General features: G+C 45.7%; 1 protein-coding gene and 2 pseudogenes across 3 annotated transcripts; 2 read left to right on the plus strand and 1 right to left on the minus strand.

The window, feature by feature from the left end:
- Positions 1-9,984, plus strand: part of LOC129550074 (protein SET-like) — a 10,590-nt pseudogene extending 606 nt beyond the window's left edge.
- Positions 9,985-45,025: 35,041 nt separating this feature from the next.
- On the minus strand, positions 45,026-45,179 carry LOC148774528 (large ribosomal subunit protein eL39-like; annotated as a pseudogene).
- Positions 45,180-56,128: 10,949 nt separating this feature from the next.
- On the plus strand, positions 56,129-105,113 carry ARID3B (AT-rich interaction domain 3B). Of its 3 annotated transcripts, none has more exons than XM_055418155.2 (9): positions 56,129-56,263; positions 59,205-59,830; positions 85,783-85,854; positions 86,076-86,148; positions 99,579-99,762; positions 100,986-101,254; positions 101,359-101,613; positions 103,048-103,149; positions 103,975-105,113. In XM_055418155.2, the coding sequence occupies exons 2-9, from the start codon at positions 59,282-59,284 to the stop codon at positions 104,136-104,138; spliced, it is 1,668 nt and encodes a 555-aa protein (XP_055274130.2). In that variant the 5' UTR covers positions 56,129-56,263; positions 59,205-59,281; the 3' UTR covers positions 104,139-105,113. The 3 variants fall into 3 exon arrangements, with proteins under 3 accessions (XP_055274130.2, XP_055274132.2, XP_088685649.1); XM_055418157.2 differs by having other exon boundaries at positions 103,051-103,149; XM_088829523.1 differs by lacking the exons at positions 103,048-103,149; positions 103,975-105,113 and adding an exon at positions 101,796-102,926 and having other exon boundaries at positions 101,359-101,678.
- The last annotated feature ends 16,783 nt before the right edge of the window (positions 105,114-121,896 follow it).

Below are 121,896 nucleotides of genomic sequence, written 5' to 3' on the forward strand. Positions count from 1 at the left end.
CTGGAGTAGGTTGCCATTTCCTACTCTAAGGGATCTTCCCAACCCAGGGATCGAATCCTCATCTCCTGCATTGCAAGCAGATTCTTTACCATTGAGGCACCGCTGCTGCTGCTGCTAAGTCATTTTAGTCGTGTCCAACTCTGCGACCCCATAGACAGCAGCCCACCAGGCTCCCCCATTCCTGGGATTCTCCAGGCAAGAACACTGGAGTGGGTTGCCATTTCCTTCTCCAATGCATAAAAGTGAAAAGTGAAAGTGAAGTCGCTCAGTCGTGTCTGACTCTTAACGACCCCATGGACTGCAGCCTACCAGGCTCCTCCGTCCATTGGATTCTCCAGGCACCAGATATGCCCCCAAAGCACTAAACCCCTTAACTTGGGCTATCTGGTTTTCTTTAATTAACAATAATATTTTGATGTTCAGACTACCTGCCCTTTGTTGCAAAACTTCTCTATAACATGGCTCCTCCCCCTACCTGCTTGGAGCAGTTGACTCAGGGTCACTTGAGATGCTGTCTTCCGGGCTTGATGTCCTAAAAATTTCCATGGGATAAACATTGCCCTCAAGTTTTAGGTTATGAATATTTTTTAAGTCAACAATGGTTTGGATATAACACAATGTCTTTATAAATTCTACTATCAGTGATATTGTTAAGTCACTACGTCAGTGCACACTTGGATTATTTCCCAGGTAGACCTATTAAGAATAGTGCTGCAATGAGTATTTTTACCTATGTCTTTGGTGAGCATATGTATGCATTTCTGTTCCACACATAGTTAGGAGTAGAACTGTCAAGATATAGGATAAATGTATGTTCCACTTAATACATATTTGCCAAACAGACTTCCCAAGTTGTTGTTTGGTCTCTATGTCATGTCTGACTCTTTGCAACCCCATGGGCTGCAGCACACCAGGCTTCCCTGTCCTTCACCACCTCCTGAAGTTTGCTCAAACTTGTGTCCATTGAGTTGGTGATGTCATCCAACCATCTCGTCCTCTGTTGGCCCTTTCTCTTCCCTCCCTCAGTCTTTCCCAGCATCAAGGTCTTTTCCAGTGAGTCAGCTCCTTGCCTCAGGCAACCAAAGTATTGGAGCTTCAGCATCAGGATCAGTCCTTCCAATGAATGTTCAGAGTTGATTTCCTTTAGGACTGACTGGTTTGACCTTCTTGCTGTCCAAGGGACTCTCAAGAGTCTTCTCCATCACCACAATGCGAAAGCATCAGTTCTTTGGCACTTACGCTTTTTTGGGCTTCCCTGATAGCTCAGTTGGTAAATAGTCTACCTGCAATGTGGGTAGACTTGATCATTGTGGGCTTGATCCCTGAGTTGGGAAGATGCTCTGGAGAAGGGAACGGCTACCCACTCCAGTATTCTGGCCTGGAGAAGTCCATGGACTGTATAATCCATGGGGTCACAAAGAGTCGGACATGACTGAGCAACTTTCACTTACCCATTTTTAGGGTCCAACCCTAACATCTGTACATGACCACTAGAAAAACCATAGCTTTGACTATGTGGACCTTTGTCAGCAAGGTGATGTCTCTACTTTTGAATACATTGCCTGGGTTTGTCATAGCTTTTCTTCCAAGGAGCAAATGTCTTTTAATTTCGTGGCTGCAGCCACCATCCACAGTGATTTTGGAGCCCTAGAAAATAAAATCTGTCATTGTTTCCACTTTTTTCCCTTTTATTTGCCATGAAGTCAAATAAGCAGGGTGACAACATACAGCCTTGACACACTCCTTTCCCAATTTTCAACCAGTCCATTGTTCCATGTCTAGTTCTAACTGTTGCTTCTTGACCCGCATACAGTTTTCTCAGGAGACAGGTAAGGTGCTCTGGTATTCCTATCTTTTTAAGAATTTGCCACAGTTTGTTGTGATCCACACAAAGGTTTTAGCATAATCAATGAAGCAGAAGTAGATGTTTTTCTGGAATTCTCTTGCTTTTTCGATGATCCAGTGAATGCTGGCAGTTTGTTCCTGGTTCCTCTGCCTTTTCCAAATCCAGCTTGTACATCTGGTTCCCATCCTGCTGAAGCCTAGCTGGAAGGATTTTGAGCATTACCTTGCTACCATGAGAAATGAGTACAATAGTATGGTAGTTTGAACATTCTTTGACCTTGCACTTTTTTGGGATTGAACTGAAAACTGACCTCTTCCAGTCCTGTGGCCACTGCTGTGTTTTCCAAATTTGTTGTTGTATTGAGCGCAGTGAAAATCCCTGGTGGCTCAGCATTAAAGAAGCCACCTGCAATACAGGAAATTTGTAGGAGATGAAGTTTTGATTCTTGGATCAGGAATATCTCCTGAAGAAGGAAGCAGCAACCCTCTTCAGTATTCTTGACTGGGAAATCCCATGGACAGAGGAGCCTGGTGGGCTACAGTCCGTGGGGCCTCAGAATTGGACACAACTGAGAGACTCAGCCATGATAACAACTGAATGCAGCACTTTAACAGCATCATCTTTTAGGATTTTAAATTGCTCAGCTGGAATTCTATCATCTCCACTAGCTTTGTTCATAGTAATGCTTCCCAAGGCCCACTTGACTTCACACTTCCAGCAGAAATGTATGTGTCCTACTTTCTTCACATCCTTGCCAACACTGGGTGTGGTCAAGTCTTTCTCATGTTAGCCTTTCTAATGCGTATGTAGTAATATCTCATTTTGATTTTAATTTACACATCCCTTATGACTTATGCGCAGGAGTATATCTTCAATTTGAATTTTGTGTGAAATATCTGTTCATGTAGGATTCAAGTTTGTACTTCAGACTCTTTTCTACTGTAAAATTAAAAGGGTAGCTATGCAGGTAATGAGTCTTCACAGAAAGAGGTCCTAAAGATGAAAAAGAACTTTGCATCAGCTCAAACCCAGCCTTATCAACATCAGGAATGATGCAGTGGGATTCTAGCATAAGACATTTAGCTCTGCTGCTGCTGCAAACCTCAAATCAGTACCCAGGAAGTAGACAATGGGTTGGACACATGACATTGTGGGGATCCTCAAGGAAAAGCCACTGGCTGGTTGCTAGTAGACTCACAATGAGTCATCTGGTATCTAGAAACACCAGGACTTCAGGGTCTGGTTCTCAGCCACACAGGCTCAGAAAAGAGCTTTTGCTGACACAGTGAGTCAGAAGTTAATGTGAAAATCAGAATGCTGATGTACTAATTCGTACCATGAACCAGGATTTCCAAGTATTCCAGTCTCTGATTAAGACATTCACCCCCTAAAAGAAAACAACTTGGTACTAACGCATATATGTGGAATTTAGAAAGATGCAAATGATAACCCTGTATCAGTTCAGTTCAGTTCAGTTCAGTTCAGTCGCTCAGTCGTGTCCGACTCTCCGCAACCCCATGAATCACAGCACGCCAGGCCTCCCTGTCCCCCTGTCCATCACCAACTCCCAGAGTTCACTCAAACTCATGTCCACAGAGTCGGTGATGCCATCCAGCCATCTCATTCTCTGTCGTCCCCTTCTCCTCCCGCCGCCAACCTTTCCCAGCATCAGAGTCTTTTCCAGTGAGTCAGCTCGTCGCATGAGGTGGCCAAAGTATTGCAGCTTTAGCTTTAGCATCACGAGACAGCAAAAGAGACACGGATGTATAGAACAGTCTTTGGGACTCTGTGGGAGAGGGTGAGGGTGGGATGATTTGGGAGAATGGCATTGAAACATGTATGTTGTCATATGTGAAACGAAGTGCCAGTTCAGGGTCAATGCATGTTACAGGATGCTTGGGGCTGGTGTGCGGGGATGACCCAGAGGGAGGATAAAGGGAGGAGGGAGGTGGGAGGGGGGTTCGGGAGGGAGAACTCATGTACACCTGGGGCGGATTCATGTCAATGTATGGCAAAACCAACCAATATAATATTGCAAAATAATTAGCCTCCAATAAAAAATAAATAAATAAAAATAAAAGAAAAAAGAAAACAACTTGGGAAGTCAAGTATAATCAGAAGGCTGAGAACCAAATTGGGTGGGGGTGGGGGGTGGGGCGGTGCCAAGAAAAACAGGATTGTGCTTCCAAGACCCTCATAGTAAAAATGCATGTGATACTGGAACTGGACAGGACATGACTTTGGACTAGACCTCCCTGTCACCAGCCAGTGCTCAGATGAACACTAACCATGTCCCTTTAGAGACTCCTTTTTTCAGTCTTTCCTGTGCTGATTAATTCCCTTTCTGATTGACTCCTTCTTCTCTGGATACTCTGAGGACATTTGTTGGTCGTCTTCGTATCGTCCATTTCCCCAGCTCCTTCTGCAGAGGTCCCTGGCCCCTTTTCAACAGACCATACTTTGCATGGAGAACTTGATCCTTGGAGTTCCTGGAATGGTTCCATCCTAGACCTACCTTTAAGCTCACCACCTGGGCCAAACCAATCAGTGCATTCTATCCTCTGAGCCCAGTGATGGACTGAGCATGTCAGCTGCAAATGCTGGGATCCTGATACTCTGTATTTTCCACTGGGCATGAATGAAAAAACTTGTAACTTTGCAAGTTGTCTGAGGACCACAAGGGGAGTCAGCCTCAGGTTATTTTGATATGGAGGAAGGCAGGGTGGAGAGCAGAAAACAACTGGATTCCTTGTGATTTCTTAAGCCACTAAATCAAGCAAGTGCAGCCTCTGGACTTTTCAGATCCTTGAGCCAAGATATCCCTTTTCTTGTGTTAAACAGTTCATATTGGTCTGGCAGACCTAATTACTGTTCAGTATCTAGTATCCTCTTCTTCTTTACTAATTGAACCCTCTTTTTAGTCATAGTTTAAAAATATTTATCTCCCTTACTCCCCTGGAGCTAAGGGTGGCTGTAGTCAAGAAGATACTACTGAAAGTCCCTGGGTAGTGCTTCTGGAAAAGTGATTTATTTCCTGAATTTTTTTTAAAGAGGGCAGATTCAATTGGCACATGCATTCTGCCTTTCCCAAACCCCTTTTTCCTGTCTTCCAAGCAGACAAAATATCCAGAAAAGAGATAGCCAACTTGTGATCATCCAATTGAAAGACACACTAAGGATGGCATAATTCCCTGGTGGCTCAGATGGTAAAGAATTTACCTGCGATGCAGGAGACCTAGGTTTGAGCCCTGGATCGGGAAGATCCCCTGGAGAAGGGAAAGTCTACCCACTCTGGTATTCTTGCCTGGAGAATTCCATGGACAGAGAGGCCTGGCAAGCTACAGTCCATGAGGTCTGAGTCTGATGCAACTGAGCGACTAGTGTGTTCACTTTTAAGGATGGCAGAAAAGGAGCGAAGGAGCCTGATTCCTTGAGCAGCTGCATCAGTTCCCAGACTGCCTGTCTCAGACTCCTTGTAAGAGGAGAAAAGTAAACCTCATATGGATTTGGCCACTTGGTTGGGTTTCTAAATGCAGCCAAATACAGTTCTATCACTCAGAAAATTCAGTACCCTAAAGTGGGATACTTCAAGTGATATAATCTGAAACATGAACTTTGTTGAGTGGTAGAATGGGCTTTTGGGCTGGGAGGGTACATGGATTGCAGACTGAAATTCCAATGACTTTGTTGTGCAGTGGTGGAACACATGGTCAATTTGCTCTTCTATGGGAGATACCCCACATGCCAACCTATTCTGTTGTGTTAGGGAAAATAGCTGGAATGATTCAGAATGTTGGCACATGCTGGTAACTTCATTCCAGTTTCAACAAAGTCCTGAAGGAGACCAATGAGCTAGTTTTATCTGGGTTGAAGAATAAAAGGAAGGAAGTATCACTTCACTAAGGAAGACTCTGCTTAGGGCCTGCCATCTCCTCTGAGATCCCATAATTTGGGATAATCTAATCCTATTGGGATAATTTGATGATTCTATAACTTGGAGATTTGCAAGGCTGAAAAAGATCATTGCATCTGTTCTCCAAATAGGAATGTGGCCTCCAAGCAATAGCTTAGATGATGAGACTGGTGTCCTGGGCCTTTCCTAAGCACCTTCCTTTAAAAATCAATGCTCCACAGGAGATTGGGATTGACATATATATAGTACTATGCATAAAATGGGCTTCCCTGGCGGCTCAGATGGTAAAGAATCTGCCTGCAATGCAGGAAACCCGGGTTTGATCCCTGGGTCGGTAAGATCCCCTGGAGAAGGGAATGGCAACCCACTCCACTATTCTTGCCTAGAGAATTTCACGGACAGAGGAGCCTGGCAGGCTACAGTCCATGGGATCACAAAGAGTCAGACACAACTGAGTGACTAACACACACCTGCTTAAAATAGATAACTAATGAGAACCTACTGAATAGCACAGGGAGCTCTACTCAACGCTCTGTGGTGACCTAAATGAGAAGAAAATCCATACAAGAGTGGATAAGTATGTATGTATAACTGTTTCACTTTACAGCAGAAACTAACATGTTGTAAAGCAACTATACGCCAATAAATTTTTTTTTTAAATCTAAATGTCCATCAACAGAGGAATGGCTAAAGAAGATGTGGTACATATATACAATGGAATATTACTCAGGACTAAAAAGGAACGAAATAGTTCCATTTCCAGAGAGGTGGACAGATCTAGTGACTGTCATACAGAATGAAGTCAGAAAGAGAAAAACATTGTATATTATCACTTATATGTTGAATCTAGAAAAATGGTACAGAAGAACTTAGTTGCAAAGCATAGATGTAAAGAACAAATTTACGGATATCAAGGAGGAAGGAGGTGATGGGATAAATTTGGAGACTAGGATTGACTTAAACACGCTAGTATGTATAAAATAGATGACAAATGAGAACCTACCGTATAGCACAGGGACCTCTCCTCAATGATCTGTGGTGACCTAAATGGGAAGGAAATCTAAAAAAGAGGGGGTATATGCATACATATAATTGATTCACTTTGCTGTACAACAGAAACTAACACAACATTAAAAAGCAACTATACTCCAATAAAAATTAGCTAAAAAGAAAGAAAGAATCACCACTCAACAGAAGAAGTGGGGGGTGGGGGTGGGTTGTCTGCAAAGTATTCTCTTCAGCTAGAGCCCTTTGTTTCCAATTGTCTCATGTCAGTGAGCATTAAGTTGAAGGCCAGAAGAATAAACGGAACACAGAGGCCAACAGATAATAGAGGAAGATGTTTAGATCCATGGACTGTGACCTCACAGGAGCTTCAGCTGTGGTTACTCACACAAAGGATTGAAGAAGAGGTAAATAGACTGGAAGCCTACATCATTTTTGAGGGAATCATATCACCAAAAATGAAAATTTAAGGATCTGACCAGCAAAACTTTATCATTTTTCAGCCCAAAGTCCCCGAACACACACAACAGAAAGGACATCCTCCCCAAAATTTACTTCAAATATGGTTCAAGTCATTCTAAAGAAGATGGAGGGACTTCCCTGGTGGTCCAGTGGCTAAGACTCGGCACTCCCAGTGCATGGGGCCTGGGTTCAATCCATGGTCAGGGAACTAGATTCCACAGACCGCAGCTAATAGTTTGCATTCTGCAACTAGGGGTCCTGTGTGCCATCAGTTCAGTTCAGTTCAGTCGCTCAGTCGTGTCCGACTCTTTGCGACCCCATGAATCACAGCACGCCAGGCCTCCCTGTCCATCACCAGCTCCCGCAAAGACCAAAGGTCTTGAGTGCTGCCACTAAGACCCACCGCAGCCAAATAAATAAATACTTTTAAAAAATAAGATGTCTATTTTTTAAAAAGATGAAACTTGGCCTATGAAGCACAATCGATAAAGTTCTTCCCAGGGAATAGGTTGTCTGAGTAAGGAAATTACTACCAAACGAGGCTTTTCCTGTCTAGCAGAATTTGGTATTGGCCATAGATCTAATAGTCTCAATAGCTTTGATAATTCCCCATTCTTCCCGTTCCTTCTCCATTATTATTTATGGACATGTTGGGGGAAGATAACTTGGCTTTTAGTTCATAGGTTACTGGACTTGGTATGAGGATTCACACCAGGGCTAAGTGGAAAAACTGCCAATGAACTAGAGATTCTGGCTTTTGAGATGGATGCAGTGTCTGAATGAGACCTCAGAACTGTCTTCATTAGGGAGGGAGTAAGTTCTGTATATGGGAGGATGGCTAGCCAAAAGGGTGGGCTGTGGGAGTTACTGCTTTCTTTCTACCCAACAAGCATTTTCCATGTCTTCTTTACCATCAGAACTCTGAATTTGTTTAGAAAAGCCATATGCCAGCTAAAAATGACAGCAGAGTTTTCCAGCCATTGAGACTTAAGCAAACTCTGCCAAAGATATCTGGAAAAGTTCTGCTTTCTGGTTATAAGCACCACCACTTCTCCCTTTTTCCTTATTCCTCCTTTTCTTGCCTGGAACTAAGTGGGAAGTTGAATCTTCAGGAAATAGTGAAAGAGTATCAGAAATGGTGAATATTTGAATAAATATCAAAGATTACCTCTCCCTCTTGATTTCTTCAAATTGCATGTGGCTATTTAAAAATAATGTGGGGGGAAATTTTTAAAAAATAAAATAAAAATAATGTGGGAATTTCTCTTTCTATGCTCTGGAACTTCTTAAGTAGCTTTGAAGATTTGATGTGTTCTCCTATGAATTCTTCTGGGCCCTGTATTTAAATTTTTAATGCTTATTAGGGTAAATTTTGACAAATAATATTTTCCTAGGAAGTTGTCTATTTATGCTACATTTTCAAATGTATTTGTTCTAGACTTGTGAAACGTAGCTTTCTAAGATTTTTAGGTATTTAAACCTCTGTCTGCTGGGGCAGCCTTAGTTCTTAGAGCTCACGTTGTGGGCCTCTTCCCCTGGATTGATTCTTGTTTTTTTTTCTCAGCACGGCCCCCAAACACCAGTCTCCACTTCCATCCCACACAAAGAAACCAAAGAAACCAAAACTGACTCCTGCCTCCAGGCCAGACAAAACGTCTCCTCCGAACTTGTTGAAGGAAGGAAAAGAACGGCAAGAAGCATCTGAACATATTGATGGAGTACAAAATGAAATAGACGTAATGAACAAGCCAATGAGGAGATTTGGAAAGTAGAACAGAAATATAACAAATTCCGGCAATCATTTTTTCAGAAGAAGTTGGAATTGATTGCCAAAATCCCAGATTTGGGGGTAACAACATTTGTTAACCATCCGCAAGCGTCTGCACCGCTTGGGAAGGAGGACAAAGAGACGCTGCCTTATTTGACAAGCGTTGAAATGACGGAATTTGAAGATATTAAATCAGGTTACAGAATAGATTTTTATCTTGATGAAAATAGAAAATTATTTTCACTTACTTTGAAAATAAAGTTGTCTCCAAAAACTTTCATCTACATGAGAGTGGTGATCTATCTTTAAAGTCCACTGAAATCAAATGGAAATCCAGAAAGGATTTCACTAAATGATCAAGTCAAATGCAGAATAAAGCCGGCAGGAAGAGGCAGCACGAGGAACCAGAGAGCTCCTTCGTCTGGTTTATTCGTCATTCTGATGCAGGCGCAGATGAGTTAGGAGAGGTCATCAAAGGTGATATTTGGCCAAGTCCATTACAGGGCTACTTGTTTCCTGACATGGATGATGAGGAAGGGGAAGGAGGAGCAGATGATGTTGACAATGAAGAGGAAGAGGGATTGGAAGACACTGATGAAGGAGATTAGGGTGAGAATGAAAAAGATGGGGAGGAGGCAGATGGAGGAGAAGATGACTAATGGAACATGGATGGATTCCAACCTTCCTTTTTTAACTTTCCCCAGTCCCTGGGGGCAAGTTGCAGTCTTTTTATTCCTCCTCCTGTGCTCGGTCACCCTGTTTTTAAGGTCTCTTTTCCCTTTTATCCCAAGGTTCACAACTTATTTGGGAATACCTTGAGTAGAATTCAATGGGAAAGGAGTTTCTACTCCTTTCTATTCCAAATGCATTTTTATCCCTTCCTGTCTCAACAAAGGCTATAGAATCAACACCACCGGGCTCTGTGGGAAAAAAGAACCTTTTGCTCCCTTAGCTCTGCTGGCAGCTGGAGGGTCCCAGGCCTCTATGTGACCGTGCATAGAATTCCAGCCGTTACCCCTCCTTTCTCTGTGTATCGTGCTCAGAGATTACATTGTGTCTCCATGTGGATACGGACAGTTAGCGTTTACCAATATATATCTGTCTGCTTTCTCTTTTTTAAAAAAAAAAAAAAAACTTTGAAAAAAGGGGGTTACAGAAGGTCAGCAAAAGGTGGGTTTGAGATGTTTGGGTGGGTTAAGTGAGTATTTTGACAACATGGCTACTCCTTTGGCATGTTAAATTGTGATGTTTAACGGATGTACTTTCAGTTTAAGATGACACTTTTAAAACAAAAAAGTGAAAGTGAAAGTCACTCAGTCTGACTCTGCAACCCCATGGACTATACAGTCCAAGGAATTCTCCAGGTCAGAATACTGGAGTGGGTAACCTTTCCCTTCTCCAGGGGATCTTCCCAACGCAGGGATCAAACACAGGTCTCCTGCATTGCAGGTGGATTCTTTACCAGCTGAGCTACCAGGGAAGCCCCTCTTTTAAAACAAAATTCTTTCCTAATGACTTAAGCCCTGCCACTAGATGGGAGAATCAGCAGGACCTGTAGGAAATTATGTGCAATTGACATTCCCTATTGTAATTTTGTTCCTGTATATTTTTAAATGTTTCTTTTTGCTTCACTGAAAAGTAAAAATGATGCTCAGTTTTAAATGTTAAAAGTGTACAAGTTGCTTTGTTACAATAAAAGTAAATGTGTTTTTAAAATTTTTAATTCTTCTGTTTCAATGGCTATTTCCTCCTTGTCATTTCTTATCTTGCATATTTATGCCTTTTCTCTCTCTTTTTTTATTCCTGGTTAGATTAGCTAGTAATTTGTTGAGTTGACTTTTTTTCCTGAGAACCAGCATTTGAACTTATTTATTCCTTTTAGTTTCTTTTTTTGTTTTCTAACTTATTAATTTCTGCTTATGTCTTTAATAGCTCCTTCATTCTGCTTTCTTTGGGTTTGCTTTGCATTTTTTTTAGCTTTCAAATTGATTTTAATTTTACTTAGATATCTGGTGTAATACATTCTCTCCTAACTTACTTTTGCAGTATCACATAGATTCGGATAAACTGTGTTTCCATTACTGCTATTTCATAAAATTCAGCAATTTTGGTTTGTATTATTTTATTAACCCAAGAGTTGCTTGGTACACAGTTTTAAATTTTTCTAGGTGAAAGATTCTTTTTGTGATTAACACTTTTGTTGCATTGTGATTGGAGAATTCTATTTATATCACTGTTCTTTTAGAAAATTGAGATTTTCAATAAATTTGTTATTTATATCATTGCTCTCTTTAAAGAAAATTGAGATTTTTCTTTTGTGACTTATATTATCAATTTTAACAAGTGCTTCAATCACCCAGTTGCCAGTACTCTGATCCACCAGGTCTCAGACCTGTCCTCAGCGTTCCTCCTCTCACAATAGGATCCTCTCTCCTTCTGGGATAATTCTAGCTGATGTTGTTAGTATCTGGCCTCCTCTCAGCAGCAGCAGCAGGACCAGGCTACACTCTTCTCCCTTCCACATCACATTCCTACCTGCCACCACTCTGTTCCAGACATTGGCTCTGGAGCAGGCTCCTCTGGTTTCAGATATTAATCTTTCCGTTTACAGGTAAATTGAAGTTGGAGAGGGCTGGGGTGATGTAATTTGCTTTCATTGTTGATCTGTGTGGGTTTTGCAGGATTGTGAAGGGATTTAGGCATCTGCCATTATTCCACAGGAATCAAAAGCGCTGTGATTTCTTTTCATCATATCTCTGCCACTTTTCCTTCATTCCTGCCTTCCACTGGCTTAAATTTTCCTCTTTTGCCCTTTCCTTCTCAACAACATTGAAGTTGCAGTTCTATTTCTGTTCTTTTAAAAGTAATCCTGAAAAGTGTAACACGCACATTTAGCTCAGCAAAGTCTAAAATTAATTAAGATGGCTGTCTTCCTTCCAAACTATATAAGGACTTGAGAATGCTTTAACTCCCGTCATCATCCTCTGATGTTGTTATTCACACACCAAAGACTCTTGAGTACCTACCACGTGCCATGTTGTACAGCAATAAACAAATGTATGGGTATGGCAGGTGGAGGGACTGGGGGTCCCTGTTCCAATGGATTTATGTTTTAGTAGGGGAGACAAGGGCTTCCCTGGTAGCTCAGTGGTAAAGAATCTGCCTGCAATGCAGGAGACCCAGGTTCAATCCCTAGGTTGGGAAGATCCCCTGGAGGAGGGTATGGTAACCCACTCCAGTATTCCTGGGAATCCCCTGGACAGAAGAGCCTGGCAAGCTATAATCCATAGGGTCGCCCAGAGTCAGACACAACTGAAGTGACTAAGCAGCAGCAGCAGGGAAGACAAACGGGCTTCCCAGGTGGCACTAATGGTAAAGAATCCACCTGCAAGTGCAGGAGATGCCAGGGATGTGGGTTCAATCCCTGGGTCGGGAAGCTTCCCTGAAGACAAAATGGCACCCCACTCCAGTGTACTTGCCTGAAAAATTCAGTGGGCAGAGGAGTCTGGTGGGCTACAGTCCATGGGGCCACAAAGAGTCGGACACGACTGAACACAGGGGAGACAAGAATCAAATTTTAAATAGAGTATGTGGCACAGTGAAAAGTACTACAAAGCAAAAAACAAAGGTAGGGGAATATGAAGTCTCCCCTGACTCTGTGTGTGTGAGTGTAGCTAGTCATGCAGATATCCTGAGGAAAGAACATTCTAGACAAAAGTGCATAGCAAGCACAAAAACCCTGAGGATGTCTTGATATGTTTAGGGAACAGCAAGAAGTCATGTGAGGCTACAGTGAAGTGAAAAAAGGGACAAGGGGTAGGATTTCAAGGTCACACGCAGAGCTAATAAGGAAACCAAAGTAGAACCTTACAAGGACTACAAAGTGGCCTACAGTCCATATTAAGGATTTTGACTTTTATTCTGAGATGGGCACCCATCAAAAGGTGCTGAACTGAGGAACGACACGGTCCACTATAGCTGTACCCGGATCACTCTGGTTGCTGTATTGAGAAGAGATGGCTGCGGTCTAGCCAATTAGGAGATGACTGCACTAATCACGTGAGAGATAACGTCGACCAGCGCAAGAGGGGCAGACGGTGGTGATAAGACGTGGTTGAATTCTGAGTGTGCTTTGGAAGTTGAGCTGACGGAATGTGACCTCTGATCCGTGAGGTGTAAGGAAAAGAAAGAGAACAAGGATGACACCCAAAGTGTTGGCCTGAGCAACTAGGATTGAGTTGTCACCAACCTCCTATTGACCAGAATTTAGTCACACAGCCAAATTCTTAGAATTCCCCAACGCCCCTTGCCCTGGCATAATCCTTGCCCTTTGAGTGTGGATATGATCTCACTTCTGTGATTATGTTATATGGCAAAAGGAAGACTACCCAAGTGGACCTAATCTATTAATAATCTCAGGGGACCGGGTGTCAAGCCCCTTAAAGGCACAGGTTTTTCCAACTAGAAGGTGGAAGAGAAAGTCAGAGATTCAAAGCATGAGGAATTTGGGCCACATGAGAAGGAGTCTAGGCAGCCTGTAGGAACAGAGAGCAGCTCCCAGTGCCCAGCCAGCCAGGAAACAGGACCTCAGAGCCATAGCCACAAGGAACTGGATTCTGCCAACAAAAGAGGCAGGTTCTTCCCGAGATCCTCCAGGCAAGATCCCAGCCCAGTGGACACCTTGATTTTGGCCTTGTGGGACCCTGAGCAGAAAACCCAGACAAGTCCAGACTTCTGACCTACAGAACTCTGAGATAATGAGTGGGTGGTTTTTCTTTTTACACTCTTGTTTGTGGAAGCTTGTTATACTGCAGTAGAAAAGTGGATACACATACAACTTTTAGGGAGACTGGGAAATGGTGTCTCTGGTTGGACAGTCATGATTGTTACCCCTCTGGGGTGCAGGAGAGAGTTTAATGTGAAGAAAAGAAAAGATAGGGTACTGGGAGGATGACAAAATGTCCTTCTACACACTGAAAACCTGCACTGTCCAGTACTTCCCTGTACAGTGGCCATATGTGGGTACTGAGCACTTGGAAAGTGGCCGGTCTAAATTGATATATGCTGTAAGTGTAAAATAGGGGCTTCCCTTGTAGCTCAGTCGGTAAAGAATCTGCCTGCAGTGCAGAACACCCGGGTTTGATCCCTGAGTTGGGAAGATCCCCTGGAGAAGGAAATGGCAACTGACTCCAGTATCTTTGCCTGGAAAATCTCATGGACAGAGGAGCCTGGTGGGCTGCAGTCCATGGGGTTGCAAAGAGTTGGGCACAACTGAGCAACTAACACTATAAGTGTAAAATACCCACTAGATTCTGAAGACCTTGTATGGAAAAAAGGAATGTAAAATATTTCATCAAGTATACTTTACATTGTTTACATTTTGAGATGATAATATTTTTGATATATTGGATTAAAGTAAAATGCATTATTAAACTTAATTTCAAATGGTTCCTTTTTACTTTTAAAAATTTGTAAAATTTAATTATGTATGTGGCTCCCATTATAGTTCTATTGCACGGTGCTGCTGTAAACTCTTTTGTATGTCTGTTTTTCTTTAAGTGCACATGAATTACATTTTTTAAACATTATTTCATTTTATTTTCAACACTATAGGTTTAAAGAGGCAATGTTCCCGAAAGAAATGGCAAAGAAAGGAGTTCTTTCACAGTCAGTAGACCTGTTTTCCCAGGTACCTTCAGAAACTAGCTGATGCATGTACCCTGAATAGGAGAGGCTAAGAGAGAAAGTGTAGGGTCTTGGAAGGAAAAGAAGGTTATGACATTACATAATATCATCGTGGAGATGGAATGGTGCTTATACTATCATGATTCATTCCTTCCGACTGGACACAACAGTCTTGAATAAAATCAAAATGGGAGGGGTAGCGATTATGTAGGTAGATGCCACAACCTGTCGTTCTGGGAGGGGGAGGAAAGCCCCGGCTGTCAGCACAGCCTCAGCAGGACACATATGTAGCGCCCTCTGGTGGAGGATGGCGGCACTTGAGTCAGTGGATCAGAATCCCCCACTTCTTGCCATCTCTGCCACTCTGGTCCAAACTACCATCATCTCAGGTGAGAATTATCCTAAGAAATTCCTGACTGATCTCCTTTCTTCCACGCCTGTTCACCAGAATGATCTTTTAATACTCTCATCAGATCATGCTACTCCTTTGCTCAAAGCTCAGGAATTACTTTTCTTTTCACTCACAGTTAAAACCAAAGTCCTCACTCTCCGCCAACACATTCACCCCTTACTCCGTCCACTCGAGCCGTGCTGGGCTTCGTGCTCTGCCTCGGACCGTTTAACACACAGAGCAGTCTCCTGCCCTCACATGTGCCATCTCCTCTGCCTGCAAGGCATGAATCACTCCTCCCAGCAATGCTCAAATGTCACCACGTAACTTTATCATTATAAATAGAAAACAACCCTCTTCCCAGCATTTTATATCCCTCTCAACTGCAGTCTTTTTTTTTGCAATAGTATTTTATACTGTCTGACATATTGTATATTTACCTGTGTTATGTTTGATATGTTTATTACCTGTCTCCCCCTACTATTAATAGAATGCAAACTTCAAAAAGGCAAGGACCTTGTCTGTTTTGTTCACTCTGTATCCCGAACATCTAGAACAGTGCTAAGCACATGATAGATGGTCAACAAAAATATTCATTGGATAAATGTAGGAGACAAGATCTGAACAATGAAAAAAACATTGAAGGCCTTCATTGTTTCCTTCTTGGGCATGTCACAAAGAGGCCAACTTTACAAGTTTATGTAAAATTAATAAAATTCCTATTATAATCCCTATGTATTTCTTTTTAATTGGATTAAATTATCCTGAAATTCATTTGGAAAGAATAAGGTACCTGTGACTAGCCATTAAATGTAGGAAGAAATGTGCTAAAGGTACACTTGGCTTGCCAGATGTCAGAGGACACTATAAAGCAACCATAATAAAATCCACATGATATTGGCATAGGCTTAGACAAATGAACCAGCGTAACAGACTGGAAAATCCAGGAATAGATATCTGATTATAAAATATATAAAAGATGAATTTTTAATTCAGTGACAAAAGGATGACTATATAATAAACAGTACCAGCAAAAAATATCTAGAGCCCCATTTTATACCATTTACAAAAATAAGTATCAGGTAGAACGTTAGAGCCCAACAGTTAGGGGGCAGTCCATGGTGGGGAAAGGAAGATCAGCAGTGGTCAGGGGTGAGATATTAGTCCAAGCATGAGGGAGGTTTGCACAGGACAACCGGAATACGGCAGCAGCCCAACTGGGAATGTCAGAGTCCAAGCCAGGTGAGGAGAGGGTTCATGAAAGGGACAGCAGTGACACAGAGATCCAAAGGTATTGATCAAATAAGTAAATACATATATATATATATAAAGTAACTATCTTGAGGATAATGGGAGCCACTATCAAAAATGAAAGGACAAACAAGGTCCTGCTGGAGAGCACAGGGCACTATAGTCAGTATCCTGTGATAAACCATAATATAAATGAATACGAAAAACAACAGATATGTACATAACTGAGTTGCTTTGCTCTATGGCAGAAATTAACACAACATTGTAAATCAAATATACTTCAGTTTTTTTTAAATGAAAGGATAAATATTTTCATGGAGAAGTTAGGAAAACTCTGGTTTTGGATTGCAAGTGGAACGATTTTCACTTAATATCAGTTCAGTTCAGTTCAGTTCAGTCGCTCAGTCATGTCCAACTCTCTGCGACCCCATGAATCAGAGCACGCCAGGCCTCCCTGTCCATCACCAACTCCCGGAGATCACTCAAACTCATGTCCATAGAGTTGGTGATGCCATCCAGCCATCTCATTCTCTGTCGACCCCGTCTCCTCCCATCCCCAACCGTTCTCAGCATCAGAGTCTTTTCCAGTGAGTCAACTCGTTATAAGGAGGTATAAAATAATAAGTCACAAGATGTAATGTATAACATAGGGAATACAGTCAGTAATACGGTCATAACTTTGTATGTGACAGATGGTAACTAGATTATTATGATCATTTCATAATATGTAAAATATTGAATCACTGTGCCATATACCTGAAAGAAAGTGAAGTCGCTCAGTCGTGTCTGACTCTGCGACGCTGTGGACTGTAGCCTACTAGCCTTCTCCGTCCATGGGATTCTCCAGGCAAGAATACTGGAGTGGGTTACCATTTCCTTCTCCAGGGGATCTTCCCAACCCAGGGATTGAACCTGGGTCTCCCGCATTGGGGGCAGACTCTTTAACTTCTGAGTCACAGGGAAGCCCATATACCTGAAACTAATATAATATTTTATGTCAATTATAATTCAATAAAAACTCTCAAAATATAACAAAAATATATAAGTAGGTAACAGTGTATGTGTAAGTATATGTATGTATATATAGAACAGATTTTCCCCAAGTCTATTCACTGAGAGGGACTGGGAAGGGACAACATCCCAAAGCAAGGAGCCCACTTAGCAGTCAGTTCTTAGATTCTGAGTTGTAAAAAATCTGGCAGAGACCATCTTTTTGTTGTTGGTGTTGTTAATTTTAGAGTAAATGATTTATGTGACATTGCTTTGTGGTATAAATGGTGAAAATTCAGGTATGTGAAGTTTAGGTAGCAAAGTAAAGGACATTCTTATCATCAGTGTCATCTGATGACGGACGTTCTGTCCCCGGGGAAGGTTGGTTTCTCTTCATTGGAGATGTGCAAGCAGATGCTTGCTCACCTTGCTTGTCACTGAGGCTCTCCAAGATTGTAACCTTGACTGAAGAGGGTGAAAGTGAAAGTGTTAGTCATTCAGTCGTGCCTGACTCTTTCCAACCCCATGGACTAGAGCCCACCAGGCTCCTCCATCATGGGATTTTCCAGGCAAGATTACTGGAGAGGATTGCCATTTTCTTCTCCAGGGTATTTTCCTGACCCAGGGATCAAACCTGGGTCTCCTGCATTGCAGGCAGACTCTTTACTGTCTGAGCCACCAGGAAAGGCCTGAAGAGGGTAGGAGGGCTAAACGACCTGACTCCTGAGGTTCCTTCCCATTCTGGACATATATTATTCCTACACTTTACATATGAACTATACTGAGAGATGGACTCTGGCTTTTGTATTCTTATACTGAGAGATGGACTCTGGCTTTTGTATTCTTATACTGAGAGATGGACTCTGGCTTTTGTATTCTATTCAAGGGAAGATATAATGGTGTTTTTTCTTTCCTCTTTAAGTGAAAGTTGTAAAGCTTATGTAAGATCACAGGAAAAAAATCTGATATTTATACTTGGTGAGTTCTAGCTAAAGCTGAGATCTTTTTTTTAGTATTCTTTAAGTTTTTCTTTTTTATTTTTGCTGTGGACCATTTTTTAAAGCCTTTATTGAATTGTTACAATACTGCTTCTGTTGATTATGTCCTGATTTTTTGGCCATGAGGCATATGGGATCTTAGCTCCCCAACCAGGGATTGAACCCACACCCCCTGCATTGGAAGGTGAAGTCTTAACCATTGGACCGTGAGGGAAGTCCCTAAAGCTGAGATTTGATCTTGAAATATGAAAGTAAATTGTAACTACCTCAGTTTAAGTGAGCAGAGACCATCTTAATCAAATGAATCAAGTAGTCAAAGTTAACATCACAAGTGAAAGTGAAGTCGCTCAGTCGTGTCTGACTCTTTGCAACCCCATGGACTGTAGCCTACCAGGCTCCTCCCTCCATGGGATTTTCCAGGCAAGAGTACTGGAATGGGTTGCCATTTCCTTCTCTAGGGGATTTTCCCGACCCAGGGATCGAACCTGGGACTCCCGCGTTCCAGGCAGACACTTTAACCTCTGAGCCCCCTGATAGGATGCAGTAGGCAGAACACAGCATCACTTTTGTGATATTGCTGCCAAAGTGCGTCACTTGAATCTAGACATTAGACAAACCCAGACCAAGGGACATTCTACAAAATCACTGGCCTGTTATCATCAAAAGTGGTCAGGAAGGTCAAGGAAAGACTGAGGAAATGTTTCAGACTAAAGGAAACTAAGAGGGATGAAACATCAAAAGCAAGGTATGATCCTGGATTGGGTTCTTTTGCAAGGACATTGTTGGGACAACCATCAAAACCAGAACGGGTTCTGTAGGTTAGATCGTAGTGAAGTTTCATTGTCAGTGTCCCGGTTCTGATGGTTGTATTGTACTTCTTGTAAGAGAATATTGTGGTTTGTAGGAAATACGCAGTGAAGTGTTTGCACAGGTGTCAAGGCATATTGCTGGCAACATACTCAAATAGTTCAGGACAAAAAAGTTCTATGTGTTAGTCTTGTAATTTTTCTGTAAGTTTGAAATTAGTTCAAAATTAAGAGAAAGGAAAAAAGACTTCGTTTTAACAACTGATCCAATGGCAGGGGCGGGGGGTAAAAAGAAATGTAAAACAAAAGCACACAGGTATAATTGGGATTTACATTTTTGTGTACCTGTGTACACACTTCGATACATAATAATTGTCAACTTCTAGAAAGAATGATGTATTTCTAGAAAGAAAGGAGTGTTGGCCATGGAGAGTCAACCTATGATCCCCATACCTCTAATATATATTATCCATTCTAACATAATTCCTACGTTTGTGGCATGCTGCCGCTACTGCTAAGTCACTTCAGTCGTGTCCGACTCTGTGTGACCCCATAGACGGCAGCCCATCAGGCTCCCCCGTCCCTGGGATTCTCCAGGCAAGAACACTGGAGTGGGTTGCCATTTCCTTCTCCAATGTGTGAAAGTGAAAAGGGAAAGTGAAGTCGCTCAGTCATGTCTGACTCGTAGCGACCCCATGGACTGCAGCCAACCAGGCTCCTCCATCCATGGGATTTTCTAGGCAAGAGTACTGGAGTGGCTTGCCATTGCCTTACCACTGTTATATTGATGCAATGCGTGTGCAGTCTTTGCAGAGCATGGCCTCTGCTTCAGCTGTGCCTTCAACAGGCTGCCCTAAGCATCTTCTTACATCAGATACAACAGAGGATATGACCATTAACCCCATGGTCATGGACTTCCCCCCTACATGATCTTACCCTCACTGTAAAGTGGGCCCTGATACAGTTATGTGGGATCCTGTGACAGCAGATCAAATCCTCAATAAGCCTTGTTTAGTGGTGCTGGATGAGGCTCTGTGGGAAACAAGGGAAAACCATACCTGGAATACATGTCTGCTCCTGTGAGAATGAGCCATGGGCCCTACCAGGATGGACGGGATCCAATATGCTCTGGGCCTGCTTTAGGCCTCATTCACATCTGTCTGCCTTTTGGGACTTCCCTGGCAGTCCAGTGGTTAAGAGTCCACCTTCCAAGGCAGAGGATGTGGGTTCGATCCCTGGAGGGAGAACTAAGATCCCACATGCTGCAGAGCAACTAACCCCGCACACTGCAACTACTAAGCCCATGTGCCTCAATGAAAGTGTGTGCTGCAACTGAGTCATTGCAGCAAAAAAAAAAAAAGTGGTCTGCCTTTCATATAAACTGGAGCAGTATCCCCAGGTACATAATGTGCTGACTCTAAAACCTGAAGAGGCCCACCAGGCAGTGTACTTCCTTCTGTGATAGATGTTAAGATGGCAATTATTTGACTCTTACTTTGGAGGAGAGTCATCATTCCCTTGACGACTGGACTCCTAAGAATTTATACACATAGAAGGCCCTGAATCTTCACAGCTCTTACCAAGGCCTCCAGTATACTATTGCACTAAGTCCAGTGTTCATCTGGCCCAGTGACATAATGTCATCAGTGTGATTCGTCTGCATGATGCTCTGCAGTATGTCCTGATACTCGAGTCTCTTCAGGCTATATTATGACCTAGGGTAAGAGACATAACCCTGGGGGAAATCTCTAAGGGTATACAGTTGTCCATTCCACGTGAGTTCAATTGTGTTCTGTCCTTTTGCTTTTTTCTGATTGGCCAAGTCAGTGGTTGCATAGCGCACACCTGAGGCCAATGTAATGTGCTCTAGTATGTATACCACACCCGACACAGCAGCTGCAGTCAGGGCTGTAGGACCTGGCTGAGCTCCTAGAGGTCTGTGGTCACCCTCCAGGATTTATCTGGGCTCTACACGGGTGAATGGTGAATTAAACAGATACACCTGAAGCCAGCATCCTACAGCCTTTGTTTGCTTAAGAATGGAACCAATCTCTGTTATCCCCACGCTCAGCACTTTTCTGTGTTGATCCTCAGGAGGAACCTAACCTCAACTATACACACAGGGAAGTGACCTGTGAGTGGGTCCAAGAACCCAGTGGACCCACTGTGAGTCAAACCTAAGACAGGATTCCACTTATTACCTGGCCTTCAGCTCTAATGGGGAAAGGGAAGATGACACTTGAGTATCATTGTGAACCTAGACACTGTATCCAACAGACCTTGATACGTCTGTATTCTGCCTTTCTCAGTGCAGTTACACAAGTAAATGGCCATAGGTCTCTATCGGGGAAGGACTGATAACAAATTACAAGTCAGGCCTTCTTTTCCTACCTAGGTTCTCAGGGAGGGGTAACTGGTAAAGAACTCTCTTACCCATAAACTGATAATCCTCACAGATTCCTAATGCTCCCTGAGAGTTTTTACTGTTTCTTTAGAAGTTCAACTGGGATAGAACCCTGTTTCATGGGTAAAGTTGACCTAGGAAATATTAGAATGGGCATAATTTACAGGAAGTGGAAGAAGAAATTAAGTGTATCAGGAAGGCAGCCTGACCTCATAAAAAAGATACATTCCTCTCCTTTTATCCTTTCCATAGATCTCTTTCTAAATTCCCATGAGACAAAGGGAAGTGACAAAGGCATTGCTGCCTACTGCTTTAGTGATGTCACAATGTTGTGATGTCATGGCAACCCTGCCTCTCTGCTGCTGCTGCTGTTAAGTCACTTCAGTCGTGTCCAACTCTGTGTGACCCCATAGACGGAAGCCCACCAGGCTGCCCCGTCCCTGGGATTCTCCAGGCAAGAACACTGGAGTGGGTTGCCATTTCCTTCTCCAATGTGTGAAAGTGAAAGTGAAGTCGCTCAGTCGTGTCCAACTCCTAGCGACCCCATGGACTGCAGCCCACCAGACTCCTCCATCCATGGGATTCTCCAGGCAAGAGTACTGGAGTGGCTTGCCATTGCCTTCTCCACCTCTCTAAACCTCCCCTAACCAGGACATGAGGCTGCAGCAGCCATGGGGAAGCCTAGAGGATCACAAGCCCTCCCAAACCTTTGGAGCTACCTGGGCCTTTCCCCCAGTTTCCCAGGCATGTTTGTGTCAACTTCTCCATGGCAGAATTTGTAGTCTATGGCCACCACTCTTATCATCAGTCCTCTGGATTCCTGAGAACCCCAAGAGGCCACCATGGCAGCTTGCAAACTGCATGTCTGAAAACAAATAGGAATACAACTCAGTCCAAACTGAAAGGCTCCACCCCATGGAGATGGACGTGGTCCTCTACCACAAAAAGGGCAGTTATGAGCAGAATGGAATCACGTACTCTTGCTATAGTGTTGAAGGTGCTTCCTCCTAGGAACTCTCTACTTCTTCAGTCATGGTCTGAAAACTGGCTTAAGTCTGGACGCTGTGCAAGGGATTGTGACTTTTTCTTGAGGCTGTTACTTTCAGTCTTCCAATCATCTATCCTTTATTTCTTTAGCTGGTACAGGCTGGTGCGGCTGCTAGTACCCTTGCCAGTTGCCCATCTAGTCTACCTCCAGGGATGTTTTGCTGTTAACCATAACTCTCTGGGCCAGATTCTCGTGACTGCCACTCCAAACTTACCAGCCACTGTGATAATTATTATTCCCTAGTTTCTGAAAGTTAAGCACTGCTGCTGCTGCTGCTAAGTCGCTTCAGTCGTGTCCGGCTCTGTGCGACCCCATAGACGGCAGCCCACCAGGCTCCCCAATCCCTGGGATTCTCCAGGCAAGAACACTGGAGTGGGTTGCCATTTCCTTCTCCAATGCATGAAAGTGAAAAGTGAAAATGAAGTCGCTTAGTTGTGTCCGACTCTTAGCGATCCCATGGACTGCAGCCTACCAGGCTCCTCCATCCATGGGATTTTCCAGGCAAGAGTACTGGAGTAGGGTGCCATTGCCTTCTCCATAAGCACTGCTACTTGGCCTTTATTGTCTTAGTGTCCAGTTATCCTCATTGCTATAGTAAGCCAAGTTCTAGAACAGTATCTTCTATCATCAGCGCTAGTCTACAGAGAAGAGCTACCACTTAATGATTTTAGACATTTTGGTGGGCCTTTCACCAACCCACAACAAAATTTTTATGGCCTTGGTAAATAATGTTTTTGGTTCTTTTCATGGACCAAAATTTATCTGGCAGGTCTCAGTTCAGTTCAGTTCAGTCGCTCAGTCATGTCTGACTCTTTGTGACCCCATGGACTGCTTCCCTGTCCATCATCAGCTCCCAGAGCTCACTCAAACTCATGTCCATTGAGTCAATGATGCCATCCAACCATCTCATCCTCTGTCGTCCCCTTCTCCTCCTGCCCTCAATCTTTCCCACCATCAGGGTCTTTTCCAATGAGTCAGCTCTTCGCATCAGGTGGCCAAAGTATTAGAGTTTCAGCTTCAGCATCAGTCCTTCCGATGAATATTCAGGACTGATCTCCTTTAGAATAGACTGGTTGGATCTCCTTGCAGTCCAAGGGACTCTCAAGAGTCTTCTCCAACACCACAGTTCAAAAGCATCAATTCTTCGGTGCTCAGCTTTCTTTACAATCCAACTCTCACATCCATACATAACTACTGGAAAAAACGTAACTGACTATAAGGATCTTTGTTGACAAAGTAATGTCTCTGCTTTTTATTATGCTGTCTAGGTTTGTCATAACTTTTCTTCTAAGGAGCAAGCATCTTTTAATTTCATGGCTGCAGTCACCATCTGCAGTGATTTTGGAGCCCAAGAAAGTCTCCCACTGTTTCCATTATTTCCCCATCTATTTGCTCTGAAGTGATGGGATCAGAAGCCATGATCTTAGTTTTCTGAATGTTGAGTTTTAAGCCAACTTTTTCACTCTCCTTTTTCACTTTCATCAAGAGGCTCTTTAGTTCTTCTTCACTTTCTGCCATAAGGGTAGTGTCATCTGCATATCTGAGGTTATTGATATTTTTCCTGACAATCTTGATTCCAGCATGTGCTTCATCCAGCCCGGCATTTCACATGATGTATTCTGCATATAAGTTAAATAAGCAGGGTGACAATATGCAGCCATGACATACTCCTTTCCCAGTTTGGAACCAGTCTGTTGTTCTATGTGCAACTCTAACTGTTGCTTCCTGACCTGCATACAGATTTCTTGGGGGGCAGGTCCAGTGGTCTGGTATTCCCATCTCTTGAATAATTTTCCACAGTTTGTTGTGATCCACACAGTCAAAGGCTTTGGCATAGTCAATAAAGAAGAAGTGGAAGTGGCTTTTTTGATGATCCAACGGATGTTGGCAATTTCGTCTCTGGTTCCTCTGCCTTTTCGAAATCCAGCTTGAACATCTGGAAGTTTGTGGTTCATGTACTGTTGAAGCCTGGCTTGGAGAATTTTGGGTATTACTTTACTAGTGTGTGAGATGAGTGCAATTGTGCAGTAGTTTGAGCATTCTTTGGCATTGCCTTTCTTTGGGATTGGAATGAAAACTGACATTTTCCAGACCTGTGGCCACTGCTGAGTTTTCCAAATTTGCTGGCATGTTGAGTGCAACACTTCAACAGCATCATCTTTTAGGATTTGAAATAGCTCAACTGGAATTCCATCACCTCCACTAGCTTTGTTTGTAGTGACGTTTCCTAAGGCCCACTTGACTTCACATCCAGGATGTCTGGCTCTAGGTGAGTGATCACAGCATCGTGATTATCTGGGTCAAAGATCTTTTTTGTATAGTTCTTATGTGTATTCTTGCCACCTCTTCTTAATATGTTTTGCTTCTGTTAGGTCCATAACATTTCTGTCCTTTATTAGCAGGTCTGCTGCTGCTGCTGCTAAGTCGCTTCAGTCGTGTCCGACTCTGTGCAACCCCACAGACGGCAGCCCACCAGGCTCCACCATCCCTGGGATTCTCCAGGCAAGATCACTGGAGTGGGTTGCCATTTCCTTCTCCAATGCATGAAAGTGGAAAGTGAAAGTTAAGTCACTCAGTCGAGTCTGACTCTTTGCGACCCCATGGACTGCAGCCTACCAGGCTGCTCCATCCATGAGAGTTTCCAGGCAAGAGTACTGGAGTGGGTTGCCATTGCCTTCTCCTATTAGCAGATCTAGTTATCCATAATCTATTCGACATTCTCACTTACCTGAGTCTTTTAATCGTCCTTCATCATCCACATTTAATCTTCCTGTGGCATGGATATGGTTTCCCTAGTAGCTAAGATGGTAAAGAATCTGCCTACAATGCAGGAGACCTGGGTTCAATCCCTGGGTCAGGAAGATCCCCTGGAGAAGGGAATGGCAACTCACTCCAGTATTTTTGCCTAGAGAAGAATAGAGGAGCCTGGAGGGCTACAGTCCATGGGGTTTCAAAAAGATGAACACAACCGAAGCGACTTAGCATGCACACATGTAGCATGGATCATAGCTTTTTCCATGCTTCTAGGATCCATCCTAGTGGTGAGTTTGTACCATCTCCTGGTCTTTGCCAGAACACTGAATCTTGTAATTCAAGAGAGGGATCCCAAGTCAATAAACTGTTCCATTTCTAACTTTATGTTTCTTTCCCCTTCATCAAGTACCCTCAGAACCCAGTTCCATATGTATCCCCTCTGGCTTCTGTGGATATATGCTGGCTAGACCTTGCTTCTCCTTTGGGTCACAGTCCCTTCCTTCCCTTATCACAGTTATCACTTCCATAGCTCGGTTATGCTGCAGTTAACCTAGTGTAGGCCAAGTGACTGGGAAGGGAGTGCGGGTAGGTCATGATAGGAACTTGTTGATTTGTGAGGGAGGGGCATCTGCACTGTCCCCCAGCAGAGAGGCAATGCTGGCTCTTACAAGGGAGGAGTGGGCCATTTCTGCAGGCTCAGAATATTCAAAGGAATTCAGGGAGTTAAAGTGTTGAGAAACATTTACCTTGATATCTTCATTCCATGTGTCAGAATTTCAGGTTTTTTTTTTCCAACCAGGACCTTGACTTTAACATGAGATGTGCACATGCAGTCAGATTAGCAATAGCCATTGAATCCATCATCCATGTGGCACTAGTCCCTCCACACATCTCAGTCATCTGGCACATTACGCTCTCCAGAACATTCTGTTCTATTGGTCCACCCTCCCAACTCACCACTGGTGTGTTCCACCTGCCTCCAGTAAGGGGGTCTTCCTTGTCAGATGGTTGGTGATCTATTTCTAAAACACCATCTTATCATCAGCTTTCTCATCTGCTTCTCCTACCAACTGTCAAAGGTCAGGTTCTCAAGAAAAAGATGCTGAGACAGAGTCTGGGATGTAAAATGTTTATTAGATGAGGACTTCTCTGGTGATCCAGTGGTTAAGACTCCATGTTTTCACTACAGGGGGTGCAGGTTCAATTCCTGATCAGGGAACTGAGATCCTGGATGCCGCATGGCACAGTTAAAAAATAAATAAATAAGGGAAATGCTTGTTAGAGACCCACACCTGTGAAAGGAAGGGATTGAGAGCAGGATTGGGCTGAGGGGAAGTTAACCTGTGCTGCAGGCCCAACAGAGTCTCAGCCAATCAGCAGCTCACTCTGGAGTGAGGCGTCCCATCAGACGTGTCCAACATCAAGTCTAAATGGCTGTATCTTTATACCCTTACATTGCTCAGTCACCAGATGCAGGCTGCCCCAGGAAGGGCTGACCTCAGGCAAGGTAGCCCTCTGTAGGCTCTGAGGGAACTGATAACTGGAGATTGTCCAATGACCACTCTCCCTGCTGCTGGGCAGCAGGTCCTTCCTTGAAGGGCAATCTGGGCAACTCATCACCACGTATCCCACAGTATTATACATACATAAAAGTGCATAAATTCCAAGTGAATTCACCGGGTGATCATCACCAAACCCAAGGAACAGAAATTCCCAGCACCCATAGAAGCCCCATTCACTTCCCGTTTCAGTCCATGTCTCTCCTCCAAAGTAACCACTATGCCTCTGTCACCACAGATTCATTCACCTGCCTTAAAAAAATTTTTTAAACTGTGGTCAAACCCACATAACATAAAATTTACCATCTTAGCCATTTCTAAGTGTATAGTTCAGGAGTGCTAAGTACATTCACATTCTTATACAACCGATCCTGAGGACTCTTCCTCCTCCCAAACTGAAACCCCCCATTAAAATACTCCCTGTTCCTGCTCCTCCCAGCTCCTGGCAACCTCCATTTTCCTTTCATCCCTGTGCCTTTGACTACTCTAAATACCTCATGTAGGGAGATCAAACCAGTCAATACTATAGGAAATCAACACTGAATATTTATTGGAAGGAAGGATGCTAAAGCTGAAGCTACAATAATTTGGCCACCTGATGAGAAGAGACAACTCATTAGAAAAGACTGATGCTGGGAAAGATTGAGGGCAGGAAGAAAAGGAGGCGACAGAGGATGAGATGGTTGAATGGCATCATCGACTCAATGGACATGAGTCTGAGCAAACTCCGGGAGATAGTGAAGGACAGGGAAGCTTGGCATGCTGCAGTCCATGGGGTCTCAAAGAGTCGGACAGGACTTAGTGATTTAACAACAACAGAGACATACCTGGTGGTCCAGGGGCTGAGTCTGCGCTCCCAATTCAGGAGGCCCGAGTTTGATCCTGGTTGGGGAACTAGATCTCACAAACTGCAGCTAAGACCTGGCACAGCCAAATAAATAAATAAATATTTTAAATAAATAAATAAATATTTCATGTAAGGGAAATCGCACAGTATTTGTCTTCTTATGATTGGCTTATCTCGCTTAGTATAATATCCTCCAAGTCCATCCAGGTTACAGCATATGTCAGAATTTCCTTCCTTTTTAAGCCTGAGTGATTCCATAGTAAACCTATACCACACTTTGTTTGTTTATTCATCTGTCGCCAGACACGTGCTTCTTCCAACTTTTGGCTATTGTGAGTAACACTGCTGTGAGTGTGAGTGTTCTCAGTCACCCATGTTTGAGCTTAATATAAATGGAATAGGTTATCCCATGTGTATTCTTTCGTGGCTGGTTTCATTCTTTTGACAGTATGTCTGTGAAGTTCATATTTCTGTTTTGCTGTACATGGCAATAATTTCTTTTTTCTCATTGATATATAGTATTTTTCTGTGCGATGACACCTCAATTTGTTCATCCTTGCTACCACTGTTGGACAATTAAGTTGTTTCCAGGTCTTAACTATTATGAATAGCACTGCTGTGAATGTTCTTGCTCGTGTACACGTGTATGCCTGTCTGAGGAAACGTACCTAAGAGTTAAAAGAGTCATAGACATTTTTAGTTTTACTAGGTACTGCCAAATAGTTTTCCAACTGGCTGTACCAGTTTGTCCTCTTAGGAGCACTGCATGAGTGTTCTAGTTCCACATCCTCAGCAGCACTTGATATCAGTCATTTTAATTTTAGCCATTCTCACTGGCATAAAGTGGTATCTCACTGTGGCTTTTATTTGGATTTCCCTGATGACTAATGAGGCTGAAAACTTTTCATGTTTATCGGTCAGTTGCATATCCTCTTTTCTCAAGTATTTGTTCATGTTCTTTGCCCTTTAGTTAATTGAGTTATCTAGTTTTTTCTTATTGATATTTTGTATTGTAATATGTGAATATATCTTTCAAAGGGTGTTGAATTTTCCACTGTAGATGGCATGGGTTTGCTCCAGAACCCCAGGGACTCTTCTTTGACTTGCCATAAGATATACACAGCCTCTTCTCCCACCTCCACCCTCTCCCCTCCCCATTCCTGCATATGTATATTTGATGTGTATGTATGTGTGTGTGTGTATACTCTATTTGATGTGTATGTGTGTGTGTGTATACTCTTGGTGTCTGTTGTCTGATATACGTATTGCAAATACATTCACCCTCTCTGTGGCTTGCTTTTTTGCTCCCTTAATAGTGTCTTTGATGAACAATAATTCTTCATTTTAATAAGCTTGAATTATCAATTTTTTCTGTATGGTTGCTGCTTTTGGTTTTCCCCTTACAATTTATTTTTTAAATATATACATAAGAATAAACATGTCTTTATTGAAATAAAAATATACTCTTGTGATCCACCTAAGGTTAAACTATGTAACATTGAAGCCTCTCCCACAGCATGGTGTTGCTAACCCACCACCCTGCCTTTGTATCAGCAGTTCTGGAATTAGCAGTGTGTCAGAGACCATTGCAAAAAATCATTCTCCTCTTTCCCACCAGAGCCCAGATTTTGTTTAGCTGTCAACCCTCCTCCCTGAGGTTCAGCGGAAGAAGACCCCACTCAGAGCTACAGGAGGAGCATCCTGATTGCTTAATTCAATCATGGCTCCACACACCTCCTACCATGGATATGGGACCTTACAAAGGAAATGTGAGAGGCTTCCCTGGTAGCTTAGTCAGTAAAGAATCTGCCTGCAGTGCAGGAGACCTGGGTTCAATCCCTAGGTCAGGAAGATACCCTGGAGAAGGAAATGGCAGACCATTCCAGTATTCTTGCCTGGAAAATCCCATAGACAGAGGAGCCTGGCAGGCTACAGTCCATGGAATCGCAAGAGTCAGACATGCTTAGCAACTAAACCACCACCTGGGAAAGGCATCTTTACTCCAAAGAGAACAGGAGGAGGTGGCCCACTTCCTACAGTGGATGTTATGGGGCCTGAGGGCAAATCCCATATGCTGAGTGCAGAGATTTGCCCCAAAGAACCTGGTCCTTTATGACTTCAAATGCCATTGATCATAATACGCTTGAAGAACAATCTTCTGCCGTCTGCATTTCCTTATAGCTGAAGCCATTTTGAATCAGGTTCCAGTCCCTTTCAACTGAAAGCACCTAGTAACCTTGGGTGAATGACAGAACGCAGACATCCTTGGTGGATTATTTGTACAAGGCCAGCTTCATGGGTTTGTGGCTTGTGCTGTCACATGAAACCCCATGCTCAGTAGGAATTCTGACTTGATTTAATCTTCTGCTGTTACTGTTATGAAATTCTTCTTAACTTCTGAACAGGAGGCCCTGCACTTTCATTTCACAGTGGGCCCCCCAATTTATGTAGCTGGTCTTGGTGATGTGACATTTCTTATCTCCTTGTTTTTCCTTATCTGCCCTCTCAAGCTTTGAATCTTCATAAGACGATGCCTCATCTGCAAAACCCACCAGCTTAACTAAAATGAGGAGGTTGAAACATTCTTCAGCTGACCCCTAAGGATACTACCAGCACTGCTAAGAACTCAGCTTCCCTCATCCCAGTTTGGTACTCAACATTTCAGTATCCCAAGTTGACCTTCACAAGGCAAAACCTAAGCCTCCTTGCCTGGCATTCAGTATCTTTTTCAAAATGAAAAGATTTTGTCTTTTTCTCCTGTCACTCTTTCAACCTCAACTTCTATTACTCTCCAGTGGGAACCACCCACTTAAGCCAAATTGAAAATAATAATAATAATGAGAACAATGTATTCACACATAAACAATGCAATAATGACACAGTCTGCATTTACACATATTACAACATTTGATTCTCACCATAAGTCTGTGAGATATAATTTGAAAATAATTACTCTGTACCTTTATCCTATTACAAATAGAATTTGCTAGATGGGGAAACAGTGGAAACAGTTTCAGACTTTATTTTTCTGGGCTCCAAAATCACTGCGGATGCTGATTGCAGCCATGAAATTAAAAGACGCTTACTCCTTGGAAGGAAAGTTATGACCAACCTAGGTAGCATATTACAAAGCAGAGACATTACTTTGCCAACAAAGGTCCATCTAGTCAAGGCTATGGTTTTTCCGGTGGTCATGTATGGATGTGAGAGTTGGACTATGAAGAAAGCTGAGCGCCGAAGAATTGATGCTTTTGAACTGTGATGTTGGAGAAGGCTCTTGAGAGTTCCTTGGACTGCAAGGAGATCCAACCAGTCCATTCTAAAGGAGATCAGTCCTGGGTGTTCATTGGAAGGACTGATGCTGAAACTGAAACTCCAATACTTTGGCCACCTCATGCGAAGAGTTGACTCATTGGAAAAGATCCTGATGCTGGGAGGGATTGGGGGAAGAAGGAGAAGGGGACGACAGAGGATGAGATGGCTGGATGGCATCACCAACTCGATGGACATGAGTTTGGGTAAACTCTAGGAGTTGGTAATGGACAGGGAGGCCTGGTGTGCTGCGATTCATGGGGTCGCAAATAGTTAGACACGACTGAGTGACTGAACTGAACTGATTGTATTTAGAAGTCACAAACTTAATATGCACAGTTACTAGTCACTTTTTGGGAGGTATGTCATGGCTTGTGGAATCTTAGTTCCCCTATCAGGGATCAAACCCAGGCCCCAGCAGTGAAAACACTGAGAGTCCTAGTCATTGGACTACCAGGGAATTTTCAGCAAGTCACTTCTAAAAACTTTTTATTTTGAAAGAACTTCATATTTATAGAATGGCTGTGTGAAAAATACAAAGACCTCCCATATACCTTTTCTTCAGGTTCTCAAAATGTTAACATTTTACCACATTTGCTTTACTGTTCTTACCCTCTCTCCCACCCTCCTCTCTCTCTATATATATGTATGTATGTATATAATATATAATTACTTCCTGAACCCTGTGATTATTTGAGAGTAAATTGCAGATATGATGCCCCTTGACCCCTAAATATTTGAGAGTTTGTGTTTCCTAAAACAAATATGTTCTTTTACATAACAATAGTACAATTATAAAATCAAAAAAATGTTACTGTTACAATAATACCATCTGGAGCTTCCCTGGTGGTTCAGTGGTTAAGAATCCACCTTGCAATGCAAGGGACATGGGTTCCATCCCTGGTCGGGGAAGATCCCACATGCCACAGAGCAACTAAGTCTATGCCTACAACTATTGAGCCTGTGCTCTAGAGCCCAGAAGCCTCAACAACAGAGCCCACGGGCTGCAACTACTAAAGCCATCACATCCTAGGGCCCATGCTCTACAACAAAATAAGCCACCTCGATGAGAAACGAGCACCACAATGAAAAGTAGCCCTTGCTTGTTGCAATGAGAGGAAGCCTATGTACAGCAATAAAGACCCACCACAGCCAAAACCTAAAACTAAATACATAAATAAATCTTAAAAAAAAATACCACCTAACCTACAGATTTTATTCAGATATCATAAATTGTCTTAATAATGTCCTTTATTTTTTCTTATATTTATTTTCATTTATGTGGCTATACCAGCTCTTTGTTGCAGCACTAGTTCCCTGATCAGGGATCAAATCCAGGCCCCTGCACTGGGAGTATGACCAGGAAAGTCTCAATAACAACCTTTACAGCCAAGAGAAAAATAGTATTTTTTCTGGTTCAGGATCCAATCCAGGATTTCAAATTGCATTTAGCTGACTTGTCTCTTTCGTTCCTTCAAGCTAGATTAATTCTTCAGTCTTTCTTTGCCTTTCATTATTTCGTCACTTGAAGAATACAGGCAAGATAGTTTGTACAAAGTCCTTCAAGGTTTATCTATATTTTCCCTGTGATTAAGTTCAGGCTATGCAATTTTGGCAGGAATATCACAAAAATGATGCCGTGTTCTTCTCAGTTCACTGAATCAGGAGGCACACGATGTCTGTTTGTCCCATTACTGGTGACGTTAATTAACTTGACCCCTAAATTAAGGCAGTGTCTGTCATGTTTCCCATTGTAAAATTAAACTTTGTCCATTTGTAATAAGTATCATGTGGGGAGATATTTTTACACTATATCTATTCCTCTTAAAACTAGTTTTAGTATCCATTTAAATGTAATTGTTCCTTCAGTTGAAAAGGCATACATGACCCAATGGTTTAAAAAAATCTAAACAACAAAGTAAATGTAGTGAATAGTACTGTGAAAAGTAAGTCTTCTGATTTCAGATCCTCAGATTCCCTCCTCTTGTTACCTTTTTTTAAAAAAATTTATTTAGTTGCAGCATGTGGGATCTAGTTCCCTGACCAGGGATAGAACCCAGGCCCCCTGCTTTGGGAGCAAGGAATCTTAACCACTGAACCACCAGGGAAGTTCCCTTATCTTACCTTTTTCTGCACGTTTCCTTGTGGCAGAGACAATATCACAAGACACTGAAACCCATTTTATTTTCTTATTTCTCAGCTTGAAGAATGACAATATTGCCTACTCTGCCTTGTAGCGAGGCAGGGCCCATGAGACTAGTTTTGCTTCAAGGATTACAAACAGAAGTGATATGTGTCCTCCTTAGCCAAAGTGTATAGTGCCAGCTCTCCCTTATGCTGCAGCAACTGTGGGGCCATGCCTTTAGGTGGAGGAGCCACAAGATGGAAACACTCTAGATCCCTGAGTCACCATATGGAGAACAGAACAGCTGCCCTAAAAGAGTTGCTTATCTCTCAATGGACATGTGTATGCACCAGAAATATAAGCCTTTTCTGTGGTAAGCAAGTGAGATTTCAAGTTTAATATGATGTTACAACATAATTTAGTCTATCCCAATAAAATTATTCTGAAAAAATAATTATTTTTGTTGTTAAAACATGTAATTACACATAATTTTATTGTATATAAATAGGTGCATTATGAAACATTCTGGATCTTCCTTTTTTTAACAACATCTTTGAGAATTTTTTCTACATCAGAATTTTTAGCTCATTTTTCTTAAGAGTTGGAAAGTGCTCTATTGCAGGAATGTACTTTAGTATATATTTAGAAGGTAAATTTCTTAAATAGGTACTGCATATATATAGCTTAAAATTAAAACAGTTCAAAAGAGTATGCGTGAAAAATTCTCCCTCCCACAACTTCCCTGTGCCAACAAATTTCCCTCAAAGATAACCAATATTTTCTGTTCCATGTATATACTTCCAAAGATATGTATAGATGAAACATTTAAATGAACCTCACTTAGTCTTGGGTTTGGCTGAAATCCCAAAACAGTAAGGTCATATTCAAAGTTAGACGCAAATTCACCAACACAGGATTTCCAGAAGGAGAATGTAGAAAAACCAGTTTTTTACTCTTAGTTCACCACCCACCTCCAGCTTACCAAAGCTGTTGGAGAGGTAGAAAAAAAGATAGGCGATTCAAGGGTTTTAGAGAAAGTTATTCTACTTTGTACTGGGTCATTGCCACCATCCCCAACCTCATCCAGAGGTGTGTGTGCCCCTTGATATAAGGAATTTGGCTGGGATCGTGTGGCCATATGTATGTTCCTTCCAATCTGAAACATAGTGGCTCAGATCTCAGTTACATCTGGGATATGTAAAAAATAAAGGTCTGGCTTAGCTATCCTGTGGGGAAGAGACGAGGCTACAGTTTGGGATATAACAGATTTCCCAACAGTGGGTCAAATGAGCATGTTTTCTCTAGACCAAGTGTGGTACATACAGGCAAGAACTCTGGGGAAATACTGTCTTGGATCCTGTTCAAGAAAGCTGCCTAAAGAAGTAAGTGGACTTCAGCAGAAGGAAGGTGGAGGCGTATCACCAGATGCCAAGTCTCAAGAAAGAATTATAAACAAACAACCACAAAGGCAACATACTCATCTATGTGAAAACAAGTGCAGAGAGGGGACCTGCATGCGGGTTCTGTGGCTAAGATTCGGCACTTCCAATGCATGGGGCTCAGGTTTGATCCCTGGTCAGGGAACTAGATCCCACATACCACAACTAACATGCAGGTAAATACATACTTAAACAGATGCAGAGATGAGATCCTCAAAGATGGAATGATGGAGCTTTAAAGAACTCAGAAATATATGTATATACCTATGGCTGATTCAGGTTGAAGTTTGACAGAAAACAACAAAATTCTGTAAAGCAATTACCTTCAATAAAAAATAAATAAATTTTAAAAAAAGAACTCATAAATACAGCCTGCAAAAAATAAATAAATAAAGAGTAAACCTTAAACATCTGTGAACCCTAGAGAAGGCAGATGTCACCCATGACAGCACAAGTCAAGTACAAACATTACGGTCTCCCCTGTGACTTCCTCCATATGTTCCAACCTTAACCAGCTTCGTGGTTGTATAAAGTCATTCACTGAAAAGGGCGCCTGGCTGTAGGTGCCAAAGGGGGCTGAAATCCAGCATGCTTTCAGTCTCCAAACCATATGCCCTGGCATGGGGCTGTGCCTACTTGGAGGAAGAGTTGCCTTTTTCTACTTCAAACAGGGGCACAGTGGTCTCACATGGGGTTGCATTCACTCAGAAGGGGGGCCTTTTTCTAAGCTCTACAAACATACCAGATGAATAAACAGCCACTCAGCTTGAAAGGATGAGACAGCAACAAGATGAGGAGAGTGGAAGCATTGAATGAAGAAGGAATGGAATTGATCACACAAAATGTTTTCTTAGGAGGTGACCCACATCCTAGAGTCCCATGCTGGGAGAGAGGAAGGAGCCTCAATTTCAAATCAATTTTAGAGTGATGATTGTTAGAGGGAGCTGGGCATTTCGGTTAATTAACTGATGTTGTTTGGGAGACTAGCATTTCAGAAGGACTTTTAACACCTAAGAGTGACTTGAAAAGTTGATGGACTTGACCCAGGTAAAGGGGCAAAGGAAAACCAGCCATACAGAATAAACTAAAGGGCCAGTGGAAGAAAAAAATTAAGATGCTTCCTACGAGGACGTGCTGTATAGCACAGGGAACTCTGCTTAATGTTATGTGGCAGCCAGGACGGGAGGGCAGTTTGGGGGAGAACGGATATATATATATGTATGGCCAAGTCCCTTTGCTGAACACCTGAAACTATCATAACATTGTTAATCAGCTATACCCCAATACAAAATTTAAAGTTTTTTAAAAAAAGATGTTTTCTGATTTATACTCTGTAGTAGAGACTTCTGACTCCCTACTAATATATATTCTGTCCTTTGAAATTTGATACAATGTCTAGAATAAATTTTGTCCAATGAAATGTAAGATGGGTTGGGGTATTCAAATAGGTGGGTCTTAGGAAGCATCACTTCATGGGAAATAGATGGAGAAACAGTGGAAACAGTGTCAGACTTTATTTTTTTGGGCTCCAAAATCACTGCGGATGCTGATTGCAGCCATGAAATTAAAAGACGCTTACTCCTTGGAAGAAAAGTTATGACCAACTTAGATAGCATGTTTAAAAGCAGAGACATTACTTTGCCAACAAAGGTCCGTCTAGTTAAGGCTATGGTTTTTCCAGTGGTCATGTATGGATGTGAGAGTTCGACTGTGGAGAAAGATGATCACCGAAGAATTGATGCTTTTGAACTGTGGTGTTGGAGAAGACTCTTGAGAGTCCCTTGTACTGCAAGGAGATCCAACCAGTCCATTCTAAAGGAGATCAGTCATGGGTCTTCATTGGAAGGACTGATGCTAAAGCTGAAACTGCAATACTTTGGCCACCTCATGCGAAGAGTTGACTCACTGGAAAAGACTCTGATGCTGGGAGGGATTGGGGGTGGGAGGAGACGGGGACGACAGAGAATGAGATGGTTGGATGGCATCACCGACTCGATGGACTTGAGTTTGAGTGAACTCCGGGAGTTGGTGATGGACAGGGAGGCCTGGCATGCTGTGATTCATGGGGTCGCAGAGAGTCAGACACGACTGAGGGACTGAACTGAACTGAGGAAGCATTACTATGAACAAAGCTAGTGGAAGGGATGGAATTCCAGCTGAGCTATTTCAAATGCTAAAAGATGATGCTGTTAAAGTGCTGCACTCAATATGTCAGCGAATTTGGAAAACTCAGCAGTGGCCACAGTACTGGAAAAGGTCAGTTTTTATTCCAGTCCCAAAGAAGGGCAATGCCAAAGGATGTTCACACTACTGTAAATTCACATGCTAGCAAGGTTATGCTTAAAATCCTTCAAGCTAGGCCTCAGTAGTAAGAGAAATGAGAAATTCCATATGTACAAGCTGGATATAGGAAACGTAGAGAAATCAGGAATCAAATTGCCAACATTTGTTGGATCCTAGAGAAAGCAAGGAAATGGCCAAAAAAAACCCCATCTATTTCTGCTTCATTGACTATGTGAAAGCCTTTGTATGAATCATAGCAAACTGTTCAATTCAGTTCAGTCACTCAGTCGTGTCCGACTCTCCACGACCCCATGAATCACAGCACGCCAGGCCTCCCTGTCCATCACCAACTCCCAGAGTTCACTCAAACTCATGTCCACAGAGTCGGTGATGCCATCCAGCCATCTCATTCTCTGTCGTCCCCTTCTCCTCCCGCCCCCAACCTTTCCCATCATCAGAGTCTTTTCCAGTGAGTCAACTCGTCGCATGAGGTGGCCAAAGTAATGCAGTTTCAGTTTTAGCATCAGTCATTCCAATGAACACCCAGGATCGATCTCCCTTAGAATGGACTGGTTGGATCTCCTTGCGGTACAAGGGACCCTCAAGAGTCTTCTCCAACACCACAGTTCAAAAGCATCAGTTCTTTGGCGATCAGCTTTCTTCACAGTCCAACTCTCACATCCATACATGACCATGGGAAAAACCATAGCCTTGACTAGATGGACCTTTGTTGACAAAGTAATGTCTCTGCTTTTTAATATATTATCAAGGTTGGTCATAACTTTCCTTCCAAGGAGTAAGCATCTTTTCATTTCATGGCTGCAATCAACATCTGCGTGATTTTAGAGCCCAAAAAAATAAAGTCTGACACTGTTTCCACTGTTTTTCCATCTATTTCCCATGAAGTGATGGGACCAGATGCCATGATCTTTGTTTTCTGAATGTTGAGCTTCAAGCCAACCTTTTCACTCTCCTCTTTCACTTTCATCAAGAGGCTTTTGAGTTCCTCTTCACTTTCTGACATAAGGGTAGTGTCATCAGCATATCTGAGATTATTGATATTTCTCCCGGCAATCTTGATTCCAGCTTGTGCTTCTTCCAGCCCAGCATTCCTCATGATGTACTCTGCATATAAGTTAAATAAGCAAGGTGACAATATACAGCCTTGACGCACTCCTTTTCCTATTTGGAACCAGTCTGTTGTTCCATGTACAGTTCTGACTGTTGCTTCCTGACCTGCATACAGGTTTCTCAAGAGGCAGTGGAAAGTGCTTAAAGAGATGGGAATACCATATCACCTTACCTGTCTCCTGAGAAACCTGTATGCAGATCAAGAAGCAACAGTTAAAACCGGACATGGAACAATTGGGAAAGTTGTATGACAAAGCTATATATTGTCACCCTACTTATTTAACTTCCATGCAGAGTATATCATGCAAAATGCTGGGCTGAATGAATCACAGCCTGGCATCAAGACTGTCAGGAGAAATACCAACAACCTCAGATATGCAGATGAAACCACTATAATGGCAGAAAGTGAAGAGGAACTAAAGAGCCTCTTGATGAGGGTGAAAGAGGAGACTGAAAAAGCTGACTTAAAAGTCAACATTCAAAAAACTAAGATCAAGGCATCTGGTCCCATCACTTCATGGCAAATAGAAGGGGAAAAAGTGAAAGCAGTGACAGATTATATTTTCCTGGGCTCCAAAATCACCACAGATGGTGACTGCAGCCAGGAAATTAGATATTTCTTCCTTGGAATGAAAGCTATGCAAACCTAGCTGTGCTGTGCTGTGCTGTGCTCTGCTTAGTCGCTCAGCCATGTCCAGCTCTTTGCGACCCCGTGGAAATCTAGACAGCATATTAAAAAGCAGAGACATCACTTTGCCAACAAAGGTCCATATAGTCAAAACTATGGTTTTTCCAGTAGTCATGTACAGATGTGAGAGCATGAAGAAGGACCATAAAGAAGGCTGAGCACCAAAGAATTAATGTTTTAAAATTGTGGTGTTGGAGAAGACTCTTGAGAGTCCCTTGGACAGCAAGGAGATCCAATCAGTCTATCCTAAAAGAAATCAGTCCTGAATATTCATTGGAAGAACTGATGCTGAAGTTCCAATACTTTGGCTATCTGATGCAAGGAGCTGACTCATTGGGAAAGACCCTGATGCTGGGAAAGATTAAAGGCAAAAGGAGGAGCGGGTGGCAGAGGGTGAGATGGTTAGACAGCATCACAGACTCAAAGGACATGAATCTGAGTCAGAGGACCCTGGTGCGCTGCAGTCCATGGAGTCACAAAGAGCCAGACACTTAGTGACTGGATAAGAACAAGTGAGGTGCCACTTCCGGGACTGGTCTAGTAAATACCTCCCACAATACCCACACACAGGGGCACTCTCTTTCCTTTTCTGCCAGTTGGATGCAGCTGGATCCATGAATGACAAGGAAGTAAGAGCTGCCCCACAAAGCTGAACACCTGTTCAAGACTACTAGGTGAGCAGGAAATAAACGTCTATTTTGTTAAGTCACTATAGTTTAGATTTGCGGTATTAAAGGAATCACAATTCTTTAAAACTAGAAAGGAAAAAAAAAAACCCAAGTGGAAATTATTTCTTGCCAGGCAAGGGAGAACTTCAAGGAGACAGATAATGTCTGTAAACAAAGTAAAAGATGGGGTTTATATAGATTCGGGGGAAATGAGGGGTTTAGATTAAATATAAATGATTGGCTCAAACTGAAGTGGGGTTAGTCATTGATCAGGTGGATTTCAAGAGCAGACCTATTTAACAAGTTTGGTGTCCATGGGTGATTCTGCCCAAGATTGAGAATGAAAAGTCTTACCTTTTCCTGTTTCAGTTCCTGAGGGCATGAGTAAGTTTCTTCAGGCAAGAGTAGAATTTTTTTTCTTTTTTAAAAACATTTTATTGGAGTATAGATGATTTACAATGTCGTGTTGGTTTCAGGTGTACAAAAGTGAATCAGTTATACATATACAGTCACTCTTTTTAAGAGTCTTTTCCCAAATAAGCCATTGCAGAGTATCGAGTACTGTTCTTTGTGCTAACATAGCTCCTTAATAGCTATCTAGTTTATACATAAGAGTTCATATACGTCAGTCCCAATCTCCCAGTTTATCCCTCCTCCCACCCTTTCCCCCTGGTAACCATAAGTTTGTTTTCTATATCTATAACTCTATTTCTGTTTTGTAGATAAGTTCATTTGTACCCATTTGTTAGATTCCACATGTAAGTGATATCAACATATTCGTCTTTCTCTGTCTGACTTACTTTACTCAGGATGATGATCTTGAGTTCCGTCCATGTTGCTGCAAATCGCATTATTTCATTCTTTTTTATGGCTGAGTTATATTCTATTGTATATCTGTACCACACTTTGTTATCCATTCCTCTGTTGGTGGACATTTAGGTTGCTTCCATGTCCTGGCTATTGACAATAGTGCCGAAATGAACATTGGGGTGCCTGTATCTTTTTGAATCATGATTTTCTTCAGATATAGGAGTGGGATTACTGGATCATATGGTAGCTCTGTTTTTAGTTTTTAACTAAACCCTCATATTCTTCTCCATAGTGGATGTACCAATTTACATTCCCACCAAGTGTAGGAGGATTCCCTATTCTTCACATCCTCCCCTGCATTTATTGTTTGTAGATTGATGATGGCCATTCTGATCTGTGTGAGGTGATACCTCACTGTAGTTTTGATTTGCATTTGTCTAATAATTAGTGATATTGAGTATCTTTTCATGTGTTTTTTAGCCATGTATGTCTTCTTTACAGAAATATCTGTTTAGATCTTGCACCCATTTTTTGATTGGGTTGTTTGGGGGTTTTGATATTGAGCTGCATGAACTGTTTGTATATTTTAAAGATTAATCCCTTGTTGGTTGCTTCATTTGCAAATATTTTCTCCCATTGTGAAGGTTGTCTTTTGCTTTATGGTTTCCTTTGCTGTGCAAAAGCTTTTAAGTTTAGTTAGTTTCCATTTATTTATTTTTCACCTGTGACCCCATTTTTGTTTTTATTTTCATCACACTAGGAGGTGGGTTGAAAAAGTTCTTGCTGTGATTTATGTCATAAAGTGTTCTGCCTATGTTTCCTTCTAAGAGTTTTATAGTATCCAGCCTTATATTTAGGTCTTTAATCCATTTTTAGTTTATTTCTGTGTACGGTGTTAGAGAGTATTCTAATTTCATTCATTTATGTGTAGCTGTCCAGTTTTCCCAACACTGCTTATTGAACAGACTCTTTTCTCCATCTAACATTCTTTCCTCCTTTGTCATAGGTTAGGTGGCCACAGCTGTGTGGGTTCATGTCTGGACTTCCTATCCTGTTTCGTTGATCTATATTTCTGTTTTTGTGCTGGTACTATACTGGTTTTGTAATATAAAGAGTGGAATTTTCCATTCCTATCTCCCTTTTGGTAGGGAGATTTGTAGAATAAAGAGTGGAATTCTTCTGTAGCTTTGTGGTATAAAGAGTGGAATTTTCCATTCTTCTCTCCCTTTTGGTCCTCACTGACAGATCATGGAAGAGGTTACTATTGTCTAGAACAAGAATGGGCAATTTTTTGTAAAAAAGATACAAACGAGCTTATTTACAAAAAGAAAGAGACTCACATACATAGAAAGCAAAAGTATAGTTACCAAAGGGGAAAGGGTGGGGGGAGGGATAAATTGGGAGGTTGGGATTAACATACACACCACTATGTACAAAATAGATAACTGGGATTTGCCTGATGGTCCAGTGGTTAAGAATCCACTCACCAATGTAGGGGACACGGGTTTGATCCCTGGTCTGGAAAGATCCCATGTGCCTCGGGGCAACTAAGCTTGTGTGCCACAACTACTGAGTCTATGCACTGCAACTGCTGAAGCCTGTGTATCCTACAGCCCATGCTCTACTACAAGAGAGGCCACTGCAGTGAGAAGCCCACACACTGCAGCTAGAGAGTAGGCCCTGATCACCACCACAGGAGAGAGCCTGTTCACAGCAACAAAGCCCCAACACAGCCAAAAATAAATAAATAAAACTTTAAAATAAATAAATAAATATAAATAATACATGATAATATATAATATAAATAACTGTAAAATAAAAGAAAACCAACAAGGACCTACTGTATAGCACAGGGAACTTAATACTTTGAAATAATCTATAAAAGCAAAGAATCTGAAAAAGAAAAAAAAATATACATATAACTGACTTGCTGTGCTGTACACCCGAAACTAACCCAACATTGTATATAAATTATACTTCAATTTTTTAAAAAGATATGAAAAAGAATGTGAAAAAATATATGCACAGATATATCAGGATGTATCCTATCAAAAATTAGAAAAAAAGAACGGGCAATTTTTTATTTTCTTGCGAAGGGCCATAAGGTAACTATTGTAGGCTGTGTGACCAATACTATCTCTGTTGCAGATCCTCAGCTTGGCTGTTGTAGTACAGAAGCATCATGAATATATAAACAAGTAAGTGTTCAATCGGAGAAGGCAATGGCAAGCCACTCCAGTACTCTTGCCTAGAAAATCCCATGGATGGAGCAGCCTGGTAGGCTGCAGTCCGTGGGGTCGCTAAGGGTCGGACACGACTGAGCGACTTCACTTTCACTTTTCACTTTCACACATTGGAGAAGGAAATGGCAACCCACTCCAGTGTTCTTGCCTGGAGAATCCCAGGGACGGGGGAGCCTGGTGGGCTTCCGTCTATGGGGTCACACAGAGTCAGACACGACTGAAGTGACGCAGCAGCAGCAGCAGCAAGTGTTCAATAAAACTTTATTTAAAGAAAAAGATGGTTGGCCATGTTTGCTCCACATTCTACAGTTTGCTGAGCCGTGAATTCTAGTCTAATTCACCTAGATTAGATGGAGTCTTAGATTCAGTCTTAGATATGGTGATGGTTTTCCCTGCCAGGTGAATGGTGGTTGTGGTGATCATCATGTGTTTTTGATTCAGGCTCATTTGTTGCACCATCTCATGAGGTAGCCACTACATAGTAGAGTTTAATTCCAACACCAACTAGAGAGTATATGACTGCAACATCAATAAATATACAACTAGCAGAACAAAGAGGGACTGGACAGTTCACCAAAGTCATGATCCAGATTTTCACAGGTTAAACCCTCAGGAAAGATCCTCTTCTTGACCTAAATTATGGGAATAACACAAGGAGTATTGACCAGGTTGTTACTTTCTGAAATTTTTTGAAGTTTCTCTTACTTTTTTGCTAATGTTGAAAACCTGTCTGAGAGATCTTTGGAAATACAAGCTGCTTAGAAGCAAATAGAGCTGAAATTTCTGGGGGAACTATATTGCCCCAAACCCCCACAGGCCTGGCCTGAATAAATAAGTAAAACCATAAAACAGAACTTGGATCTCCAACCAGCCAGAAGTAGGTTGTCAAAGCTGTACAGTCCTCAAGGAAGGCATGCTCCCACTTCATACAGAGCCAGGGCTGAGCAAGGACTTACCAGAGGGCAGAAGCAGGGCATATGGAGAACAATGACAAGAGCAAAACTGCGTCTAACCTGAGAACTTCCTTCACTGCTAGGATAGAGCATCTTTTTTATAACTCCCTTTAACTTTTTGTTTTAATTCATGTATAACTGACCAACATTTTGTTATTAATAGTTCCAGGTACACAGCATGGTGATTTGATATTTCTGTTACGAGATGATCACCACAGGTCTGGTCACCATCTGTCACCATACAAAGATACTACATAATTATGGACTATAATCCCTATGTGGTTCATTTTATCCCTGTGGCTCATTCATTTTGTAACTGAAAGACTGCACCTCTTTAAAAAAACCAACCGAACCTCTTAATCTGCCCATCCGTTTCACTTACCCACCCTCCCTCACCCCTCCCACCACAACCACCTGTTTGCTCTGAGTCTGTTTCTGTTTTGTTGTTTGTTCATTTGTTGTGCTTTTTAGAGTTCACAAGTGAGATAATAACCATGTTTATTTTTCTCTAACTTATTTCATTTAGCACTATACCCTCTAAGCCCATTTATGCTATTACAGATGGAAAGATTTCATTATTTTTAGGCTAATATTGCATTGCATATGTCAGGATATATATATGTGTTATATGCATGTTATATATGTTATATATATGTTTTATAGAGAGAGAGATTCTTCATCCACTCATCTATTAATGGACACTTAGGTTGCTTTTGTAAATTCACTATTGTAAATAAGGTTGGAAAAGCATAGGAATGCATATTTTTTTTAAGGTTCTTAAAATGACATTTTTTAAAGTTAACATGTGCATAGTAGGAAACCAAAAAACACAAGAAGCAGAAAACAAAGTCACTCATAATCACAGTTTACCGTTTGATGTGTCCTTCTGGTCCACTAAAGAGTGGACCTTTTCCAACAAAACTTTTCACTTATTACTGAGCCAGATGGACCACTAGTGAGGAAACACCGAGTCAAACATTCCATTTCTCCCTTAAAATACTCATGAGGTTTTCAGACAGTAGGTCATTATAAAGTGTAGAAAAGACCCGGAAGGAGATAAAGATCACCTATAAGAGGACCATACAGAGATAACTATTGTTAAGACTTTGGTATATAGTCTTCCAATTTTTAAAAATATTTTACTTATTTACTCATTTATTTATTTCTGGCTGTGCTGGGTCTTCACTGCTGTGCCCAGGCTTTCTCTTCTTTCAGTGAGAGGGGGCTACTCTCTAGTTGCGGTGCATGGGCTTCTCATGGTGGCAGCTTCTCGTTGCAGAGCACAGGCTTTTAGCACAGTTGCAGCTCCCAGGTTCTAGAGCGTGGGCTCAGTAGTTGTGGCTCAGGGACTGTGTCGCTCTACCACGTGTGATCTTCCCAGACCAGCGATCAAACCCATGTTCCCTGTGCTGGAAGGCAGATTCCTAACCACTGGACCACCAGTAAAGTCCCAGTCTTCCAGTTTCTTTAATGTACATACACACATATGGGGGTGTGTGTGTATGCATATCTATGCATACACATGTATTTTTAAAATCTTATAAAAATGGATTCATAATATATATATAATTTTATAAAAATTTTAACTTAAAATGTATCCTACATAGACTTTCAGCAGGTAAGTAGCACTTCACACGCGAGGTTTCTTACAGACTCAGTCTGATTCTTCTCCAATATCTTCTCTTGGAGTTGTACCATTTTATTTTCAGTTTTCTTTTGAATCCATTGGGAAATGGGACAATGCTGCTTTTGTTCCTTGGCCAGGAATCACTTGATCCTGAAAGTCTTGTGAGAAGACATTGCAGGCAGCAAATTCCTGTAATTTCTACTCTTAAATGATGTAGGAAGTGTTATTGTTGATTCAACTGCCTCAGGCTTTCAAACAGAAGAGTAAATTACAAACGGATGAAACTCAACCAAATGATGTGAAAAATAGACCCTGTACTACTTGTGAAAAGGTGCAGCAGGTACTGCTCTGGAGCCATTTCTGTGGCCAGGAGACGGTCAGGATCCCTCAAGGAGTGAACTGGGAGCTTCTTGTAGTGCAGCCCAGTCTCCGGGAATGGAAGGTCACTGGGGATATCCCCTCCAGAGAGAAGAGAGTCCCTGGCAGTGCAACTCCAGAACTTATCTTTTTTAATTAATGTTCTTTGGTTTTTTTCTTCAGAAAAATATCCAGAAGTAGAACTGCTAGATCATATGGTAGGTCTATTTTTAGTTTTTGGAGGATCCTCCACACTGTTTTCCATAGTCGTTGCACCAATTTACCTTCTCACCGACAGTGCAGAAGGGTTCTCTTTTCTCCACATCCTCGTTAATATTTGTTATTTGTTGTCTTTTTGATAATACCTATTCTGACAGGTATGAGGTGATACCTCATTGTGGGTTTCTTTTTTTTAACTTTTAAACTCATTCTGGTTTTGATTTGCATTTCCCTAATGATTAGCAATGTTGAGCATCTTTTCATGTGCCCTTGGCCATCTGTATGTCTCTTTCAGAAAAATGTCTATTCAGATCCTCTGCCCAAGAATATCTTCATAATGCATATGTCAGAATTCCATGATAGCTTTGGACATGACTGCTTTGTTTCCCATTCTCCCTTTTCCAAATAGGGACTTTTATTTCTGTTTTTCCGTCTTATTGGATACTGGGTGGAGTAGTAATGAAGTATTGATAGCAACAACTTGACTTTTAGTTCATAGATTGCTAGACCATGAGGAAATTCATCCAAACTAATTAGAAAAGACTGCAATCTTGATTTTGATATTAAATTCAATAATTGAATGAGACTTTTGTCTTTACCCTTGGGGAGAAGGTGAATATATTTGGTGACCAGAGAGGTTGACTGTGACAGAGGCCTTGTCTGTCTAGCAAAATCTATTAATCTCTGGAACTATTAGACTAGTCTCCCATATTCCCATTCAAGTTGAGTATGGCCACATGACAACATTTTCTCCAGTGTGAGTGGAAGCAGTGTGTACCACTTTCTGACCCAGGCGGTGGCAAACCAGATGAACAGAGCCAAGGCCTATGAATGACAGTAATGTAAGAGCGCTTCCTCCATGACCTAAATATCTGTCCAGAACTATTAGGTAAGCAAGAAATAAATTACTTTGCTGAGTTGTGTTTTGGATCTATTTGTTGCAGTTGTTTAGCCTGCATTAACTGATATACACCCCATGAGTCATGCTTGTTCAACATAATGATTATATATGCACATCCTGTTTAAACATAATTATTAATGGTAACATACAAACATCCTGTAATGAGCCTTGCTTTTTTCATTTAATGTCTTGGGAAGTGATCTACATTAGTACATTACAAACTTCATTTTTATCTTCTTTCCATTTTGCTTTTTGATAGCTTAAGTACCATGTTAGTTAACCAGTTCCCTACACATGAACCATTTAGGCTGTTTCTAATCTTTAGTTAGTATCCTATGTTGCAGTTCTTTCAGTTTGTACTCTGCAAATGTAAGGCACCGGTCAGCTTCAGGTCCACCAGTATCTGGCTTTACTCTCTGAATTAGGACTTTACTTAGCTTCTTTTAGCCAAATTACAAAGCTAATATTTGACCATATTGATTCTCTGTGGCCTACTATTGTAAAACTCAAATGGTTACACATTCAAACATTTACATTGATGGGAGAAATATAGCATGGAGGTCAGCAGCATGAATTATAGTCCGAGACCCTGCGTTCAAAGCCCAGTTCTGCTACATGTAACATGTATTTGACCTCCGGCAAGTTGTTTAACTCCTATATGCATTAGTTTTCTCAAACAGTAAAATGCAGGTTGGGGCCTCCCTGGTGGCTTAGAGGTAAAGAATCTGCCTGCCAATGCAGGAGATGCAGGAGCCACGGGTTGGATCTCTGGGTGCGGAAGATCCCCTGGAGAAGGAAATGGCAATCCACTCCAGTATTCTTGCCTGGGAAATCCCATGGACAGAGAGCCTGGGCAGTCTACAGCCCATGAAGTCGCGAAAAGTCAGATACAACTGAGCGACTGGGCACAAAATGAAGGTTACTGTGAGGATTAAATGATAATGCAAGTAAAGTGCTTAGCACATGATAACTATCAGTTAATAAGCAGTGTAGTTTTCAGTAATATATAATTTTGTCTAATTACCAAAGAAAACAAAAATTAAACTTGAGTCTAAGGTTAGCACATGTATCATAACTCTTTATTATTAAGATGGGAAATTATTTTTCAAAAGATTAAATCACTTTTTCTTTTCCAAGATGATTTTATTTTACACACTTTTCTGTGACTTCCTAGTTTCTAAATTCTACCACTGATGACTTCCTATGTCAGTAGAAATGTACTGACTTCATTCTTTTGAAAAACTATGATTTCGTGGGGGTAATGATTCAGTTTTATTAAGGAGAGAGCCCTCAAAACTTGTGACTATTCATTTGAATTTTGTATTGAACTATTAGGGTTAGGTTGTACTGGATTCAGGCTGATCCTATATATTTTTCATTTGTTTGTTTTTTCAGGCTGACCCTATATTATAGGTTCCAGAAATTTAGTCATTGTAGATGCCAAAATTAATGTTAATGCAAACAACACAGAGGGTTCATCGAGTTGGGGAGTGAGAGGGAGGGAGTTGCAGAAAATGTACACAAATGTAAATGCCATTCTCCAAGTATTTGAATTCCAGAAGTGAAACTAGAGGGTTCAACTGTCCATATTAGGAAATGACTCGTTGCTTGATGACCACAGTGTTAAGCTAAGTATTTTGCCCTATTATTTTTGTGAGGGTGGCAGGGAGCATGAAAAGTGATTGGTCGGGAGAACACTACTAGTAAATCAGTAGCTTTACAACTACTCTTTTCTCTTCTAACATAATCTTAGTACAGTTATAAGCATTATAAAATCAAACTTTCACTTTAATTGGAGAGATTGAAAACCAAGCTCAGGTTTTCAAGATGAAGTTTCTGAAACAGATTCCCAAATGGGGTTATCTCATTCCCTGAAACTGCATCCGAGTTAAGAACCTGTATTAAGATTGGCTTGAATCCATCAAAGCCTTCAACACATGCTCTTGCCATAAAGTAGCAAATGAAGGCTTGGAGAACAATCTTTTCAACTTCTCCAGCTCTGAATATATTCCACATTAATAAAACATCAGGAACTCCTAATGCCTATTAAACTATACTTGGTTTCCTTTAGCTCAGATTCCGGATTAACTAGCCTTAAGCTCAAAACAGGAAGGAACATAGCTGTGCCGTGTGGGAACAATAAAGACATGATGAGCCCAATGTCTAAACATTACAAAAGCAAGTGCTCCCCACCCTATATTTGGGAAACTTCTTCCCCACTGAAGTTTCTCCAATATACTTTGCATCTTCTGAGCTCATGTTTCTAAAATCCTTGCCTGGTGTCTTCCATAACATCTCTATAGTTGTCTCGATTTTTTTTTTTTTTTAAACACAGAAAGGGCAAGAGTCCTGGCCAATCTTGATCATGAAAAGTGAAAGTGAAAGTTGCTCAGTCGTGTCCAACTCTTTGCAACCCCATGTTCTATATAGTCTGTGGAATTCTCCAGGCCAGAATACTGGAGTGGGTAGCCTTTCCCTTCTCCAGGGGATCTTCCCAACCAAGGGATCAAACCCAGGTCTCCCACATTGCAGGCAGATTCTTTACCAGTTGAGCCAAAAGGGAATCTTCCTGACCCAGGAATCAAATTGGGGTCTCCTGCATCGCAGGAGATTCTTTACCAACTGAGCTATCAGGGAAGCCCAATCTTGACAACAGAAAATGTATATTACTATTCCTAAGAACTCAACATTCAGTGTTGGTGCTTGGGAATAAAGATTTTTGATGGGTTAAAGCCCCTGACAATATGTAGGTGTCTGTGGACACATTTATAGGAACTGGTTGGCGCCACTATTCTCCCAGCCAACCAAGCTCACGGCCAGGCTGACTTCATCTTGGGCACCCTCTCCTCTTAGTCTTGTCAGCACTTGATAGTATCTGGTTTATAACAGCTCTGTTGGATGGGAGGCCAGGTAGCTCCCAAAGAGCCCTGACCAGAGACACAGACCTGAGACTGGAAGCCTTGTTCTAAGACAGATGACTTGAACTGCCTTCTATTCCAGTTCGCTCTAGAAGCCTATGGGACTACTGAGTGCTGGAAATCTGGGTGGAGTTTTGCAAACATAGCTTTCAATTCTGTGTCAAAAAGAGTGAAATGAACCAATGTTTGCAAAGATGAATCACTTGCCTTAGGGGTCTGACCTCTTCCAGGTCAGGGAAAGAACAATATAGTCTAGTTCATCAAAATGCTGGAAAACCCCAGAGTCAAAGGATTGGAAAGGACCTCTGTGGTGAGAGCAGGTTAAAAGGGAATGGGCTTCCTGCAGGGGTGGGATGGCTGGGCCTCAATAACTAGGTGCTGGCAGTTTCCCAGGGTTGATTGGCTTATGGAGGCTGACAAATATAACTCAGACATCAGGCACCAAATACTATCTGATTTGAAAGATGAACAACAGGGATTTTCTTGGCAATCCGATAGTTAAAGACTCCATGCTTCCACTTGCAAGGGGCATGGCTTCAATCCCTGGTCAGGGAACTGAGACTGCACATGCTGTAAGGTCAAAAAGTAAATTAAAAAAAATTTTTTAAAGAAAATAAACAAAAAATGAACAATAACAAAATTACAGTTTTGTGAAAGAAAGGACCCAGGAGTCAGCCTAACGGGCATATGTTCCCCTGTAGAAAACACACTGGAAGTCAAATCAGGATACAGATAACATTACTGGTACATCCACCACAAAAGCAAGGTCTCTTCAGGAATGTGAGAACAGGATACAGCTCCTTTCAGGCTTGTCACATTCTTTCTTTACACACAGTTATACACATGTGCTAATAGAGGTTCCTAAGGCTATACCTGGATCTCAGAGAAAGAAGAGCCTTAATCATCTGTCACATTTTAATTTTCTATTACAGTAAAAGGATGGTCCTCTCTTGCCTTACCTGAAAAGCCTCCTGTGGGGCCAATGCAAGTGGAAAATGTAACCACTGTTAATTTCAATTCCAAAACATTTTTTATGTTCTCAAGTCCCCAGATTCACACCTGTTCATGTGAAAACACCAAATCTCTTTAAGATGGACACAATTACATCAGTAATTCACATTGGTTATCATAAACACATAAAAGCATTTTCCCTTTATTAATTGTAACTACATTATTTTTCTATAATGTGGCCATTTACCATATTTCTCAGCTTGTTCCTTAGCTTTTATGCCCTGTACTATTTAAGAATAAATTAATAACAAAACACACATACAAATAGTACCTAATATTTATACAATTCAACCTTTATTTTTAAATAATAATAAAATAAATGAAAACCATGCAAATGATATCACCTATATTGAACAGCTGAAATAGAGACATGATGTAAGATTACATCTCTGCTGTATTTAAGCAAAATGTGATGGGAGAACTTCAGGTAACATAGGCCAGCTATGTGAAGATGATGTACGGAGGCTTTCTTCTTTAGCTGTAAGAATTCCACCAACCAAATCCAGCCGGACAGATGCAAAGAAATGCCCTGGGTTTCAACTACCTTTTATTGCAAAACAAACTGCCCCAAAAGTTACTGGCGTAACTTTAAAACAATAAACCTAATTTTTCACTGGTCTGTGGGTTTGTCGATGGGACTTCTGGTCTTGGCCAGCATAGCTTGGCCTAGATGGTCTACAAGGGCCTGGTTCACACATCTGATGGTTGGCAGGCTAGTTTGTCTAAGGGGCCACACTCACATGTCTGGCAGTTGCTTAGATGTCAGCAGGGGTGATGACCACATGTCTTTCATCATTTATCAGGTTAGCTAGAGTTTTTCACAAAGTGGTGAAAGAGTTTTCAGCAGCAAGAGAGAGCAAGCCATAATTGTAAACACCTTTTAAGGTTTTTATGGACTTCCCTGGCGGTCCAGTGATTGCAGGAGACACAGGTGGGTGGGTGGGTGGGGTTCGATCCCTCCTCTGGAAGGATCTCATATGCTGAGGAGTGACTAAGCCTGTGTGCCACAACTACCGAGCCCACATTCTAGAGCCTGTGCTCCAAAACAAGGGAAGCCACTGCAGTGAGAAGCCCATGCACCGCTATGAAGAGTAGCTCCCACTTGCTGCAACTGGAGAAAGTTCGCACATGGCAACAAAGACCCAGTGCAACCAAAAGTAAATAAAGTTAAAAAAATTTTTTTAATACTTCTAGTATCAGATTTGCTAATATCCCATAGAACCAAAGCAAGTCAAATGACCAAGCTGAGATTCAGAAAATGGAGAAACAGACTCCACCTCTCAATAGGAGAAGCTGAAAAATACTATGGTTATTCTGTTCAATCTATCACATCTTGGATGCCAAAGTAGAGAGATGAAATATTTCTGGTAACCAGAATGGGTGATCATCTCCAGAGCTTAAACACATGACTATGGGGGGTGGGGGGTGGGGATGGGGCAGAGAGTATGTGTTTTGTTTCAACTACTACTGAGCTTATCTAGGAAGGCTACCCTCTCTTGGGTCCTCTACTCTACCTGAGGCAGAGTTAAAACCAAAGAGGTAGGCAGAGGCTAGGGTTCTGCCAGGCACATGAAGGAATTTAGGTCTCAATCCCAAGAGTAATGGGAAGCCGTAGAGCATTTTAAAGAGAGAGAGATAAGATCGCTTGAGCTGCAACGAGGACAGTAATTCTAGAAGCTTTGCCAGGAAGGGGAATCTTGAGATAAGGCCTTAGTCACAGAATATAGGGTCAAGGGAAAGGGTGTGTTTTTTTGTTTTTGTTTTTTCAAAGCAAAAGACGGTTGAAACTAGAGCTTGTTTGAATGCAGATGGAAGGATCCAACATGGCAAAAGGTTAAAGGGAGAACACTGAGAATTAGGAAGGGAAACTTGAGCTCGCAAGTTTGGTTTAAAAAATTATCACACAATATGGGGCTTCCCAGGTGGTGCAGTGGTAAAGAATCCACCTGCACATGCAGGAGACACAGGAGATGAAGATTCAATTCCTGGGTCAGGATGATGCCCTGGCATAGGAAATGGCAACCCACTCCAGTATTCTCGCCTGGAAAATTCCATGGACAGAGGAGCCTGGTGGGTCACAGGGTTGCAAAGAGTTGGACACGACTGAGCATGCACAGCACGCATATTCTGAGCACAGTAAAAAAATAAAATATTATCATACAATAAAACTGATTGTATTTTTGTTATACAGTTCTATGGATTTTAACACATGTATTCAGTTCAGTTCAGTTCAGTCGCTCAGTCATGTCCGACTCTTTGCAACCCCACAAATCACAGAATGCCAGGCCTCCCTGTCCATCACCATCAGAATACAGAAGAGTTTCATCACTCCCAAATCCTTCTTTTTGCTATCCCTTTATAGTCACTCTTCCATTCCTAAATCTGGGAGCCACTGACTTATTCTCTGTCACTATATTTTTAATATTTTCAAGATTTTCATTCTGAGACTAGCTTCTTTCACTCAGCATAATGCCTTTATTGTTATGTTGTTGTAACACGAAGTTGTTGGGTATATCAATACTTAATTCCTTTTTTTAAAAAAATTCTTCATTCCTTTTTATTGCTAAGTCGCAGTCCATTGGGGTCAGCTTTGGACAAAATTTCTTGGTTAGTAATGGTATCATTATTCCACCAGTTACTTGGGACAAAAATCTTGACATCATCCTTTACTCTCTTCCCTAACCTGTACATAATCCATCGGTAAGTCCCGTGGCTTTATTTTCAAAATGCACCTGAAATTTTTATTTTATTTTCAAAATGCACCTGAAATTTTTATTTTATTTTAATTTCAGTAAGTCCCGTGGCTTTATTTTCAAAATGCACCTGAAATTCTTACCACCTCTACTGCTGCCATCATCTTCTGGCAGAACTAGCACTTCCACTCTTACTTCTCTACCCTCATTGTCTATTCTCCACATTAATAGCTAGAATTAAACTTGAAGAGGTTTAAATGTGATCAAACAACTCTTCAGTGGTTTTAGTGGTAACAATCCAAAGTTGTCACCATGGCCTACAAAGTCCCACATGATTGGACCCCAGGCTACCTCTCTGATCTCACCTCCTACCACTCTCCCCACACTGACTCTGTATCAGCTAGAGCAATCTTCTTGCTATTTCTATAGCATGTCAAGCACCCTGCTGCCTCAGAGCATTTAAATTTGCTTCTCCTGTCCAGAACTTGCTTTCCCTAGATATCCACATGGCACAGCCCCATCAGATCAATTCCATTTTCTGCTTACGTGTCCCTTATCAATGAATCTTTCTCTGACTAACACCTAAAATAGTAGCCAGCTGAGACCACTGTTTAACCCTTACCTTGCTTTGTTCTTCTTAGAATATATACATACACACATATATATTTTTCTGTCTCCTCACACTAGAAACATCCTTGAAAAATTTTGTTTGTTGCTCAACAAGCACTTAGATGATGTCTGGCATATAGTTGTTCAATGAATATTTTTGATTGAGTAACTTATAGGAGGCAAGGACAGGATGGAAACACATGTAGATTTCTAGATTTGACGGCATTCTACATTTTCTATTACTTAGTAGGATAATCAGGGAAGCAGTACAGGAAGCATAGGATTAGTGATTTGTAGACAGTGGAGAGTAAGTTAACTAGAAAAATATGATGAAATTTCCAGACACTGTTCAGAGCTCATTTAAGGTTGAAATTATTGTATTTAGTAATGCCAGTCTGCTCAGCAGGACAATTTACTGTGACAAGATACAGGCATACAGAAGCATGTTAATCCATCAATGGTGGAGGACTTGTTTGGGGAAAAGAGGAGTGTTGGGGCAGGCTTAAGAGTAAGAGGGGGACTGTAATGATGTAACACTGAATTTAAGATGGATAAGGAGGGAACTGAAAAGTGGGAATTAGGTAGAAGCTTTCATCAGATTGGAGATTCTGATAAAGTGAAAAAGACAGTTATGGTGACATTCTTGAGCAGTCAAGCTCAAGGTTATCAGGCTGTGGTTGGATAGAGGGATGTTCAAATTACCTACCAGGACAGAGTTTCTGGTGAGAAGATCCAGGTTTTTTGACTTGGATTGGGAGGCTGAGATAAGGGATGAAGCCTGCCAGTTAAATGAGTTGTCAGTGATTCTGAATTTATCAAGATGGTGTATGGTTAGAGAAAGTAAGAAGAGAAGCTGGATGCACAAATTAACAGATCATCTTCACAGAGGTGGTTAGTTCAGTTCAGTCACTCAGTCGTGTTCGACTCTTTGCGACCCCATGAATCACAGCACGCCAGGTCTCCCTGTCCATCACCAACTCCCGGAGTTCACTCAAACTCATGGCCACCGAGTCGGTGATGCCATCCAGCCATCTCATTCTCTGTCGTCCCCTTCTCCTCCTGCCCCCAATCCCTCCCAGCATCAGAGTCTTTTCCAGTGAGTCAATTCTTCGCATGTTGGCTTGAAGCTCAACATTCAGAAAACAAAGATCAAGGCATCTGGTCCCATCACTTCATGGGAAATAGATGAGGAAACAGTGGAAACAGTGTAAGACTTTTACTTTTTTGGGCTCCAAAATTACCGCGGATGCTGATTGCAGCCATGAAATTAAAAGACGCTTACTCCTTGGAAGGCGGAGAAGGCAATGGCAAGCCACTCCAGTACTCTTGCCTGGAAAATCCCATGGATGGAGGAGCCTGGTGGGCTGCAGTCCGTGGGGTCGCTAGGGGTCGGACACGACTGAGCGACTTTACTTTCACTTTCACACATTGGAGAAGGAAATGGCAACCCACTCCAGTGTTCTTGCCTGGAGAATCCCAGGGACGGGGGAGCCTGGTGGGCTTCCGTCTGTGGGGTCACACAGAGTCGGACACGACTGAAGTGACTTAGCAGCAGCACTCCTTGAAAGGAAAGTTATGACCAACCTACATAGCATATTAAAAAGCAGAGACATTACTTTGCCAACAAAGGTCCATCTAGTCAAGGCTATGGTTTTCCAGTGGTCGTATGGATGTGAGTTGGACTGTGAAGAAAGCTGATCGCCGAAGAATTGATGCTTTTGAACTGTGGTGTTGGAGAAGACTCTTAAGAGTCCCTTGGACTGCAAGGAGATCCAACCAGTCCATTCTAAAGGGGATCAGTCCTGGGTGTTCGCTGGAAGGACTGATGCTAAGTCTTACGAGTAAGCGTCACAGAAGCAAGGGTTTTTACAAGAGGTGACAGTATCTGGCACACTGCCCCCACTTCTGGAACCTAGAAAGTGAGAATACTAACTCATGTGAGAGAGTTCCAGGGGATGCTGAATCCTCATAGGACACAGAAAAGCTAATCTGGAAGCGGGAATCTCAGAGGAGACAGGTTTGTAGGCAGGAGGCTGGGGAGGGGACCGCAGCAGCAGAAAACCCTGACACTTCTTGTCCTTTATTTACCTTCCTCCCAACCTACCGCTGACTCGCGTTACACCAACCCTCACAGCTAGAAAGCTCGCAGAAAAGGGAGCAAGCGGACCGGCATTTTTCAACTCCCCGCGGAAGTACTCTAACCGGAACTCCTCCGTGTTTGCGCTTTCCCATTGGCGGAAACTTCTGCCAGCTTCCAGTAGCTTCCGCCCACGACTCAGTTGGGCGGAGCTTTCCCTGGAAGTCACTTTCGCTAAACCCCGCCCCTCGTTCCCTTTTTGGCCACTTCCGGCACCAGGCCCCGCCCGTTCCTCCTGGCCCCGCCCCCCGCCCGCCCCGGGCCGGCAACCCGGCCCCGCGGCGCCGCTTCCGGTGCGGGCCCCGCCCCGGCTGTGGCCCCCGGCTGCGGAGAACTCCGAAACGCAGCGGCGGCGCCGGGGCCTGAGTGACCGCCTCCTGCGCCGCCGGCGGACCCGGAGCGCCCCGCACAGGTAAGCCGCGCGGATCTGTCTCCCTCAGCCTCGGCAGGAGCGGGTGCTGTGGCAGGTGGAGGGGACGGAGGAGTAGAAGGGAAGGCAGGTGTGTAGCGGCAGACGTGAAGGCGCGGGCCGGCGGAGCACTGGGGGCCGCGGAGGAAAAGTGAGATCGCTGGGAGGAGCCCAGAAGCGCCCTCGCGCATTAGGGTGATTTGAGATAAAGGGACGGGAAGAGTGAGGGGCCCCTGGGAACGGAGAGCGCAAAGATAAGGTGGCGTTGGGACGATCTAAGAAGAGCCAGCGGATTGGCTTGGGGATGGAGGGGGACTTGGTAGAGGTAAAAGGGATAGAGTTGGGTTGGGGGTATGTAAAGAATGGCGGGGTGATGGATGTATGGGGTTAAAGGGGGCTGGCAGAGGGATCTGGCAGCGAAGGCAGAAGGAATGGTGGGCGAGGCGGGCTTCAAAGCTGCACGGAGTCCTTTGCGCCCGTCTTGCAGGTCCGGGAACTTTAGGGGAAATGGGGGAGGGGGCCGTGTGAAGGGATGGAGTGGTTTAGATTTTTGAGACCTAAGTTTTCTAAAAGTAGACAGGTGGTATTGTTGTTTGGATCTACTAGCTGCTTAGGGTCCGGGGGAAGATGGGTTCTTTGGGGGAGGGTGTATGCATCGAGTTGTAGAACTGAGTCATCTCAGTCTTCCTAAAGAGGCTGTGAGATACCCCCCCCCCACCCCTCCCCGCTGGGGACAGCATACAGAGAAGATGGTGCCACAAGAGGAGAAACAGTTGTTCGATGACTGGCAGGACTTGTTTGAAAGATTATCCCGCTTGCGATCGATTGATGTTATAATGTTATAAGGAGAATGAAAGTGACCACCGAATTCTTTGCTTTGCCTTATTCTTTTGTTTACTTTGCTTTGATGTAGATTGTTTTTATTTTAAAGGAACACTTTTGGCAACTGGATTTAATGTGGGTGTAAACCTTTTCATGCTTTGTTACGCTATAAAAAGGGCTATAGCAGAATGAAAGTATTGCTGCAGGCATAACTCACACTTTCTAAAGTGCGAAGAGAGGAAGTAGAGGCAGTAAGAGGCAAATTGGAATTTGAATTTTTCACAGAATGCAAAAGACAAACGAAGTGCTTCTAAGATTAAACAGAAAATGAAAATTTAAAAATTTATTTTTTTGCCTAGCTTTAAAAGTTGTACCTTTTCAATCTGTTTTTTTTAAAAAAAAAACACCCATAAATCCAAGCAGTTGATTTTGCTAGGGGTGTGATTACTTCCCCGTGAGTTTTTGAAGATGCTGAGACATTTAGGTTTCCTTCTTTCTTTTAAAGTCTTTCTGCCCAATCCTTAAACAGTGGAACAGTGCATTTATCAAATTTATCAAGTCCCAACCTGCGCACTGCTGCTGCTTCTTTCATGTGATGATAGCACTGTGCGCCATGTTGCAAGTCCTGTTCACCTAAAATTTGCCCATGCATAGTAATCCATTCAGTTGCGGAGACTTGCTGAGGAAACATAACTCAAGTGAGGTTTGCTGGGGGTGGGGGCCTGCAAAGGAGGAAGGGAAGAGGGGGGCTGGTTAGAGGAGGAGAGGGTGTGAAAGGGGTGTGTGTTTGGAGACTGATTGGTAAGAATGCTGATAAACCTGCCTCCAGAATACTTTTGGCCTGAAAGCCTTTCCTTTTTGTATTCGTCATAGAATGTCATAGAAGTGAATCAGAAAGAAAGGGGATGTGAAGAGATTTACTAGACTGTTTTTAAAAAAGAAGCTTTAAAAAAAATTTTTTTTTAAAAAGAAGCTTTGACTTGTTTAGGCGATATTGATACCTGTTTCCAATTAATTAAAGCTTAAAAATCTCCAGAGGAATCCCCCTCCCCCATTTGTTTTTTAGTTGACGATTGCAATTTGAAACTCTTGCCTCCTTTCGTGTTTCATCTCTCATGTTGTTGAAACTGGATTCTTTTTGAGGCTATAATGTCCAGTTAGCATTGGCTCAGCCCACTCAAAAAGCAGGCTGGCCATTTATTCTGGGGAATTTTAAAAGTTTAAACCCAAGGGGAGTTTGCTAGGTTCTGCTTTTCTATGAGAAAAATCTTTGTGTCTGCCTGATAACTCTGTCTTGCTTTGATGGTAATATCTTTCTCTGATGGGCCTGGGAACATAAGCAATAGTCTCTTTCTTGTAGGCAGGCCCTTCTTTCCCTTTTTTATTGTGGTTTTCCTACTCACAACCTCTGTACAGAGCAAACCCAGTTGCTTTTTCAGTAATAAACAGATTAGTGTTTGATAATATTGAGGAAGAGAGATCAGAACACAGATGTTTGCAGACTTCATGTCATCTAGGTTTACTTTGTTTTAAACCCACCAGTTGTCCAGTACTACTGAGATTCATCCCATATTTCTCCTCTTAAATCCTGCTCCTCTTCCTCACACTTTTTCTTACCCACCTACCACCACCCCCAACCCACCCCAAACTCCCACCACTCAGGTTTACCGGCGCATGTTTAATGTTCAGAATTCATGCCCTTTCTGGAGCAAAGAAAATGTCTTTTTTCCTCTAAATTATTTATTTATTTTTGGTTGTGCTGGGTCATCATTGCTACACTTTCTCTAGTTGTGATGTGCGGGCCTCTCATCATGGTGGCTTCTCTTGTTGCAGAGCACAGACTCTAGGGCACACAAGCTTCATCAGTTGTGGCACTTGAGCTTACTAGTTGTGGCTCCTGGGTTCTAGAGCCACAGGCTCAGTAGTTGTGGCACACAGGCTTAGTTTCTCTGAGGCATGTGGGATCTTCCCAGACCAGGGATCGAACCCAGGTCTCCTGCCTTGGCAGGTAGATTCTTTACCACTGAGCCACCAGGGAAGCCCAGAAACCCTTTTTATACCTGTTTTACATTTTTTTTTTTCCCTTTCTTTCTCCTATGTGGTTTCTATTAATCACATAAAGGTTTAGACCCCGTGTGCCTGTCAGGCTGTGCCCAGGTTCGGAGCCATGCCAGTTTGTGGGTGAAACTTGAGGCAGTGATGGAGCCACTGCGCCCTCAGCAGAAGCAGCCGCCGCCGCCACAGCCACCCCACCTGGCTCCTCTGCAGATGGATGCCAGAGAGAAGCAGGGGCAGCAGATGAGAGAAACCCCGTTCTTGTACGCCCAGAAGCTGGTCACACAGCAGACTCACCTTTCTGCCACACCTGGGAGGCCTTCTGCCAGCCCTGTCCTGGGTCCCTCAGCCAGAGTTCCACCGGTCACTGCAGTCGCCCGAGTTTTTGAACGGAGCAAGGTGAACTCAGAGCCTGAGGAAGAGGAAGGAGGTTTGGAAGGTGAGGATGGGGATGATGAAGTTGCAGAGGTGGCTGAGAAAGAGACCCAGGCTGCTTCAAAATATTTTCATGTGCAGAAGGTGGCTCGCCAAGACCCCAGAGCAGCTCCCTTACCTGGTCTGCTCCCAGGACCGGGGCTCCCACCCCATGGACAGCAAGCTAAAGAAGACCATACCAAAGATGCTTCTAAGACCTCTGCTTCAGTCTCCGCGGCAGGGCAGCCGGGCTGGAATCTGGATGAGCAGCTCAAGCAGGTCAGTCTTTCCTCTTGGGGGCTTGTTTGTTCCCCCGAAAGGCTAGCCAGGGAGGGCACTGGTCTGCCAGGGTCTGTGCCAATCTGTGTCTTCTCAGCCTCCTTCAGCGGCCAGCAGCCTAGACAGGGACAGACCTTGAGCTTTCCCCTCATAGTTGTTTTCTTGATTAGAGCAGTGAAATGTGTAAGTTACTCCTGATATAGATGGTTCCAGGTTTAATGGGAAAGATGGTCAATACAGCCTTTTTTGGGGAGAAGGGTTGAGGAAGAATGAGGTTCCAACAGTGTTATGAGGGATATCTGAAAATGAGATGTATGGCTCCAATTTCAGTTTTTCTAGTAGTAGTATGATAAGAGAACCGTCTTGCCTAAGATCGTGTCTTAGCCCCAGGCTAACCCAGGATCGAGCTTTTTAAGGGCAGTTTTGTTGTTCTGCTGCTAAATGTGGCTGATGGGAAGCTGTTGCATTGTGTATGTTTTCCAGCAAAGAGCCTTGTAGACATGATTTCATCTCACCCTTATTTTACCTCCTTTGAAACATGGAAGGGTAGACCTCACAGTTTTCTCTTTAGTTATTTATTTTGCTGTGCTGCTCGGTTTGCAGGATCTTAGTTCTCCAACCAGGGCTTGAACTCAGGCCAGGCACTGAAAGCACTGAATCCTAACCACTGGACCACCAGGGAGGCTCTCACAATTCTCTTTTTAGCCAAGGCAAGCTTCAGTGATTCCTACACAAGGCAGAGCTTGCGAGTCACCTAGGGAGAGCTCCAGAATAGTTTTAAAAAATGTCGACTCCAGGGTCCTAATGAATTAATTCAGGAGGTGGAGCCTAAGGAATCTGTGCTTTCTTCGCCTTCTGCTGCTTCTTGTCTTTCTGGCTTGCCATGCTCCTTTTCTTTACCCAAAGAATGGGAGTGATGATCAGGTCTTCCAGGCCAAGTGACTTGGAGCGAAGGCAGGGAGTTCCTAATAAAGCTGATATTTGGGTACTCCCTGTAAGCACATATACTCCTTTTTTTCCCCTGAAAAATATTTGCTTAGTTATTTATTTGGCTTTGCTGGCTCTCAGTTGAGGCATGTGGGGTCTTTAGTTGCAGCATGTGAACCCTTAGTTGCTGTATGCAGGATCTTAATTCCCTGACCAGGGATGGAACCTGGGCCCTCTGTGTTGGGAGCTCAGAGTCTTGGCCCCTGGACCTCCAGGGAAGTGCGCAGCATATACACTTCTTGTGGTCCAGTGATGCTGTTTAGAAATCATTTGTGAAGAGCTAAGATTTACACAGGGCACCAAGAAGCCATATGAGAAAGGTCCTCTGTAGCCTGAAAAATCAGCATCTTTGTATCCAGGAGGCCTACCTATGCAGTTGGTCTGAGCTTTACAGTAGCAGTAGATTCCAGAGCCAGCAAAGTAGGTTCAAATACCATCTCTTCCATCTATTACCCTTGTGATCTTTCAGTGGGGCTCTTAATTCCTTTGAGCCCTTTGTGAAGTAAAACTACCGAACCACACCTCACGGCTGTCGTGAGGATTAACAGGACTAGCGCACGGTGGTATAGTGCCCCAGGTGCTTTTTCATGCCCACAGTGCCGTCCTCCGCTGCAGCTCCGCGGACATGCTCAGAAGCAGGGGAGACACCGAGAGGCGCGGAGGTTTCCCCTCTGATCCCCAGGAAGGTGGTGGCAGAGCTCGGACTAGGATCAGAGAGTCCTAGCTTCCCCGACAGCAGCAGCCTGGCTGCCAGCCCAGACCCGCCTCCCGGCTGATTGCTTTGGTTTAGCAAAACATCTGTGACTTGCCGGCAGCCCCCGAACTGCTGTGTGGTTGGCAGAGTTCCACACCGGCCGCTGAGTCAGCTCCTAGCAGGAGCCCGCCCTGACAGCACTGGGAAAGTTCAGGCCCGAGGCGGCTGGGCTGCCCCTGCCTTGGCAGCTGGCCAGCCTCTGCGTGTGTGCGGTCGTTCCTAGAAAGTGCAGCCTCGTGCGAGGAACAAGTGGAGCTCCAATGCCTGTCTGTCTTCAGGAAGTGCAGCAGGTGTTGAGGTCAAGCCATGAGAGCCTTGAAAAAAGAAACTCTGCAGAAGTGGCATGTGGGTACACACACGTGTGCGCCATGGGCGGCACCCAGCACCGGTTCTCAACAGCATCAGCCCCGGGCCTGTGCAGCACAAGGCTCAGGAGACTGGCTGTTGGCTTCTGAAACCCTCTGAGTTCATTTTAAATTTCCGAGGCATACTCACTAATTATAGACTGCCTGACAGAGCACTTGCCAGAATGTTTTTAAATGCCAGTGTGTGTGTGTGTGTGTGTGTGTGCTTAGTTGCTCAGTCATGTCCGACTCTCTGTGACTCCATGGACTGTAGCCCACCAGGCTCCTCTGTCCATGGGGATTCTCCAGGCAAAAATACTGGAGTAGGTTGCCATGCCCTCCTGCAGGGGATCTTCCCAACCCAGGGATCGAACCCAGGTCTCCCACATTGCAGGCAGATTCTTTACCATCTGAGCCGTGTAGCTGAGGCCTAATCTTTCACCCTAAATTTACCCTCCCCCTGAATTTGGAGATCAAGAACTGGGTTAGGGGGTCACGGGGTAAGAATGACTTTAAACTCCGGATGTGCACATTCTTTACTCCTTTTGAATTTAAGTTTTCAACATTGATTTGGTCTATGCCCTCCCTTTGTCTAATCCTGCTTCTGAAAGTGGTAATTAATGCGCTTGGGGATTTTAAAAACTTTTTAGTTGTGCTCTGGAAAGGGGACTAAAAAAATTATATTCTTTGGGACAGTCTGTAAAAACTATTACAAACTAAGACTAGCTTTTTAAAAATTTATTATTATTCCAAGTCTTGTTTCTTACACATTTAACTTCTAGAGAGCAGAAAAAGATCTTATTAATGTGTGACAGTGTCCATTCTGTTCTTTCACACAACAGACTTTTACAGAAGCTTCTTGGGTCAGGCCCATACTCTCTGCTTCTCCCTTGAAGAGCCCTCCAGCTAGGTTTAGCAGAGGCAGTGTGGAAACCTCAAGGGAGATTGAGTCTTGGGTTGTAACAATTTTACTCTGTCCTGAGTCAGTTAAAGCCCAACTGCCCAATCTGAGCTCTGCTGCAGATATTTTAAAGTTTTGTTTCAGGTATTCATATACCAAGATAAAGTTGATTTTATCTGCAGCATAGCTAACATAGCTTGATAAGTCAACAGGAACACTTGGAAGTATTTTAGAAGATTTAGGGGTGCTATGGGGGACTACCGCAGGCATCTGTCAACTACAAAGCAAAATTTGAAAAGTGTAAGGGCTCCACAGATTATCTTTTGTTTCTGAAATCATTTTATAGCCTGTAAAGTAAAAATTGTTTGATTGTTTTCTCCTTGAAGAAACTCTTAGAAAATGATTCATTCTTAAGGAAGGCCTGGGCTGTTAGAAAGTGTGGTATTCTCTGACACCAGAGTGATGGGAAGATGGATAATGCCATTGAACCAAGCTCCTAAAACCCATCAGATTTCGCTGGGGAGAGTAAGTAATTGTAAAACAAGGCAACAAAGAGCTGAGTGTCCTTTCTCTCAAGGGAGATCAATAGAACCCCATCAACATAGAACCAGCTAGGAGTGTTGCTGGCCCGTTAGGGGTGGTCCTCTGTCCTTCTGGAAAGACAGCAGTTCGGGCAGTACAGGCTTTGTCTGTCTTGAGCCCCTATTAGTAAAGCCAAGTTTTCCAGAAGGGCATAGACTCCTTCCCGTGGAATAGGAAGATGAGTGATGTCGTGATGGGCATATTGGGACCAGAGAGCGTGTCTGATCGTCTGTGTACTTTGGCAGTCTCTCTGTTACCGACTGTGAGGAGGAGGAAGGTTGACCGACTGCTTGGTCTCCAGAATCCGCTACCAAGAGTTCCTCTGAGTAGTGAGCATGTTCCCTTGGGCTTAACCTACTTTTCTGGGTTCATACTGCTTGTCTTTGGAACATTCCGTGCTTTTAGTTTAAGGTTGTGCAAACTATTGCCTGAAAATAAGTAAAATCGTTAGCTTCTCCACTTTCTTTCTAGGTCTGCTTTGCATGCCCTTAGCTTCTGTATTCATGGTGGAATCCACTTAGATCAGTGTTACTCAAATGGAGACTGTCTCCTCACCCCCTCCTGCTCCCAGGGGATGTTTGGCAATGTTGGGAGATCTGTTGAGTTGTCATGACTGGGGCAGGCGGGGTTATACTGCTGGCACAGAGTGTGTAGCAGCCAGGGATGCCACCATACATCCTGCAGTGCCCAGGACGATTCCCCACAACAAAGAATTCAGTTCAGTTCAGTTCAGTCGCTCAGTCGTGTCCGACTCTCTGTGACCCCATGAATCATAGCACGCCAGGCCTCCCTGTCCATCACCAACTCCCGGAGTTCACTCAAACTCATGTCCATCGAGTCGGTGATGCCATCCAGCCATCTCATTCTCTGTCATCCCCTTCTCCTCCTGCCCCCAATCCTTCCCAGCATCAGAGTCTTTTCCAGTGAGTCAACTCTTCACATGAGGTGACCAAAATATTGGAGTTTCAGCTTTAGCATCAGTCCTTCCAGTGAACAACCAGGACTGATCTCCTTTAGGATGGACTGGTTGGATCTCCTACCTGGCCCCAAATGTCAGTAGTGCCAAGGTTGAGAAATCCTGCTCTAGATTGTGTAATTAGAAAGTGAACAGAGACACTCTGCTTTCATCAGACATTGCCCTAGATGCTTCCTTTGTGCTTGATCTTGGTAACTGAAGTGTTTGGCAACCTGGAGTTTTCTTCACTTCTGTTTTCAATATCCGTGTTGAGTTTGTATCTTCTCCCATCATCATGTGGGTGAACAGACTGTCCATTACTTGGAAAAGGATTGGGACCTATAACTTGGTGCTCTGTCAGTACGTTCTTCCAGCCCAATGTTTCATGGTATCTAAGATGTCAGTGTTGACTTGTGAGAGAACTTGGTTGCCCTTCTAGATGTGAACCCCAAAAGGTCAAGGCATGAATACTCGATGACCTTGTTATGTATTAAGAGATGTGATTATTAAATCAGCGTTGGTTTCGGAACCTGAAGATGTGGGTTTAGATCCTGTCTCCACCGCTTGCTGTAGCGCTTGGGATGGATGTCCTCTCCTACCATTCTGAACCCATGCTTCCATCTTTCCCAGAGGATGATAATCCTCTCTTGCCATCCTCAGGGAACAATTTTAAAGATATTACAAAGGTGAAAGAAGAGAATATGAGTGTGAAAAATCTTCCTAAAATGTATGCCACGATGCAAAGGTTGGGTTGAATTGTCACTAGCGCCTAAATGCTTTTTGAAGCAGTAACTTTTCAGTTTTTGCTGCCTTTGTAGGGGTGAGATGCTGCATAAACCTTAGTGCTCTAAAACTGTGCCAAACGCTAGTATTCTGGGGTCTCTGAAGCATTTCAGGATTATGTGAGCTAAAGCCGTTGCATTTTTGAAGCTGCTTCTTTCCATGTTAAAATAGGGATATTTCTCCTTTAGGTAGAAGTAAGCTTTATGTTGGAAGGAAAGTTATGACCAACCTAGATAGCATATTAAAAAGCAGAGACATTACTTTGCCAACCAAGGTCCGTCTAGTCAAGGCTATGGTTTTTCCAGTGGTCATGTATGGATGTGAGAGTTGGACTGTGAAGAAAGCTGATCGCCGAAGAATTGATGCTTTTGAACTGTGGTGTTGGAGAAGACTCTTGAGAGTCCCTTGGACTGCAAGGAGATCCAACCAGTCCCTTCTAAAGGAGATCGATCAGTCCTGGGTGTTCATTGGAAGGACTGATGCTAAAACTGAAACTCCAATACTTTGGCCACCTCATGCGACGAGTTGACTCACTGGAAAAGACTCTGATGCTTGAAGGGATTGGGGGCAGGAGGAGAATGGGACAACAGAGAATGAGATGGCTGGATGGCATCACCGACTCTGTGGACATGAGTTTGTGTAAACTCCGGGAGTTGGTGATGGACAGGGAGGCCTGGTGTGCTGTGATTCATGGGGTCGCAAAGAGTCGGACATGACTGAGCGACTGAACTGAACCGAACTGAACTGAAGCTTTATGTTGAATTCTTGTAAATACTTGGTTAGGGACTTAACAACTCATCCCTTCATTTGTGTCTCCACTCCCATCCCTTCCTAATTTTCAGGACTTGTTCCATCAGTGAGCCCATTTCGCTGACTCTTTAAATCTCCTTTAATCAGTAAATCTGCCCAATTCAGTTGCTCCCAGGGAATGAGAAGTCACTGTTTATTTTTTTAATTTTTGTTTACCTATCTTTTGGCTGCGTGGGGTGGCTTGTAGAATCTTAGTTCCCGGACCGGGGATCACACACAGGCCTCAGGAGTGAAAGCACAGAATCCTAACCACTGGACTGCCAGGGAATTCCAGAGAAGTCACTTTTTAAAAGCTTTCTCTTGATTGCACAGCTCCTTCCAGCACGTTGTGTTGTCCAGACTGTCCTCCCACTTGCCATAACGAAGCTTCTCAGAGGAATGGTTTGCACACCTTACCTTGTTTGTCACCGTCTACTCACTCCTCAACGCACTTCAGTCTGGACTGTGTCTCTTGTGTATATATCCCTGAAGCATCTCTTGTAAGGCCTCCCAGGGATCACCATGTTACTAAGCCCTGCCTGCCCTCACCTCCTGTGATTTCTCTGCAGTATTCAATAGAATTCAGTGGGCTCCTCTCCTTGAAACATTTTCTTTTTTGCTTTCTGTAGCCCCATCCATTGGTTTATTTTCTATGATCTCTTTCTCTTCTGTCTAAACCTCTAGAACTCCAAGTTCCCCAGGGCTTAGTTTTAAACCCTCTTCTCTATATGCTTCCCCTGGGCAATTTCTTTCACTTTCATGACTTTAAATACTACCCACAAGCTATTGAATTCAGTGTATATTGTTTGAGCCCATGTTTCCATTCTGAGTTCAGTGGATGTTTTATTAGATGTTTTACTGGCACCTCAATTTTAATGCATTAACTCTTACTTTCTAACCTACTCCCCCACGATTATTTCCTCCTTTATTTTGCTTCACTGTAAAGGGCATTTCAACCCACTTGGTCATTCAGAAACCTTAGTGCTGACTGTCTTTGTATACCTCCTATTTTGTCACTCCATCTGGTGATGTCCATCACCAGGTCTTATCAATTCTTTCATCTAAATATCTAGAGTCCTGCCCCTTCTTTGTTCCACCGTTACCTGCTTAATCCCAGCTACTTACTGCTGGAGCTATCAACAAGTTTCTGTGTCTTCCCTCCCCCAGTCTAATTCTCCACACAGCAGCTAGAGTGATCTTCTGAAAACCGAATCAGATTATGTCACTCCTTTAATGCCCTTCAAGTTTTTTGGCAGTTGCTATAATCGTAAAAGCCAGAACCTGCATAATCTGATCCTGCCTGCCTCTCCAGCCTTATTTTTGCCAATATCCTGACCTATCACTGTACTCCAGCCACCCTGGCCTTTGCATATGCTGGTTTTTCTACCTAAAATATTCCTACCAAGACTTCTGTTTTCATCTTAAACATCGCTTTCTTGGAGGCACTATTAGTGTGGGTCATGTTATACCTTGGAGATGTGGCAGATTTGGTTGTGAATATCACTATGCAATCAAGTCACATGAATGTTTTGGTTTCCCGGTGCCTGTAAAAGTTGTGTTTACATTTTACTGTGGTCTGCTAAGTGTGCAATAGCATTATGTCTAGAAAAACAGTGTACATACCTTAATTTTAAAATGCTTTATTAATTTAAAAAATACCATTATCTGAGCCCTCAGCAAACTGTAACCTTTTTGCAATAGTAACATCAAAGATCACTGATCACAGATGACCATAACAAATATAACAGTGATGAAAAAATATTTAATATTTTGAGAACTATCAAAATGTGACCCAGAAGACATGAAGTGAGCAAAGGCTGTTGGGAAATGGCACCAATAGATGTGTTCAACACAGGGTTGTCACAGACCATCAATTTGTTAAAAAAAAAAAAAAAGCAGTATCAGCAAAGCGCAGTAAAGCAGAGCACAATAAAATGAAGTTTGCCTGTATTGGCTATAATTGAACATTGTGTTTTTATATTTGTGTGTTTTATTTGTTTGATATCTGATTCCTGTACTCAACGGTAAGCTCCAAGAGGATGGGGATGTGTTCTGCTTATCTCTTGTGTCCCAGCACCAGCAGAATAATAGCAGATATTATTATGCGCTGCATAAATATTTGTTTCTTCTTTCTTTTAATTTGCTCTGTTTTATTTTTTTATGTGAATAGCACCATTTCATTTCTTTAAAAAAAAATACTGTTTTTTAGAGCAATTTTAGGCTCACAGCAAAATTGAGCAGAAAGTACAGTGATTTTTCATACACTCCCTGCCCCCACACATGCCCAGTGTGGGCACCAGAGTGCTACATTTGTTACAGTTGATGAAGCAACAGTGACACATCATTATCACCCAGAGGTTCAGTCTTGCTGCACATTCTGGGGGCTTTGACAAACGTGTGACGTGAATCCACCATTATAGTAACAGACAGAATAGTTTTGCTGCCTCTGCTCCACCTATTCATACAAACCTTTTCAGATTGCCTTCTTTCACTTCGTATTAATAGTATTATGCATTTAAGTTTCCCCCATGTCTTTTCATGGCTTGATAGCTCCTTTCTTTTTAGCACCAGATAATATTCCATTTTCTGCATGACTGCAGTTGATCCATTCATCTACTGAAGGACATCTTGGTTGCTTCTAAGTTTTGTCACGTATGAATAAAGCTACCATAGTGTATAGGTTTTTGGTAGATAGAAGTTTTGAACCCATATATATTAACAACAAGGAGCACGATTGCTGGATTGTGTTGAAAGAATGTGTTTAATTTTGTAAGAAACTGCCAAACTGTCTTACAAGAGTGGCTGTACCCTTTTGCGTTCCTGCCAGTAAAGAATGAGAATTCCTGTTGCTCCACATCCTTATCAGCGTGTGTTAGTATCAGTGTTGGGGATTTTTTTAAATTGATGTTTTCATTGAGATGATTGTATATTCACATGCAGTTCTAAGAAATAATTTAGAGAGATCCTATACACTTTGTCCAGTTTCCCCCAATGGTAACATTTCATGAAACTGTAGTATATGATTACAAGCTGAATCTTGACATTGATGGGATCCACTGATCTTATTTAGATTTCCTAAATTTTACTTGTATTCTGTGTGTCTGTCCTGCTTTTTAACCCTGTTTCATTATGTGTTTAACACATCTTCTGAAATTCTTGTTACTTAACAAAAATGCATTTGAAGCTGCTGATTTCTTTCAAGGTTGCGCTTTTGCTATATCCCACAAATTTTGATGTGCAGTGCTTCCATTGGTTAGTACAAAATCTCGGTTGTGATTGCTTCTTTACCCTGTGGGTTTTTCAAAAGTATTTTTTAGTTTACGAATGTGTGAGTTTTATCTTTTTAAAAAATTTTATTTTATAACTTATAATTAAGCTCTAATCATTGGTGTTAGAGAACTGGTGTACTGTCAATTTTCTGGAATTCGTTATGATGTCCTTTGTTGACCTTATATATGATCAGTTTTTATAAGTTATTCATGTGTGCTTGGAAAGAATGTATACTGTCTATTTGATAGACATGGGGTTATATATCTTGTTTGTTGGCTCAAGCTTTTTAATTGTGTCATTCATGTCTTTCTTATCCTTACTAAGTTGTGTTTGTGTGATCACTTTCAGAAAGAGGTGAATTAAAATAATCCACTGTAAGACTGGCTTTCTTTTGGTTAGTATCTTGAGACCACATGTAAAAGACTTAAAAATCTCTGTCTTTTTTATTAGGTTAATTTAATTCATGTAGTTAGTGAAAGTAAGTCGCTTATGTCCCACTTTTTGCAACCCAGGCCAGAATACTGGAGTGGGTAGCCTTTCCCTTCTCTAGGGGATCTTCCCAACCCAGGGATCAAACCCAGGTCTCCTGCATTGCAGGCAGATTCTTTACTAACTGAGCCACCAGGGAAGCCCTGTAGTTATTAGGACTGGTGATGCATGTTTACCTATTTCTGCCTTCTAACTTTGAATTTCCAGTTTAACTATACTTTTACTTTAGTTCCTGTTTTTCCCTTTTCTGTCTTTTGTTCATTTGGTTGAATTTTCTTGAATCAATCTTTTTTCTCTTTTACTGACTTAGAAATTATGTTTGGTTTTTTTTTTTAACCTCACCACTACTTCTTGCATGACATTCTTTCCCTTTGGCTGTCTTCTTCCCTCGTGGCTCAGCTGGTAAAGAATCCACCTGCAATGCAGGAGACATGGGTTCGATCCCTGGGTTGAGAAGATCCCCTGGAGAAGGGAAAGGCTACCCACTCCAGTTTTCTGTCCTGGAGAATTCCACGGGCTGTATAGTCCATGGGTTGGCAAAGAGTCAGAAACGACCGAGCGACTTTCACTTTCATCCTTTCCTTGTTTAGTAACTCTGTATACAGTAAACTCAGTCTTGGTACTGAAAAAATTTCTTTTAGGTATATGTCTTTCTTTATCTTGCCTCTATTCTTGTACCATTGTTCATAGCTTTAGATTCTAGAGTGACCGTTATTTGCCTTAACACTTTGAGGATATGTCCCCATTTATCTCCTAATAACTTTTTGCTATTGAGAAGGCTATTGTCAGATTAATTGTCACCTTTGTGAATCTTTTTTCCCTGTTTTTTAGCTTAAAAAATTTTTCTAACTCTGCTGTTTTGCACTTGTATTATACTAGTGTTCTGGGTTTGAACATATTTTTATTTACCGCACCTGGGGTAAATCTGGTTAATCTGCTCCTTCAACTTGATGTTTCGTTCCCACACCTTGGCTCCTATTTTTCCTTGACCACTATTCTCCTAGAAGTATTTGAACCTTCTCTATAGCCTTCCTAGTAGCTTTTCTTTTATAACCTAATCTCTTTATGTCTTTCTCCTGAAATCTGGAATGTTTTCACATTCTGTTTTCCAGTGTCTGATTCTCTCTTCAGCTCTGTCTATATTAAACCAAAAAAGTGGTTATCTTAATATTGTGTTTTCATTTCTGATCTCTTTTTTTGGTTTAAAAAAACTGCCTCTTCTTACCATATGGTTTCTATTTCTTCCTTTAGCTCTTTGAACTTCTTTAGCTTTTGAAAAACTTTTTATTATGGACTTGTTAAACACTTTTTATTATGAGAATTTCATATATACAAAAGAAGAAAATGGTAATGAACCACCTTTGCCCAGCTTTTCAACAGTTACCAGCATTCTGCCATTCTTTCAGCATGCTTGTTTTAAAGATGCTTTTAGATTATTATTATCTCTAATTCTTAGAGTGCAAGTTCGCCTTATGTCATGTCACTCTCCCCTCTGATGGTTTATTTCCTCTTGCAGTGGTTTGTTTTTGTTTTTCAACGTAAGCCTATTTTAAGTTGGGATTAGTTTCCATGGGATTCCCATGTGTTTTGGATTATGGAAGCATTCTGAAGGGGAGTTTTGTTTTCTCCTCTGCTGGGGCCCTACAAATTTAGCTGGTTGACATTGGTTTGGGGTGTTGTGTGTATTTGGAGTCTACATCTGTACCTCTACGTCTGTAGTCCATGGGGTCACAAAGACTCAGACATGACTGAGCGACTTACACTCACCCTGTACCTGGTGAGAGCCTGAGTTTCCATTTTCTTATGAACGCTCTTTTTCCATGAGGCCCCTCGCAGATGGCAAGGTTCCCTGCTTCTTCTCCAGGTTGGTGGGCAGTTTTTTAGGCTCCAGTTCATGGCGGGGGTGGGGGAATGGTGTGGAAGTATAGTCCTTCCTGGCCTCTAGCTTTATGAATTTATCTCAGCTCTGGTTCCTGGCATGCAGGGGGCCTGTAGCCTGGACTCTTCTCCCTTAGGGGTGATTAAATCCCCAGTCCTCAGCCCTCTGCTTTTAAGAACTGCATCTGGGTGCTTTCTCCCTTGAGAACTTCAGCTTCGGCGCCTGATCACTAGTCTCTTGATTCCTCCCTTTTTGTTGGCGACACAGTGGAGTCCACGTTCCTTCTTGGTTTCGAGCTTAGCTGTGTGTGTAAGGGGTGTGGAGTGTTAACTTTTATCTAACGTTTCTAGGGAGGTTTTCTTTGGAGACAGAAGTTGGTAAGGTTGCTCTACATCAGATTATTCTCACTCACGATTTTGTTTGCTACTTTGGTTTTTCACTGGTTTTTAATCGCTTCAACTTTTTTACCTCTCCTGTGCTGGGTGTTTGCCTTATTTCAGTGAGTTGTGTGAAGTAGGCCCTCGTTTACATGTTTGTTTTATTTTACAGGAGAGGAAAGAAGGGTGAAATAGGCTACTTGTGGTCTCAGAGTTGGGAGGCTGGGCTGTGGTCCAACTTCTGCCTCCGTGTCTCTCCTCTTAATATTCCAGAGAGAGCAGGGCAAACATAATCTTTTCTCAGTTGTTTCATTAGCTAAAAGTAACTATTTTTTCTGATTCTCCAAGTAACTCAGACATATTTTAGAAAATATGAAAATTTGTAAGGCAGGGACTTCCCTGGTAGTCCAGTGGCTAAGACTCCACACTCCCAGTGCAGAGGGTTCTGGTTCAATCCCAGGTTGGGAAACTAGATCCCACATGCCACAGCTAAGACCCAGCACAGCCAAATAAATAAATATTTTTAAAAAATTTGTATGACAGAGGCCATCACAATATTATAGAGTAATTAATCGTCCAATTAAATAAGTAAATTTTAAAAAATTTGTAAAGAAGAAAATATAAATCAGCCACATAACTTCAGTATAAATGTAAACTTTTTTTGTATTTGTGTGCTTTTTTTTAAATGCCTATTATAGACATTTTTTGTTGTTGTTTTATTTTTGTGTTCAGCTTTTATTACCTAATAGCCCATGAGCAATTTTTATAATTAAAATTTAAAGTGTTGTTTTAAAATAATTTTATTTTTATAAAGGATATCACAAGTTATATTGACTCAAATAATTTTTAAGATACAGAAACACATAAAGTAAAAGTCAGCCTAACTTTCCACAGGTCATTGTTTGGTCTATACCTTTTCAGAGTATTTTCTCTTCATAAATACATTTACTTGTTTCTAATAGCTATAAGAGTTTTACAACTTAGTTTTTATTCAGTATTATGACGTCTTTTCACACATGTTTATAAAGATCTGTTTATTAGTGATTTTATAGTCATATCTCAGAATTATTGAAGTAATGTTGAATAGATGCTCATGAGAAATTGAAACAATATAGAAAAATACGGTAAAAATGCAGAGTAAAAATGTATAGTGTTTAAAAATATAGTTTCTGGTTGCCTACCTTGCTCTCTCCCAACCGATCCTCCCATCCCAAAGGAGGCCACAGTTAGGAATGAATCAGCTTCTATGACTGTTCCTGTGTATTTACCTATGTAGTGTGTGACCACAGAATGTGTGAGAATATATGTGTTTAGTATAAATGCAGACTCTGTTTGTAGATGCTGTGTGACCCTTTGCCCTTCTGTTTATATTGCTGTGGTAAGTGGGTGAGTGAAGTCGCTCAGTCGTGTCCGACTCTTTGCAACCCCATGGACTGTAGCCTACCAGGCTTCTCCATCCATGGGATTTTCCAGGCAATAGTACTGGAGTGGGTTGCCATTTACTCCTCCAGGGGATATTCCTGACCCAGGGATCGAACCCAGGTCTCCCGTATTGTAGACAGACACTTTACCATCCGAGCCACCAGGGAAGTCCCATTTGCTGTGGTAGACTAGATTAAATATTCTAGAAGTTAGAATCTGCTCAATCTGTAGGTATATGTATATGACTGTCTTTTCATATGTTTATTTGCCTTTTGTATTTGTTCTGTGACTTACCCTGACTTTGCTCATTTTTCTTTTTCTTAACTGTGAAAAACACAGGATTTACTCTAACACATTTTTGAGTATATAGTTCATATTATTAGCTCTAAGCACATTGTTGTACAGCAGATCTTTAGAACTTTTCCATTTTGCATGACAAACTTCTACCCATTAAGCTTCCCTTTTCTTAACCTCCCACCCCTGCCCCAGGCCCTGGTAACCTCCATTCTACTTTTTTCCTTTCTTTTCTTGAAATTTATTTAATTTATTTGGCTGCGCCACATCATAGTTGCAGCATGAGGGATCTTTAGTTGTGGCATGTGAACTTTTAGTTGTGGTATCTAGTTCCCTGACCAGGAATCAAACCTGGGCTCCCTTCATTGGGAGCACAGAGTCTTCCACTGGACCACCAAGGAAGTCCCCACCATTCTACTTTCTTCTTCACTGAGTTTACTTTAGATACTTCATACAAATGGAATCACACAGTATTTGTCCTTCTGTGAGTGGTTTATTTCACTTTATTTATGCTTATTTACATTTTGGTTGAAATGATTTTTTTGTGCATGGTGTAAAATAAGAATCCATTTCTTGAATGTGGATATCCAGTTTTCCCAACACCATTTGTTGAAGGGACTGTTTTTTCCCCATTGTGTATTCTTGGCATCCTGTCAAAAATCAGTTGATCATATGTGCATGGGTTTATTTCTGGGCTCTATATTCTGTTCTCTTGGTCTGTCTTTATGCTGCTGCTGCTAAATCACTTCAGTCATGTCCAACTCTGTGTGACCCCATAGACGGAAGCCCACCAGGCTCCCCGTCCCTGGGACTCTCCAGGCAAGAACACTGGAGTGGGTTGCCATTTCCTTCTCCAGTGTGTGAAAGTGAAAAGTGAAAGTGAAGTCGCTCAGTCATTTCTGACTCTTAGCGACCCCATGGACTGCAGCCTACCAGGCTCCTCCATCCATGGGATTTTCTAGGCAAGAGTACTGGAGTGGCTTGCCATTGCCTTCTCCGTCTTTATGCTAGTTCCGTACTATTTTATTACTGTAGCTTTGTAATATGTTTTGTAATCAGGATGTCTGAGGCCTCAGCTTTTTTCATCTTTCTCAGGATTGTTTTAGCATTGAGATCTAAATCCAAAGAATTTTAGATTTGTTTTTTCTTTTTCTGTTAATATATGTTATATATGGGATTGTGATCAGGGTTGCCTTAAATTTGTAGATCACTTTTGGGTAGCATGGACATTCTACAATATTCAGTTCTTCCAATTCATGAACACAGGATGTATTTTCATTTATCTGTATCTCTTTTGTTTTCATTCAGTAATGTTTTGTAGTTTTCAGTGTACAAATCTTTAATCTCTTTAGTAAGATTCATTTTAGGTATTTTGTTGTTTGATCATTTACAAAGTAAATGGGATTGCTTTTCTTAATTTCTTTCTCAGGTTGTTTGTTGTTAATGTACAGAAACAAAACTGATTTTTGTATGTTGATTGGGTATCCTGTAACTTTCTAGAATTCATTTATTAGATCTAACAGTTTATGAGTGTGTTGTATGTGTGGAATCTTTAAAGGTTTCTATTGATTCATATAAGTGCATGTCATCTGCCAACAGAGGTAATGTTATTTTTTTCCTTTCCAGTTTGGATGCCTGTTTACTTCTTTTTCTTGCCTAATTGTTCTAGTTAGGGCTTCTAGTCCTGTGTTGAACAGAAGTGGTAACAGTGTGCATCATTGGCTTGTTCCTGATCTTAGAGGAAGAACTTTTAGTTTTTCATCACTGAGTAGGATGTTAGCTAGAGACTTTCCATATATGGGCTTTAAAATGTGGAACTATTCATTCTTTTCCTAGTTTGTTGAGTATTTTTATCATGGAAGGGTGTTAAATTTTGTCAGTTTCTTTTTCTGCATCTCTTGAGAGAATCATGTGATTTTTATCCTTTGTTCAGTTAATGTGGTATGGCACATTGATTGATTTTTGAATGTTGAATCATCCTTGCATTCCAGGGATCAATCCTACTTGGTCATGCTGTATGATCTTTTTAATGTGCTCTCGAATGTGGTTTGCTAGTAGTTTATTAAGGATTTTACATCTATATTCATCAAATAGTTTTCTTGTAGTGGCTTTTTCTGGCTCTAGTATCAGGGTAGTACTGGCCTTATAAAATGAGTTTAGAAGTATTCCCTCCTCTTCAATTTTTGGGAAGAGTTTGGGAAGGATTGATATTTTAATTCTCTAAATGTTTGGTAGAATTTACTTGTGAGGCTGTCCCTTCCAGGGCTTTTCTTTGTTGTGAGGTTTTTGATTACGATTCAGTCTCCTTACTAATTATAGGTCTCTTCAGATTTTCTGTTTCTTCATGATTTAGTCTTGGTAGGTTGTAAGTTTCTGGGAAGGTATCCATTTCTTCTAGATTATCCAGTTTGCTTGCATATAATCATTCACGGTAGGCTCTTATAATCCTTTCTATTTCTGCGGCTTTGTTGTGATATCTGCTGTTTCATTTCTGAATATGTCTTCTCTTTTTTTCTTAATTTAACTGAAAAGGTTTGTCAATTTTGTTTATCTTTCAAAAAAAAAAAAACCTGTTAGTTTCGTTGATGTTTTTCTGTTCTCTGTTTTGTTTATTTCTGCTGTAATCTTTATTATTTCCTTCCTTCTGCTAACTTTGGGCTTAGTTTGTTCTTCTTTTTCTGGCTCCTTGAAGTATAATTAGGTTGTTTATTTGACATCTTTCTTACTTTTTAATGTAGATGTTTGTTACAACTATAAACTTCTAGTACTGCTTTTGCTGCATTCCATGAGTTTTGGTATGTTGTATTATGTTGCCTTTACTTGTTTTTTTCTATTCTGTTATCTTTTCTTACTGATCTGTAATAGCTCTTTTGCATATAGATCCTTGTCTTTGTGTTTCAAGTGTTTTTCTCAGTTGTTGGCTTTTCAGCTTAATTACAGTTCTTTCATCGAGTAGTTTAAAGTTTTGACGTTGCTAAACCTAATTGACTTTTCCCTTTATGATTTCTGTTATACTTAAAAAGGCCCTCCCATCTCCCAAGATTATAAAATATATACATGTTGTTATTTTATGGTTATATTTTTATATGTGTATCTTAACTCCATCTAGAATTAATGGGAAGGATGTGAAGTAGGGATTGAACTCCTTTAAAAAGCTGTGTTAAATGGCTGCACAGTGTTCTGTCACATGGAGAGAACTTTCACATGTTCCCTGTTCCCTCACTGTCACACTGTTAGGCTTCTGTAATTTTTTCTTATTATAAATACAGATGTACTGTATTTCTAGTTGCCGCTTTCAGGTAGATTCATAGAACAGAACTACACGGTCAGGAGGAGACTAAGAAAGCAAGGCAGTTACCAGCAGGGACTTGAAGGTGCACGGCCTGCATTAGTTTCTCAACTCCACACTCTTGGATCACTTGGCAGCCTTCAAGTCACTTGCTCGTGTCTTCCTTGTGCCTTGGTTTTCTCATGTGAAAAATAAGGGTAGTAACAGTACCTGCCTCAGAGCATTGAGGTGAGGTTTAAATGTTTAATGCACATGAAACACTGGAATAGGGCCTGGGTTAGCAATCATTATTGTTATTGCTGCTGTTGTTTTTAGTGACACAGGCATTTTAAGGCAAGTGACTTTCAGAAAAGGTGCTGGTGTTTTAATATTTTCCTATGGGAATCTATGAGATCCCATTGCCCCAATCCCTTCTTATCACTTGAGTGTTATCATATTTTAAAGCTTTTCTAATTGAATGTATGAACAAACTTATTTTTTGCTGGCCCGGGATTGGGGTGGGGGTGGGGGCGGACTACAGTCTCTATGTTATCTTCCTGAACTTTAAATTGTTTTCTCTAAGAAATGGCTTATATTGCCTTTTAGTTCCCTTTTATGGAGTTGTCCTTTAAAACTGGAAGTTCACCTGCTTTTCAGTATGTGATTTTTTCCCCCCCGCCAAATTCATCACTTAGCCCGTAGCAACTCTCCGAACTTCATTCCTTTGGCTTCTTTTTCAGGTACTGACATTCATTTGAGCCCCTTCTATCTGCCAGGCCCTGTGCCAGCGGCACAGGCATCTCAGAGGAGTAAGTTACCGTCTCTGTATGAGAGAGACTCAGCCTGGGAGAGGTGGCAGGCAGCACAGGGGCGGCTGGCATCAGAGTTGCAATGTGTGTGCCACCGTGCCATCCCCCTGTGGAACGGGGGTGGGAGTGGGCTGGGCGAAGCCCTCGGAGAAGCTCTCAGATCGCCAGTGGGATTGAGTTGTAAACATAATGCAACTATTCTGCCTGAGGAAACTTGCTCTGTAGAATCCCAAACTTGAAGGAAAAGTTTTTTGTTTTTTTTTTACTTTATGAAATAATTCATCATAGCATTAAAAAAAATTGTTCTTTCTATACATTTAAAATATGTAGCTTGAAAAAAAAAAGTTGTGAAAGCAATTTCTGAAGCATTGACTTCAGGCAGGTGTCTTGACCTCTTCAGGTCTCAGGTGAGGTGTTCTCCCACTCGGCTCTCCCACTCTGGCTTCCTGAGCTCTGCTGTGTGAAGGGATGTCAGCAACCATTATGGACAGTCAGGTGGTTGGTAGCTAATGGGGTGAATAAGCTTGCTGCTGACTCAAATACTGCAGAGAAAAGGAGCTAGAACTTTCCTGTGGGGCGCTCAGACTTAGCCTTATCTGGGTCACTTCACTCTTTGGCATAGAGGTGTCCTCATCCCAACAGTGCATTGGAGTTTTTCTTCCTCCTTTTTGTAGGAACACCCCATTTCTGGGCAGTCTTCTTGATTTTGGCATGAAAGTGTGATTATATGCCTAGATGGAAAGGTCGGACAGCCACCCTCTCTCCTTTCTGCTGCTTAATCAGAAAAGGGTCCTTTGGCTCTTTTTCCAAGCCACCGAGTTTGAATTGACCTTTGTTGCTAGTAAGAAGGTGGGGAAGCACTTTCTGGTTCCTGCTAAAGTTACCTGACAGCGGAAGGTGTGCATCTGATAATTATAACTGTAATGCTCCCAAGGCCTGAGCCATTGAGCTGAGAGCAGTAATCCTGATCTTATCAGTAGGGTTTTGTAGTCCAACAGTGTTCCTTCTAACAGTATCTGTTTTACTTCCTGGGGCTCCCCTCTCCTTTCAGGATTCTCCTTTAATCCTGCCCATTACCCCTTTGTGCATGTCTCATTACCTCCTGGGATCAGTTAAAACTGGTGGGAGGGCAGAGGTGTTCTTTCTTTTCTTCCTCTTGAGATCTGGGAATTGGACATTTAACATTACAACATCATCCACTTGTCCAGTAGTAGATAGTGACAAGTGTTCGGGTAATACTGACAGAGACTCAGGCATAGCAAAGAAAAGATAGTTCATGTATTGTTTATTTAAAAAAAGAACAATACTAACAACAGCAGTATTCAGCTGGAATACTTTTGTTACACTTTATATTTCAAAGCTACTAACATATCCTTGAGCTTGGGATCAGCCCTTTGACGTCTCCTCATGGAGCTGACTGTGAGTTCAAGTCCCAGGAATTTGCCCAGATCTGAATGGTGGGTGGGATTCAGAATCTATTAGATTATAGAGCAGACAGAAAGGAAACACATTACTGTTGTGTTGCTCTCAGAGAACACTCAGGAATCTCTGTAAAGCTGCAGTGTGTGTGATGGCGTTCTAAGGACAGGACAGCTTCTTAGAGGTTTCAGAATATGGGGAGCTTAAGTGAAGAGCTAGTAACTTAGCCTCTGTGCTTTAAACCTGAAGGAAAGGGTTAACTCTTGCCTTGGGGAAGAGTGAGGAATGGGAACTAAAATTGCTTTGGACATCTGAGCTGTGCTTTAATAAGATATTCCAGGTGGTCAAGGAGTAATCCTAAAATAGCCTAGATACTTAATTGCTTTTAAAGTCAGGCGCTCCTGTCTCTGGGGAGGCACAGCTCTAAGGAATGCAGCGCTGGCTCCTAAGGTCTTAGAGGCGTGGTCTGGTTGGGCTTTTTTTTTTTCCTTCTTCTTCTTCCAAATCCCCTGTGAAAAAGCCCAAGGTACCTTTCTTGGATCAGGAGACACTGGTTAAATGTCTCTCTTCTCACTGGAAGTTTGGCAATAAGCCTTTGGCTCCTGCTGCTGCCAGCTGCTATAGCCTGGCTTCCTCCAGGGCTGTGGGATTGTTCTTGTCACCTGTAACGCACCCCCAGAGACAGTGGTCTGTTTTCATTAGTGCTCCAAGGCGTCCTGCTTGATCCCCTGCCCAGCGTCTCTCCATTTTCATTGGAACGACTTTTCTCACGTTAAGATTCAGATTCATCCTTCTTGTCCTGTTTCATCCCCTCCGTCCAGATCTAGTTGATTCTCTGACTTGGCTGCTCTTAGGACAGTCATTTCTCCCTGGTTCTACTGCTCTCCCCACCCCCAACCCAGCCTCTCAGTGTGGCCAGCGCCAGTGCTGGCTTTCCCTCTCAAATCTTCACTGCTGTTTACAAAAGTAATATATTGACCTTGTGAATCATTACCGAGAAACGTTAAAAATACATTTTATGAAGTGAAGAGTCATATTGCTGTCTTACCTGAAACACTAAATATTGTGATTGTATCAGTTCATTAAATTATTCTATAATTTTAGTGCAATCTGAATTTTCTTTGTTGCGGGGATGGGTGGGGAGGAGAAGCAAGTGTTGGGTCATGACAGATGATTTAGATGTTAATCTAGAGAAAATAAACAGTTTTTAAAATCACCTCTGTCTCTCTCCCTTAGACTCTGACCTCCAGGAAGTTAGAGGTTCTTGTCTGTCTTGTTCTCTCCCCTCAGAACCGTTCACAGTATCTCGTGTATCCTGGTGATCCAGTGTATCCTGGTGATCCAGTGTTTGTATGTGAATGAATATAATGAAAACATTGGAAAGTGAAAATCTCCCATAATTCCCATCCGATTAGGTGCCTACAGACATTTGTATGTGTATATCATGCATTTTCCAACAAAAATGGATCATGAAAATCAGCTGAAGCACTGATTTAATCATCTGTTTTTCTGTTCAGAAAACATCCACGGCCTCCCCGCTCTCCACATTTCGGAGCTTAAATTTCCTCCTGGTATTCAAGGCATTTCACAGCCTCTTTCCACCTTAACTATTCAGACTTGCATCCTCCCTGCCAAAACATGCCTTGTTTATCCCCCATCCGTGCTCCTTGAGACTGTAAACCTCTCAGCCCTTTCTTCCAGGCCAGCTTCATCTCCACCTCTGAGCCACCTCCTTTCTTCCAGCTCCCTGGCACTTTGTGTTTTGGTACTTTGGCTTGCTCTGTCTATTAAATGCTGTGTGTGTTCAGCTTGTTTTTCCAGCTCTGGTAGAACTCCAGTGTGGGAACCATTTTGGGGGAAGTGGTGATTCTCCTCAGCAGCCGACATGGCTCTCTTAAGTGGGGCAGGTGCTCAGGAAAGCAGCGCTGAGTGAATGTCATAGGCTCTTTGCGTCTCCTAGGGGTCCCATCTCACTTTGGATCCCACTCTGTGACATACCAGACAGGCCGTCCTCTGGGGACAGGAAGCAGCCCACCTCCTGAGAAGGCCCACTCCATTACTGGGCCGTTGTGATTGTTGGAAAAGTCTTTCTTGTAATCAACCTGAAATCTTCTCCCTGTTAACCTCTGCTCAGTGACTCTAGTTCTGCCCTCTGGGGCTTTAGAGGGAAAAGGAAAAAAAAAAAGACAAGCCTGCTTCCTCCTCCACATGGCAGCCTTTTCGATTTTCAGTGATGATGAATACATTTCCCCTTCCAGGGTTGAGGTGTTGAGGAGGCAGTATTTAAATTTTGAGTGGCAGTTACATTAGACTCTGATTGGTTATTTTTTTCAAGGCCTTTTAGGAACAGGTTGGGAGTGCTAGGTGCCATATTCTTTCAGTCCCCTCAGAGCAATCACCGGCTTCTGTCTCTCCCGCTCTCTCCTGAGAGGAAGGTGGGTGGCTCCTCTTAGCCAGGATGTTCTGTTTGGAAGGTAGTGGTAAAAGGTGAGCTGTTCTTATTCTGGTCCCAGATAAGTCTCTTGGGCAAGTGCTGTGTGAGGGCTGGTTTTCTGTTTGGCTGCACCTGCCAGATGAAACCAATGAGAAGAATCAAGGAGTAATAGAATCTCCTGTTGATAGAGCCGCCCAAGGCCGAGCAAGACCTGGCATTCGTAGGCATTCTGCGTACAGAGAACATTATTCTTCATTTCCTCCCTCCATCCCTCCCTGAAGGCCCACCCAGAACACTTTCGACTGTTCTTTGCACCCACGAGGCAGTGTGGTGGTGTAGCAGAGAGACAGGCAGGCCTGGGCTTCAGTGCTGATGGTGCCACTGAGAAGCTCTGAGACTGTGGGCCAGGTAACTAACTTGCTCTGTGAGCCATTGTGTTCCCATCTCCAAATAACCCCCTCTCCATTGTGGAATTAAGGGAGAAATTGCTTGGTTAGGTCCCGGTCCAGCCCTGGTTACACAGAAGATGTGCGGACACTAGCTTCCTGCTCTGCTTTCTTCTTTCTCCAGCTTTCTTTCACAACCAATTTTGAGAGATTTATAGGCAAAACACTCTGTGGCCTCCCTGGGGGAAATGAGCTGAATGTGGGTATGGTAGGGAAAGCTAGCCTTAGGTGGGTATTTGGGAACAAACTGTCAGTTTCCTGTGAGCTCCTGGTGAGATCAAAGCCGGTAAAGTGAGCCCTCAAGTAGGGAAGGCTGAGAAGGTCGTAAATGGCAGCGAGCGGCCACTCTGGCTACTGTTGCTTCCGCACGTTTCTGGGCTGTTGAACCCTGGCTGCCTGCTGCCCACAGGGAACAAAGCCTCTTTCCCGGCTGCTCGACTGCATGTGGTGACCCTTCAACTGAAATGCTTTACTTGGGGACCCCTCTTGATGTTTATTGAGCTGACTCTTCGGGGGTATATTTTCTCCACATTCGCTTCTGCCATTCCCTGGGTTCCTCCACTACTAGCCACTGTCAGCCACATTCTACATTCAAGAAATTCAGTCATTTCTGAGCTGAAAACTTCCCAGCAGCCACACCCACACCCTGTTGATAGGCAGAAACCTCCTGTACATAAAGTGCACGAGCGAGCTGTGTTTTGCAGCCATTGAGCAGCGTTAAGAACCAGGAAAATAACTTCTGAAGCCTGTAATCCTCCTAATGAAAGGAGGAGGGAAGGCAGGCGCTGTGGGGTTGGAGGTTCCGTGGAGGAGCCCCTCCCTGTCTCTCAGCAGATGAGTCAGGGCTTTTTACGTGCTGGGGGCCAGGGATACCCTGACAGGATGCTTGCAAACTGGGCACAGGCAGGGGCACAATAGCCAGAACATGAGGCGACACCGCCCAGAGGAGAATGACACTGTGGGCAGAGGCTTCCCAGAGGAAACAGCCAGCCTGTGAAGGACAGGCAGGGTCTAGGAATTACCCTCACCTCAACCCGAAAATCCTGTGAATCAAGGTGGAAGTTTAACTGTCTCAAGACAGAGCAATGCAGAGAGCGTGGACGTGTCCCCATCAGCCCCAACTGAAAATGTTCAATTATATAAAGGTCCAGTATTGCCTTGGACAAAAGAAATTCCTCCACTCCCCGGCAGCTCCTTTCCTGTGCTTCCTTTAAACACTAATGGACGTTCCTATCTGAGGAATGGGTCAAACAGGGGGATTGCTCATAAGAATGTAGTATCCTGTTTCCGCCCGGTGCTGACAAGCCTCCTTGTCCTCTCTGGTCACCATCCTAGTGCATTTAAGGGTAAAATCACAGCTCAAAGCAGATTTTGAACCTGAGTGGTTCTTGATGGGCCACAACAAGTCCACAGTCTGACCGTCCCAGTGCTTCTACTGTCCTGTGACTCGGGCAGAGCTGGTGAAAACCAGCAGTCACGACATCTCCATCCTGCAAGGCCTTCCCCTCTGTTCCCAGAGCTGAACCCTCACACTCGGGTGTTTATTTTCACACATAGTCACAGCACCGGTGGCAGTGGCACTGGCATGCTTGTTTTTACACTCCCTTCCTGCTGCGGAAAGCCCTGTCTGAGACTCTAGGCTGTGGATCCCTTCCTCCCTACCCAGCTGAGTGTTAAATAGCTTCTGAGTGAGCATTCAGAGCGCCTTGAGGTTACTGTGATTAGCAAAAAAAGAAACTGTTTTTCCCTCTCTCTTGGTGACTGATAGAGAAAGAATCCTCCTGTGAGCAGAATCAGCTTCAGATCTCTAGCTAGAGAGTTGGGAATTGAGCTGCCACGGTAAACAGCTGACATAACAGAAGCAGCAATGATCCCCCATTAAATGTCTTTCAGCTGATAGGGGCTCCCGGGATAATTGACTTTCCAGCAGGAATTACTGGCTCAAACGAAATCACTGGGCATTAGGGCGACCCGCTGCAGCCTTTGAAAGGGGACCGTAACTGTCTGGTTTTGCTGACCTGACAGGCGTAATTCATCTTGATTATTCATTGTGCTGGCTGCCACCAGATGATACCAGGTTTCTGTTGACTGTAATTACAGCGTGGGTTTTAGCTTTTGTTTTTTTTTTGAAACAGTGTTCCACTTGGTGGTTGGCCTCCCTGAGCTGAAGGTGCTGTGGGAAGGTTTCTGCAGCGTCTGCCTGCAGAGATGATGTGAGCGCAGCCAGATAGCGTTTCCTGAGCGCTTCCGTACACACGGCTTTCAGTAGATAAGCAGGGAAACGATTTGATGGAGCCTGTTTCATGTCAGCTGACAGGTGTCACTTCTTCTTGGTTATCCTCAACCTGGTGTGTGGTAAACTGCTGCTCTCACAAAGTGGGCCTACAGCTCAGCCCACTCCCCAGCCCCAGCCATCCCTCCCCAGCCACTGACACACCCTAGCCAGCTGGGTGGCACACGTGTGCGTGTGCTTGTGGGCACTTTTGGCTCCGGTGAAGGGAAGAGAGAGTGATGGTCTCAGTGTGTCCAGTGCCATCCCTGGGTCCTCCATTGACAGGTGGGACGAGGTGAACAGGAGACTTCTGCTCTGACATTTCATCCTTTCCACTAGCAGAGGGCCTTTCGGACTCGCCTGTATGATATATGTGTCTGTATATTTTTTTGAAGAGGTGCTTAATTGGTTCAAGTAATCAGTTAATGCCTTTTAACAATGATTATAGTTGATCAGATAATTCACTGGAGCCTTAAAATTGTCAGGCAGTATGCTGTGTGCTACAGGTACAAAGATGAAGAAGACACTTTGCTTTCAAGGAGCTTACAGTACGTGGGGATGACAAATAATTCCAAAATAACACGTCAGATTCTAAGCTCACGATGAACAGAGAGTGCTTCCAGAGAACTTGTGCATCCGGGTATGAAGGGAAGGCTCCTGGTAGAAGATGATGCCTGATTTGAGAAAGAAGAGTTACTCAACTGAATAAAAGCAGGACGTAGATTTCAAGAACTTAAACGCATATTTGCCATTTCTTCCCAATCCGTTGAATGGTGTTGGTTTGACCTAATCAGTTAAATTAGGATTAGGTTTTCATTACTTCTCTAATGAAAATGAACTTCACCCTAATGGAACAGTCTCTCTATATCTTGGGAGTAATCTCAGGCCCTGGGGGCCCTCATATCACTAGGCAGTTCTAATCACTAGAGTTAGGGCTTCTGGTGGTGAGGCTTGGCTGAGAGACCACAAGATCTTCGAGATCTTCATCTTGCTCCCTTTGACCCTTTATCTTCCACTGAAGTGTCGTGCGTGAGGCCAGGCTAGGTATCTTCACAACATACCGTATAATTTACAGGCACACCATAAAACATACAAACATATGCCACACTGAACCTGCAGCAAAATGGTTCACCTCAGAACGATGGCTTCTGGAATATCAACTAGGGATGAGCCAGTTCTCAAAGCTGGGCCTTTGTGTCCCCTCTTTCAGGGTTATCAGGTATAAGTAACACCCACTCCCCTCCACAGATGAAGACGATTCTTCCATCTGACTCCCTCTGGTTTTGGAACCATAATTGAAATCACAAAACCAAGATGTCCCTTTTAAGGGGGCAGAGGCAGTTACTTAAGTGGTCAGTGTTTCAGTGTGAGCCAGGAAAGCACAGTTGCTCAGGGTTCCCCTGTGTGCCCTAAAAGACTGCCTTGCCCCCTCACTCCCTGCCTACTGCCTTCTGACCTCTTGCGTTGTTCCCCTTTAGAATGGTGGTTTGGCCTGGAGTGACGATGCAGATGGAGGCCGGGGAAGAGAGATCTCTCGTGATTTTGCCAAGGTCTGTAATGCTTCCTTTGTGGTAACAGAAGGGGCCGTTCTGCAGTGGGTTATTGTATCTGCTCCCCAAGGAATGAGGATAGAAGTGGCCTGTGAGTCACATCTGTAGTCATTCAGATGGTTGTGCATCGCTGTTGTAAGACTTCCTACATAAGATGGACTTTATTTTCACTGTGGTATGTTTTTGTTTTTTTCTTTTCTCTGGTGGGTTCGGGATTGCAGCTATATGAACTGGACAGTGACCCGGAGAGGAAAGAGTTCCTGGATGACCTCTTCATCTTTATGCAGAAGAGGGGTGAGTATGCACTCTACTCATCATTTCAATTCACTGAATATTTATTGAGTGCCCACTGTGTGCAGGTCACTCTTAGCCATCCTCCCTGTGGAGTGCCAGCATCTTAGCCCAGGAGGACAAGAGCCATTTATTGCCAGTTGGTCCCATACTTAGCTGAATAATTGACAGGTTAAAGAGGGCAGAGAGGCCCTGGGTAGAAAATGAGTGGAATGATCATCCAGATTTGGTCCTGCTTTATTCTTGTCACTGTTCTGATTAACTGGTCTCTGGAGTCATTTCAAATTCAAATACACTTTTTTTCTTAGCCTTATAGTAAGTGGTCCAGGATATCACTTAAAACTCGTATATGGGGCTTCCTGCTGGTGCATCTGCCTTAATGGAGACTTAGAATGGCCAATGAAAAAAATGGAGACCCTCCAGGATGTGTTTGGAGGATTCTGAGATGATCCACAAGAAGGAAAAGCTAACTTTTTTTTCCTTATCCATTGGCTCTTTGATTTTTGCAACCACTGGCTTGGTTGGGGGTGCTCCTGCAGTTTAAGTGTAGGGCACATGGACATCCGCTTTATGGTGCCTTTCCACTTCTGGTCTTTCTCTCCTTCTCATTCTCCTGCACCCACCCACCCCCAACTATCTCCACTTGGGACCATGGCATGTCTCAGTCTTGAGCCCACAGTGACTCAACTTCCTGGCTTTGTATTCTGTCACAGCAATGGGTTCACCAGCTGGCAGCCCTCAGGAAGCATGGTCAGAACCCCAGCCTCTCTAGGAGATAATTCTCGGCAACCTGGGTAGCGGCATCTTCTTCATCCTCAGGACAAAGCCTTAGGGGAGCTGCTCCTGCCAGCATGTTCCCTGGGACCCTGCCTGATCATGTAGCCCTTGGTTTTTGTGTCAACTCCTTTATTGAGACCTGGGAATGAAGTCCTCCTGTTTATAGGTGGGGCTGTAATGACGGCCTCCAGCAATGAAAGATCCTGAGTTAACTCCTCTTCTTCCCTCTCTCTCGCTCCCTCTCCCCACAACCTCATCCCTCTTTCTCTTCCCCCTCCTTCCAAAGCTTCATTGGCTTCTTAGTAGTGTGCCTATTACTGCTGGTTTGCTTACAAAGTCGATCGAAAGTTTTTAAGTCTGGGTTTCCCTTCATCACCAAGCCTATCAAAGCAGTCTGCTGTTGCTGCTGCTAAGTCACTTCAGTCGTGTCTGACTCTGTGTGACCGCATAGACGGAAGCCCACCAGGCTCCCCCGTCCCTGGGATTCTCCAGGCAAGAACACTGGAGTGGGTTGCCATTTCCTTCTCCAATGTGTGAAAGTGAAAAGTGAAAGTGAAGTCGCTCAGTCGTGTCCGACCAAAGCAGTCTAAGCAGCTCTAATTAGTTTACTCCTCCAACTGTTATCTGGAGCTGCATGTGTCAGTAAAAAACAAGAATATAATCCCGAAAGATAATGTGACTGGCAGCAGTGAAACTCCCTGGTTGCCCTGAGAGAGAGAAATCCACTTAATACTTTGGTCTCCCCTTCCAATTACCTTTTAATTATTTACAAGCTCCACAAGCCCAGCTGGTGCAAACCCAGGAGCTGATCTCGTCTCAGAGGGGCTGCTATAGCAATATAGATTTTAATCAGCAGTGTGGCTCCACTGCTTTAGATTCTGCTTTATTGTTTTTCTCCCTTCCCAGAAGGATTTTTAAAGGAAAATGGAAGCTATATCAGCCGAGCCAAGAGTGGAGCTCCATAATTGTTTGTTTACTACTCTGTGTCCCCACTAGACGAGGCTCGCCTTGAGGACAGCCACTTTGTCATTTCTGCATGTCCCCAGGGCCAGCACAGGGCCAGACCTGGGGCAGGGATTGGGAGGAGCCCTGCTCAAGACATATTTTCTGTCGGAACAGCCCTGTTGGTTTTCCTAACTCAGCTGCCCCAGTGGTGGTGGTGGTGGGGAGCCTCCCCTCCCCCACCCCACCGCCAGTTAGCTGCCTGTGATTAGAGGTCAGCAGTGCAGAGGGAGGTATGCTGAGTGTCCTGATATTGCACAGCACTGGGGCTGCCAGACTGCCGGCTAGTCTATTACAGAGTGAACCTAAAGCAGAAGTGACTCTCTTTGATCCTGTCTATTTATGGTTATTCAGGCCCTGAGTAAATCTTTTTTCTTTCTTCAGCACTTACGTTTGGTATTTCACTATTTGCTGGTATCAACAACAGAAGGGAAACAGTCGAGTCAGTTTTGGTACTTGTTAATTAGTATAAGGTTTCTCAGCCTCAGCATATTGATTTTGGGGAATGGATAGTCCTTTTTGGGGGGGCTCTCCCCAGTTTTGATAACCAAAAATGTCTGCAGATATTATAAATGTCCCCGGTGGGGACAAAAGTGTCCCCCTGTTTAGAACCACTGCCATAGAAGGGTAGGAAAGAAGTTGAAGATCAAAAATTTCCTCTGCATAGAAACTCTTCAGGGAAATCGTCTTAGCTCCACTCAGAGAGCAATACCTGAGTGTGGCAGGGCCTGTGTCTGGCAATGGGAGGAACTTCCTGCCTGTAGCTGAGGGCCAGACGAGTGGGTGCTGGACCCTATCCAAGGCTGGAGTGTAGGGACCTGAGAGTTGCTGTAGCTCCAGCATGGGAAGAGTGGAGGCAGAAATGCAGTGGTGTATATATGGTCCAGACAGGGCTGGAAGGACCCTTGTCTGGCCTAGATGAATCAGGTGGCATCAGACTGTGAAGAGCTGTGTTTGGCCAAGAAGGTAGCACTGCAGTCTGTGGCATAGCCGAGTTATTGAAGGGAACACCCAGGGAGTGTCACCAGAGCTGTGCTTTCAAGAAGCTCACTGTGGCAAGCGGTGTGTAGTTGGGCTGAAAAGGGAAGACTGAGGCAAGGAGCCTGTGGAGGTTAGGTTATTCCCTTTAAAATCACAGCGATCTCCTCCCTGGAAGACTCATGTCTGATGGCCTAAATTTAGAATGAGTGGTTCAAGGGGACTGGAAGCAGTTTGCACTTCTAATCATATGAAGCTTTCCTCTTTGCAGAATGGTGAGACCAAGGGCCCCTAGACATTTGTGACTTATTTGTCATTCCCAGACTGGAGTCTGGGGCACTCGGGAGCCCACTTGTGTTAGCTGGCTGGGTGCAAGGAAGAGCCTCATAGACCTTGACAGTGGGTCAGCTGCTCATCCTTCAGAGCTAAGATGAAGGATAAGCAGTTGATTTCAGAGGAGCCCCGGAAAGCAGCCAGAGTCTGAAAGGCCCAGTGATACCCACCTGGGCCATGAGTGGGCTGGGCAGCTTTGACACAGACGCTACACCACAGAGGAAGTGGACCGGGCTCCAGGGGAGGTGGCACCCAGCCCATAGCCCCGAGTGACTGCAGCTGCAGGTGATAAGAGGGCTGTGCGGTGGGAGAGGGGCCTGGCCATAACTGCTGCTTTGTGCCGGGTCTCTCCGGCCTGTTAACATGTTTGGGTGAATTGACTGCAGCAGATGGGCCTTTCAGCTTGAGGCACCTTGGTTTCTAGGCCAGACCGGGTGACTTACACCCTTGTGACCCCTCCCCCCTCCCCCAGCAGAGAAACGTGCCCCAAAAGGCACTTGAGAAGCGGCTGAGGCAGTGCCCAGTCGGGCACCTGTGTCCTGCCTGCCTCAGAACAGCTGCTGCAGCCTGCGGGGAGGCACGTGGACTGAGGCAGGTGAAGCTGGGGCGAGCAGCCATCCTGAGCAAACCCTTCCTCTTCCGGGGCTACAGTTTCCTTATCTCTAGAAAGAGAAGTTTTCCGTTAGACTCCATCTGGAAGTTTCTTCCAAGTTCTCTGTTCTGTATTATGTGTCCATGGTTGTGTCTGTTGAGCTGTGAGCAAACAGTGAGCCACCCTCAATAACAAAAATAGAAGAAAAGCCCCTTGAGCAGTTTTCTATTAAAATAGTTGTGTAAAAACTACACCAGGGGACTCCTACCCCCCACCCCACCCCGCACCGGCCAAACCAAATGCTTCATTCCCTTCCTTGCAGAATCATGTGTTTCTTCCTTTGCTGAGTGAAGCCAAACTGAACTAAACACGTTTCTTTTGCTTGTACTTCCCACACAGACGTTTCTGTGGAAAGATGGGTTAGATTTCAGAGCTCTGATGCCCCCCTTCCTCACCTTTTCCTATGTGTACCAGGTGTGTGTGTGTAAAACACAGACATACACCTTTTTTGTCAAAAAAAAAAGCCAAACATTTGTAAACAAAATTCTTTGACTAATTTAACTCACTGTGGTGATTTCTGAGGTGTTATTTATTCCCTGGTAGATTTTCTAGGGGGTACTATGGGCAAGGGGGCAGGTGCTGATTTGGAAGTCTCATAAGCAAAGGCTTATGAACATTCCTCCCTCATCACTGAGGAAGAAGAGCTTGTTCTCTTGTTCCCCAGGCAGTGAAGCAGAAGTATGATTTCATCAAAGAGGAGGAAGATGATTTTGCTGTTAATTTTATTATTGTTACCCTGTGTACTTTACAGACCCTTTCAACCCATTATCTGATCTGCTGTTCCCCATAGCTCCACCTCTGTGGGATAGAGAGAGCAAAGGTTATCACAGTAGCCGTGAAGAACCAGCCCCCAGGTTAAATGACTCACCTGAGGCCACAGAGCTGCTTTAGCACATGGTTTCCTCATCCCCAGGCCAGGATTCTTGCTCTCACCCACGCTGCCCTGGAGAAACCTGGCCCCTAGCACCAGCAGCTCCATCACTTTCCATTGGCCCCTAGCACCAGCGGCTCCATCACTTTCCACTGGGGCAGTGGACAAGCCTCTGCTCTCCTTCAGCCTTCTAAGCCGCACAGGGACTGTGGCCAACTTGCACAGGTCAGGGCCCAGGAGGGTCTGACAGCATCTAGCTGATAAACATGGGGCACAGGTCTTCATGCAAGAAGTTGTTCATCTCAGGGTAAGACAGCCTGTCTCTCAGGGAAGGGCAGATGTGGCGGGTTACAGTAGCACAGAGGCTGCCGTCTGTCAAGGCAGGATTAGGGGGGCACGGGAGAAGCCCTAACAGTAGCATCATGGGCCCCCTAACCAAGCGCCCACAAGCGAGGATCTCTCCTCCCGCCTCTGTCACAGCTTGGCACACCAGACAGAGGGCCTGCTTGGTCACATGGAAGACAAGTTTTGTTAGGACTTCACCGGAGAACTGCCCTCCCTCCCCCACCAGTTCTGTTCAAGGCTGCACACTGACCTTGGTTTTCCCAAATGGATTGATGGATCTGTTTCTGATGTGTATATGCAAAGAATTTACTGTGGGAAAAGGGCTTGGTCTGCCTCAAAGTGCAATTTGAGTGTTTTTCCTTCTGTTGTGTGCTTATCTATCCATCTCAGGCAAGGAAATGTTCGTGACATATATTGCTTTGCCTCTTGGTGGAGGGAGTTCCTCATATATTCTTTGTACCTTGCATTAAATGGTCTGTGCCATGGACATGCTTCCTGATAGACTAAAATATGTTTGTCTTTGTCGGATAAAATAAGCTTTAGGGCTTCATTTTCCAACTTTATCCCAAAATGACAGTCCAAAATACAAATCTTTATCTCAGGATTAATCCTTTGTTTCAGGCCAGATCTTTTTCTCTCCCCAGGGGGGTACCTGATGTACTAGTACTATGGTTCCCCTCCCACTTTTTTTTTTTTTGACTCTACTGGATCTTCATTGCTGCGTGTGGGCTTTCTCTAGTTGTGGCAAGTAGGGGCTGCTCTGTTATTGCAGTGTGCTGGCTGCTTATTATGATGGCTTTTCTTGTTGCAGAGCACACGCTTTAGGGCATACAGGCTTCAGTAGCTGAGGCTTTCAGGTTCTAGAGCACCAGTATTAGTCGTGGCACATGGCGTAGCTGCCCCAAGGCCTGTGGAATCCCTGGACCAGGGATTGAACCTGTGTCCCCTGCATTGCAAAGTAGATACTTAACCACTGGACCACCAGGGAAGCCCCATGTCCCCACTTTTAAATACCTTATTACTAACCAGTTATCCATGATAATAGGAAGAGATCCCTGGTTTTTGAAAGGCATGATTAATTTGAATAGCTCATTATCATCTTTAAATTCAGCCTCTTCCCCTTCAAAATCATTTATTGGTACTTTTAGCTCTTGGTAAAATTGGGTTGAGGGCTTTCCTGATAACTCAGTTGGTGAAGAATCTGCCTGCAATGCAGGAGACCGCGGTTCGATTCCTGGGTCAGGAAGATCCGCTGGAGAAGGGATAGGCTACCCACTTCCGTATTCTTGGGCTTCCCTTGTGGCTCAACTGCTAAAGAATCTGCCTGCAATGTGGGAAACCTGGGTTCAATCCCTGGGTTGGGAAGATCCCCTGGAGAAGGGAAAGGCTACCCACTAGCCTGGAGAATTCCATGGACTGATAGTTTGGCCTCCTTTGTTCCAAAGTGAACCAGTATTCAGTAGACCGTCCAAGGATTGGTGTAGGGAAAGTCTGAAGCGAGAGTTTGATCCGCTTACACTGTGGGAACATCTACTAGGTCTTGAGAGGCTAGAGGCACAGATGGGCAATGGAAGCTCAGACAGCCATGCACTGCTCAGGGAGAAAGGCCTTGAGTTGTTGGGCCTCTCCCCAGTCACCCCTCCACCCTTTTCCTGGACACTCAGGCCAGTCTGTTGATCAGCAGCAGGCGAAGCAAAGACCTCATGGTCCACCTCTTTCTAACTTCTTAGTTTTCTTCTCTGAGCGTAGTTTTTATGGGAGGAAACAGCACCACCATAACCCTAATTTTATTATCGGCCACAGTAGAGTACAAGACTGCATGTGCTATTAAACGTCACCTAAAGCAGCTGGACTAAAAGCAGCTGGTCTGAGCTAGAGTATCAAGGGTAGGGTCTGAAAGTAGCCTCTCAGGCTGTGGTGCCTCCAGAACTCCATTCATTGCTGGTGGGACTATAAATGGGCATCACTACTGGAAATCTGTTCAGTGGCGTTTACTAAAGCTAAATGAATGCCAGCCCTATTACCCAGCAGTTAAACCTCCAGGTGTATCCCCAGTGGAAATGAAAGCTCTGGTTCACTAAAAGACACACGCAAGAGAGTTCCTAGCAACACCACTCATTATAGGCAAAAACGGGAAAGAACTGAAATGTCCATCAGTGGTAAAATGGACAACTAAATGGTGGCATAGTCCTCTAGTGGAGTAAATACCACACAGCAATAACAGAGAGTGAATTACTGTTGTACACAGCTGGGGTGGCTCTCATAGGCCTAATGTGTAACGCAAGAAGCCATTCACAGAAAACTGTATATACCACGTTCTTCGGTTTGTGATTTTCAAGAAAATCACCTATAGTGATACAGGATAATGGTTACCTCAGAGTGGGGTGGGGAGTGGGTATTGACTGGGAAGGATAATGGAAGAATTTTCTGGAGTGCTGGAAATGTTCTGTATTTTGCTATGAGCAATGGATAGTGGGATGTACACAGCAGAAAAGATCTAGTGGGCTGTATCCTTAAGATGCTCATCTAGGCTCTAGGCACTTGGCCCTGTGTCAGTCAGGCCTCGTCAGTGAGAGATCGTGGTAGAGGGCTGAAGGGTATGTGTAGGACCAGTCCAGTATCCGGATATCTGCGCATCCTTGCTCCACCCTGACTTGTAGACAGTCAGCTCCATTTGCAACTCAGGGGGAAAATATCACCAGTCATTCCCCTACTTGTTCCTGGGGAGCAAGACTAGAGCTGGGCAGGAATTAATATGCAGAAGAGTAAGCAGGAGGCTTGTCTGCCTCTCTGCGTTCCTGCTTAACCGGGGACTTAACTCTTCCAGGCTCCCAGTTTTCTTGACATGCTGTGGAAATGATTAATGATCTTGTTCAAAGTCAGGAAAAGCAGCGAGGGTCCTGGGCAGGGCCACGCCCTGGGTCCTGGACTCTCACCCCTGACCAGTAGGCAGGAAGGCAGCCATGCGCCTTCTGTCCTGGGGCAGCTCTGTCCTGGGTCCCTGCCCCTGATTACTTCTGGTCATCCCTGGAATGTGCCCGCTCTCTGTGGTGGGGAGGAAGTGGTCCTTCCTTAACATGCCCACCGTGCTCGAGGAGACCATCTCCCCGCTCTGCCCTCATCCCTACTCTGCTGTGTCTCCGCAGTCTCAGTGCCCGGCAGGAGAGCCAAGGACCAGGAGCAGGTTTTGTTTGGTTCCATCTGCGCTGAGGGCTCCGGATAGCAGCACTAGTGACAGTGCCCAGCGGCATTCCCACCTCCAAGGGTTAAAGCCCCTGGAGCCCCCGACAGCTTCCCTGGGTCCCAGCCTCATAAAAGCCTTTTCCGCATCTCCCTCGGGCTGCGTCAGCTCCCTGGCTGAAATCTGATAAGGGGCCTCTTTGTTGGAACTGTCAGTCTCCTTTATTGAGGAGGGAACTGGAGACCAGCGGCATTTCTTGGGGTACAGATAAGGCCCTGGATTGCTGTCAGAGGGACCATGATTAATTACCCTCAATCCAAGCTCCTGCTTTGATAGCAGTGACTGACAGCCCACAGGGTTTCTCGCAATGTGCTCCCGCCCACTCTGGGATGCGTAAGGTGGGGGCGGGGATTCGGCCCCCTGCAGGGCCAATACTGGTGACCCACGGAGAGTGCCTTGCAGTGGCTGCTGGCCTCCTTCCTGGCTCTCTGCAGGTTGCTTTGGCTTTTATTGTGGACTGAGGCCTGCTGTCTCTCAGGTGAAGAGGCTCTTTAGATAAGATGTAATCCAGCCCACAGGGTGGGCCAGAACCTCCCCCACTTCCCCCCAAGGCTGGGGGAAGAGGCATTGCTCATGGACTTGAACTTCGAGTTTTTATTCCTAGACTCATAGAACTTTAGAGCTGGAAGTCATCTAGTCCAAATTCCCTGCTTCAGCCAGACAGGGAACTTGAGGCCTGACTATGTCAATCCCCCATCCCCACCTCCCAGCATGATGTTTTTGGTCCTTTTTCTTGTTCAGGGAGGGAAACTCAGCTCAAAGGTCTTCTCCCCCTCTTTTCATAGTTGAGTCTCTTTGGGACACGGAGATGGCTACTAGACCCACTAAACACAGGGCAGACCACAGAGCCAGACTAGTCTGAAGACCCTGCTTCTCTCTGAGTTGTCGAAAGAATCAAAACCAGGGCAGGTTTTATGTCCGGATTCTCTGCTTAATGTAAGAAAGCCATGATGTCATCTAAAGTTGGCTTGCAGAATACAGTCAGCTTTTTTTCTGGTGGGACTGAGGGGCCCACCTGCTCTGGACGCTACTTTTAGGGGTTTTGTGGAGGGCCATCCATGAGGAGGAAAACGCCTGTTCCTCTTACCCGCCGATTCCTGGAACTGGGGTGCCTGGCCCAGGGGCCCCGCTGAGAGAAATCAGTGACCCCTGCGTGCCCAGAGTGGGGCTGGGTGGCAGAGCAGCCCTGGTGTAGAGGAGAGGTCACTCTGGGGATTCAGAGTGCCACTTTGCTCCTAACTCATCTTCTCAGGTCCTGTATCTGCCTGTTTCCCATGCCCCTGAGCAGCTCCCAGCCTAATGCAGTCACTTGCTGTGTGACTATAAAGAGGCAAATTTTTAATGACATTTCCACATCTATGATGTTGTTGTCTTTGAAAGAAGTCATCTCAAATGACTAGACATTTAGTCCAGTGACTGCTCTGAGGGAATCTATAATTCCTCCCTGGGGAGTTGCCTTCAGAGGCAGTTTGAGCCACACGAGGAAATCTGTCATGCTTTATGGCCACTCCTCATCTTCATACAAAATCAGCATAAACCGCCTGCTCACTTCGTCCTGTTTTCCTGGCTTGTTTCCTTGAATGACTGTTTCTAAAAGTAAAACACACCCTTATATTTGAAGATCTACCACCTTGGAGAGAATCAAATGGAAATAGTATAAACTCTGAAAGCTATTCGCCAGTGGAGTTCCAAAGCCATGTGTTAGCTGGCTCTCCAAGGAGACACTTCTGAAGGACGGCACGCCCTCATCTGGGCAAGCCCAGCTTGTTGGTCACTCACTCAACCATGCCTGTTCTGTGTATATCTCAGGCCCAGCCACCCTCCCCTCTTTAACACTTGTCTCCCCTTCTCTGTGGCCCCACTGAAGGACTTCGTGGTTTCTCTACCTTCTCAAAATCCCCAGCTCTCCAACCATTCCTGTGCTGTCGGTCCTCTTATTGTAGGACTCAGACGCCGAGGGCTGAACCACTGGAGTCCTCACTTCTCTAGTCTGTTTAATAAAGGTCGTGACACTCATGAACCTGCCAGTATCCGAGAAGAGAGGGTAGCTTCTGTTCAGGGCTGTCAGCATTAGACACTTACAGCTAGTGACAGACCCAGGCAGGCACACCACCGACAGGAGGAAAATGCATTTTATATTCCCCATTGGTTTAGCACAGAACTGGTTGCTTTGACTCTGAGAAATATGTTGTTTGTTCAATGTGCATGATAGTTTCGCTTATTAAACTTTATAATATTCAAGACATGATGAAGGAAAAAACAGTCCCTGCTTTCATTGAGCTTACAGTCCTCCTGGGATACCAGACGAGCATAAGTGAACTATGTGTAATTATTTGTGGAATTTGTAGTGGTTATAATAGAAATTTGGAGAGGAAAGAAATATATTCGAACCAAGGTAGTTAGAAAATTATTCCTGGAAAGAGTGAACATTGAAGGCCCGTATAAGAAGGATTTGAGCACATCATTTTAGAGTTGATGAAGAGGAAGAGTAATACCCAAAAAATAGAGAACAAAGTTGGGTTGTGGGGTGAGGGTGAGAAGACCCAGCTGATTGAGTGAGAGTAAGTTATTGTGATGTGTTTGAAACACATTATACATAATCTTCTAAGTGGGGGCTTCCCTGGTGGCTTAGATGGTAAAGAAGCTGCCTGCAGTGCAGGAGACCAGGGTTCAATCCCTGGATTGGGAAGATCCCCTGGGGGAGGAAACGCAACCCACTTTAGTATTCTTGCCTGGAGAATTCCATGGACAGAGGAGCCTCGTGAGCTACAGTCCATGGGGTCGCAAAGAGTCAGACACAAGTGAGCAGATAACACACACACAATCTTCTAAGGAGTGTTCGGGAACCTGAGTCATGACATTGAACATGTGAGGTGGGCTGGGTTGGCAATAAGAGTCATTGTGGGTTTTTAAAACTAGGAATTGAGTAACGGGGTGAAAGTGGTGTTTTCATCAGATTGTCTGGCAGTAGCATGCAGGTGGAATGCGTGGATTCAAGGCTGCTGCGGCCTCTAATGGGGAGCCAGTGAGGGTCTGGCCCAGGGTGATGGCTGTAGAGAGCAAACGAGCTTTGAAAGGTGCCTCAGAGGAGGAATCGGTGAGCTTCCAGACAACCTAAAGGTGGGGGAGAGAGAAGAGGAGCAGTCTCCCTCTGAGGTTCCTGCCCAAGACCTCTCAGAGCGATGGTGTTGCTGGATGAAGAGGCAGGGATGGGAAAAGGGAGCTCACTTAGGGGATGAAGGAGAGCTAAGTGTGAACATCAGACCTGGAAGTGTAAAGATGTTCTGGAAGCTTCTGGAATTGAGAGCTTCAGGGTCCTGTGGGAGGGAACCTTGGAAGTAGTACTCCCAGACTCTCAAGGCAAGGCCGTGAAGGCTTGGGCAGAGCAGTTGCAGAGGAGGGAGACCTTAGCCCTGTTCTGCCGGGAGACCAATTTTGCTGCGTGAGACCTCTGTGCTTATGACAGGAATGAAGTCTGCTGTCCAGAACAGCACAGGGAGAAGTTAAAAAGCATGTGCGCTGTTGTGTCTTAGGAGCATGCCGGCAGTCCTCTGACATTTTACCAGTGATCCTTTGAATTTAACTCCATGGCCTTTGTCAGGACAAAGGTCTTCAAGACCTCTAGCTCCCTCCTACACTGAGAAAAGAGGCCTGGGACCACCACAGCAATGCCGTGTGTTTGCGCTCACACTGCTTCTTCCTCATAATCATGGGACCCTTCACTCCACTCTAGCTTGAATTAGCCTATAAAAAGACCGAGAGCAGTGTGCTAGGACTGAGATGAAAATGCCATTCCTTGAGGGGAAAGAAGCAGGAGGAGTTGAGACAAACAGCCCTTCTCTAATCAAGCTGGCCTGACGTCCACCAGGCAGTCAGTGAGACCGCAGCAAGCAGAGTGGGGGTGGGAGGGGGTCTGGCGGGGGGGCAAGGCAGAGGAGGAGCAGCCGGTGTACAGTAAAAGGACTTGCCATCAAAAGGCAACAAGTCTCATACTGTGCCCTGGACGGTGACCCTTCCCGCTGGAATTCTCCCCTCTGACCTCCAGATCATTAATCCCGGGGCTGCCAAATGACAGTCATCCATCACGCCTCCTGACGAGCATCCCGGCTGCCCAAGAAAGGAGCCTGGCCGCGCCCTCCCTGCCGTCCCTGGGTGCTCATTAGTGGGCCTTCCTGCTCCGGGCCAGGTTTCCTAATCAAGTCCCTGACTCCTGTCACTTCCCTTCGGGGCCAGGGGGCGGAAGCAGCTCTGACCCTCCCTCTTTCAGAGGACGGGGAGGGGGTGGAGTGATTAGTGGGGAGAGAATTGTTGAGTGGCTTTTCATCCCCTTGGAGACCTGTGTGCCCAGCAGCTCCTTTGACATGGTGGGGACGGAGGAGAGAAAAAAAACCCATTTCTCTATCCTGTAGCAGAAGAAGAGATGAGGCGAAAACACGGAAGGATGCAAATAAATTAAAGCGTTTATAAACGGCGCTGAGAGCTGCAGAAGAGAAGCCCGGAAGCTGTCCAGGTGGACAGTGGGACAGGCCCTCCCCTGTGCAGGGGTCAGCAAAGAGTTCACTGGGAAAGCAGCTGAATGACTTCTGAAGGCTCTAGAGGACTGAGTTGCCAAATTATTCAGTTCAGTTCAGTTGCTCAGTCATGTCCGACTCTTTGCAACCCTGTGAATCGCAGCACGCCAGGCCTCCCTGTCTATCACCAACTCCTGGAGTCCACCCAAACCCATGTCCATCGGGTCGGTGATGCCATCCAACCGTCTCATCCTCAGTTGTCCTCTTCTCCTCCTGCCCTCAATCTTTCCCAGCATCAGGGTATTTTCAGCTCTTCGCATCAGGTGGCCAAAGTATTGGAGTTTCAGCTTCAACATCAGTCCTTCCAGTAAACACTGAGGACTGATCTCCAGATCATTAGGAGTCATATTGCTAGCAAAAAATAAAATCTTTGAAGTCATGTAGTCTGGCTGTCTTATTTACAGTGGGGAACAGACCCAGAGAGGCCATGTGTTTTACCCAAGGCCACACAGCCTATGAGTTGGACCTATCTTTCTGTTCTTCCTAAGGAGACCTGGCAGCTAGTCTGATAGCTTCCAGGCTTTGGGAGTTAGACTCAAATTACACTTCTGAGCAGATTTGTGAACATATTTCCAACTCAGCAAAAGGTGGGCACGCACAGATGTCTTCTTTCTCTGCCTGAAAATGACCTAGCTCTGTGTTTCTCTCCTTGCACCATCGCAGGGACCCCCATCAACCGAATCCCCATCATGGCCAAGCAGATCCTGGACCTGTACATGCTGTATAAGCTGGTGACGGAGAAGGGAGGCCTGGTGGAGATCATCAACAAGAAGATCTGGAGAGAGATCACCAAAGGCCTGAACCTGCCCACATCCATCACCAGCGCCGCCTTCACCCTGAGGACCCAGTGAGTGGCCCGCGCCCTGTGGAAAGGAAGCTGAGGCTTGTGAGAGGGAATTAACCTTGAGGCAAGGAAGGAAGGAAATTCCACCGTGTAGTGAGCAAGATGGGCGGAATGCCTGAAAGAGCCAGGAGCTTTCTGAGATGAATCCCTCGGTCGCCTAAGTAAACCTGAGAGTGCCTTTTCTCAGGCATGTCCTGTGTGCTGTTGCTTCACCTTTCCGTTTTGTTTCATTTCATTCATTCCATTTCACTGGCAGCCCCACCAAGTAGGTTTTGTCCCTGTTTTCCAGGTAACAAGAACTAAGTCTCAGAGCCTAGATCGTTTGGTCAGGGCCATATCAGCTAGTAAGCAGGCTGAAGTTCATACCTGGACTTCTGTCTCTGAAGTCCACAATCTTTCCAAGATATCATCTCCTACATAGTACCCCCACTCTAAGCCTGGCCCTTTCTACTTGACATTCCGCTTACCCAGAGGAAAGCAGGCAGGCCTCCACTGGGATTGGTGACCCGTTTTTGTACCCATTTGAGTTAATTTGAAGGGTGGCAGGAGCAGGGGGAGCATTGAAGAATGGGGGCCAGAGGGGAATCTGTTCTTTGGGAACTCGGGATGTTGCTCTGTGAAGAAGACAGAAGGATCAGCTGTGTGTGGCTTGGGTGCCGTGTTAAGGCCTTGTTGAAAAGTGAAAGGGTCTTATCCAACAAAATGGTTCCTGCAGAAGTTGGGAACAGAGCGACAGCCAGCAGAGCCATCTTTCTCCCAAGGTTCTTAGGTACAGAACTGCTTTCTTGGGGCCTCTGACACGAAGTGGGATGGCACTTCTAGGCCTACACACAGCAGGAAGAGTTGCACCTGTCTGAACAGCTGACTCAGAACAGTTAGGAGATCAGGGAGCCAGAAAGACATTGCAAAACATGGCATTTCTTCTTTCTCCCAGGGCACTGGAAAGGCGCCACACGGATATGAAACATTAATGATGATAGCTGTTTCCCTGATGAGCCATGACTCCAGTTCCAGCCACATTTAGCCCTGGGTGCAGTTAGGGAGCCTGGGCTGGGGCGTCCCGCTCTCCTGAGGGTTCCTCTTCCACCAGGTTCACCAGATTGTGCTTCTTCGCCCTAGAGGACAGAGCCTGCCCCACAGAGGCCCCTTGCAGAGGATCATCAGCTTACACTGGGCGGTCCTGGCACTGCATTTTGGGTGATCCTTCCTTCCTTCCCTCCATCCAGGTATATGAAATATCTCTATGCCTACGAGTGCGAGAAGAAAGCCTTGAGCTCCCCTGCCGAGCTGCAGGCGGCCATTGACGGCAACAGGAGGGAGGGCCGGCGGCCCAGCTACAGTTCCTCCCTCTTTGGCTACTCACCCACCGCCGCTGCCGGGGCCCCTGCCCTCCTCTCCCCACCCAAGATCCGCTTCCCCATCCTTGGGCTAGGCTCCAGTGGTGGCACCAGTGCCAGCGGCTCTCGAATATCCCCGGCAGCTCCTCTCAGGAAAGGTCTGCAGGGTTCTTGGGGGAGAAGGGACACCAAGCTCCCCGGGTCCAAGACTCAGGTGGGAGGGCGGGTTGTGGGCTGGGTCCAGCTCTGGTGCCTTTATCAGGTGATGGAGTCCCGGTGACCACCGTGCCCGTGCCAAATCGCCTGGCTGTGCCTGTGACTTTGGCTGGCCAGCAGGCCAGTACTCGGACGGCCACGCTGGAGCAGCTGCGGGAGCGGCTGGAGTCAGGGGAGCCTCCTGAGAAGAAGGTGTCCAGGCTGTCAGAGGAGGAGCAGCGCCTGGTGCAACAGGCTTTCCAGCGCAACTTGTTCAACATGGCACGGCAGCTGCCCATGAAGATCAGGATCAATGGCAGGGGTGAGCAGCAGCCTGTGTGCCAGGCCCTGGCTCCATTCAGGGCGAATTCACATCCGGGGACTGGGGTAGGGGCCCTCCAGTTTCTGCTCCCAGCTCTCTCACCCAATCCGCAGAAGGATCTGGGGGCCAGGGAGTCACCTGGGGGTTCAGTGGCCACAGAGACCTCAGTTCACCAAGCTGAGGTCATTTTCCAGGGTGTCTGCAGTTCCTCAGGCGTGCCCTGTTCTGTAGCAGAAAGGAAAAGCAGTTGTTCAAGGAGGAGGAGCCGGAGACCTTCAGGGCCAGTTGCGGGGTCTTCCCTGTCCACTTCTGCCTTTTGATCTGTCTCAGTTAAAGGGCTCACCCTTCCCCCCACTGCCCCCCCACCTGGAAGAAAAACTGCGCCTCACTCCCGAGGCCCAGCAAGGGGCCAGAGCTGCCTCAGGCCGGCAGCCAGTGGCCCTCAGGAGGGAAGGGAGGAGGAAATACAAGTTTGGCAGCATAATTGACATCTGTCCCTTGCCCTCCGCATTTTTCAGATGCCCCACCTTCTCATCCCTACAGCCACATCCCCACACCCCTCATTCCTGTTTCTCCCCTTTCCCCCTCACATATTTCTTTGCCATTCTTGACTCTCTCAGAACAAACATGAGCAGGCTTGTGTTGGGGGAAAATCAGGTGTGAAGGTAGCTGTGCGTATTCCCAGGCAGCCCCTTCCTGTCCCCCTCTCCCCTAGCAAGGAGCCCAAGGAAACTGGAGATGGTGGCCTAGACAGCAGGGCTCTGCCCTGTTCCCTGCTCAGGCCAGCTGCCCCTGGTCATGCACAAGCCAGAGGCTAATAGATGAAGCAGCTCTTCTGGAAGAATTCTTGGCTCTTGACATCAGGAACGGACAGAGTCTCGGGTGGGCTGGGCAGAGGCCTCGTGTGCCAGTGCCTGCCGCCTTCCATAGACCATGGATGGCTCAGATTGAGAGGGAGTGACAGGCACTGGACAGGCAGACCCCCTCTTTGAGGACCTCCCAGCCTAGTTAAGGGGAGGAGGAAGCCAGTCCTCAGTGGATGGGGCTGGTCTTAGTGATCTCCGACCCCGACCCCTCCCCCCATCCTGGCCACCCCATCTGGTGGATAATGGGTGCTCAGGGTTTGTTCAATTGCACTAAACATGTCAGTGCACAGCTTTGAGCCAAGGTCAGCCTCCTTCCCAATGTGACCCCTCTTCTCTGAGAGCATAGCGAGCTGGGGAAGTGAAGTGGGTCAGTGGAGAAAGCAAGCGATAGGATATTGACCAGCCTGTGTCTCCTGCCAGACCTTTCACTGGGAGAAGGTTACACGGGTGCTTTCTAAATCGGAGGCCTCAGCCTGCTGCGGCCGGGCTGGGAGGGTAGCCAAGCCTCAGAGGGGATGACAGAATTGCCCAAGGGCTTGACCGGGCCTGCTGTCTCCCTTGTCCCCAGCAGAGGACAGAGCAGAGGCCTCAGCGGCAGCACTGAACCTAACCACAAGCAGCATTGGGAGCATCAGCATGTCTGTGGACATCGATGGTACCACCTACGCAGGTAAGGGAGGTGCAGGCTGGCAGCCAGTCTCGGTGCGGCTCCCTGCAAGGCCCCCTCGCCCCCTCCTGTCTGAACACCTTCCCAGGGGGCCTTCCTTTCTTGTTGTCTCAAAGTTCCAAAGGTAAAGTAGTTCTGGATGAGGAGGACCAAGGACTGCTAACAGGATGGCAGGTCCCCCTCCACCTGTGACGGAGTCATAGAGACCCCTTGTCTAACCCTTTTTTGACCAATGGTTGGCTCATTAATTAAAAGAAATGTAAGGAATCATGATCAACTCCATCCATGCCTTTAACATAGTATTGTAAACTAAAGCGGAGCTTCCCAGTGGCACTAGTGGTAAAGAACCCGCCTGCCCATGCAGGAGACGTAAGAGACGTAGGTTCTGTCCCTGGGTTGGGAAGATCCCCTGGAAGAGGGCATGGCTACCCGCTCCAGTAATCCTGCCTGGAGAATCCCATGGACAGAGGAGCCTGGTGGGCTACACAGTCCATAGGGTCACATAGTGGCTCAGACACCGCTTAAGCGACTTAGCACACACAACCGCCATTACAGTCTTCCTAAGCACAGGTCTCCTTTCTTTGACGGGTTCATTTCTAATCTTCCTAAACGTGGTCTGGGAACCCTTTCCTTAGAGCCTTTGGGGCCTTTCAGCAAATTGACTATCCGCCTCAGCAGCTTAGACGCACCTGCTGGCAGGGCAGTGTCAGCACCAAGTGCAGCAGCCTGGAGCCTCACCCAGAGTTAGGCAGCCGTGATATGGTGAGGGACTGGACCCCTGCACCCATCCCTGCTCACACTGCCGTCTCCCCTCCCCCACTCACTCAGGTGTGCTGTTTGCCCAGAAACCTGCAGTCCACCTCATCACAGGATCCGCCCCCCAGAGCATCGGCAGCAGCTCCAGCAGCAGCAGCAGTTCTCACTGCTCACCAAGTCCTACCTCATCCCGGGGCACCCCCAGCGCAGAGCCCTCCACCAGCTGGTCCCTCTGAGGGGCAGGACCCAGCTCCACACTCCCCACTCTCCCTTCGAGAGCGGTGGAAGTTGATGCACAGAATTTACCTCATCTCACGGAGCCCACATCAGACACCATTTGGCCAGATGTTGAGAGTTTGGACATATCCGTCTGCCCAGGCTCCATCAGGTCCAGCTGTATTTTAGAGGCAGGGAGAGGCTGGAGGGGCCTGACAGGGCAGCGTTGTCCAATCAGGGATTGTCCTGGAGAACTGGGCGGGGTCTGTGGGCGTCCAGCTTCCTCCAGGGCTCCCAGGCCCCCTCCCATCCCGGGCATAGTGTATCGACAATCTGTAAGCTGACACAGGGCTGGAGGCTCTCCACACCCTTTCCCCTTTAATTTATTTCTCTTCCCCTGCCTTCTGCTGTGACTCCAGGGTCACTGGTCTCTGCCCCTGCTCAACTCCCCCATCTTTAACTCCCATGTGGGGCTGCTTGGAGCCAAGAGCACACCTCTCTGGCCCTTCTCTGCTGAACGTGGGATGGGGTCCTCCAAGTCCACCTTGCCTACCATGTTTGGTTCCTGGAGTGTGGGTCCCTCAAATTCATGTCTTGAAGCAGTCCTCAGGGCCCCATATCCCCTTTTAATGGTTCCAAGCAAGGGCTGATAAGGGCAGTCCTCAGGACCCAGGGCCTGCTGGGGATCTGCCAGGGAGAGGCAGAGCCCCTGGGGCAGCCCAAGCAGGCCCTGGTACCCACTCCACTGGCCCTTTTCTGATCCACCCAGACCTCACGTGCCCCCCCGCCCCCCTCCATTGGTCCCTGTTGGCCAGCTCTCCCAGGAAACAGCCGCTTGTCCCTCAGGCCCCACCTCTTCTCGGCGGGGGGACCATCTCAGCCCCTACATCCCCAAACCTGCCAGTGTCAGGTTCATTGAAATACCTCAGATTTGTAATTGTTGATGTTTGATTCTTCAGGAAGTATTTGCATCTCTGAAATCTTTTTTATATGTGTTTGCTGACTTTTGTGGTTTTTTTTTACTTTAAAATTTTTATTGTTGTTACTGTAGCACCAAAGAATTGAAAGCAGATGTCCCCCAAAGCCGAGCAAATGGTTTGGTACCCCAGCCCCTCTGGCCCTTCCCTAAGATCCCCAGTGAGGAGGAGGGGGAGGTGGCGGGAGAGATGACTCAGGGATCACAGCGGCGGGAGGAGGTGGAACGGAGGGACCCCTCTCACACAGGTTGGGTCCTGAAACCACACTGGTTGTCAGGGTGGCCCTTGACCCATTTCCCACCAGAGTGGGACAGTCCCTCACCGGGCTAGGGGCAGGGCATCTCCCCTTCACTCAGCGTTCCCACCTCAGGGCAGGTGCAGGCCATGGAGACCATGAACCTTGCAGGGGTCGAGCTGCCCCAGAGGGTGAGGAGATGCTGTGAGAGCTCTGTCTCTCCTCTTGGACGCTGGGGTGAAACAGGCTGCTCCTGTGTCATAAAGAAGAGGTGATTCTCACACACGGCTCGCCTCTCAGTCTGTGACATCATCCGGCGGTAGCAGTGGGAGGCCGACGTGGACCCAAGCCCACACACGCCCCATGCTCCGTCTGGCTAGGAAAGGAAAGGGAAATCAGACACTTGAGCACAGAACACATACCTCAGCCCAGTGAGCTGCAGCGTCAGTGACTGCATCTCCTCTCTCTCCCCTAGCCCCCCACACCGCCTCACACACACATACACACAGCCCCATCCGCTGGGGGCTGACCCTCTCCTGGCCTCACCAGGCCGGCACAGGGCTGGGCAGAGAGGGGCGTCTGGTGTCTGTGTCAGGGAGGAGCCCGGTTGGCTGGCGCTGGGCCCACTTGGACGGCATCACAGACATTTGGCCAGTGTGTCTTTCTCAGGACTTTGGTCACGAAGGATGGACCCTTGCCTCCCGGAGGACACAGGGACTGTGTGCTGTGTCTTCCTGGTTGTTGGATCCTCTCCCTTTCCCCGGGCAGCTTGCCCAGCCTCACCCTCTCATCAAGGCCTCGCTGCCTTGAGGGGCAACAGCAGGGTCTCAACCTGAAAGCCAGAGGGTAGGCATGCCAGCCAGTGCCCCCAGAATGGAGCCCTGAGCCAAGAAGAGCTCTCCGGACAGTGCAGCCCTGAGGTCACATGGCAGCCATTGACCGGGGCCGCTCTGTCCCCTCCCCTTCCCCATCTTATTTGTATTTAACCAGGAAAAAAATGTGATAGCACATGGGTAGCCTAGACAGTGGATGAATACCTCAGAAGTCCTCTTGCAGCAAGTGTCTGTATATGTTGTGGTTATTTTCTATCTTACATGTTCTCGAATGTTTATATTTCAATAAACCTCTACCTCTTCACACAAGCAGGACATGGGTGCTTTGGCTCTTTCACTTGACAGTATTAGGAAGAGGGCAAGGGACTTCCGAATAAAAGGGGCTAAATAAATTACTCCTCTAATCCCTTGATTTTTCCTAAACTTTCTCTTCACTGCTCACTCACTGTTTCCCCAAAGCACTTACTCTCAGCCTGTCTTCTGTATTAGCTGGGTGCCTCTGTTACTACATGACCACCCACGCTGACCCCTGGCATCACATCAGGGTCCCAGCAGGCACAGGGCCATGAGCAAGCCCTCTTTCAAATCCTGCTGAGTAAGTACAGTCCCCACACTTACAGAGCTCACACTCTTGTCTGGAAGGCACACGTGACTCTCCACAAAACATGATTGGAACCCATGGGCAGGTAAATGCTGGAGCAGCTCACTAGGGAATCCCTGGAAGGCTTCCTAGAGGTGGACATTTCAGCAGGAAAATAAAGTTGCCAACTGAAGACACGAGGAAGAGCAGACGAACTGATCCACGTGGTATCAAAGGACCTGGCATTGGGGAACTGTGGGCAGTACTGGTAGACAGAAGCATGCCTGGGGCCAGGATGGAGCCCAGGCTGAGGGATTTGGGCACTATCCTCTGAGCATCAGGACACTGCTGACATGTTTTGAGGAGGGCATAGGCTTAGAAGCTTTTCTAGAAGGGTGACCTGGAACTGGGAGACATTCTAGGTGTGGACACACTGGGACACTGCCACTGAAACTGAGGCCTCGACCCAGGCTGCTCGGCACTTTTCTCTGCCACAGTGCGCAGCCTATGGGCACAACCTGGTCCTAACAAAACTACGGGAAATGGGCAGAGAGGTGAAGCACTGGGCAGGTTTGTGATGTCCTCCTCCATCCACAGCATACGCCTCACCTGTCTGTGGCCTTTCTCTGCCATTTTGGAGTGCTGGAAGGTGAGAGTGACGTTGGGACAGTCTTGAACCTCTCACTGATTTTAGAAATTTTGAAAGAAATAACCAACTCTTTAGTACTTTACTTATTAACCCATAATTGGGATAACACGTCACAGCTTACTGTGACACATCACAGGGCTGCCACGTGGAGACTCAGTGGGCCTGTTACAGGAGGAGGCCACCAGGTGAGAAGCGGCATGGTCCAGAAACAGTGAAATAGAAACAGCATGGGGTGAGTGGGAGGCGACATTGAGGGAGAGGTGGCAGCTGAATAAGCCTCCAGTTAGAAATGGAGAATCTGGGAGGAAAAGGCACCAGGCCTGCAGTTCCATTCCACTCTAAATTAACAGAAAAAATATATATATATATACATATATATATAAAATATCTAAGACCTTGAGAAAAGAGTTCTTCAGACTAGACCCTCCAAAAAAAAAAAAAAGTTCATCAAAAGATACCATAAAATAAAAAACTGGAAGGAGATACTTGCTATACAGAACCAACAAAGGAGTAGTGGTCAGAATTTTTTTTAATGTTTATTAAGGCAAAAGCAGTCTTAAGATCAAACCAGTCAATCCTAAAGGAAATCAGGCCCTTATTATACAGAGCAAAGTCAGAAAGACACTAATACAGTATATTAATGCATATATATGGAATTTACAAAGATGGGAACGATGACCCTGTATGTGAGACAGACACAGATGTAAAGAACAGACTTTTGGACTCTGTGGGAGAAGGCGAGGGTGGGATAATTTGAGAGAATAGCATTGAAACATGTATATTATCATATGTTAAAATAGATCACCAGTTCGGGTTCGATGCATGAGATAGGGTGCTCAGGGCTGGTGCACTGAGATGACCCTGAGTGTTGGGATAGGGAGGGAGGGTCAGGATGGGGAACACATGCAAAACCGCCATAATATTGTAAAGTAATTAGCCTCCAATTAAAATAAATTTAAAAATTTTTAAAAGAAATCAGGCCTGAATATTCATTGGAAGGACTGATGCTGAAGTTGAAACTCCCAATACTTTGGCCACCTGATGCGAAGAACTGACTCATTGGAAAAGACCCTGACGATGGGCAAGACTGAGGGCAGGAGGAGAAGGGGACAACAGAGGATGAGATGGTTGGATGGCATCACCGACTTGATGGAGATGACTTTGAGCAAGCTTCGGGTGTTGGTGATGGACAGTGAAGCCTGGTGTGCTGCAGTCCATGGGGTCGCAAAGAGATAAGACTGAGCAATTGAACTGAACTGAAGACAAAAGTGAAAAAGATTGAGCAGATGGGGCAAAGTCATAAACAGATGTTCTGCAGAAGGGGAAATAAAATGACTGGACATCAGTGATCAGGGAAACATACAGAAAAAAACATTCACTGTCATCAGATTGTCACAAGCTGTAGTCTTAAAATACCAGGCCTTGGACTTCCTTGATGGTCCAGTGGTCCAAAACAAGGGACATTTGATCTCTGGTCCAGGAAGAGTACACACTCTAAGGGACAATTAGACCTTTGCACCACAACTGTGGAGCCCTTACGCTATAGAGTGTGAGCACTGCAACAAGAAAAGTCACCACAATAGTAGCCCCTGATCGCCACAACTGGAGAAAGCCCACCGGCAGCAATGAAGACCTAATATGGCCAAAAAAACTAAACACCAGGCCAAGATGGAGAGCTGTGGGAGCTCTCAGATTGCTGGGGGGAGTGTAAATCAGCCTAACTCTGAGAGACACTTTGGCTTTTCCTAGAAAAGTGGAACTTGAACATGCCGCTGGGCCCAGCAATTCTGCTACCAGGTTTGTAACCCAGAGGAAATCTGCACGTGTGCCCTAGAACGTGGGACGTGTGTAGCTGGCAGTGATAAGGAGGCTGTAAAAGTCCCAATTACTGAATATTGGTGTGGGCCAGGTGTGCTTTTAAGTTCTTTGCAGGAGTTCACTCGTTTGCTTCTCTACACGTTTATGAGACGGGAGGTACGGAGAGGTTGAGTAACCAGCAATGAGGTCCCAGAGTGGAGAGAGGAGCAGTCAGCGGCAACGGAGTCCAGGGTCTGTGCCCTAACCACGAGCGAGGCAAAGCACTCTGTCCTCAGGTGTCTCATGTAACACTAAACCCACAGACGTGGGAGGCAGTGACTTTGTTCATTCTGCGGATGAAGAAACTAAAGGGCAGAAATGTGCACGAGGTCACATGTAGTGAACGGCAGGCTGGGAACAGACTTAACGCAGTTGTCCCACCTCTCCCGCATGTGCCTTCTTTCACTTAGGGCCGGGGTAACCCAGCGCGGTGATGAGAAGGAAGCAGGGCGTAGAGAGTGGGTCTGATTATCGCTCTGGCCCAATCGTCCCCTCGCCGCGCACAGCAGGGAATCACCTGAGGGACTCCAGCATCCCGGGGACCAGCTTTCCCGGCCACTAGCCGCAGCCTCCCTCACCTCATTGGCCAGGGCTGGGTATGTGCCTTCCGCGCAGCCAATGGGGCGAGGGGGCGGGGCGACTGGGAAAGTCGCGCGGCGAGTGGAGGGGAGCCCCCAGCGCAGACCGCGTCTCCGCCCGCGTCCCTGCGAAATGGAGTGCAAGTTACTGCCCGCAGAGAAGGAGGAGTTGGTGGCCTGGGGCTTCTGGAAGAGGTTTGTCACCACCACCGGAAGGAAGGGGAGAAGGAACCGACCAGACCAGCAGGACTGGGAAGGGTGGGGCCACCCGGCTGCACATGGAGACGGTGAGTACAAAGCCCCGCAGGAGCCGGGACACAGGGACACACAAGAAGGCCAAGGGTGGTGGAGTGGTCTGGGCCGAGGGAACAAGCCGGAGCCGGGTCTAAGATAAGCCAGTGGAGGGCAGTGCTTGGCCTCCAGGGAGGACCTTTTGAACAGGGGGCAGTCCTCTGGTTTGGAGGCATTGACGATGTCTTCCCTGGTAAGGGGTCCAAACAGGTCCATGTGAGCGGAAAGGATGGGTATTTACTGTCCGACTCCAGAATGTGTGGAGGAGCCCTAGGGCGGTGGGACCTCAGGCTGGCCCCAGGAAGGGTCTGGAACCCAGAAGCACTGCTCATGGAAGGTATTTTTGCCCTCCCAAAGACCAGCCCAACCTGCTGCCTGAGCTACACAACAAAATGAGAGGACCAAACCAAAGGTCAAGTTTATGTCTTCTGCATGCATTAGACCCCCTGATGTGTGTGCTTAGTCGCTAAGTCTGTCAACTCTGCGACCCCATGGAGCCCGCCAGGCTCCCTCTGTCCATGGGGATTCTTCAGACAAGAATACTGGAGTGGGTTGCCATGCCCTCCTCCAGGGGAATCTTCCCAACCCAGGGATGGAACCCAGGTCTCCCACATTGCAGGCAGATTCTTTACCATCTGAACCACTAAGGAAGCCCAAGACCCCTTGGGCTGAAGCAAAATCTCTCTATCCCAATTTAAATTTCTGGGAATTGTCAGCTCCATTTGCTCTTACTGAAATCCAGCTTTTTCCACAGAGAAAAACAGGGTCCCCAGTTTAGTTTTATGTGTCCAGTCTTCAGCCTTGGATGGATTACTCTTTTGTCCCAAATCACGTGACCCTAGGAAGGAGACCGTTGATTCAGTTGGGTTCAGTACCCAGTGCTGGATCTCTCAGTGGAGAATTCGGCAGCCCCCATAGTGGCCTGTATATGGCGGGGAGAGCAGAGAACATTTTGCAGAGGACGATCCTGGGGAAACAATCCCAGAGATGTTCTGTCCTGTCACCCTGCCAGAGTCCCCCTCGGCAAAACCCTGCTTCACTTAAGGTGGTCGATGGAGGGAGTGTTCAGTGACGGCATCGAGGAAGATTCTGGGGGCATGTGGCCCAGATGACAGAGCTCTTTGAGAGAAGGAAGCATACAGGAAGGTGGGGAGGGAAGTTCAGAAAAAGAAAAATAACCAGATGACCTCGAGGGGGATATAACCCTAAACGGCCTGGCCTGTGGGCATTGAAGGTGGCCCTGCTGTCAAGCTCAGAATAAACAGTGTGAAATAAGAAACCACCCTTCTGGGACAGGTTAGGGAATCGGGGGCTGACCTGCTGTTTTGCTGTGTGACCTCAGGCAAGTTATTGCCCTTCTTTGGGTAGTTTCTTGTCTGTGAAATGGACACTGTTGAGCACAAATAAATGAAAACTCACTGTGGAAAGTTGAAAGCCCAGTGCCAAGGTAGTGAAACAGAGGGTCCTAGCCATCACTCAGCTGGCACAAGGGCAATGAGTGAGCCACCCAAGCCCCACAAGGATGCCAGCATCCCCACTGGCCACTCCCTTCCCAGCTCTACTCTGAGCCACAGGGTCTCTTTGGGAAAGGGCCAGGAAGTCTCACCCACGACGAGTCAGGAACCTTATGCCACATGAGCATTGCAGGCCCCATGGCAGGTGGGGGACAAAGACAGCCTCTGTAGCTACCTACAATAGGCTGACAGAGAGCTGGTCCTTGGGGGCTAAAAGGCATAGCCACAGGGTCCTCCCCTCTCCCTAAGAGTCCTTGTCCCCCCTCCTTGGTTTCCTGAGGCCTGACAGTCCAGACCCTCTGTGCTAGGACCGCCCAGCTCACTGGGGCTGGGCTGGGGGCTGACCTCAATCGTGAGCTTCAGGGCGAGGCTGTGAACCTGTTCCCTGGTGGCTCTGGGCCTCAGTCTCCACACCACTTTTCTTCCCCAGCCTGGGCCCTAGCCCTGGCCACCAGCTTTTCTGAGATACTCCTCTCCTCTGTGGTTCCAGGGCTGTGGCTGAAGTCTGGGAGTGGATAAGGCAGAGGCTTCCCCCGACAGAGGGCACAGGGGCTGGGCAGGTACCAGGTATGGAGTAGCCCCAGCCCTGTCCAGAGAAGGGCGGGCAGCTGAGGAAGCCAGGCAAACCAGCCAAGGCCCACACTGGAAGGACCCTTCAGGCCGCTGTTTCTCCCTCCAGTTTGCAGACGGAGAGACAAGGGCAGAGAGAGAAACTGGGCCTGGGTCCCACAGAGAGGTAGGGGGTGCCCCTCTGGAGAATCCCCAAATGATGCCTTCAGCTGAGAGCTGGTTGGAGGTGCCTGTCCTCCCAGCACTGGAGCCCTTGATGCTCGGAGCTATACCAGCTCCTGTTTCCTGAGGACACAGTTCCCAGCCTGAGGGTCCACTGACTGGTCTGCCCTCACCTTTGCTCAGGATCCCCAGAGAGCAGCTGAGGCAAAAGACAGGAGCTCCCATCCAGCTCTTCCATGCAGAGTCATAAGGATGAGGCCTGATCACTGTTAGTGCGGCATCCAAGCACGAACAGTACATAAGCTCCAGGCCGTGAACATGCCACATTGTCTGTCATTGGTGGCTGCTCATTATATCCGATTGTTTCCTGAACTTAATAAGAAGTGGGAACAATGCCTTGTTGGTGGAACAATGGATAGATTATGTGGCTAAAGTCCCCCTACACAGTTGATCTTGGGTCTGTCTCTGGTTTTATGACTTTAATGCTGCTGCTACTGCTGCTAAGTCACTTCGGTCGTGTCCGACTCTGTGTGACCCCATAGACGGCAGCCGACCAGGCTCCGCCGTCCCTGGGATTCTCCAGGCAAGAACACTGGAGTGGGTTGCCATTTCCTTCTCCAATGTGTGAAAGTGAAAAGTGAAAGTGAAGTCGCTCAGTCGTGTCCGACCCTCAGTGACTTCATGGACTGCAGCGTACCAGGCCCCTCCGTCCATGGGACTTTCCAGGCGAGAGTACTGGAGTGGGGTGCCATTGCCTTCTGATACCCAAACTGGACCCCGGGTATGAAGAAGCTCAGGGGCACCAGAAATAGGCACGGTGCCCCGGGTCTCGTGTGATCCACACATCTTCCTTTGAAGTAGGTACTGTCAGTCTCCCCATTTTGCAGATGAAGAAACGGGTTTAGAGAAGGCAGACTTGTTCATGCTAACCTAGTCAGTTGGTGGTGGTCAGTTTTCTTCCCCTCCAAATTTTTCGGTCACTAAAAATTTCCCTGAATCCAAAAATATTGATGGGTGATACTCCCTCAGTGCTTCCTGTATGACTGATTCCACCCCGCTGGAGAGCTGCCTGAGGGCAATCCCAAGTCCCTAAATCCCCTTCAATCTCCCCATCCTCCCCTCTCTCCCCGCACTCAGTCCCTGTGTGAGCCCACAGAGCCTTGACCCTGATGCGTTTGCTTTGTGCTGGTGAGGACTGGGTGCCTGGTCCCCACCCAGGGCCACCCCGAGACGGAGCACGGGCCCCAAGGCTCAGATCTCGGCCCTCAGTAGAGACATCCTGATCCTGATCCACAAGTCTTCTTCTCCCCACCTCCAGAGCTCACCCTACCTTCACCTCCCAGGTGGCCTAGGCCTCTGTCCCAGACCCTCTGTTTCCTGGGCACAAGGGCCCAGTGTGGTCTTAGAGGGCCTGGCCCACACCATTGCATCCTCTGTCTGGGAGGCCCTACTTCCGGCCCCATCCCCAGCCCTGAGGGAGGGCAGCCAGGCCAGCTGTCACCTTCTGTGAGGGTGGGCGGGGGCCTGCTCCCAAGCTCTCCTTTCTGTCCCTGGGGGGGCCCACCCTGGACACTCCTTGGGTTCCGTTGTGAGCCTCGGCTCTGGCAGCACCTGGGGCCTGGTGGGGATGGCAGGACCCTGGCCCCTTGCCCTCATCCCATTCTGAACCTCATTAACCCAACCAAGGCCAGGGGGCCACTCCACTGGGAAGCAGGCCATAAAGAGTTGGAGAGAGCATGACCGAGGGACAGCAACCCAATGGGTAAACTAAATAGGGTCACGGTATCACCAAGGGTCAGAACCCCTGAGTCCCGCCAGTCCACTCCCAGTGCACAGATGGGGACCTGAGCCCAGAGTCAGCAGAGGGTTTGTCCAAGGCCAGCAGGCCACAGCCCATCTCTGTGTTCTTGAAAGTCTGCTGCTAAGAGACCCAGGGAGGATTCCACAGTGGCCTGCCCCACAGACAGTGGACTGGAGGCTGAGGGGAGTGGGCTTGGCTGGTGCCCACTCAGTAAATGCCAGTCTGGTCCCCAAAGAGAAGCCAAGCTGGGCCCAGACCTCCAACAGGCCTGGAGCCCACCTTGCCGGCACAGACTCCGGGAGATCGCCTGGGTTCTCTGCTGGGGCCTGCACCTGTGGGAAGGGGGCAGGTGTGGAAGACTCGGGAACACCTGGGCTGCTGGCCTGCCTTCTTGGCCGGCTGCACTGTCCCGGTTCTCACATTCCCGTCCTCAGGTGTGGGCAGACCTAGGTCACGCTCACCTGAGGGCATGGACCCTCGCCCCTAGTAGCTCTCGTTGCAGCTTCCAGGGCCAGCTGGACCCGGAGTCCCGCTCCTGCCCCAAGTCATCCCGTTCAGCCTGGAGTGCGAAGCCCTTGTCCATTTGTGAGCAGAAGGGCTGCCTCAGCCCAGGAGGCTCCACACTCTGGACCTGAGCCCCCAGCTCTGCAGAGGCCCGGACAAGGAGTTTGGGACCTATTATACAGACAGAAAATCTGAGGCCCTGTGAGGGGAGAGGGCTAGTCCCTATGACGGAGCTGGGGCTGCCTGCTTTTTTGTACCAGGTCCCTGGTTTCTGGCTTGGGAAAGACTGTAGGGTCTTCAGGAAGGGCTTCTTAGGAGTCCTGACTCCAGGAGGGCCCTTCTTCCCCTGACCCCAGACAGCTCCCAGCTCCTTCTGTCTTCCACATGGATCCTGGCAACCCTCTGGTTGTTCTTCTTCTCCAAAACCTGCATCTTGCTCCTGTCACTAGCCAGGGCCAGGCAAGGAAGGACAGATTGCAGCCCCATCTGAGTGGAACCTCACCCCCATCCTCTAATGCCAACAGACACCCCCACACAGGCTCCTCCATCTGGGAAGGGCCTGTCATGCAGAGAGAAGCCCAATTTCCAACCTGGACCCCAATCTGCCTCCCCCACCCCTATGTAGATGAGGTGTCTGGAGGCTCACTAAGTGGCCCCTCCTGTGGACATGCCAGCCTCTGCAGCTGTGTCAGGGTCCTGGAATTATAGGAGGGGAGAAACAAGACAAAGAACAGCTGGGTTCCCAAGATCCCAAGTCACATCCAACCCACCCAACAAGAAGGCAGCAGGGGGACTTCCCTGGTGCTCCAGGGCGAAGACTCCGAACTCCCAATGCACAGGGCCCGGGTTCCATCCCTGGTCAGGAGCTGGATCCCACATGCTGCAACTAAGACCCAGCACAGCCAAATAAGCAATTTTTTTTTTTTTTAATAAAAGGAAGAAGAAGAATGAAAAAGATTTTAAAAAGAAGGTAGCGGGAAGCACATTGGAAGGTGTCATGGGTTGATCTGTGCCCCCCGAAGGAAAGAGGTGCTTGCATTATAACCCCCAATGCCCCAGAGTGGGACTTCAGTTGGAGTTGGCGTCTGTATGGAAGTAAATTTAAAATGAGCTCATTAGAGTGGGCCCTGTGCTGTGCTCAGATACTCAGTAGTGTCTGACTCTTTGCAGCCCCATGGACTGTGAACCAAAGAGGCTTCTCTGTCTATGGGATTTCCAGGCAAGAATGCTGGAGTGGGTTGCCCTTTCCTTTCCAGGGGATCTTCCTGACCTAGGATCCAACCCTATAAACAGGGGAAATCTGAAAACACGGGTGCAGAGAGAGTGCTTTGTTCACATGAAGGCAGAGGCTGGGGTGATGCCTCTATGAGCTAAGGAGTGTCAAAGACTGTCAGCATCCACCAGGAGCAGGGGGAGAGGTGGGAACAGAGGCCCCCTCACTGCCTCGGAAGGAACAAACCCTGCTGACACCTTGATCTCAGACTCCAGCCTCTAGTGCTAAGACAGTAAGTTTCTGAAGGTTAAGTCCCACCTTGTACTGGGTTATGGCAGCTCTTGGGGCTTCCCCTGTGGTTCAGCAGTAAAGAATTTGCCTGCCACGCAGTAACCACAGGAGGTGCTGGTTCGATCCCTGGATTGGGAAGTTCCCCTGGAGGAGGACACAGCAACCCACTCCAGTATTCTTGCCTGGAGAAACCCATAGACAGAGGAGCCTGGTGGGCTATAGTTCATAGGGTCACAAAGAGTCAGGCACAACTGAAGCGACTTAGGAGGGAGGGTGGCAGCCCTAACAGGCTAACCCAGAGGGTACGTAAGATCAAAACCCCCTGGCAGCTCTTTGGCCCTAAAGGGACCCTGATTCAGAAGGGGGACTTTTGCCTCAAAACAGCCAGGCCTGCAGTAGCGTGAAAGAACGCTAGTAGTAGTGAAGTGTAACAATAGCAGCTATCACTTTAGGATGTTAAATGCAAACTCATAGGCACACTATGTGTCACATGTCCAGCACAGCACTGAGCCTTTTACAGGCTTGTCCAGTTTAACCCTCACAGCCAGCTGCTGAGGCAGGAAAACTGTTACTCTTCTTGATTTTTACAGATGAGGCCCAAAGAGGCTTCCCTGGTAGCTCAGTTAGTAAGAATCCACCTGCAATGCGGGAGACCTGGGTTCGATCCCTGGGTTGGGAAGATCCCCTGGAGAAGGGAAAGGCTACCCACTCCAGTATTCTGGTCTGGAGAATTCCATGGATTGTATAGCCCATGGGGTCGCAAAGAGTCGGACACAACCGAGTGACTTTCACTTCACTTCATTTCACAGAGAGGTGGAGTACCCAGTGGGCACACAGCAGTGTAACGTGGGGTCAGGATTTAATGAGCTAGTGGTCAGGTTCCAGAGCCCACAGTCTTTTTTTTTTTTTTTTTGCCTACTTGGGCTTTTATTGTTGTGGTGCACAGATTTAGCTGCCCTGTGGCATGTGGCATCATAGTTCCCTGACCAGGGATCGAACCCGTGTCCCCTGCATTGGAAGGTGGATTCTTAAGCTCTATTTTGGGGATAGTGAAGCCCACAGAATCCTGGGATTGAAAAGGAAGACGGACTGAGGTAGAGACTCTGAGAAGAGGAGGGTGGAAGGAGCCTGAGGTGGGGGATGGGACCAGAGGTGGAGAGTGCTGGAGGCCCCAGGCGCCCCCACACCCCCTGCAGCCAGTCGCTGGTGCAGCATCAGACCCTGTCCAGCTGCTGCCTGCTCTCCCTGCTGTGCTTGGCCCATTGGCTGCTCCATACAGGACCCCCATGATGCAGGACCAACTTCTAGGTCACCCTCTCTGCACAAGCACGGGGCCTGGGGCTCACATTCACTCACAGGTGAGTCCTCAGAGGGGCTCCCAGGGACTGGAGAGGCAGATATCACAGGACACAGGCACGAGGCTGGGAGATCCTAGCACTGGGGCCCACATCTACACTGGTTACAGGCCATCTGCATAATGTTTGCACAGGGATCCTCAGGGTCCACCTCCTTCCTTCCCAGAGCCTGAATCTGCCCAGAGGGCCCAGCCCTTGGTCACTGTGTTCTCTTGGACATGGGCCACAGCACACCCCGTAAAGAGGAGAGTCCTTCCAGACTCCCACGGAGACCTCTCCGACCTTCAGTAGCCTCGGCTGAGAAACTGACAAAAGCAGAGATTTTTTTTTGTACACATGTGCAGTGGCAGAACTGGTACTGCAAATTTGCTTCCTTCAGGAACTGACAGCCCTCTCAGAGTCCAGCCCTGGACCCCAGTTTGAGATCCACTGATTTAGACCACTCCACCTTCTCTGGGGCATCCCTGGTGGCTCAGATGGTAAAGAATCTGCCTGCAGTGCGGGATACCTGGGTTCGATCCCTGAGTTGTGACGATCCCCTGGAAGAGGGCATGGCAACCCACTCCAGTACTTTTCTGGAGAATCCCCATGGACAGAGGAACCTGGCGGGCTGTAGTCCATGGAGCTGCAAAGACTCAGACACGACTGAACGACTAAGCACAGCACACAGCACAGCCACCTTCTCTGGGCCTGAGGCCAGCTCAGCGCTGCGGCTGAGACCCCCTGTCCATTTGCTTCAGTCACAGCAGTCGAGCGACTCTGGTCAAGGTCCTGTTGCACAGCACACATCCCATCTGGGTCCTTACAGTGCTCCACCCCGTGGCTCTCAGCCGTCTCCTCAATGTCTGTATCTATTGCTCTGTGTCTGTGCGTGCACATCTGGGAGGATGTGCGTATGTCTCTGGGTGAGTGTCTGAGGTGTGTCTTGGTGTGTGCGTGTGTCCCACTGTCTGTCTCCCTGTGCACGTGTGCATTTGGCCAGGAGACTAAGGGAGGATGCTGGTCAGGAAGAGGCCCTCTCCAGGAGGAGCTGGAGTGGAAGTCAGGTGGACAGAAGCTGGGACCCCCAGGAAGAGCTGGAGTTGAAACCAGGTGGACAGTGCCTTGGACCCCCGAGCCCGTGCTCTGGCCCCGTCCCACCCTTTGCAGCAACTCCTCACCCACTCCACTTTTCATCTGGATCAGGGACTATTCACAACACGCCCAGCTCCATGTCTCTCCTCTCTGCGCCTTTTCAGTAGCTCATCCCTCTTGTTGAAATGCCCTTTAAAAGAAAAGAAGGTTTCTGACCATGCTTCATAGCATGTGGGCTCCTAGTTCCCCGACCAGGGGTCAAACCCACGCCCCCTGCATTGCACTCAGAGTCTTAACCTCTGGACCACCCTTTGAAGTCCTGAAATGCCCTTTTTCCTTTTGCTCCTTGAAGATGCCTAGTCATCCTTCATTGAGGATTTTGAAGCCCAAAAGCCCCCTCTCTGGGGAAGACTTTGCCGTCTGCCACCCCACCCGCAGCTCTCAGAGTGCCTCTCCCCTCATCAGGCGCATTAAATTCTAACTGCCCACCTGATGTGTGCCCCCTCCCATACCAGAAGCTTTGGGGGGCAGGGAGTGGCCTGCTCTGACTTCGGTTCTTCTGTGTATGAAAGAGGGCAGGTATGTAGTGGGTGGTTAGTGCATGCATGCTGCATGAGAAAGCAGAGAATGACAGAGCACGAGCATGAGGGAAAGAAGTGGAGGAAAAAGCCAGGGGCATCCTGAGAAGCGGGAAGAGATTCATTGGCATGCCGCGGGAGAGACAGGACAGTGGAGATGAGAATGGGGAGGCAGAGGAAAGGGGTGGACAGATTGCATGGGTCCAGGGAGGCCAGACCTTATGCTGCCTCTGAAGCCTCTGTGGTTCTTCCTCTGTAAATTTCACGGCCACTGCTACCTGCTGTCAGCATGCCCTCCAGTACTCAGCCACCTTCTCGTGAAGCCTGGGATGTGTTTCTTCCTCCTCCAACTCTTTCCTGAGGGGCACAGGTACCTGCTAGACCTTGAGTGTGCTAGTAGTAGGAATGGGGCGGTCTGGGCGCCGCATGGACCTCAGATCACCTTGTTTTCAAGGTGATGTTCAATGATTCCTGTCCAAGTTGTGTGGATGTCCTCACTGTGTTCTGATGGCGGGGATGGGGAGTGGGGCAGACAGCTCCATCACGCCTCCCTGCACACGTGAAGCCCTCTGTCCTGAGTGCTTCCACTCCCAAGCATCCTGACTTGAGCTCAGCAGCTAAGGTTACCTCACCTCCCTCCGGCCTGGCCCTAGGCTGGCAGGTGGGGCTCAGCCATGAGGAGGGGATCCAGGACTTATTGGCACTGACAGGTTTCCCACATGCTCCCAAGAATGATCCAGAATGTGATATCCAGGAGTATTGATACCTGGGAAAGTGCATCTGCCCTTGGCCACATGATTTGGGGTTTGGGGCTCTGGTTTCCTCTCCTTTACACATGGTAACAGAGACTGGTCCACCTCCTGCCCACAGGCCATCCCACCAGTGTGAGAACAGCACCCCCTACCCCAGCCCAGCTTGGACACTGTGGGGTGGGCCAGCCTCCTGGCCCAGGGCTGCCCCCAGCGCTGCTAGCAACACCAACTTCTCCCCAAGCAGCCAGACACTCTCTGCTTCCAGGGCCACACAAGGCTGTCTTTTCACCTCGCAGCTGCTCTAAGCAGGCCCCTAGCTGTTGGTGGCCCTGGCCCAGTTCCTCTGAGAGTCTCTGGTTCGCCTGTGTAGACCCCCACTCTGTCCAGAATCATGATTCAGCCTCAGGGCCGGGGAGGGGCTCCCCTGCTTGAGATCTGTCTGCTCAGGCTGGCCCTTGGGCCTTTACCCCTGCAGCTCCCTCCTCCTGAGTTCCTGACCTCCACATCCTGTAAGACTCAACCCTTCCAGGAGTCCTCCTCTGACCATCACAGCCCACAGAGCCTTCTCAGAACTCCAGGCTTCAACTCTGGACCAAATGATTTAAGGCTGGACAGTTCCTGGATGCCCACCAGCAGAGGGTGCTGTTTCAGTGGCCCTACCACGTGAACCGTGCTCACCAGAGTAGAGCTGTGTTGGGGGCCCTGCTCCAAGCTGTCCCTCCTGATCATTCTTTTCCATGGTGTCCTTAGGGCCCCTCAACCTCAGGATCCCCAAGGACAGGGCCAGGCTCCCCTGCTTCTCTGCCCCAGGCACAGGTGGGCACAGCCTGGATGAGTTACTACCTGGATTCCCTGCAGGGCTGACAAGTTCCCTGTCGTGGCCGCCCAGGGTGAGCATCAACAGCGGCTTCTGAAGGAAGGTTGAGCCCGTGCAGGCATCTCAGCTGCCCCCATCAAGACTCCGTCTGGGCCCTGAGGCCATCCCACCATGGCTCCTGGCCGAGTACCAGCATCTCCTGCAGGCACACTCAGTCTAGGGTCTCCTCCCCATCTTCAGACCCACTGTTAGGACCCTGAGCAAGCCCTCCTCTGCCCTCTCGACTGTTTTCCCATCTGAACCTGGAGAAGAGTCAGGTCTTCCCAAATGTAGGGAGAGGGTGTCCAGCATCTCCTGCACCACCCTTCTTCCCTAGCTACTGCTCCAAGAATGAAGACCTGGGAATGAAGTATAGGGAGGGCTGAAGGTGTAGGAGGGCTAGTGTTCAGGGCCATACTAGGCTCCCACTTGAAGGGGGCCTCTGGTCATCCCTACCTCAGGGCCCCCCAGGGCCAGGGGACTGTCGGCTCATCTGACAGTCTGGCTCATCCAGTCCAGCCACAGCTGGGCCTTTGCCACTTCTGTCTGCAGTAGCAGGAAAGTGGGACCAGAAGGGACTCTGCCCATCCTCTGCGACTCCACCCCTCCCCATCTCCCGGCACCATCACTTGTCTTCTGTGTCCTTGTCTGGCCTCCTCCACTCCTGTCCCTGTGATTTCCACAGCTGGTGCCTCTCCCGCTCCAGGCAGGCCACAGAGCATTCCACCTGCTGGGTTGGTGGTGGGGCGGAGGGGAAGGGCTGAAGGCAGCTCCAACCTCTGGAGAGGGCGGGTCCAGCCTCACCGCTCACATCCCCCACCTCCGGCAGCGCAGTGTCTGCAGCCCCTGATAAAGCAGGTCCTGCCTACCCCACCAGCTTCGATAAGCCTAGCTGGGGGCCCAGTAGGGACCTGTGTCCTGAGGCTCTGAGGAGCTGCCCAGCCGTTGTCACTGCCAGCTCCAGATGTGAAACCCTCCACCTTCAGTTGGACTCAAGGCCCATCCCCTTCTCCACCCAGCTCCTCATGGTTCTGGAGCTCCAGGAAAAGTACAGGGGATGCTGTTGTGGGATGCTGGAGAGTTGACAGGCAGGTCAACTGAGTCCCCA

This window comes from Moschus berezovskii, chromosome 21 (assembly GCF_049115385.1).
Source record: "Moschus berezovskii isolate FMDL1 chromosome 21, NW_MosBer_1.0, whole genome shotgun sequence".
In the NCBI taxonomy this organism is placed as follows: Eukaryota; Metazoa; Chordata; class Mammalia; order Artiodactyla; family Moschidae; genus Moschus; species Moschus berezovskii.

What these genes read in the sequence shown, in the direction of transcription:
- ARID3B (XM_055418155.2), top strand. Translation starts at nt 59,282, where the DNA reads ATGGAGCCACTGCGCCCTCAGCAGAAGCAGCCGCCGCCGCCACAGCCA. An exon ending in GCCTTCACCCTGAGGACCCA is followed by an intron (nt 99,763 to 100,985) that starts GTGAGTGGCCCG and finishes CCCTCCATCCAG; the next exon opens with GTATATGAAATATCTCTATG. An exon ending in CGATGGTACCACCTACGCAG is followed by an intron (nt 103,150 to 103,974) that starts GTAAGGGAGGTG and finishes CCACTCACTCAG; the next exon opens with GTGTGCTGTTTGCCCAGAAA.